Source organism: Phoenix dactylifera, chromosome 16 (genome assembly GCF_051530095.1).
Source record: "Phoenix dactylifera cultivar Ajwa chromosome 16, Ajwa_hap1_PhDact_Kaust_v1.1, whole genome shotgun sequence".
NCBI classification, from domain to species: domain Eukaryota; kingdom Viridiplantae; phylum Streptophyta; class Magnoliopsida; order Arecales; family Arecaceae; genus Phoenix; species Phoenix dactylifera.
The window spans coordinates 11,845,652-11,989,830 of NC_143205.1; the positions used below are offsets into that span (position 1 = coordinate 11,845,652).

Genomic DNA, 144,179 nt, shown 5'->3' on the forward strand with positions numbered 1-144,179 from the left:
TCATAGCTCTCTCATGTTCTTATTTTAAATCACAGGATATCCATTACCTTCAGAAAAATGGATGAAAACAAGCGGCCAGTTGGTTTCAAGCCTGAACCAGATCTGCAAAGCATCCAGCCACTTCCATATGATTCTGAGGCAAAGAAATTACCTCATCAGGACTGGAACAAACAACCTGCAGTAGAGAGTAAAAGCTTTAAGAAAGGGAAGAAACCCAAAGGAAGGTCAGCTGGGATAAAGCCTGAACAACATTTGTATGAGAGCCAGTCTCATCCTTATGATGCTAGCACGTCGACAAAGAGATCCGCATTCCGAGCTATGGACGATCAGCGTGCAATGGCTAGTAACGCGTCTGAGAGAGGAAGAAACTTTGTTGGGAGGTCAACTGAATCAAAGCCAGAACCAGATTTGCAAGACATCCAATTACATCAAGATGATGCTGATGATCTCACAAAAAGGTCAGTGCAACGAGGTCGGCATGAGGAAGAGCATGATAACCTGGAGAGTAGCAAGGATTATGGTGGGAGGAGAGTGCGAATGGAGCAGAGGAGGATCATTATAAGCCGCAACATGGAAGGAGAAGAGGAAACACTACCCGTAGGTAGTCAGACTGCAGAGCCAACCCGTCTTTCCCGGGCTCATTTGCGATCCCTGAATAATGGACGAAGAAGGGTGAGGGTAAGCTTGTCTAATGATTAGTGGTGTCAAGTCACAAGAATTTTCCACATCAGATTTAGTTTAAATTGTGATGACTTGGGTTGTGGCATTTCGTTTGCGCATTGCTAAGGTTTGGCATTAGCTCATATGTTCGACATTAATATTCCCCATCATTGGTGTCATTTATGTTATGTCGAAATGTGTTATTTTATACATCAAAAAATTACTTTACTGCAAATTACTTCAGCTTTCTAGTTTGAACATGATAGAATTGACTGTTTTAATGTTCTGAGCAGTAAATAAAAAAAAAAGATTAAATGCATCCGGTGAAACTCACGATTATCCTTCTTCTTCCTTGAGAGCAGATTTGGGGTTGGGGAGAGTAGGCAGGAGCTGGATGGGAACAGCTTGTGTTGGGCAGTTTCTATGCTGAGCTACTTTCACTAACTAGCTCTGTACCTTTAAAAACTGTGAAAGAAAGTATCAGAGCCTTTGTCTGATCAGATTGCATAGAGAGGATTTAAATGGCCTCCTCGGTGGATTACATAGTGTACATTTCGCCTCTCTTTTCATCTTCCCTTTTTCTAACTCTTCATTAAGTGGTAGAATCTCTTTTGTGCATTTCTAAACGAAAAGTTCCAAGTTTGGTTGGTGCATAAGTTTTCCATATAATTGACAAGAAGCTTTTCTCTTGTTCGCTATGCCCATGCTTCTTCAACATTCTTTTATTGTTCTTTTCCTAAATCTCACATAATACTGCCCATCTGACGAGTAATGCCATATTATTTTGCATACCTCAAACGGGGAGTTTCTTTGAATGACAAAGGGATCAACCGGTTGTCCCGAACTAAAAGTTTCATCTTGAAGCCGGTTTGTTTAACATGGAGATGGGCTTAACCTCTTTATGGTGTTTCATCCATCCATTCTTGTCCTGTTAGATCATCTACCATCCATTCAGGCATCCCAGTAATTTAACGTTTGGGGCTAATCATTTACTTGATAATTGTTTGAACAGAGAAGCCCATATTGTAGGTACATGGTAAACTAATAATGCTTAGATTGTGATGGTTGGTTAAAAAGGGCTACCAAGGCTAACAGAAAATTGCCAGGCTGATCCATACAAATAATCAGAAAGGAGCCATCTTTTGTCTAAAATTTTTGGTTCTACAATGAAGCAAATTTATTGATTTATTTATTTTTATCTCAAACCATGACTTGTTTTCTTTAAATAAATAAATAAATAATAAAAATAAAAAGAAGAAAAATAAGGATTTTTCTGCAAAACCCCTTCTTTTCTTTTACACTTCAACAAAGCAAGTTGGGCTCACGTTGTTGGTTATCTAAAAGAATAATAAAGAAGGAGAAACATGGCTTATACATAAGCTGTAAGTGTGATCCTCCCCCAACTCCTTGAGGAGTATATTTCAGGATTCTACATGAGCCATGAATTTATAGAAGAACTGTCGGTCCCAGCACAAGCGTAACGATAACGATGACGATTCCATTTTTTTAGTGCTTCAAGTGTTAGAGAACTAGGCAATTCACAATATCTAGTGGCATTAGAGTAGTCAATTTAAGCTTGAATTATGGAATTGACTAGGTTGGGTATGAATCTGAGAGGTAGAACTTTGCCGTTTATCATTCAAAGTGGATAAGTTACGGGTGTGCATGGAAAAGTGTCAGGACAGAGTAGTCATTCTGTCAAAGAGAGTGCACTGCAAATTAGAAGCATATTAGTTTGGGAAAGTAATACTTAAATGTTCTTCACACACCCATTCTCATGTGAAGGAGCCTGTGGGATTCTTATATTAAATCAAAATTTAATAATAATAATAATAAAAAAACACTCACTCATACCCAACCCAAGGGAGAGTGACTGATGGTGTCTTAAAACAGCACCACATAAATGGGCATGCTTGGGCAATACGTCTCTAGACCAAGACTGCTACTACTTGGAAAGGGTTTGGGCAGACCATCAGACGACTGACTCAACTGCAATAAGTCAGGACCCACGTATAAGACCAGAGATTGTGTGGTCCTTCCTAGTCCCACCCCCTACTATAACTACAGTAGCTTAAAGATCCCTACAGTTACATGAGATTACAAGCAATTCAACAGGTCCTCCCCCTTCACTATCAAACACTTTGAATCTCCTCCAGATGGAGCTCATATGTCCTTTCTTTTTGTGATCTAGGCATCATGCCCATCCCTTTTCCAAGAATTAATCAACTTTGTGCCTATGGGAAATGAGGGAAGCAACAAATTAAGGCTGCTTCTTTTCTACTGTCCCTTATTTGTGCAAGGAGGGGATGTGGGGTGAGTACTGCTTTAGAAGTGGAAGTGAAGGGGCGGTCAAAACTAGTATGTTGCTTTGACACTTCAGATAGACTGAGAGAGAGAGAGAGAGAGAGAGAGAGAGAGAAGGCGGCTGCTAACACAAGAGAGAGAGAGAGAGAGAGAGAGAGAGAGAGAGAGAGAGAGAGAGAGGGGGGGGGGGGGGGGGGGGGAGAGAGAGAGAGAGAAGGGTGGCTGCTAACACCAAGACGCATCTTTCATGATATCTTTGTGTAATCTTTTGGGATCTCCTGTGAGAACATCAGCAGTGGATGATTACCCCAAAGAAAAGGAGGCATTTTTGTACCCATCCCTACCCATCCCTAAGGGCTGCCCCCTAGGGGAGGCTCTCCTCTATATGAGGTATGAGTTGTAGGGTCCTACCTTGATAGAGCTACCGCGAGAGAGAGAGAGAGAGAGAGAGAGAGAGAGAGAGAGAGAGAGATGAGGGTATTGCGTTTGCATGATAGGGAAAGGAAAATCTCATGATGGTGGTGTCAATATCAGGGAAAATTTAACACAATCTGAAAAGTTGCACTTTGGGAGGCTCAGTAGTCAGTTCTGTACTGAAGCACGGATGACATGCATACAAACTATTATCTAAAGGAAAATGCTTCGAAAAACCCGGTGTAGCGCTCATTCCGGGTACTCTAATGGTATGTCAAACAGTACTCTTATCTCAAAGCGAATAAAAAAAAGAAGAAGAAGACATGCATACGAATTAAAAGGACAGGTTATGCAAACATTACATGCATAAGGAGAGATCAGAGTTTATTAGTGTTGTTAATGTTGTGGTATTCAATGCTCTGACACTCTGAGCATCCGTATGTGGCAGGGGCGTTTGAGTCAGAGTTGGCGGAAAAGGGGAATGAGATAGCCGCAGCAGCAGCAGCAGCAGGAGGAAGGAATTTGTGCTGGAAAATTGGGTGAAGGTGATCCTATACTTTCTTGACTATCTGTTCACGTCCTCTCAAAATTATTCATAGGAACATTAATCTTTTGAGTCATTCTCTTGGAACACTGCAAGAGAGAGAGAGAGAGAGAGAGAGAGAGAGAACCAGCCTGCTATCTAATTTTCTGTGCTTCAATTTTGTGGAAGGATATTTTCTCAAAAAAAATTCTGAAATTAAGGACCCTTTTTGTGCAAATGAACCTATTATTTTATGTTGAGAAAATTTTCATTTTTCTATGAAATATAATTATATCAGGATTGAGATAGGATGTTCAAGTATTGCAAATGAATAACGTCTAATTTTGGAGCATCCATCTTACAATGTCTCAAACTATACTCTCCATATATCACATGAAGAGGGGACCATCTTTCAGTGAATAGATTTGTTTTTTTTTCCTCCCCTCCATCTGCAACAGGAGTTTTTTAATCTTTTTAGAAAAAAACTCACTTTGCTTGTGCTTCAGTCATTATCGTGTTGCAGATTGTTTACTACTGTCAGAGGACTACTGGTTGATTAAATAGAGCCATTTCCTGCTAAATTTCATTTTAATTTAAACACAGGCCTAAATATAACCTATCCGAAGGAGTAAAAGATGGAGGTTTGTTGTTTTCCAAGATCACCAAACCCAACTCATGCAACTTGATCCTAAGATTCACCTGACTACTACATTCAGGTCCCTACAGAATGGGTCGAATCCGAATTGTAGAATTGAAACCAATTCATAGAGTTAAACGGTCATCGGGTGGGAAACGCAATCCAAATGATTCATACCTATGAAATTGGCTAAACATATTATTTCTATCATATATTTTCTTCTTCCCCTATTCTAAGGTACCAGAATATTTACTCCTCACATAGAAGTTGCGGCCAGTGAAGGTGCAAGAGATTAGCATACTACTCAAATTACATCTGGATTGAGATCACAATTTTATAAGAATTCGGCATTTAAGAGTAAGGCAGAATGATTAGCATATAAGAAGTTGTGGCCCCAAGCATGATTAATTGCACGAGACTTTGTTATAGGCGATCTTGCTGAAATTGTTTCAAAGATGTTATTTTCCCTTTATTAAAAAAAATAGAAATCAAATTGTTGGTATCAACACCAAGAAACTTATTATAGACACTCTTTAATACATGCTAATGGTGTGCATGCAGAAAAGGCTAATGAATGGTCCGAGATAGTTTGCATGAAATTCTTTTTTAATTCATGAATGGTGATTGGTGGCCCCCACTGAGAAAAAAAAAGATGATCAAAGACCTTGTACTCCTGACCACCGCTCCATTCCTCCAGCCATCCCCTCTCCATATATCATATGTTTTCCTAGCAAATCTTTCTAGACCCTCTAAATAGAATGCACTGCCAAACCGACCCATGCTTACCGAAAGGCAACCCTTGGCCATGGTCCTACAAAGCAGCAGTCACTGTAGCTATCATTACTCTCCGACAATAAAACCCCCCCAAAGGCTTACATTTACCATTGCACCACTTCTCAGCAAAATAAACTAACAAAAAGGTCCTCTCGAATCAACCTTGATAGTTTTTTTCCCCACTAAGGAGAGGTCTAGGAATTATTTTGGAGGGTGACTCGGCCACCGTCGTCCGGTGGATACAGAGGGGATTGGGGGGTGAGGGCACAGACCATTCCTTGATTCGCGATATTGTGATGATGTGTGAGGAGGGGGCCTTTCTGGCCAAGCATGTATTCAGGGAGGCCAATGGGGCAGCCGATTGGGTGGCTGCCCATGCGGCCCACCACTCGGGGTATGCCCTCTGGTCGGGGGAGGCGGAGCTGCCATTGGCATTCCGTGAGGTATTGTATTTTGATCTTATTGGGTGTATTCGTACCCGTACTGTATGAAGCACCCGTTTTCAAAAAAAGAAGAAGAAGAAGAAGAAGAAGAAGAAGAAGAAGAAAAAAGAAGAAGGGAGCGGCCTAGGACATGACTAAATGGGATGGAAGAGAGGAGTTTGATGGCTATTCTTGGAAGTGATTGGGGCCTTCTCTTGAACGCCTAGAGAGGCCTTTGGAACCTAGGGTTAGAAGCTCCACTCTACTAGGCCTAGAAAAAAGCTCATAGGGGTCAAGGGAGGGCGGGGAGACCCACATGAGTCATGCAGGGGTCAGCCGCGAGTGTTTTTAGGGCATAAAGAGAGATGCAGTGGGAAAGGGCAAAAATGATGAGGTTTTCATGAACAGGGGAGAGGCTCTCTTCCCTAACTCTTATCCACCATTCAATGCAAAGCACATCACCCTCAAACCCCGTGACTCCTCTTTCTAATCAAAGAAGAAATATAATTACAAGATTTTCTGTTGTTGTTGTTGTTGTTTTTTACTCCCCAGCATTTTGACATAATCGTATGATCACAAAAATAAGATCTTGTGGTTTTAGATCGTGCCACTAGCGTACTTAAATGAGGGATAGAGAATGAAAAGATACAAGCACGGTGGCACCGTATGCTAGTACTTCATTAGCAGCTTTCAGCACAAGATGTGGTTACAGTAATAACATGGCAATATTGTGGAGCCTATGATGAATCCAAGTAGTCTAAATATGCTTCCATAAATCCCTTGGAAAGCTGTTTGTTTCTAGCTTGGCTCTAATATCATATCAGGACTGCAGGAGTATTAATGGTGGCATCATATTGGTTCAAAAGTGAGCTATCTGCATGGCTGCAAGCTATACTTCAAAATATCAGATCTCTGTCCATATGTGCACTGGTTATTTAAGTATTATAAGCTAAATGCAACTTCGATCTTCTGGTTAGCATAGATATATATATTTTCTGGTTAGCATATAAATATCTTGATGTATATAATGTATAGGTCAATTCCTACTTTTCTTCCAATTTAAGATGTATTTATAACCAGTAAATGGAAGAGCAAGCAGAAAAAATCTATCAGCAAATGGCGAATACTGTGCATCCAATTTTTCTTCTATTGTTTTTCAGAAAAGGATATAGATGCATGCATTTTATTGGGAACATAGATAACCATTTTATACGAAAAGTAAATAACAAAATGAAGGTACACTGATGCCAGCGCTAGCTCTTAGTGTGGACTGGATTCGTTTTAATGGAGTTTAGTTGCACCATTAAGAAGTCCTTGCAACCTGATGATCATGGTCTATTATCATAAAAGGTCATCCATAAACCTCTCTTTTTCGATAGGTGAATCGAAAAATACCACAGAGTATCTTGTAAGAGGTAACCATCCATTTTTGATGCTTCGCTGATTAGGTGACCAACCTCACAAAAATTTCAGACAAGGATGTAAGTGGAAGTCTAACCAACATAGTACGTAAATTATCTGCTAGTTTATAGCCAAACGCATGCCTACATACCATGTCAAGAGCTAGAAAGCCCTGTTATGGTTAATGTGTTGTCTAATTAAATGCTATTTAATGTTTACCATAGTTACTTTTGCTAACTAGAGTCAAAGTATGAATAGAATGAGTGGAGAAGAAGTTGAAGAGACATGATATGCTGTAAAAAAAAAAGTAGAAACGGCTGAATAGTGGGTTGCCTCTCTTCCACTGTTTCCTCCTGTTTTGCTGAACATAATCCAGATTTGCAGCAACTTATTTTGTGAGTTTAATTCGGCATGCCTCTGTTGTTTTATAATTGCTGGTGTGTCCAACCAACAGATCTGGTATCAGAGCCAGGTTGAAAGAGGTGTTGAAGGCAGAAATTTGAAGAAGAAAAAGAAGATTTTGGAGGAGAAAAATGGCCAGCACAAGTTGCGTAAATTGGAGCAGTGTACAGGTTCCTATTTTCTCAGGTGAGAATTATGATTTCTGAAGTATAAAGATGAGAACCTTATTTGTCTCCATAAATTTGTGGGATATAGTAGAATCTGGTTATGAAATTTTAGAATCTTCTTCAACTCTAACCGAAGCCCAGCAAAAGGAGTTGAAAGAAAATAAGAGCAAAGATGCAGGAGCTCTTGGAATGATACAAAGGGGAGTTTCAGAAGCTATTTTTCCAAGAATCATGGGAGCAAAAACAGCAAAACAAGCATGGGAGACATTGCAAGAAGAGTTCCAAGGAGATAAAAAGGTGAGAGCCATCAAACTCCAATCTCTTAGAAGAGATTTTGAAAATATGAGAATGAAAGAAAATGAAAGTGTGAAAGATTACTCAACCAGATTTTTGGAGTTAGTAAACCAAATGAAAATTTATGGTGAAGAAATGTCTGATCGTAAACTTGTGGAAAAGATACTAATTAGTCTACCAGAAAAATTTGACCCCATGGTTGCTGTTATTGAAGAAACTAAAGACCTCTCTAAATTAAGTGTTCAAGAGCTGTTAGGCTCTTTAAAATCTCATGAGCAAAGGTTGGAATGGCACTCCGAGAAGTCAATAGAGAGTGCTTTCCAATCTAAGCTGAATGTTAGATCAAAATTTTTTGAAAAGAAATCAATGGCTTATTAATAAAATGGGGGAGACTCATTTAGAGGAGGTAGACAAGGAAGAGGAGGCAGAAATTTTAGAGGAAGAGGAAGAGGTAGAAATAATTTTGACAAAAGATTTGGTGGAGAAGGTTCTTCACAAAGATGCAATGTGTGCAACAAATTTGGCCATCTTGAGAAGAATTGCTGGTTTAAAGGGAAGCCTCAATGCTACAATTGCAAGAAGTTTGGTCATTTGCAAAAAGATTGTCGATTCAAGAATGAGCAGCAAGCAAACTTTACAGAAGAAAAGGAAGAAGGAAAGAGTGAAGAGAATTTATTCTATGCTTGCCAACATGTTTCTGAACAAAAGAATGATGTGTGGTTCCTTGACAGTGGGTGCAGCAATCATATGACACCAGAAAAACAATTTTTCTGGATATGGATGTTTCATTTAATTCTAAGGTGAAGATGGGAAATGGTTCAGTAGTAGAAGTGAAGGGAAAAGGCAGCATTGGTGTCCAAACAAAGAAGGGCAGAAAGATTATTCGTGATGTGTTATTTGTTCCGGAGTTAGACCAAAATCTGCTGAGTGTTGGACAGCTTTTGGAGCATGGTTATAGTCTTCATTTTGAAGGCAATGGTTGCAGAGTTTTTGACCAAGGAAGAAAAAAATCAGTTGTGGCTGATGTTAAAATGGGCCCTTACCGAAGTTTTCCACTCACTTTCAATTATGCTACAAGTGTTGCTTTGAAAGCTAATGTGCTTGATGAATCATGGTTGTGGCATAGAAGATTTGGTCACTTGAATTTTCAAAACCTCAACCTGTTGTACAAGAAAAATATGGTGCAAGGATTGCCTATGATTAAAGAGAAAAGTGAAGTTTGTGAAGGTTGTGCCATGGGGAAGCATCATCGCCAATCTTTTCCAAAAGGAGTGGCATGGAGAGCAAAAGAGGTGCTGGAACTTGTGCATACAGACGTGTGTGGGCCTATGCACACTCCTTCTCACTCTCAAAATAGGTATTTCATACTCTTCATTGATGATTATAGTCGTATGACTTGGGTTTATTTTATGAGAAAAAAATCTGAAGTGTTTGGCATCTTTAAGAAGTTTAAATGTCTTGTTGAGAAGCAAAGTGGCCGTCCTATAAAAATTCTGCGAAGTGACAGAGGAAAGGAGTATACTTCGAATGAATTTCAAAAATTCTGTGAAGATGAAGGGATGAAAAGACAGCTTACAGTTGGCTACACTCCGCAATAGAATGGGGTGTCCGAGAGGAAGAACCAAACTGTAATGAAAATGGCCAAGTCTATGATGCATGAAGCTGGTTTACCGAAGCATTTTTGGGCTGAAGCTGTGTATACAGCAGTTTATTTAATAAACAGGTGTCCTACAAAGGTAGTGTGGCATCAAACACCATTTGAAGCTTGGAGTGGTAGAAAACCATCAGTAAAGCACTTTAAAGTATTTGGTTGTTTCTGTTATGCTCAAATTCCAAAAGAGAAAAGATACAAGCTGGATGAAGCTAGTGAGAAATGCATCTTTGTTGGCTATAGCTCAATGTCAAAAGGCTATAAGTTGTACAGTTTGAAGACCAACAACATAATCATTAGTAGGGATGTAATATTTGATGAGAAAGCTAAATGGAATTGGGAGCAAGGCAAAGTTGAAGAGCAATTTGTTCCGGTGACTATTCCACAACAAAGTGTAGTTCAAGAAGATCAAAATAATGATGGAAGCTTTCAACCTTTAAGTTCATCTTCACCACCATCATCTCCAAGCACACAATTAGCCCCAAGCTCAAGTTCATCATCACCAAGCTCAACTCCGGTAAGATTGAGAAATTTGAGTGATGTGTATGCAAGATGCAATTTTTGTGTTGTGGAACCAGAAAATTTTGAAGAGGCAGTCAAAGAAGAAGCTTGGAAGAAAGCTATGGAAGAAGAAATTGAAGTGATTGAGAAAAACAATACATGGAAGCTTGTTGATCGCCCAGAAAACAAAGAAGTTATCGATGTGAAGTGGGTTTACAAGGTGAAATTCAATACAAATGGTTCTGTTTAGAAAAACAAAGCAAGACTGGTTGCAAAGGGCTATTCACAACAGCCCGGTATTGACTTCCAAGAAACATTTGCTCCGGTTGCCCGTCTTGACACCGTGAGAGTACTTATCTCTTTGGCAGCACAAAAGGGTTGGTTGTTGTACCAACTTGATGTGAAATCAGCATTTCTTAATGGGGAGTTGAAAGAAGAAATTTATGTTGAGCAACCTCAAGGATTTATCATTGAAGGCCAAGAAGAAAAAGTGTACAAGCTGAAGAAAGCACTCTATGGGCTGAAACAGGCACCTAGAGCATGGTACAGTGAAATTGACAGCTACTTCAATGAACAAGGCTTTGAGAAAAGCAAAAGTGAGCCTACTTTGTATGTCAAAAATCAAGGTACAACTGATATTCTTATTGTTGCTCTTTATGTTGATGATTTGGTGCTAACTGGAAGCAATGCAGAAATGATTGAAAAATTTAAGAAAGAAATAATGAGAAAGTATGAAATGAGTGATTTGGGATTGCTACATCATTTTTTGGGTATTGAAGTCTATCAAGATGAAAAAGGGGTATTCATTTCACAAAAGATGTATGTTGAAAAAATTCTGAAGAAGTTTAGAATGTTTGGTTGTAAACCAATAGCTACACCCCTTGTTGTCAATGAAAAACTGATGAAAGAAGATGGAAGGAAAAGGGTCGATGCAACTCTGTATAGAAGTCTTGTTGGAAACTTGCTTTATATTACAGCTACAAGGCCTGACATTATGTTTGCAGCAAGTATGCTTTCAAGATTCATGCATTCTCCAAGTGACATCCACTATGCAGCAGCAAAAAGAGTACTTAGATACATTCAAGGCACCATGAGATATGGAATTCAATATTCCCAAAGTTCTGAAGTGAAGTTGATTGGTTTTTGTGATAGTGATTGGGGAGGTTGTGTAGATGACATGAAGAGCACCTCCGGTTATGCATTTTCACTTGGATCAGGTGTGTTCTCTTGGTCCTCAAAGAAGCAACAATCAGTTGCTCAATCATCAGCAGAAGCTGAATATGTTTCAGCTGCACTCGCCACATCTCAAGCAATTTGGTTGAGAAGAATTTTAGAAGATATTGGTGAGAAGCAAGAGAAAGCAACTAAAATATTCTGTGACAACAAATCAGCCATAGCAATGGTAAAGAATCATGTCTTTCATAGCAGAATCAGGCATATTGCAACTAAGCATCATTTCATCAGAGATGCCATTGAAGAAGAAGAAGTGAAGCTGGAGTTTTGCAGGACAGAGGATCAAGTAGCAGATATTTTCACCAAAGCATTGCCAAAGGAGAAGTTCCATCAGTTGAGAGAAGCACTAGGAGTTCAAGACCAACACATTAAAGGGGAGAATGTTATGGTTAATGTGTTGTCTAATTAAATGCTATTTAATGTTTACCATAGTTACTTTTGCTAACTAGAGTCAAAGTATGAATAGAATGAGGGGAGAAGAAGTTGAAGAGACATGATATGCTGTAAAAAAAAAAGTAGAAATGGCTGAATAGTGGGTTGCCTCTCTTCTACTGTTTTCCCTTGTTTTGCTGAACATAATCCAGATTTACAGCAACTTATTTTGTGAGTTTAATTCTGCCTCTGTTGTTTTATAATTGATGGTGTGTCCAACCAACAAGCCCAAAGACCAAATGATACCTCTGAGTACTAGTGATTAGTCAATGAACCAATAATAATATAGATGTATTCACGAGAAGATTGTAATAACAGACACTACAGCTGATTAGCCACCTTTCTTTGTTCTCCTCCCACTCATTCATTCTAATATTATACACAATCCTCTCTCTCTCTCTCTGTGTGTGTGTGTGTGTGTGTGTGTGTGTGTGTGTTGCTTCCATCACTTGTAATCATTTTGTTTGCATGCCTTCACACCCAAGCAATTCCTTCTGGACCTAAGCTTTCTACTCCCTATTTTGTCCCCTTGCCTTTTTAAGCTCCCATCTGTCAACTTCAGTCCCTCTCTCAAAGATATGCATCTGATACTCTCAAATCTCCCAGCCACCCACCCTCCCTCCCTCCCCCTCTTCAAATACTTGCACCTCCTCCTGCCCCCCATCCTTCATTCCAACCCCTCGCTCCTCTCTCTCTCTCTGTCTCTCTCTCGTTGTTCTTAATTCTTGTGTCATGGAACACCACCAGTACCAACAACAGCAGCATGAGGAAAGCAATACAAGCAGTGTTGTTGGTGGTAGTGTTGGAGGGAGTAAGAGTAACTTCCTCTGCAGGCAGTCCAGCACAAGGTGGATCCCCACTGCTGATCAGATACGGATACTGAGGGACCTCTACTACAACATGGGGATCAGGTCCCCTACCGCCGAGCAGATCCAAAAGATCTCCGCGACGCTCCGCAAGTACGGCAAGATCGAAGGCAAGAATGTCTTCTACTGGTTCCAGAACCACAAGGCCCGGGAGAGGCAGAAGAAAAGGCTCACTGCGGACATTTCCAGTACCACCAGCACTCCCAGCAACAGCACCATAACCACCATGTCTCCTGGTGCGGTTAAACTATAAATTACTCATTCCTTTGAGATACATGTATGCATATATAGCAGAAAACTTAATTTCCTCGCTTCTCATTCTCTGACTTTCCTTTTCGTTTTGGCCTGTTGGGTGTTGGTGTTGTGGTGGTGCAGGTTTGCATGGTCCCTGTTCTTCTCCTGGGTTTTATGGTGTTGGGCAGATGGGAAGCAGTGGCTGTGGAGGCTCTGTGCTTATGGAAAGGAGCTTTAGAGTTAAGACATACTATCTTGTTCATCTTGTTTGTTTATCCTTATCAAGTAGTTGGAGGAGCTAGCATTGCACAAGCTAAAATGTCTCCTACTGACCATATCTAATAGAGCTTAATTTGTACACTTGGGTGAAACATTGATGGTGCATAAAAAGTTGAGCATGTGATGATAAAATCGTCGTTTTATACGAAGAGAAAACAACCCAACAGCTCCTGCGCTCTTTTTGTAGCAGGAATGTACTTTAGTGTTGAAACTCTCTCATGCATTCGTGCAAAAGAGTGAATCACATTAAAGGTGGGAAGCATGAACTCTAGCATGACAAAATTGTACCTCTTGGCTCTTTAGGCTCTCACAAGTCACATCAACATGCTTATTTATTTAAACCTATTAGATGGTTTCATGGTACGACATCCTTTCCTGTGGGAACAGGAGTGCTGCATGTCTGGAGGAGGAGGAGATGGGTCTGGGATGGAGAGCAGCATGGGATGGGTGGGATTAGAGAGCGCTGCGACGCCATGGATGTACCGCTACCCCTTGGAGCACGAAGCAGGAGCTCCGATGGCGACTCGAGAGATCGAAACCCTTCCACTCTTTCCCATCAAACAAGAAGAAGAACAAGAAGGAGAACAAGAGGAGAAAAAAGGGGAATTCATCACTCACTGTCATCTGAACAGCTGCGACAACACCACCACCACCAGCAGCAGCAATAACCACAACGATGGCGGCAACCAATGCCTTCCTGCCTTCTACTGGGGCGGCGGTCAGGCGCAGGACCAACACCACCTCTACAACCACCACCACCTAAACGACGGCAGCGGCGGCGCTGCCGCCCACCAGGCGGCCTCCTTGGATCTCACCCTCAACTCCTACTACTATGCTCCCCCGGGATCCACGTGATCTCATGCATGCCACATGGCATCTCCTGGGGAAGTCTTTCTCGGTCTCTTCTGCGAAGAAGGCAGCTTTCCACTTCTACTTCTACTTCAACTTCTCATCCTAGTGTAGTACTTTTCTGTACCGGACTTCCGTCACTTTGGTTATTCTTCTCTTCCGTGCCTGTGTGTAAATATTTAAGCAGATGCAGCGAAAACAGTTCTCCTCGGTTGAATCCACCGTACCTGCATGCCTTGAGATTGTTGAAGATTCCCTGCTACCTCTATCACAGTACAGTGGTACGTGAGCCTCGATCTCTCTCTCTCACCTCAGGGTTGAAAACCTTTACCGGACTCAGCCCGTTCTTGGACCCAGCACAGGTTAATTGGGTTGAGGCAGGACATTCTAACCTACCACGAGGTACTAACTAGAGGCTCAATGTGTGTGGCTAGGGTCATGGATGGCATGACACATTTTTGATACATCTTAATGGGTGTGGTTGGAAAAAAAACAATTGTTTAGCTAGAAATTTAGGAGGCAAATGGCAATGGCCAATGATCGACAAATAGAGCGAAATCCAATGGCTTGCCGATGAATCATGTCGTCCGGGAGCCACTAGATTCCACTCAAGGCACCGATAAAGTTAATCCATCAATTGCAAGCAAGTTTATAAAGATGCATGGTATCCTTGATCTCTTTAACAAGTTCGAAACAATTGTATGCTTTGACCGAATAGTGTCGGCAAGGGTAGAATGATGAATGATCTTTTTGTGGGTACCTGGCCATTGGATCCTTTTAAATGGGCCCAGCCCGTTCAGATACTCATAAGCTTGGATTTGATTTCTTTTGTTGGTTCTATGGGTGGATGGATGGATGGATAAAATGGAGGGAGGGAGAGAGAGCATTTACATATAATTAAGACCAAATTAAGTTGCATAGATGTCTAGAGCAACAACAAATTCAGGAGGAATGTAAAGGGAAAATTAAAACCACTGGTGTGGGAATTTCGATTTGAGAAACTTCCAATAAAGTGCCATTTTGGATCTAGGAGCTAGAAAAGCCAAGAAAGATTAAGTGATGAGTAAAGATAAATTTGTCCAGTCCCACAGACAATTATTTTTGGCGAATCAAATCCCTATCCATAGATTATTTGAGGAGATAGAATTGCGAGAAACTTGAGTCATGCAAGTGGCTATTGTGGTAGGTGCAGGGTTATGGGTAAGTTTGTGGTGTCCATGCCTAAAGATCTTAGAACCAAGTTTGAGGTCCATAAAGAAACATATAGGCTCCAAAAATAGCATCCTTCAGATGGCTCACTGTTAAAAGAAGTGCAAACAAGGCAGGCTCTAATGCAATAAGGTGACCAAAAACTAAGTAGGGGTGAAAAAGAATAGGAAAGGAACATCAAAGATACAACAATGATATATGCATTGAGTTGGAGGTCTGTAAATACAATTGCAGTTGCATCCTGGGTGACATCCAACCATAGAGTTGAGGTGTCTTACTAATCTCCAAACATTAGAAATTACCAGAAATAGTTCGCAGTTACATCCAAGTGGCCAGAGCAATCAAGGTGGGCAAACAGATCACCGATGTTGCGGTTAGCTAAAATTGATGCCCATAATGGCTGATAACTCGACCGACAGATGTTAATTTGTTTGGCGTGACAATTTCTTAAACTTCTTGCTTCCATATTAGAGGGTTCATTCAAGAAGAAACTAACAAGCAAAAAGCTCGATAGAGAATCTTGAAGTCGAACATCAAAAAAGAAACTTGGAAGTCATTTTGCCATCTTAGCGGCGTCAATTTCCCAGATAAACTCTTTATTATCATCAAGGAGACAATATGTAACATCACATAGCAACATACAAGGGAAAATTACATGTCAGAGTTTACCAAAAGATACATTTCAAAATTAAAAACAATTAGGATCTATAACTTCATTATAAACAACAACATGCTACAAATTGTACATGGAAGGAAAACAGAGGAATTATGATTATCACCTTTATTATGTGCCTTCTACATGGAATCCTGCATGACCACTAGCTTCTATAATTATTTTATTACCAACAGGAAAATTTAGGCCTCAAATTAACATCATATGTTTTTTTTTCTTTTGGTACAACAGCGGCTCACACCCTACGGGTGTGGATGCGGCTAACAAAATCAGAAAATAACAAAGCAGATAAAGAACCCGACACTATGTCACGCTTCCTCCAAACGAAGCCTTCAGAATGGTAAACTGCATAGAAGGCAACGCAATTGACTGCACCATTTACTTCCTTGTAGACGTGTGTGGCCTGATGGGCGCCACATTCCTACAGTAGTCCGTCAATGTCGAGGAGCACCGGCCTACCTTCGCCTGCATGACCCCAACCCCAGATCCAGTCGATCACCATTGTCGAGTCGCCTTCGAAGATGAGCCGGTCTGCACCCAATATCCATATGGAAACTTCTATGCCATGCGGGAGTATGACTGCTAGCTTCTTTGCATAAATGAGGTTGGACCATATGGAAAAACCTACATTATCGCCAAGGCAATGAAGGAAAACATTAGCAGAGGCATCCAAAATATGGAAACCAGAATTTTTTTTTTTCTCTCAACAAATTTATCTCCATCTCCTTAGAGCAGAGCTAGAAACTCTGCGAACTGTTAATCCATATATCAAAGGCATTTGCATCAATCAGCTTCAATATGAATGAGATTAACTCCTACGATCAACTTCAACCAATGATACATTAATTGCTATGTCTCAAAGTGCAAAGTAAAAAATAGTGTTAAAAGAAGATCTGGCTTGTATGTCATCAATAAGAAAGACTTATCAAGAATCAACTTTCCTACTCAGCAAGCAATCGATTGGCCACAAACAAAACACTGTTATATTACTTGTACCATACATAAGATGAGAGGCAGAATATATATTGTTATACTGATGGAAGGGATATGCTACCATCCAGCAAAATTTCATTTAAATCAGCAAACAAACTGTGTAATTGGTATTGCCTTAATGCAAAGGCAACTGACATAATCGGGCTGAATCATAGATTGCAAGCAGACCAAAAACGTGAAAAGCCATGGGAGGCCACTTATGGTGCAAGTCATTCGTCTACACTATATTTTTCTACTTACTAGATAATTTAATTTGGCCACTGCTAATAAATTATGACCATATGGAAATTCTCTCTCTTGCACTCTTTTACGTATATGCTTATCTCTTTCTCCTTTATTTCTGAATGTCATGATGAAGTATGTGATACATCATTATTGACATGGTAAATTACTCCACGATTTATTAATCAAGTTGCTTAGACCTAATTTGCCTGGAGCCACCGAACACTATCACCCAACCAACCGTCTCCTTTCCTTATTATTTTAACTTGAATAGAAATTAATCTTGCTTTTAATGTCTTTAAATAGGTTTAATAGGTTCGCTTAGTGAATTTAAAAATCTAAGATGGGAAAGGTAAGTAATTCTAACATTCCTTATTAGTTTTCAAATTTTCACTTATTTTCTAGTATTATGAAAATATGAAAGTACAAAAATAATATTAAATGTTAATGAAATCATTTTTAAAAAAAATTAAGGATTAAGCATATGATATTATAAAACTCATGATTTATTGTGAAATAATAGTTTCATGAGTATTTTATCGTTAATCATTATTTATAAACTATGAACTCCATATTTATTAAATTTATATTTTGTTATGAAAAGAATAATTTCCTGATTATTGTACTGTTAAAGGTTTAATTATGGATTACAAACTCTTTATAGTATTTTAGCAATTTATTCATGTATGATTTAAGACATTATGATTTAAAAAAATATGATTTAATAAAATTTACTTTAAGAAATGACTATGGGCTCTCAGATAGCTATGTACGACCCTCGCCAGCGGATTATAGTAGCTTGGCTTACAGTCCTCGCCAGCAGGTTATAGCAGCATGGCATATGGCCTTCGCCAACGGGTTATAGCAGTTTGAAGTTTGGCTGTCGTCAGTAGATTACAGTAGCTTGGCATACGACCCTCACCAGCAGTTTATAATAGCTTGCCATACGGCCCTGCCAACGGATTATAGTAGTTGGCATGATGATGATTCCGACCCTGTCATGGGTATATTTTCTATTATTTAGTTTGAGAGAATTATTATAAATTATGATATGACAAAATTACAAATGATTTATGACTTTGTAAAATTGGCACGATTTATGATTTTGTATGCACTAAGAACTATATTTATATAATTTGCATGATATATGCATATGTGCATGATTGATTTATGATTATACTGTTATTATGAAATATTCTTTTTTTATGGTAGCTATCTTCTCTAAATGATTTATTGATGCATGTAAAATACTTATGCTTGATCCAGTAAGGTAGTGAAAGGTTTACTTACCGAGCTGTGTCGCTTATATAACTCTATTTTTTTTAGATGAATAGGATCGATAGGAATGAAGGATGGTGCAGGCTTGGAGTTCGCGCTAGCAAGCTTAGTAATTTTATAGAAGAATTCTAGTCTTTTAATTAACTTTGAATTTGTAGTTAATGATTTTTTAAATATTAAAGATTATGGGTTTGGTATTTATATCTGGATTTAGATGATTTGAACTGGTATTGGTTTTCTTTAATGTATGATAAAATTAGACTTTCAATTATTATATTTTATTTATGATGGATTTGAAAATCTAAATGTAATATTGGCTCCGTGTTACTATGGGCTATACCTCTCGGTAGATATGCTCCGGATCTGGGATGTGACACATGTATCATTTACTTGTATTATGTAAAAAAACTTATTTTTAACTAGCTCAACTACTCGTAAAGCAATATTAAGAAACATTAAATTTCAATCATGTTCGAGCCAAATCTATTTTTGGCCCAAACGGGTAATTCGGGCTGGCACAATCATGTTTGAGCCAAGCTCGGGTCAGGCTTCGGCTTGGATTATCCAAAATTTTGGACCTAAGCCCAGCCTCCAAAAAAAAATTCAGGTTGGGTTAGGGGAGGGGTATGGCCTGGCCTAGCCCGGTCCACTTCCAGAACCATTGGTACTTTCCTTTTAAACCAACTATAACACGTCTTCAAAGCAAAGTCAGATTCCAACCTCGGACACATCCTCTTCTCATTGATCTGTGGAATCGGCCCGCTGTGAGCCAACATTGGAACCAGGTCTTTTGAGTCTCCTACTCCTCTTGCTCTTAGCCCAGTACTGGAGGTCGAGTGGAACTGGTTTTCCGGAAGCAAGAAAGACTCCTTTTGTTTAGTGCTCAAAGGCAAGTCAATAAATCGATGGCATATTTTAATTGGTTGAATCTTTTAGCGAGCTGTAGCCAGTTTAGAGGCATATTATTATGGATATGAGCAAGATCACTATTTCTATATTCTCTTCTCTTTTTGGAGAAAGAAGAGAAGATTACTTCTTGTCCAGGTATAGACATGATTCAAACCTAGGTTACCAGTATCTTACCACACCTCACAAAATATTTTACAAATCGAACTAGTTGGCACCGACTATTTCTCTACTCTTTTGTCACGAAACATATATTCCAAAACCGGTGGTATACCATATTCTACAACTTCCATGTGGTTTAACCAGGCAATGAGCTACGTGTAAAACCTTGTCCACTAGGCAATAGCCAATCTCTAGTTTCTAGATTAACCTAGATTGCTATTATTGACTCTGATCATAAAGACGGACGGCTATCAAACAAGATTGGCACTAGGCCATACAAAACATACTCTGCATGGGTTACAGTCCATCCTGTTTGATAGCCATCCATCTCGACGTGATGGCTATCCAAGATTGTATCGCTGTTTGTGCTGCAAATAGCGCACCGGATAGGATCCTCCTTGCAAATGCCGAGACAATGCGTTTCAAAGGCTGGGCCCTTTGATCATCGATTAAAGAAGGTACCTGCTCCTTCCCAACAAAAAGAACACGGCAAAGCAAATTCTCCCTCACGGGAACAATTGAACAAAGACATTCCTTCTTCTTTTCAATTTCCATTTCTTTCCGGTTGATTCCCAAACAGCCAAAAGTATAAAACTAGTAGAAGTCGCCACTATTTAATCCACCAATGGGAGTTTAATAAACATATCTAAAGTTCTCGTTACATAGGATAAATTCTGAATCAGGCCATTAGGTGAAACGTCTCCCTCTCTCGGATATGTCTTCCTGGGATCACTCCAATCAAGACTGTTTACCCAACTGAAATCTTCTCCAACTACCAGTGAAGTAGACGCGAAGAAACGAAGCAGTATCATATTACTATACCTTTGAACAAATCAAACTCCCTTCTCCCCTTCCTTCCATGTCGCCAACCACCTGACCTCTCAACCTGAAGTCGTCAATACAAAATAAAACCACCCCCCCCTCCCACTGCCTTCCACCACCTTAACACCTCTCTCTCTCTCTCTCTCTCTCTCTCTCTCTCTCATGTGTTAGTGTTAGTTGTCGGAGGGGAAGAACAGAGCATGGAGAGAGAAGAAGGTGGAGTTGTGGCGACGAGAGCCGAGATCGACACGAGAGCACCATTCCGGACGGTGAAGGAAGCCGTCATGCTCTTCGGCGAGAGGGTGTTGGCAAGAGAAGTCTACGCCCACAAGCTTAATGAGGTAGCCTCTTTCCATCTCTCTGTTTTGCTTAGAAAAAATAAAAGCAAGCAAATCTGTCTGCTGTGGAGATAACGTATAGAGGTAAGCTGTGATTAGAAGAATTCATTCAACTGCCAAGTGCCAAAGCTTTTTGGGGTGAATAACCATGGCAGGAAAATCGTAGGATAGTGATCATCCTATAGAGAGCCTTTGTTGAAGTCTAGTGTTAAACCTATTGGTCAGCCACACAAAAAGTCCACCAAGTTTACTTCAAAGGTAAGTTGCTTCAAGCGTGCACTTTGGTGCATGGACAAGATAAATGGTGATGCAGCTAAGCAATATGTTACAAAAGGTTGATTCCCAATTATTGGCTGTCTATTAGCATATTATGATGCAATAACATGAAAAGAGCACAATTAGTGATAGCTTTTGCATGGATTACCTAAATGAGCCTGGTAATTAATTTAAAATCAATCCATTATTGTCAACTTGAAGGGTGGCAAGTTGACAATGCTTCAAAGGTCCACCATGTGATCATCAATTTTTTTGTTTTATGTAAATGATATGACACATGATTAAGTGGATGGTTCTGATCCAACGCATGCAACTCGCATGGAATTTTGATTGAACATAAAGGTTGTGAACTTGAATTGTGATTCAGTTAGATTACATCACTATTGTTTATTTTCCAAAGGAAGAGAGATCTTTTATTACAAAAATAAATAGATAGAGCAAGGAAGATAAGTTTGTTAACAAGTCTAGAACAGAGGGCAAAATCTTGAAGAGAGAAAGAAGGCCAGATTGGAATCAAGGAGACAGAACTGCGGTAATGCCAATCGATGAAACCTCTTTCACCATCTAAGAGTAATCCACTAGTTGTTCCTCAAAAGAAAAAGGAGTAATATAAGATAAATAAATAAATAAATAGTAAGAAAAAAAGCAGTTCCTTAGTCAGGTGATGATGAAACAAGTAATATAAATTGGTTCACTATTTTGTTTAAAAATGTAAACCAAAAGCACGAGGCAATGAAGATATATATCGTGTTAACCCTATATGATTGTTTAGTTATCTTGAGTTATGCTTCATGAAAGCTTACCAAGTTCTGCAGCACTTAATCATAATTTTTTGGTTAATAGATGAGATTTGCTGTGAGCACGAATGAACATGACCTCTCACAGATTGGGTCCATGAAGGCGGAGCTAGAAGTAACAAGGCAAAGCCTTGCGAAGGCACGTGAAGAAAGCTTAGAAATGGCAAACTGCCTCAGATCTCTCAAGGCAGAGCTTGAGAAGACAAAGAATGAGCTCAAACAATTGAAAGCAAGTGAATCGGAGAAACGAGTTGTAGAATTGGAGATTGAAGACCTCAAGTTTGTAGAGAATGCAGCCAAAATTCAGGTTGAGAAACCAGTGATAGAAGAGGGAATGGAGTTGCAAAAGAAGAGGAGTGTTAAGTTCGCCGATCCGCCAACCTTGGCTCGAGTCCTAAATGAAAAGGTATTGGAAAGACAATTTTCTGTGGACAGCGCAGTGGAACCGATGAAGAAAAAGAAGAAGAAGACATTCATTCCTTTGATAGGGGTGATTTTCTCCAAGAAGAGAGGTTATCAAGAAGGTGCATCACCTAAAGCTCATAGATCATAATAGTTGTACAAGGGATTTCAAGCTCCATGCTAGTGTTCAAACAATCAAGGCATTTGTTTGGTTTGTTCCTTTCAATATTGTTGTCATATTTGGCTGCCTTATAAAGTGATCAGAGGTGGCACTGCTATTAATCAGTGACTTTAGTATCATCATGTCATACATAAAGAAGATCCTAATTTTTCTTTCCATTGATCATGAGAAGTAGTCACAAGTGCTCTGGCAACAAAAAAAGAAAAAGGTTTCAAAAAAAAAAAAAAGCTTCAGACAAACAACATTAAGCTGCAAAGATTCTTCTAATGCAGAGTTAATATTTTACCAAAACGTCTGCAACCCAACCACATCATGTATTTAAACCAAATGCACTCAAGCACGCAAGTTATTTCAATCTCGGATGTAATGCAAAGCCTTCGATAATTATAATGATACTAAACAAAATCTTCAATATTCTGACCATTCAATCTTGTCTCCTGGCATGACTTGTTAAAGAACTCGATGCAATCTGAGATGGCTTCGTTGTAATGTGAATCAAGGGGATGATGATATGAACTGCATGATATTTTCGGGACGTCGGGAGGTTCATCAACCTTTGGGTGGGGAATTGATGGCCTTCCAGAGCGAAGAGAGAAGAAGCATGTCACAATCTTCCGCAAGCGGCTGAAGAGCCCATTTGGCCACATGCTGAACTTGGGTGCAACCATAGATCTCGCAATCTCGCCTTCCTTGCTTACTTGAATCACAAAGCTATCTACTTGCAACTTATGCATTGACTCAACAATGATCTAGTAGATAGACACTGGTAAGGGACAGTGGAAGAGATGCCCAGGGCTATATACTCAGTGGCAGGATGCAGAAGAAAATGGATTCTTTAAGCTCTTCACTTCAAAGGAACAATAAGAAATATGACCCATCTGCCCAAATCATTGAAGGTTGCTGTCCGAGTCATTCAAAGTGTCTAGTTTACTAGATGCCTTTTTTGCTGAACTAGGTGGTTCTTGTCCCCACACTGCCATTGCTCCCATATAAATCCATCAAAGTGTCTTCAGCCAATGATAATTAGACATGTGTAGCAACATCATGTAAAATAAAGTGCATGGTAGGAATCTCTCTCTCTTTTGGTCAAGGAGGTCCTAGCTTTTTTGAATAACTAATGTGAAAAATGAATGATTTGGTCCTAGGTTTGGGCAAAAGCCTAACCAGTGAAAAGGCTTTTCTGCTGGCTAGGGGAGAAGTGCCTGACATTTAGATAAGCATCTCGGTGCTCATGATGAGGGAAGGGAACACCCTTAAAGGCCGGGACTAAGCTTGTCAGTTCTTAAACTAATTATACTTACACTGAAGAATGAGTATCATAATTTTCGAAGGGAAGGGAAGAGCACACTTTCCATTGTTTTATCACTTATGGAGTGCAGAAGCAGCAATTTAATTCGCAGGAGATAGTAGCAGGATGACTGTAGTTGAAGCAAAATGAGATGATGCAGTTGTTGTCATGTGGCCTATTGGCTGTCCATATGTGCTCATGTGGTAAGCCCACTCATGCTTTCCTCAGGCTCTCATGCTACCATTAAACAGCTTTCCTCGCATCACACAAAGAGTGGGTTGCTAGCACCAGGCTCAACAGCTCAACCATTGCAGGTTTTCCTAAAAGTTAGATAATTTGAGGAAGTTATTATGCAGGAGATGATGCAGTTAACATTCATCATCAACATGCCTTACCTATCAAATTGCCATGGTTTCATAAATCTTATTCAGTTTGCGCTCCTAACGACGATTTAAATAAATTTATACAGACTCTGCTCGCGTCTTTAAAATTAAAGAGAATTTTTGACCGTTTATACAATCCAGATAGTCCATTTTGTAATGCAAACACAAACAAAGTAAATATTTGCATAGTTGATGTCACTTTTTCTTTTCTTTCCCTTTTCTAATTATATCCCTAGGATTGCATTGGTATGTCTAAATGTTGTAAATTGATTGTTTAAAGTTAGAAAGATGGAAATATCTTTTTTCTCTCTTTTTTTTTTTTTTGCGCATGCATATGCCGGTAAGTTCTACCATAGCCAACTATTAGTATCCATTTACATCCACTTGAATGACCTTTTCTCATAATAAGAATGCAAATAATCCTGTTTCAGTCTGAGCAGGTATGGAATTAGCTTATAATTGTGCGCGTGCGCGTGCGCGTGCGTGTGCGTGCGCGTGCGCGTGTGATCAGGTACAAAATTAGCTTGTAATTGTATGTATAGATCGATGGATGGATGCATGAATGCATGCATGTATACTTGTTGATATACATGTGTGGGTGTTTATATAACCCACTAGGAATTCAAATTTGCCGGGGCTTGGTGCTTCGGCGTATACATGATGATAATGAAAGCACTTATTGGACACAAATTCCTTAATTCCAGAAGGGATCAACCGAGTTCATGCTATATTGCAGATGTACGGTGCTTCATGAAGATTCTAAACGTTAGGAGTTGAGTTCAGAACAAGTGCTAGGGCATCTCAAAGGAAACCAATCCCATTACTAATCAAGTTCCAAACGGTAGCCAATAAACGTCAGATGTTACATGAATTGATGATTTTTTTGTTATAATGTATTGACAACTTTGATGTATCTAGCACGTACGTGCGATGATCTATACTTAGATCTTTGGTATAAAATCAAGAAAAATCAAAGCAAGCGAATGTTGGGTATCCTCACCAAAGTTTGCCTGGATGGAAAATTAATTGGCTTTTGGTGACCATTATTAATAAAAGTAACACTAAAAAATCTTGAATTATTCTCAACTTTATCTTGCGCCAGATAATGAGTTAAATTATTCCAACTTACTCAAGAAATTTCTACTTTTTGTAAATATTTCAACAAGCAATTTTCAATACATAATTGATGTTGGTATGATTCCATCAATTTTTATTATTTTCGTATTTTGTTCTAATTTTCTAATTTTAGATCATCCACACTTTTGGTGAAAAATTTCTTCCATTTTTTTGGCTCCTAAATTTTTCACCTCCTACTGAATTATATCCGAGCATCAAACAAGTGACTATAGATAAGTTTCTAAATAATATACTATACCATTATAATGAACCACACCAAAATCATTATTAATTATTATATAATCATTATTTACTTCAAAAAGTTGAACTTCAAATATTTATTGTTAAAACAATCATTATTAATAGAGTAAATTACGAAACCCCTCTCGAGGTTTACATTTATTACACTTACACCCAATAGTTTGTAAAAAACTTACACTTATACATAGTTAAATTAACGGTATTAATGAGACTATTTACCTCATGTGAAAAATCGAAATTGCCCTTTGACGGAGAGGAGGATGCATGTTGTCTTTTGTTCTTGGATGGTTGTTATGTCACTTAAGGAGGAGGCAAACTCTATTTGTTGCTTGAGTCAATGGAGAAGAGTATAGTGAATAAAGAAGCAGATATATAAGTTAAAATGGTGATTTGTGAAGGGGTGAAATAGAGATACAAGTTTATAACAGGAGTAGAGAATAAAAAGAGAGGGGACCCAATATTATAGCAATCTTTCCTTAAAAATAAAGTAGTTTTCTAAAAGAGTAAAAATAATGTTTAGTGTACCCTAATGTGTACCCCGGTTACATTTGTCATGAATTGCTAAGGGTAAAATAGGTATTAAAATCCTTTTTAAATAGCTTAGCCACCACGTGTGGGGCACCAAAACCTAGTTTGTGCTCCTCCCAGGTATGTACTCAAGTATATCTACCAGTACTCTTCTTAAAAGAGTAGTTACCTCTATACTTACTATATATGCCCTATAATAGTTAGAAGTGTAATTCAGGTTGGCCTTGACCTAAACTTGCTTGCCTAACCTGCTCATTGGATGGCATTAGATTAAGGTTTTACAAACTTAATTTATACTTGGGCTCAAAATTCCCAACACAACCTTAAATAGAGTTGGGTTAGGGTTAACCTTCAACCCAATCTGAACTTGATCTTAACCCAACTAGAAACTGATATGATTTAACCTAACCCAACCTGATGTATAAATAATTGTGTTTCATATAGGTTATTTATATATGTATATAATTGTATCTTTAATCTTATTAAATTATGTATAAGGGTATCATTGAAATTTATGAATGATCGAGGTCTCAATTTAATAAATATTAATCCAACAAAAACTTCCTAAGCTTTTTTCCTATCTTAAAGTTTCTATTTAACCTAATTTAATTCAACTAATATAGAACAACCCAAGTCAACCTAGCTAACCCAACCCTACTTAGCTAACTGACCTAATCTGAGTTTAATTTATAATGGGTTAGTTTAGGTTGGTTAAGAGAATCTTAACTCAAGATCGAATTGGGTTGTATTAGGGTTGAGGGACTTAGAGGTTGGATTGAGTTAGGTCTTGCCCTCAACTGGCTAGAGTTGTATCCCTAATAACAACTATTATAATGTTTTTGGCACCCCCTTCATCTTGCATGTTATTTATAACTTTAGGATTTTGCTATGGTCTCCTCAAATTCCATACCTCATTTTCTTGGTTAATATAGACCATCTATTTCTCCTAGGCAATAGAGAAGACTACAATGACGCCAACACGTGGTGGATCGGAAGCGGCCACTAGGTGGGCCCAACGCCATTCCATTAAGCTTGCATATCAAAAGCTCCCCACATTGGCCATATTCTAATCGAGAGACCTAGGGCTCGTTTGGTTCACGGGAAGTATTTTCCCTCCTAGGAATATGATTCCTGGGAATCAGATTCCTAGGAAGAGGATACCTAGGAAAGTACTTTTGGCATGTTTGGTTAACCATGGGAAAGTGACAAATTTCCAAAGTGCTTATGTTTGGTTAACCATCCATTTTCCTAGGAAAGTTATGTATAATTTCTATTATGCCCTTAATAAAAATTAGGTCTTTAATGCCTCTTTAATGCTTCTTTAATGCTGAAGGGTCTTTTTGGGAAAAAATAAAAAAGAAGTGATTCCCACCTCATGGGAAAGTAACTTTCCCATGTTTCTCATGGGAAAGACTTTCCCATGAAATGTGGGAATCATATTCCCATGGGAATACAACTTTCCCATCTCTCTCCTTTGAAAACTCCAACCAAACAAGAGGCATTTCATTACTTTCCCGTTGACCACACTTTCCCCCCTCCTTTTCCTGCGAACCAAACGAGCCCCTAGTGATCATCAAAATCCCACCGAAATGACAGGCAGGACGTCATCCGAGTGTGAAGATTCATGGCCGATGTCCAAGCCGTACTCAAGCCAGTCACTTTGGGTCGACCCACATGCCCCAATTCTTTGGTGGTAAGTAGGCTCCTCCACCGAACATATACAAAGGGGGTGGGGGGGCGGGCCAGCATAGGAGGTAAGCAAGAAAAATGCCCTTACAGACTAAAAGACTGCCTCCTTTCGTTTTCTGATTACTATACCAACTTAGGCATCGGATGGTTTCCACCGGATACGTTCTGGCTAGAGGATTTCTTTGCTCTATGATGTTTCAGGTCGAAATACTACTATCTGACGAGGATCTCGGCTGTAGCGACTGAGCGTCGCTCATCTTCTTCAATTCCAGCTAAAGCAATCGACCACCAAGCTCTCTAGTGTCGTCATGCTTCTCGCCGCAGTGCCTAGGGCCAGTCAGGTCTCACCGGCAACAGATTAGTCCACATAAATCTAGGCAATGACTATTGTGATCCAACACATGCAGTAGCCAGCCGCTCTCCGGTACCTACAATGGCAAGAGGCCTACAAGCAGGATCACCGGAAGGAACTGGAATGCTCGAGTCGATGCTCTCCACCTCGGAGTGGGGGGCAAGTGCCTCTCAACTAGCCTTCCTATCGTTACAGCTCTGGCAAGGCTCCACGCAGCCTCTACAACCAACCACAGAGTCATGTGCTCGAGGACCCATCTCGATCCACTGGCTCTTCCTCTTGGGAGGAGTCAGCCTCTAGCCATTGCTCCTCTCACCGACCGATAGGGCTTCAAGAAGAGAGGCCAACCTCGACCGTAAGCTCGAGGGTATGTGCCAGCGCCTCGAAGACCTGCAGCAGCATCAGACTAATCAAGACTATAAGATGTGTAGTTCACCACTGAACCCCATCCTCGATGAAGATAATGGTAGATTAAATAGTGGTGATTTCTACTAGTTTTATACTTTAGGCTGTTTGGGAATCAACCAGAAAGACAGTGAAATTGAAAAGAAAAAGGATTCTCTTTGTTCCCGTGAGGCAGTATTTGCTTTGCCGTGTTCTTTTTGTTGGGAAGGAGCAGGTAGGTACCTTCTTTAATCGATAATCAAAGGGCCCACCCTGTGAAACAATTTCCCCTGGCATTGACTAGGCATTTGCAAGGAGGATACCATCCTTAGCTATTCGCAGCACAAACAGCGGTACAATTTTGGATAGCCATCACGTCATCCGATCATGAAAATGGACGGTAATAAATCAGGATGTACTATAATCCATGCAAAGCATGTTTTGTAGGGCACAATGCCAATCTTGTTTGATGGCCGTCCATCTTTATAATCGGAGTCAACAATAGCAATCCAAATTAATCTAGAAACTAGCTTAACCACATGGAAGTTGTAGTATACAGTATACTAGTTTTAAAATATATGTATTGTGACAAAAGAGTATAGAAAAAGCCGGTGTCAACTAGTTCAATTTGTAAAATATTTTGCGAGATGTGGTGGAATATTGTTAACCTAGGTTTGAGTTCTGTTTATACCTGGATGAGGAGTAATCTCCTCTCCTTTCTCCAAAAAAAATGGAAAGAATATAGAAATAGTGATCATGCTCGTATCCATACCACAACGAAAGTAAATCTCTTCAGCATGCAAGCTTTCATCTCCATGTATTTGTCCCACCGTGACTACTCTCTGTGTTGTGATTTAGTTCTTCATTCTGAGTGAGAGAAAAGGAGAGGTACATCTTCCAAAATTGAAAATTCACGGGAAATCAAGCCACCTCAGATGTGCATCTCATTTCACACAGAAGTGTATGAGATACTTGTATACATAGCTAGCATATGCCAGGATTCTATTCGTAGGTTAAATTATATATGTTTACACCTTATTCTGACACTTGAGGATCATTGTACATATGGCAATTCTAGAACAAAACTCAGAGAGAAATGTTAAGGGAGAGCTTGAGTCAAGAACTTTAGTCAGAAAACAAAAAATCCCAAAAATTCAGCCTAACTAACAGCTTAAGAAATGGTCTGGACATGGCATTTAACTATAAAAATATTTTTGATTTATTTATTTGATGAATAAGAACTTACATGAATCCCTGGAAGTTTCTTGTTCTTCACCTTCTGAAATATGCTTTGTTCCTGGTAAAAGTTCGCTCTTCGAATTCCAGATAGGAGTAAATTGTACACTAGCAAGTAGCTTAGAATAAAAATTGGCCTGCATTTAGTATTATAGGTATTGGATGTATAAAAACTATATGGTAACTAAAAGATAAGCCTGTAATTCAGTGCCTTGTAGAAGGCTGGAAGAGGAGAAATTATATCCTATACGGGGTGCACCATGTGGCTGTGCATACCCCAAATCATAACCACTCGTTCCTATAGCGATACATCAAGATGAGCGCTTGATGAATGGGGTCCACAAGAACGGGCAGCTGAGACTGGTGGCATGCATGTGGTGCACGCCGTTAAGATATAGTTTCTTATAGAAGAGAAAGTTGAAAAGACCGTAAGGAAAATAGAGATTAGTATCGTAAACTTACACTAAAAGCATTGACAAAATGTATTTCATCTAATTTGAAAAACCATATCTATGTGAAACTATGGAGTCTGATATTATAAATATAAGAAACCAATTGAACACCTGGATGCCCCTCAAACTGCAAATTGAATGTACCCTAAAACCACTTGCTCTCCTCCTCTGTGGTTGCTATGCCCTGGTTAGACCTAATTGTAGGGTTTCAGCTATCCGAGAAGTCTGAATTTGAGGGTCAATAAATATCCACTCCACTCTAGTTTGGGATGCCACCGGCTTAGAGGACGGGCGAAGAAAAATTACATGGGCAGGCTTCCTATTTTACTATATTTTTTTTAGTGCTCATCTCAAAAAAAAAAAACAAAAATCAGGGACTCTTTTTACTACTGGAGTCAGCAATCCCGTGATTAAAAAAAAGCTCAAAGAAAGAAAACAAAATCATCTTTCTTCTTTATCAAACCGCTCCATCCATCCTCTTCCTCATCAAGCCATCTCTCCTATCCGTGTTGTCTTTCCTTTTCTTTCCGAGTCTCTTTCTCCTCCAAATCCCTCTTTCTTTTTCAGAATCTTTGTACCTAAAAGTTTATGGAATCTAAGTAATGTCATGGATATAATTCTTATATTAAACAAAGCTAGAAAACTGCACACCATGTACTGGTACTGATGAATACTATATTCTAGAAACTATGTATCGATTTGATTAAAGAAGTGTATTGATTTGCTAGATGTCTAATTTGCTTGGTATGTATCATATGATCATATAATATATAATAGTAAAGATAATTAATAATATTAAATTATTCTTAGCGGTGATCAAATATAATGACTCTTGTCTTGATTTTCTTTTTAGTTTTGTGATTTCCTGGTTTATATTTGTTAGCTCTCTTTTCCAATTTCTCCTTTTATACCAGATAGTGATTCCTTTCCCTCCTACCTCCCTTCTGTTCACCTCAGCAGCAGGCCATCTCCCTTTTGTTTTTGCTCTATCTCAACCATTCATAAATCAAACTAGCATACACATCAATCCAACCACAATGTATCATCCATCTTTTTTTGGAAAACATAAGATGTAATGTCCGGGCCCACAACCTACTAGGCCCAATAAGAAATGGGCCCAGTTAAGGGTTTGGGCCCAAATTTCACTGTGGGCAGTATTATTTTAATGATTATTATAATGGTACGAAAAAAAAATGAAGGGATAAGACCGACAGGGAAGGGTTACCTCACCCCCTGCTGGCAGCCGATGCCGGCGCGCCGGAGACGGGGGGGCGGCGGCCAGTCCCGGAGTATGGAGGAAAGGAGAGGATGGGACCTCTCAGAGGGGGGTTTCATCCTCTAAACAATTATTTAAGCCTCTGCCGGCAACCCCAAGTCACAGACTCCCTAGACTTTGAACGAGAGAGAGAGCCGAAGCCCTGGAGCCTAAGGCCAAGGAGCCCTGAGGCTCTGGGAAAGGAAGGACTACTAGGGAGGAAGCACTGCCGACTACAACCGGCCAAGGTAAGGAGTTTTTTTTTTAGGTTAGGGTTTAACAGAAGTAAGGAAACCCCTCTGTGGGGTGCTCTTCCCCTCTGTGTCAACAGTGAAATAGAGGGGAGGAGGCCGGCACAGGAGAGGGAGAGAAAAAAAAAAAAACCCACAAGCCCGGGTCGGGTCGGACTCACAGGCCGCGACCATCCGGACCGAACCCAACCGGGCTCGGCCTGTTGACGAACCGGACACCGCGGCCTCGGCCGCGGGTACCTTGGGGTTCGGGGGGCAACCCGGGCCGCCAGATCTGGCCGGGACGACAACAGAGGCGGCCACAGGGCCGCCAGCCCCGGCCGGACCACCACCTCTTCTCCGGCAAGGGGTGGTGGTGCCGGAAGGAAGAACCAAGGAAAAAAAAAAAGAGAGAGAGAGAGAGGGAGGAAAAATTAGAATGAGCTCACCGGACCGAAGAAGCTTCATTCTTGGACCCCGGCCTTACCTCACCGTGGTCGGAGCAGGGGGAGATCTCCCAGAGGAGATCCAGCCGCGACCCAACTTCCCGGCACTCCTCTTCTCCGGCATCGCTTCGGAGAAGAGGAAGGGGGGGCCGGCCTTTCTTCCGCCGGTGCTCCGGGGGGAAGCTCCGCCTCGGTCGGTGGATCGGAGGGGAGCCTCGTCTCCCCGGTCGCCTGCGAGAGAAGAAAGGGAGGAGACGGAGGGTTCGGTGGGGACGAAAGGCCGAAAGGGCTAGGGCTTTCGGTCGAAAACGAGGAGAAAGAGAGAAAAGGAGAGGAAAAGAGTGGAAGAGAGAAAAGAAGAGGGAGTGACCGAGAGAGAGAGGAGGCCGTAGATCCGGCCGGAGGAGAAGAAGGGGAGCCGGAGGGCCGGCAGGAGGCATGGGTTCGGTGGAGACGAAGGAGAAAAGAGAGGAGAGAGAGGAGAGCGGGAGATGAAGAGGCGGAAGCCTCTGGAAGGGGGGAGAAAAACCCTGATAACGGGTTCGCGGGTCGGATCCGAATCCGAACCCGCAACCCGTTAAGCCCAAAGAGCAAAAAAAGAAAAAGAAAAAGAAAAAGAAAAAGAAAAAGAAAAAGGGAAAGGGTTTAGCCAAATTTGACTAAACCCGAGCCCAATCAAATTGGGCTAAGTCTGGACAAGCCAGACTATAAATTTAACCAAAATTAAGCCCAAATGGAATGAGGCCCAAACCCAATTCGGCTGGAATTGGTCCTAACAGACCAAACTAATGGAAATCGGCCCAATTAAAGCCCAATTCAAGCCAATGTAATTAATTTGGGGGCCAAATTGATCCCGGATTGACCCTGACTCAGGCCCAAACGGGTCACAGTGACCCTAAACCCGAAATTAAACCCAATTAAGCTGGGAATTAAGCTTAGTGGCCAATCGGAAGGCCAATTAAGACTTATGAGCCCAGCCAAGACCCCAAATACAGAGGAATTAGGCTTGGGCTAAATTTCAGGTAGAAAAGGAAATAACATATTGTTATTATGACATGATTGTAGGTGACTTAGGACTCGTCACCAGGACGCAGGAGACCTAGGAGAAAGGCAAATTACTGTAAGTAACTTGTTTTAATCTTGTTGTGAATCATGTATGTAAGTAGCCTGTCCTAATCTTTTATGGATCATACATGAAATTTAACATGTTATGCATGTACTGTAGGCTAAGAACGATACGTGTATCTGACATGCTCTAGTTACACAAGATATGATGATATATGCTTTATATTCCGTTATGCCTACAAAATACTGGGATTACATTACATGCTAAGATATGAGTTATGAAATATGAACATGAGTGATACATGTCAGTCACATAATTCATAGTTGTGCACATATTATGTTTTCATAGCTCTTGTGATACATGCAAAATGAATTGAATTCCATATTATGATTTTTATTAGCATGAGTGTAAAGAATGATAATGATTTGCTCTAGCTGCATATTGCTTGTAAGAGGGTACCTAAGAACTCCTAATGCTACGGGCCAAATGCAACTGAGCCGGCCTTGCCAGTGGCCGATAATGACTGAGCCAGCCCCGCCAGTGGCCGACTAATAACTGAGCAGGCCCCGCCAGTGACCAATAATGAATTCGCCGTAGCATCTATGAGGTACTACCTATACGAAGCATTATTTAAGAACTCTTAAGAGCTACTGTGTCACGCCCCGGATCCGGCTCCGTGACACGGCCGTGCTATTGCCGACTACTGCCCACAATAGCACGCAGCCTCGTACATGGTCAACAGGTAGTCAAAAGCCGTGTAACTTGTATATATCAAAAGAAGGTATTACAACCCACTGGTTCATATAAAGTATAGAGCTTCTACATAGTTTATATACACAAAAGTTTATTTATATCATCCCCAAAAATAAAGAAGCCCTGTTGCAAAAGAAAAATGCTTCTGGCAGCTGTCACTGGTGGTGATCTAAAAAAAAACGTAAATGAACAGGCATGAGCTACACGGCTCAGTAAGTAATCCTGCATAATCTTGTCGAATCAACTAAAAATGCTAACCATGCTTATCAGAGTTTGAGAAGCTGACATGTATGCTACTAAATCAATCGTCATAATAAAATATCCATGCTGAGTAAATAAAACAGTATCCTACAATGTCAAGAAATCATGTAATATGCACATGTAGGAAAAATCGTGCCACCGGCATGCCGTGGTCATGCTCTCAAATGCTACTGCGAAGTCATTCTTGGCCACTGGCGGGACCGGCTCAGTTATTAGGCGGCCACTGGCGGGGCTGGCTCAGTCATTCTCGGCCACTGGCAAGGCCGGCTCAGTTACATTGGGTCAGTAGCTCTTAAGAGTTCTTAAATAATGCTTCGTATAGGTAGTACCTCATAGATGCTACGGCGAATTCATTATTGGTCACTGGCGGGGCCTGCTCAGTTATTAGTCGGCCACTGGCGGGGCTGGCTCAGTCATTATCGGCCACTGGCAAGGCCGGCTCAGTTGCATTCGGCCCGTAGCATTAGGAGTTCTTAGGTACCCTCTTACAAGCAATATGCAGCTAGAGCAAATAATTATCATTCTTTACACTCATGCTAATAAAAATCATAATATGGAATTCAATTTATTTTGCATGTATCACAAGAGCTATGAAAACATAATATGTGCACAACTATGAATTATGTGACTGACATGTATCACTCATGTTCATATTTCATAACTCATATCTTAGCATGTAATGTAATCCCAGTATTTTGTAGGCATAACGGAATATAAAGCATATATCATCATATCTTGTGTAACTAGAGCATGTCAGATACACGTATCGTTCTTAGCCTACAGTACATGCATAACATGTTAAATTTCATGTATGATCCATAAAAGATTAGGACAGGCTACTTACATACATGATTCACAACAAGATTAAAACAAGTTACTTACAGTAATTTGCCTTTCTCCTAGGTCTCCTGCGTCCTGGTGACGAGTCCTAAGTCACCTACAATCATGTCATAATAACAATATGTTATTTCCTTTTCTACCTGAAATTTAGCCCAAGCCTAATTCCTCTGTATTTGGGGTCTTGGCTGGGCTCATAAGTCTTAATTGGCCTTCCGATTGGCCACTAAGCTTAATTCCCAGCTTAATTGGGTTTAATTTCGGGTTTAGGGTCACTGTGACCCGTTTGGGCCTGAGTCAGGGTCAATCCGGGATCAATTTGGCCCCCAAATTAATTACATTGTCTTGAATTGGGCTTTAATTGGGCCGATTTCCATTAGTTTGGTCTGTTAGGACCAATTCCAGCCGAATTGGGTTTGGGCCTCATTCCATTTGGGCTTAATTTTGGTTAAATTTATAGTCTGGCTTGTCCAGACTTAGCCCAATTTGATTGGGCTCGGGTTTAGTCAAATTTGGCTAAACCCTTTCCCTTTTTCTTTTTCTTTTTCTTTTTTTTTTCTCTCTTTGGGCTTAACGGGTTGCGGGTTCGGATTCGGATCCGACCCACGAACCCGTTATCAGGGTTTTTCTCCCCCCTTCCAGAGGCTTCCGCCTCTTCATCTCCCGCTCTCCTCTCTCTCCTCTCTTTTCTCCTTCGTCTCCACCGAACCCATGCCTCCGGCCGGCCCTCCGGCTCCCCTTCTTCTCCTCCGGCCTGATCTACGGCCTCCTCTCTCTCTCGGTCACTCCCTCTTCTTTTCTCTCTTCCACTCTTTTCCTCTCCTTTTCTCTCTTTCTCCTCGTTTCCGACCGAAAGCCCTAGCCCTTTCGGCCTTTCGTCCCCACCGAACCCTCCGTCTCCTCCCTTTCTTCTCTCGCAGGCGACCGGGGAGACGAGGCTCCCCTCCGATCCACCGACCGAGGCGGAGCTTCCCCCCGGAGCACCGGCGGAAGAAAGGCCGGCCCCCCTTCCTCTTCTCCGAAGCGATGCCGGAGAAGAGGAGTGCCGGGAAGTTGGGTCGCGGCTGGATCTCCTCCGGGAGATCTCCCCCTGCTCCGACCACGGTGAGGTAAGGCCGGGGTCCAAGAATGAAGCTTCTTCGGTCCGGTGAGTTCATTCTAATTTTTCCTCCCTCTCTCTCTCTCTCTCTTTTTTTTTTCCTTGGTTCTTCCTTCCGGCACCACCACCCCTTGCCGGAGAAGAGGTGGTGGTCCGGCCGGGGCTGGCGGCCCTGTGGCCGCCTCTGTTGTCGTCCCGGCCAGATCTGGCGGCTCGGGTTGCCCCCCGAACCCCAAGGTACCCGCGGCCGAGGCCGCGGTGTCCGGTTCGTCAACAGGCCGAGCCCGGTTGGGTTCGGTCCGGATGGTCGCGGCCTGTGAGTCCGACCCGACCCGGGCTTGTGGGTTTTTTTTTTTCTCCCTCTCCTGTGCCGGCCTCCTCCCCTCTATTTCACTGTTGACACAGAGGGGAAGAGCACCCCACAGAGGGGTTTCCTTACTTCTGTTAAACCCTAACCTAAAAAAAAAACTCCTTACCTTGGCCGGTTGTAGTCGGCAGTGCTTCCTCCCTAGTAGTCCTTCCTTTCCCAGAGCTTCAGGGCTCCTTGGCCTTAGGCTCCAGGGCTTCGGCTCTCTCCCTCGTTCAAAGTTTAGGGAGTCTGTGACTTGGGGTTGCCGGCAGAGGCTTAAATAATTGTTTAGAGGATGAAACCCCCCTCTGAGAGGTCCCATCCTCTCCTTTCCTCCATACTCCGGGACTGGCCGCCGCCCCCTGTCTCCGGCGCGCCGTCATCGGCTGCCAGCAGGGGGTGAGGTAACCCTTCCCTGTCGGTCTTATCCCTTCATTTTTTTTTTGCGTATCATTATAATAATCATTAAAATAATACTGCCCACAGTGAAATTTGGGCCCAAACCCTTAACTGGGCCCATTTCTTATTGGGCCTAGTAGGTTGTGGGCCCGGACATTACATACTGACCTAATGTAACTGAGCCGGCCTTGCCAGTGGCCGAGAATGACTGAGCCAGCCCCGCCAGTGGCCGCCTAATAACTGAGCCGGTCCCGCCAGTGGCCAAGAATGACTTCGCAGTAGCATTTGAGAGCATGACCACGGCATGCCGGTGGCACGATTTTTCCTACATGTGCATATTACATGATTTCTTGACATTGTAGGATACTGTTTTATTTACTCAGCATGGATATTTTATTATGACGATTGATTTAGTAGCATACATGTCAGCTTCTCAAACTCTGATAAGCATGGTTAGCATTTTTAGTTGATTCGACAAGATTATGCAGGATTACTTACTGAGCCGTGTAGCTCATGCCTGTTCATTTACGTTTTTTTTTAGATCACCACCAGTGACAGCTGCCAGAAGCATTTTTCTTTTGCAACAGGGCTTCTTTATTTTTGGGGATGATATAAATAAACTTTTGTGTATATAAACTATGTAGAAGCTCTGTACTTTATATGAACCAGTGGGTTGTAATACCTTCTTTTGATATATACAAGTTACACTGCTTTTGACTACCTGTTGACCATGTACGAGGCTGCGTGCTATTGTGGGCAGTAGTCGGCAATAGCACGGCCGTGTCACGGAGCCGGATCCGGGGCGTGACATTTCGTGGTATCAGAGCTTTAGGACTAACAAGAACATAACAATAAAATTTGGGGTTAACGGGTAGTTAAGGGTGTTGAGACTTATTAGGGTATATTGACCTTACTTTGAATTTTGGTGGCAGTAAACACTATAAGATATGGAGGATGATAGGAGGCCACCGTCCCCAGATCCTAGCTACCGCTCCGAGTCCCCGGATACACCACGCTCTGGGGCAGGTAGCACGGATCTAGCTGGAGTGTACTAGTTGATAGCGCAGCTCCTCCAGCAGCAGCAGCAGATACAGCTAGCTACCCTACAACCAACCAGCTCTTATTATGAGAGGTTCCGACGACTGAACCCACCAGTATTTGATGGCGGACCGGACTCGATAGTGGCCGAGACATGGATTCGGGATATGGAGAAGATGTTCCAAGCACTCCAGTTCTCCGAAGAAACGAAGGTCCGATTAGCCATCCCCCAGCTGAAGGGGAGCGCCGAGTTTTGGTGGACGACCATGGAGCCCGCATACCCCGCCAGCAGGATTACTTGGAGGGACTTCACGAGGCTGTTCTATGCAGAGTATTTCCCGGACTCGGTGAACCAGATAAAACAAGATGAATTTTTGACACTGACGCAGTCCGAGCATATGTCTGTCCTGCAATATGCCAGCAAATTCAACGAACTGGGCCGGTTCTGCCCCCAGTTCATGGAAAATGAAAGGAGTAAGGCAAGCCGGTTTGAGCGGGGGCTGAGGTACAGGATCAGATCTCGGATATCTTCTCACCTATTCACCTGCTACAGAGACGTGCTGGACCGGGCCTTGAAGGTTGAGGCCGACTTGATGAGGCCTGACTTAGAAAGAAGTGATCTGACGAAGGCCAGGTCAGCAGGAGGACAGAGCAGTAGGCCCAAGGGCATCAAGGGGTCTATGATTAAGAAGAGGCAGAACCGAGGTTGCCCTAGCTGCGGCAAGCATCACAGTGGGCCCTGTCTGAAGAAAATTGGGGCCTGTTTTACATGCGGGCAGCTCGGACATATGGCACGTGACTGCCCAAAGAGGGCACCCAGACCTCCTGCAACCGAGGGCCAGAAGCCAAGGAACACCCCCCGAGTATTCGCACGCACAGGTCAACTCAAGGATGAAGTGGAAAAAGGGTTACGACCCGAGCTCCAGATTCACTCAGATGGTACCCTGAGGTTCGGTCATCGATTGTATGTCCCAGCTGATGTGGAATTAAAGAAAGAAATTCTAGGAGAAGCCCACCAATCCCGTTTCTCCGTTCACCCCGGCAGTACCAAAATGTACAGGGACCTCCGAGAGCATTACTGGTGGAAGGGTATGAAAAGAGAAATAGCTGAGTATGTTGCCCGATGCATGACCTGTCAGCTGATAAAAGCAGAACACCAGAGGCCGGCAGGGTTACTAGAGCCATTGGAGATTCCAGAATGGAAATGGGAGCATATCACTATGGACTTTGTTGCAGGGCTTCCAAGAACAGTAAAAAGGAATGACGCAGTGTGGGTGATTGTCGACCGCCTCACAAAGTCAGCTCACTTCCTACCCTTTAGGGTTGGAACCTCATTGGACAGGCTGGCCCAAGTGTACATTAATGAAATTGTGCGCCTACATGGAGTGCCAGTGAGCATCGTCTCTGATCGCAACCCCCGATTTGTATCCAGATTCTGGGGAAGCTTTCAGAAGGCCATGGGTACCGAATTGAGGCTCAGTACCGCATACCACCCCCAGACCGACGGTCAGTCAGAGCGAACAATACAGACCCTGGAAGACATATTAAGAGCTTGTACCATGGACCTAGGTGGAGGCTGGGATGACCACATACCTCTGGTAGAGTTTGCCTACAATAACAGTTACCATTCCAGCATCCAAATGGCACCATATGAAGCTCTATATGGAAGGAAATGCCGATCTCCTCTGCATTGGGATGAGGTCGGAGAGCGAAAACTACTCGGTCCTGAATTGGTCCAGAGTGCTAGAGATAAGGTACTGCTAATAACGCGGAGACTACAAGCCGCTCAGGACAGACAGAAACGATGGGCTGACGAAGACAGGAGAGAATTGGAATTTTTGGAGGGGAACTTTGTCTTCCTAAAAATTTCTCCGTCAAGGGGTGTTACCCGATTTGGGCGGCACGGTAAACTGAGTCCCCGCTACATCGGCCCATTCGAGGTTCTCGCTAAAGTGGGCAAGGTCGCCTACAAGCTGGCCCTACCTCCAGAGTTATCAGGAGTACACGACGTCTTTCACGTCTCCCTCCTACGCAGGTACATCCCAGATCCCAGCCATGTATTACAGTATGAACCCTTGCAGATAAATGAAGACCTGACCTATGAGGAAGCTCCTCTGCGCATCATCGATAAGAAGGAGCAAATTCTTCGGAGGCGTACCATCCCTTATGTCAAAGTTCAGTGGGCCAACCACACTGAACGGGAAGCCACCTGGGAACTTGAAGAGGAGATGCGCCAAAGTTACCCCCAGCTCTTCGAAGATAGAGGTATGTATAATTTCGCGGACGAAATTTATTTTAAGGGGGGTAGGATGTAATGTCCGGGCCCACAACCTACTAGGCCCAATAAGAAATGGGCCCAGTTAAGGGTTTGGGCCCAAATTTCACTGTGGGCAGTATTATTTTAATGATTATTATAATGGTACGAAAAAAAAATGAAGGGATAAGACCGACAGGGAAGGGTTACCTCACCCCTTGCTGGCAGCCGATGCCGGCGCGCCGGAGACAGGGGGGCGGCGGCCAGTCCCGGAGTATGGAGGAAAGGAGAGGATGGGACCTCTCAGAGGGGGGTTTCATTCTCTAAACAATTATTTAAGCCTCTGCCGGCAACCCCAAGTCACAGACTCCCTAAACTTTGAACGAGAGAGAGAGCCGAAGCCCTGGAGCCTAAGGCCAAGGAGCCCTGAAGCTCTGGGAAAGGAAGGACTACTAGGGAGGAAGCACTGCCGACTACAACCGGCCAAGGTAAGGAGTTTTTTTTTAGGTTAGGGTTTAACAGAAGTAAGGAAACCCCTCTGTGGGGTGCTCTTCCCCTCTGTGTCAATAGTGAAATAGAGGGGAGGAGGCCGGCACAGGAGAGGGAGAAAAAAAAAAAAAAAACCCACAAGCCCGGGTCGGGTCGGACTCACAGGCCGCGACCATCCGGACCGAACCCAACCGGGCTCGGCCTGTTGACGAACCGGACACCGCGGCCTCGGCCGCGGGTACCTTGGGGTTCGGGGGGCAACCCGGGCCGCCAGATCTGGCCGGGACGACAACAGAGGCGGCCACAGGGCCGCCAGCCCCGGCCGGACCACCACCTCTTCTCCGGCAAGGGGTGGTGGTGCCGGAAGGAAGAACCAAGGAAAAAAAAAAAGAGAGAGAGAGAGGGAGGAAAAATTAGAATGAACTCACCGGACCGAAGAAGCTTCATTCTTGGACCCCGGCCTTACCTCACCGTGGTCGGAGCAGGGGGAGATCTCCCGGAGGAGATCCAGCCGCGACCCAACTTCCCGGCACTCCTCTTCTCCGGCATCGCTTCGGAGAAGAGGAAGGGGGGGCCGGCCTTTCTTCCGCCGGTGCTCCGGGGGGAAGCTCCGCCTCGGTCGGTGGATCGGAGGGGAGCCTCGTCTCCCCGGTCGCCTGCGAGAGAAGAAAGGGAGGAGACGGAGGGTTCGGTGGGGACGAAAGGCCGAAAGGGCTAGGGCTTTCGGTCGGAAACGAGGAGAAAGAGAGAAAAGGAAAGGAAAAGAGTGGAAGAGAGAAAAGAAGAGGGAGTGACCGAGAGAGGGAGGAGGCCGTAGATCCGGCCGGAGGAGAAGAAGGGGAGCCGGAGGGCCGGCCGGAGGCATGGGTTCGGTGGAGACGAAGGAGAAAAGAGAGGAGAGCGGGAGATGAAGAGGCGGAAGCCTCTGGAAGGGGGGAGAAAAACCCTGATAACGGGTTCGCAGGTCGGATCCGAATCCGAACCCGCAACCCGTTAATTCCAAAGAGGAAAAAAAAAAGAAAAAGAAAAAGAAAAAGAAAAAGAAAAAGGGAAAGGGTTTAGCCAAATTTGACTAAACCCGAGCCCAATCAAATTGGGCTAAGTCTGGACAAGCCAGACTATAAATTTAACCAAAATTAAGCCCAAATGGAATGAGGCCCAAACCCAATTCGGCTGGAATTAGTCCTAACAGACCAAACTAATGGAAATCGGCCCAATTAAAGCCCAATTCAAGCCAATGTAATTAATTTGGGGGCCAAATTGATCCCGGATTGACCCTGACTCAGGCCAGTGACCCTAAACCCGAAATTAAACCCAATTAAGCTGGGAATTAAGCTTAGTGGCCAATCGGAAGGCCAATTAAGACTTATGAGCCCAGCCAAGACCCCAAATACAGAGGAATTAGGCTTGGGCTAAATTTCAGGTAGAAAAGGAAATAACATATTGTTATTATGACATGATTGTAGGTGACTTAGGACTCGTCACCAGGACGCAGGAGACCTAGGAGAAAGGCAAATTACTGTAAGTAACTTGTTTTAATCTTGTTGTGAATCATGTATGTAAGTAGCCTGTCCTAATCTTTTATGGATCATACATGAAATTTAACATGTTATGCATGTACTGTAGGCTAAGAACGATACGTGTATTTGACATGCTCTAGTTACACAAGATATGATGATATATGCTTTATATTCCGTTATGCCTACAAAATACTGGGATTACATTACATGCTAAGATATGAGTTATGAAATATGAACATGAGTGATACATGTCAGTCACATAATTCACAGTTGTGCACATATTATGTTTTCATAGCTCTTGTGATACATGCAAAATGAATTGAATTCCATATTATAATTTTTATTAGCATGAGTGTAAAGAATGATAATGATTTGCTCTAGCTGCATATTGCTTGTAAGAGGGTACCTAAGAACTCCTAATGCTACGGGCCGAATGCAACTGAGCCGGCCTTGCCAGTGGCCGATAATGACTGAGCCAGCCCCGCCAGTGGCCGACTAATAACTGAGCAGGCCCCGCCAGTGACCAATAATGAATTCGCCGTAGCATCTATGAGGTACTACCTATACAAAGCATTATTTAAGAACTCTTAAGAGCTACTGACCCAATGTAACTGAGCCGGCCTTGCCAGTGGCCGAGAATGACTGAGCCAGCCCCGCCAGTGGCCGCCTAATAACTGAGCCGGTCCCGCCAGTGGCCAAGAATGACTTCGCAGTAGCATTTGAGAGCATGACCACGGCATGCCGGTGGCACGATTTTTCCTACATGTGCATATTACATGATTTCTTGACATTGTAGGATACTGTTTTATTTACTCAGCATGGATATTTTATTATGACGATTGATTTAGTAGCATACATGTCAGCTTCTCAAACTCTGATAAGCATGGTTAGCATTTTTAGTTGATTCGACAAGATTATGCAGGATTACTTACTGAGCCGTGTAGCTCATGCCTGTTCATTTACGTTTTTTTTTAGATCACCACCAGTGACAGCTGCCAGAAGCATTTTTCTTTTGCAACAGGGCTTCTTTATTTTTGGGGATGATATAAATAAACTTTTGTGTATATAAACTATGTAGAAGCTCTGTACTTTATATGAACCAGTGGGTTGTAATACCTTCTTTTGATATATACAAGTTACACTGCTTTTGACTACCTGTTGACCATGTACGAGGCTGCGTGCTATTGTGGGCAGTAGTCGGCAATAGCACGGCCGTGTCACGGAGCCGGATCCAGGGCGTGACATAAGACTTATATTTCCTCTTCGAGGAAATGCCTAACAAATTTTATTTGTTATTACTAGCTTTTATTTATACAAAATTTAAGATTTTATTGGTCCATAACCAATGCAGCTGTGGAGCCTGCCTTTGTGTCTAGATTCAGCAATAATTTCCTATGTCATCTTATAGGATTAATTAATCTTGATTCATTTCTCTATCCTATCCTTTAACAGTACTTCTCCATCAGAAGTGGTGTGTTTAAAATTTGGCTTAATAGTTTATTTATTTTTTTTCTATTTTATCTTCTCTTTATGTTCAATGCTAGCTCTTTTTTTCATAATAACTCCACGATTTTTTTTTTTAATTTTCCCTTTTAGAACTCATTTAGTTCATGAAAGGAGAAGGAAAATAATATGATCAATAAAAAAATAGAGAAATACTTTATATTTGATTGAAGTTTTTAAAAAGAAGAGATAGAGAAGTAGTTTTTCCAAGAAAATAAGATTTCTATATTTTATGGAAAAGAAAAATTTACGTAGAATATGGAAAAGTGACTTTCTCAGTTTAAAAGCATCCTTAAGCTTTTAGATAGAATAAGATAGTTTTTTTTTTTCTTATGGGCATAACAAGTATTTTATATAACTCTTCCAAAAAATAGATATTTAACTAGTATAAGCCACTGAAATATACTATTTTTTTATGATCAACTAAATATATAAAAATTATTTTATTAAGTATCATTTATTTAGACATCAATTTTGTAGAAACAGATATTTTAATGTTTTTTTTTTCACGAACCAAAAATAGTTTTTTTATTAAACACCAATTCCACTCATTTTTTCATACGATAAGCTTCTGTGCAAAAGTTTTGATTTAACTACTATTTTATAATGATTGGCAGCTGATAAAAACACCACCTAATTCGTTATCTGCGTCCAGCTTTGCTGATAAATACACCTGCCATCCATCTGAACTTTTCATCCCCACTTCCCTTTAAAAAAAGTACAAAAAAAAAAATCACCGCCAAAAATAGGGAAGCTACCGGCAAGACTGATAGAGGACAGGCTCATCTCTCTCTTGAAGTCATGTAAGAATCTCCAATGGATCCACCAAATCCAGGCCCAGATCATCGCCAACGGTCTCCATCACGACCCATTCCTCGCCCCCACGGTCGTCTCCTCCTCCTTCCAAGTGGGAAATCCGGAGCTCGCCCGCCGATGGTTCGACCGAGTTCTCCTCCCCAACACCGTTCTTTGGAACCTCATGCTCAAAGGCTACACCGAGGCCGGGCTCCACGAGCAAACGCTCCATCTGTTCAGCCTCATGAACCGGAGCGGCGCGCGGCCGAGTCGCTACACCTTGCCTCTCGTCATCAAGTCCTGCGCCGGCATCCCCTCCCTGACGGTGGGCGAGCAGGTGCACTGCGTTGCAATCAAAACCGGGTTTGAGACCAATGCGTTCGTTGGCCCGGCATTGATCGATATGTACTCGGATCGGGGTGTGGTCGGGGCTGCCCACAGGGTGTTCTCCCAAATGCCTGTGAAAAATGTGGTTGCTTGGACTGCTGTCGTCGCTGCGTTTCTCTCGGCAGGGGATGTGAAGTCGGCAAGAGAGCTCTTTGATCAGGCGGTTGAGCGTGATGTCATCCTATGGAACACCATGGTCTGTGGGTACACCAGGCATGGAGACATGGCTGCGGCGCAGGAACTCTTTGTGAGAATGCCGGACAAGGACATCATATGTTGGAACACCATCTTGCTTGGTTATGCGAATGGTGGAGATCTTGAGGCTTGCGAGCGGTTGTTCGAGGAGATGCCGGAAAGAAATGTGTTCTCTTGGAATGCACTGATTGGAGGGTTTGCTCGTCATGGCCGGTACTACGAGGTCTTGGATGCCTTAACTCGGATGCTGGGATTGTCTGATGTCAAGCCAAATGATGCAACTCTTGTGATGGTATTGTCTGCCTGCTCGAGGCTAGGGGCTCTCAACTGGGGAAGATGGATTCATGTCTACGCCGAAGGCAATGGATTCAAAGGAAATGTATATGTTGGAAATGGACTTATTGACATGTATGCAAAATGTGGCTGCATAGAGGATGCAGTCTCTGTGTTTGATGGCATGGAAACAAGGGATCTCATCACTTGGAATTCGATGATTGGAGGGCTCGCGATGCATGGACATAGCATGGAGGCATTGGAGCTTTTCGATCGGATGAAGGACACGGGAGAAAAACCCGATGGTATCACACTTGTTGGAGTGCTATCTGCTTGCGTGCACATGGGTCTGGTTAAAGAGGGGTTCATGTACTTCAGATCGATGACAAAGGACTGTGCAATTGTTCCTTGGTTAGAGCATTATGGATGTATGGTAGACCTCCTTGGCCGAGCTGGCTTGCTTGATGAGGCATTGAATTTTGTAAGGAAGATGCCAATTGAACCTGATTGTGTAATATGGAGTGCTTTGCTTGGAGCATGTCAGGTTCACAGAAATGTTGGATTGGCTGAGCTTACCATGAATCAGCTTGTAAGGCTTGTGCCAGAGGATGCAGCTAATTATGTGGTGCTCTCTAACATTTATGGAGCTAATCGGAGAAGGGAAGATTTTGCTAAACTGAAGTTGATGATGAAAGAAAGGACTATGGGGAAGTTTCCCGGCTGTAGCTTGATTGAAGTTGACTCTGAGGTGGTTGAGTTCTTTTCATCAGATACAAGGCATTCGCAAACTAGGAAGATATATGGGGTATTGGAGGGATTAACAAAGCTGTCAAAGTCATCAGGGAATGAGACCGAGCTTGATGACCTATGTTAAGTAAATGCCTGGACGAGTCATCAAGCTTGAGGACAATAATTCAGGTAATGCAATCTGATTCTATTTCCCTCTATATTAAAATAATTCACATAGTTGACTGATTTTATATGCCTGTCATAAGCTGCTTGATTATAATCCTTGGTAGAATTTCATGTGAAATTGCATTAGTCAGAGAATCATTCACTAGAATGATTAAAGAAAGTGTGTACTTCTAGATCTAGTATGTTTTCATAAGACAGAGCAGTACGTATATAATTGAAGGAGATAACTTTTGGTTTTTCCCCCTCTCAAAGGACCTCTCAAACGCTGAGGCAGCATTAACTTCTTATGAAATGGTGATCTGAGATTGCTATGCTGTAGCTTGATTGAAATAAATTATAAGATGGTTGAGTTCTTTCATCTGATATGAAAGAAGTAAGGGATGATAAGTTCTTTTAGAATAATTTTCACTTAATTTTTCACATGACAAAGCAATCCTTCACCACAGCTTTCTTACAAGAATCTTGCCTCATCTACTATTCCATAAAGAAGCTCAACTAATAGGTACACCACCTCATCTCCTCCATTGCATGTGTCCAAGTTTGTCTATGAATACACTTAACATCCATCTGAACTCATCATTTCTCATCTTTTTTTTTTTTTTTAAGAAAAGACTATATAGGTTGTGGGCTGCACAATAATGGTAGCCCTCCTCAAACCCCGAACTTTGGTTAAGACAAATTTTTATCACACCTGCAGCGATGCAAATGCTAATGGTTACAAACCAAGAACATCTCTTGTAGCAATGCCTTGGTAATCTCTTTACAGGCAAGGGTAACTATCCCAAACTACTACCTGTACTTCCATGTTGAGAAGCCTGGCTGAAGTCTAGGATGGACATTGGCCCTGGAAGAGGTTATTTGGTCCATGCTTGGATCTCTTGCCACACATCAAGGCAACATCTTCAAATTCAAATTCTGCATCCTTCATTCTTGCAAGAGAGATCCAGTCATCACCGATCTCACGACGGAGGCGGTGCCTTAAAATCGAAGCTTCTGTCTGCTTGGGCCATTGACCAGCCTACTTCCTTCTCATCTTTTGACCTCATTGTAGGTAGCCTTGACAGAAGCCCCAGAACCTCAAACTCCTCACACCAGGCCTGGGCTACACTCGTGGTCTATTGGAGGATGACACTCCTACAGTGTCTCAGTTGGGTGAGGGAGAAGAGAGGAGCAGGTTTTCAGTAAGACTTCTAGACAGATGATTGTCCACAATTCACATATAGTTTCTGACTGCCTTTGATCTCATTAGTTTGTTGTGAACAAGTCATAACCCTCTTGAAGGACTAAGGAAAATATTCTTAAGTGGTTGGCAGGAACATGATAATCAGCATGCACCTACTCTAGATTTGTGGTGACAAGGCATTGGCTTGTTGCATATTGCTATCAACATTCTACAACTCTAAAATCACACCATGCTCAGTCTGCAGCTGCGGTTGCCAGGCCACAGGCAACAAAAGACCACTATGTGCAGGTTGTGTATTTTTTCGAGTGCTACGTCATTCTTTAATTATGGATCTCATTATGGTTGTTGCAATCAATCAATCTAATCATGGGAGGCAAAGAGTGAAGAACTTGTTAGAATCATGCTATCCCTTGAGCATGGAACGTTGTTCTTCAGAAAACATTGCAAACTAGCTCGTTCATGCTAAGGTGCATGGTTGCGCATCTTTAGAGATCATTCTACTAACTTTGGCTCCAGTTAGTTGATAATTTCTTACTCTAAACTCTGGTGCAGAAACAGTGAGATGAAGTGATTGCCAGGAGATGACCCGAGCCGTTTTAACTTGGTCGGCTGCACTGACCACTCGTGGCCAGTCCGAGTTCATTGGCATGTGAAATCTAATCATAGAGATCACTAGAAAGTAGAAGTAATAGTGTCAAATGACCGCTTTGCTTACAATTTTTCTGACTGGAACTATGTGATTCAGCGCCTACCTTTGGTCAGCGTACTCTTACAACAGCTTCAACTCCAACAGACTGTCTACTGCAGGAAACGTGGGTACTCTTTTTACATTTCTCTCGTTCATTCTTTGCAACTAGCTATGTGGGAGGAAAATTTAAGACTACATGGAAATTTCTGATCATGCTGGTGCCTCACTCTCAGAAAGAGCAAGATCTTTAATTCTAAAAATGTGCTTATGTTTAATTCCTTGAAGGACCAAGATCATGTGACCACTTTGTAATTGTTTAGTCTTTATCTCTTTTGTTTTCATCAGAAAATTGGTTGTCTTCTCTGCAAATTTAAAGAGAGTAGAAAAGATATATAAATAAATACATCACCAACAAATTGAACTCTGCTCAATGTTAGTTCCCAACGTGAAATACTCTTTAACAGTCACAAAATACTTGGGCATTTTGGATTCTTCAATTTGTTGTGCAGTCGCAGCAAATTCTTCTAGGTCTGTACATTTGTTCTATAATTTTGTGATCCTGGCTTTACTGTTCTCTTGCATTTTGCTTCTGATTCTAGCAATTAATGTCACATGACACTGCCATTCTGTAGCAAAAGCTGAGTTATAGCCCAGTAGTTGCACCCCGCATTTGGAGAACTTTCTGTATTCCGACCTACAGAGATGCTTGCCTGAGTTTGTGGTTAGATATTGCCATTTCTATCAAGCACAGTGCTCCTAAGGCTTCAACCTTCGTAACTGTGCTACATCATAGATGAGAAAGCTATTTGATTATAATCATTAAGTTTCTACCTTCAAGGGTAAGAAAAATGATTTGCTACCAAAAAAGAAAAAGAAACTAACATGAGCTTAAACAATGCAGATGAGACAGCCAACTTTTGGGGTATAAAGTACTACAACAAAGAGCTTCTGCAGACAGGAACCAGGCTGAGTCATGACGGAGATGGTTCTGCGCAAGGATCCTGAATCATTCACATTGAGGAACGGCTGCGCCTTCCCCTTGAAAAGTCTATTTTAATGGAGAAATCTGTGAAATGCCTATGCCAGATGACTTCCCAGCGCCACCAAACACTGGTTCCAGTCCCTCAAATGCTTGCTGTCTTCTCTTAAGTGTATTCTCCATGATTATTCTCTTCCATTAGAAATTCTAAATCTTGCTTTGTAATCAATAAAAGAAATGCATTACTGGATGTCTAAGACACTGCTAATCTACACTAAAAAAATTATTTTACATGCATGCTTGCAATGATGTCTTATCTATGTACCTTTGATTCATTTGTCATATAGCTTAGCATGGTGATGCTAACACGTCTTCTTCTTATTTCTGGGAAACATGTAATAAAATTTTTTCCACGCAGGCATCTTTTTGAGTTTTCAGTGAATTGAGTGGTGATAAAACACATGTATAAATTAGCTTCAAATCATAGTATCTTTCATTCTTGATGCCTAGAGATGGAAAAATAAAAAAAAAAGGTCATGCTGACCATCAATTGCCAAACAATTCTGCCACCCGAGGCAGTAAGATTAGCCTTAATTTTTTTTAGAGCTGAAATAGGCTGAAGCCCAAATTCATTAAGTATAGACTTAATATTTTGGAATACTAGATTTTGGATTACAAAATAAGCAGCATTGGTTTGAAACTCAGGTCTAAAGTTATGGGAAAACCATTGGCAATCCCTCTCTTTAACATTCCATTTGATGTCCGGATGCCTATTGAAGTGACCTAATTTGATGCAGTATATGTAATTAAGCACTACTAGCTAATAAATTTTCTGATTTTTTTTCTTTTGAGGCACCAATAGTTATACATGTGCATCCATATCTACAGGCACGTGAAAAATGTATATATAGAAAAAAATGTTAATCAACAAAATGAATTGGTTTTAAAGGCTGAGATTTGGAAAGAGATGAGATCATGAAATTATGTTAATCAAAGAACTCATCGGCAAGGTTTTGGTTTCTTATATATACAAAAAGAGATGTTAGGAAGATAAGGGCATTAGTTTTCCTAAAATATCCGTATCTTTAATCATTACAAAATAAAATTCTCTATGCTAACTAATTAGTTTCCAACTAGAGATATAATTTCATAGACCTAAAATCCCATTTCACTCATTTAATACAGTACGTGTATATAGTATGTACCCAAAATCCTAGGTCTTAATGCAGAGTATTGAGCAGTCACAAGAGGACCATATGGTTGCAATTAACATTCCCATTGTTTGACAAAAGATGTTGGTTAAGTTGGCTTGGGTAAACAACCATCAACAAAAACCAGCTTGTTCTTTCCATCAAGAGCAACAGTTTCCAAGTACTTCAGTTGTCCCTCATCAAAAGTTTGTGAATCTGGCTATGCAATTGGAGATAAATAGAACTTGAAATCCAAAGTGGCACTCTCCGTGCGGGCGTATGTTTATTCATATTCATATATCGATTATTCGTCAGAAAGATCTTGAATACTTATATAGGGCTAAAGAACCCAACAATACTTGCAGCCACAACATCTCACCGGAGTAATTGGTTATGAAGAAAGCAACCTATTCCGCAGCACTATTCACCTCGTGGTAAACATGGCTCACCTTGGATATCAATGTTTTCATTGTGCAAGTGGCCTACATTCTTTAATATATATCTTGATGTTCAACGTATTCAGGTTTCTAATTTTATCAATACTAATAGATCCAGGCATGGAGTTATTGGTCAGTACAAGAATAACGATGGACAACCGCTGCTACAGGATATACATAGACTATCGAGAGGATGTGGCTCATTTCGGGCTGCTCATATCTATTAGAAGATAGATAGGGTTATTGATTCGGTTCACCTTTTTACCTGCATAATATTCGGGAGAAATCTTTTGGAAGAATTACTAGTTTGTTTCTTTTTCTCTTTGTCGACTTTGTTTTTTCTAACTTTATTTGCCGTGCTCGAGCAAGATCAGTGTGAGTCATCGTTGTACCCAAAAAAAAAAGAAAGAAAAAAAAAAAGGGCATCCAGTTGTTGGTGAGGATTCACAGTTTTGTGATGTTACCCGAACTCAGCCAGAGGATTAAGAGCATATGACAGTGGGGTTGTCCATGGGCTCCACAACGTGAAGGAAGATCCTTTCCAACTGCCGTGGAGCTACTTCTACGCTGATCTCCGTTCCTGGTATCACTATTTAAATTTAAATTCTCCAAGGAACTGAGGGAACTAACCTAAGGAGATCTTCTCCCTCTTCTTATGGATTGCTTGTTTTTTTGGTTACACCCACCCTCGGGTGTTCTCAAAGTCTAACTTTGATGATGTTGCTGGAAATTGGACCCGGGGGCGACCGTCGGCTGAGGGGGGAGGAGCTCCGCTGCTGGAACGGTGGGTGGCGGTACATCGGCTGGTGGTGTCCTCCGAAGGACCTGCAAGAAGCCGGTGGCCGGGCTTTCCGGCGCCGGCCCTCCGATGCTTAAGTCAGAGGGGGCCAATATGAGAGTGGAGATAGCAATCAGAAGTCAGGGTTCTTTTTTTTTTCTTTTTTTCTTCCCTCAGGTGGAGGGATTCCCCTTTTATAGAGGGAATGGAGTTACCTGCGATGTGACAGGGCAGATTGTCCTCTTTGTGATAATTGAACGCGATCACGTTCATTAATGGCGTCATGGGGGATGAGACCGGATCAGACCGGAATCAGCGAATTGTCGTGGTTGATCGGACCTGGGGGAGTGGTTCAACCGCCCGCTGTAGAGGGCCTGGGGTCCGTAGATAACAAGTGCATTAATTGTTGAGTGAGCCGGTGATCAGGGAAGGCCATACGCTTTGATGGTCGAGTGATCCGGAGATCATCTTGAGCCGTGTTCATTAATGGTTGAGTGCACTGGAGGCCTGCAGAGGCCACGCGCATTAATGGCTTGATGACGGTAGCGCAAAGTACGGTGGCGTTGGATATCTAGGGTCAGGTTCTCTCAAGGAACAGGCCGGGGTCAAATATTTGGACAAGACATTTTGGGGCTCGGCACCGAGCCGAGCCGGTTGCCCAGTTGGGCGCCTTCAACTCGAGCGTCGCGAGGTTGGTGCGGGTCGGCGCTCCCTGGTCGGGCGCGTTCTGGTCGGCGCTCCCTGGTCGGGCGCCTTCTGGTCGGCGCTTCCTGGTCGGGCGACTTGGGTTTTCCCCCAACAGATGGCTCTGTAGCATCCGATTCAGCAGCAGTTGGGTATATTATTCGGGACTATCAAAAGGCTTTATTGCAGGCTGAGGTTTTCCAATTTCAAGCTTTGAGGGAGATTCTCAAAAGGTGATCTCGTGAAATTACAGGGGAAGATCAACACAAGTTCGGCTCAAACCACTATCTTAAGGATATTATGAAGATTCTCAAGCAGGGCGTTCAAAGCAATCCACATCTTCAGAGAAGACAATCAGGTAGCCATGCATAAAGATGTGTGCTGGAAGCAGGGAGATATTATACTATCTAAACTTAATGGGTTGGTAATGGCAGATGCTTATGGGTCTGGTTTTGTAAGAGTTTTAAGTCTGAGTGTTCTCCCTTTCCATGTACCAAAAAAAAAAAAAAACACTCCGAAGACAGATAGCATGACTCATGGGTCATAAGATTATAACATACAAGTTCTCATGTCAACAAAGATAGTAAGTTAACTAGTGATTTATGGAATATACATGAATTGAAACACAACAATGGCTTAATTTTGTGGGATTTGTCTATTTGACTTGGCTGCTACTCTAATAATTTCTACACATCCTCCTAAATTAGACCCCATGGCACATTTTGACTAGCTGTTTTAAAATTTTATTTTCTTAATTGTTATTCATTTCTGAAATTATATTGGAATATATATATATATATATATATATATATATATATATATATATATATATATATATATATATATATATATATATATATATATATATATATATATATATATATATATATATATATATATATATATATATATATATATATATATATATATATATATATATATATATTGGGAGGTGAAATACATAATTTTACAAGAGGGAAAACTAGTATATCACAAGCAAATCATACTTCTCCAAGGAACAAAATAGTTTCTTTCTCAAAATGAAAAGGTAATGAATTTTTTATTTTATGGCCTAATAGTTTGTCATTTCTACAATTTTTGTTTTCCTGATCAGGAAATATGACATTTTCTGATAAGTATTTCAGTAGTTAGTCTATCAGCATTTTCTTTTCTTTGATCAATAGGCATTACATCTCTCCCTATTCTTTTGATCCTAAAATATCAGCAAATATATGTAGTTCTCACTTATTTAGTAGCCCACTAAATGAGAGGATAAACAAGAATGAAACAGATTGATTGCATAGGAAATGTGACATCGCATTTTTCACCAGCATGATATCAAGTCTATTTATATATGCTGCATCACAAGATATAAACAGGTCAGAGAACATTTCCCTTTCATTTATGATCTTCAGAAAATTATAGATGCCATGTGGTGAACGAGATCATGGAATAATCATATGCATAAAACTGCATGGAAATAGCTTTCTTAAATGAAGCAAGCCTCTTCCTTCACACTTTTTTTTATAAAAAAAATGTAGTTGAAAGAATCTCTCCATCTCTGTTCATGTTAAGCATCATTTTTAAAAGGCAAGAGATTGCACAGCATTCCCAGCAGCTCATATGTCTACAGAGAGGCAAACAAAGTAACCCTCTTCTTGTTTTGGATGTGTTTATACTAGAAGTGTATGATCTATCGGTCCTATTAAAAAAAAAAAACATCTGTAAAGTTTTTTTCATATTAGGCACTCGAATTTGCTAATGAATAGACGAAAACCTCCAAGTTCCCAAATGCATTGCAGGCAATTTAGAGTAACCTTGGGTTAAACATGTGATAAAATTAATCACCAAAGCTAAATCAAAAATAAAAATACAAAGGAGATGGAAGCAATAAATAGGAAGAATATACATGAATAGGAAGAATACACATTCAAAATTTTCTGGATATATTACATAAAAATGTTTTTATAAAAAAAATCAAAGTGTACTAAATATAAAGATGGTTTAATAAGACATTAGATCTAGAAACAATTTAGTTGTGGCACGAGCAAATTTTTCAAAACCAGTATGATATGGAAATGCATGTCTAATGCTTCAATTCTAGCAATGCTCTCAGTGTTTGATATGGTATTTGCCCAACCAATTGATGCAGCATGGTCCATTCGCAGTCAGAATTGGTTCCAATAAAGTAATCTCGTGAGTCTATGCCTTCCCCAAATATATTTTTCTGAGAAAACGCCAACTCTAAAGTATATTAATATTTATATTTCATTTTTGTTCCTTGTATTTTTCTTTCAAAAATAAAAGCGGTAGGAAGAGAAGCTAAACATTTGTCCTACAGAGACATATCTCAAAAAGGCAGCCTTTCTATTTCATATGGCCGGTTACAACCAGAAATGATCTTAAGACACAAAACAGCATACCTAAGCCCAAAAAAAATATTAAAAAATATGAAGAAAAGAAATATACAAGGGGTAAGGCAAGCAAATGTGTGCTATGAATTCTAAAGACCAATTTGCATTGGAATATATAATCACATTACATTTGTGGTAAGAAGTGGATGCAACCTTCTCCCCACGGCATCAGAATGTACAATAAGCAGGATGGGAGAGCAACTACATCTGATCAGGTATTGGTGGCTCCCAGGAATCTTTTTTCTGAAGCACTCTTCAGGTGTAACAGGTCTCACAAACTGCACGCTTGCAATTCACAAAAAAAAAAATGATGATCACGTAAACCTATGACAAGAAATGTGAGCAGGGGAAGGTAATGGAGGTTCAACATATGCAACAAAACTGTTCTAAGATCAGAACTCCAGCATAGCATCTCCCTGCCTCTCTCACTCCCTCCTCTTCAATGGCCTTACTATCTACAGTCTCTGATGACATCGAATGCCAGATGGACTGGGAACATTGCATGAGCCCATGCTTGCAGTTCTTAAAAGCTTGCGGAATTCAGACAAGCTTATCCTCCCATCCTTATCAATGTCAGCCTCCTCCAACAGTGGCTCGATAGAGCCCTTTAGCCCTGCGTGCTGCACCAAAAACAAACCTCCATAAGAACTAGTTTCTAGTCTTAACTATCTTCGTAGTCAAGATGAAAACTTACTCATAGATACAAAAGAGATCCACACATACCTTGGACCAAGGTACACCATCTCGGTACCGGATCTCGTACTGTGCCACACTAGCACAATGTCAGTACGGTATGGTACGAAATTTTATTGGCGTACCAAGTATTAGTACGCCATCCATACCGAGTACCGGTGCCGAACCGGTATGGTATGGTATGCCCCGTACCGTCCGATTCGGGCCGGTACGGCGTACCTTGCCCTGGGCAATTCTCTTGTGTTTAGAAATCTTGTATCCGCATGCATCATGAAGTGTGTTCAATTATTTGGTTGCACTCGTAACACTTCCAAGGAATCACTCTACAGATGCACACAAGCATGCACACACATACACACAAAGGAGATGACTTTAATATTTCCAGAGGATAACTAAATTGATCATGTCCTGCAACAATGGTGGAATATTCAGAGAGATAATCAGGACCTCCCCCCACCCACCCTCTCCTCCCCCGACTTTTTGTGGAGAGAAGATAATCTGGACCATTTGCAGATTCTAAATATCTTAAAGCACATAATAATAATGAAGTGGTTTTAAAAGTGCAGGGCCATAGATCAAGATAAATCTTTTGTGATGCTACTAAAAAACCATTCGTTTAGGGGATCACTCAACAAAATAGCATCAAGTCCTTAATACATTTAAAAGTTTGTTTAGATGCATTTTATGTATTAGAAATCATGATAAAAGATCTGACTTATTGCTTCAGATGTCCCACGATGTATATTTACAGCAGGACAACCAATTTGGTTATGCCCTAAAACATTAGAGCCATAAAACATTGTGCAAGAGAACTATATCAAGTCAAGATATAGGCAATTTACCATTCTAAGTTCCTCAGGTGTGATATATCCATCTCTATCCACATCAAATTTCTCAAAAGCAGCTTGACAGCGTTTACGCCATTTTTCACAGTCATGCTCCTCCATCTGATGCACATGCAAAGTTGCTGCCACAAATTCAGGGAAATCGACCAGCCCATCCGTGTTGCTGTCGATCTGTTTTGAAAGAATGAAAACTTTAGCTCCATTTAGAAATCACCAAAGCCAAGCATGTATAAAACGAACAGATCCATTTTAAAACTGGATAGTCAATACCAATTAAGAATGCACATCAAACTAACATTGTTTCCCTGTTTTGAGACATACAGCGGTAATAGGCTACCGCCTGAGATTGGACCCAGGACCTCTCCTCAAGAGGAGAGGGTGCCAACCAGCTCAACCAAGTCCTGTTGGCATATATCAGAAGAACTAAGAATAATAGAACATGCTTGAATAGGATATTACAGAAGAAATGCAAATAGCAATTATCTATGGTGATGCATCAACTCGAATTCAGTAGCGTCAAAGAGTTTGCAAATCTTGAGGATTTTGATTAAAAAGCTTTTTTGAGCAAAAGGTGGTTATTTTCCACCACCTGGGGTTGAACCTCTCCTATGGAGAGTTGGGTGCCAGCTAGCTGATATAACAGTTGCTGCCATCATGGTTAAAAAAGTTATAATATTTTTTCGGCATGAAGGAGATAATATGCTGCCTCACCGCATGTTGCATACATCTAACCCTCCACAGACCCAGTAGCAAAAAGAGCCTCAACCGCTAGGCTGCCCATAAAGGAGACAATATACTGTAGCAAACAGTCAATAGAGGGCTGCATCTTTTTATTCTTGTGCAATTAAGGAAGGTAAAGGTCTTAATAAAAAGCCAAGTAAGAATTTTGGTTTAACTCCACTAATACCATTGTAGACACCTTGTTAATGAGCATAATTGTTACAATTTTCCAAACAGGTAAAAGGTTTACACAGACTGCTTAGTAATTCATTATTATTGCTTCTTAACATAAACTTTAATTATTTATTTAACACTTTGTGTTGGTGATGTACAAATTAAACTTTGCGCAAGTATACAAACAAATAGGATATCACACCAACTACCCTCATTACTGTCGAAAAATTTGTTTATCAAGAGCAACTTGGATGAGATTTTTTAACTCTACTTTACATGGTCGGCGGAACTGTCTTGAACCCCCTAGTTCAGAGCGTACCAAGCCGCACCAACAGTGGACTGGGATAGTTCCGGGAACCAAAATGAGAAACTGGCGACGGAGGAAAAGAAGGAGAAGAAAAAGAGAAAAAGAGAGAGAGAGAGAGAACAAGGGAGGGAGGGAGGGAGGGAGGGAGAGGAAGGAAGAAAAAGGGAGGTGGAGGCTGGCTGGGGGAGGTGGAGGGGATCCAAAAAAAATTAAGAGAAGTCGGCAAGCAATTTACCGACTTAACTTAAAAATCTCGAAATTAAAAAGGAACCCCCTCCGAGACCCTATTTCAAACGAAATAGGAGAACCGGATGTTGAGCCCCTCCTCCGCGCGGATCGCCGCCGTCCTCTCTCCCCCTTCTCTCTCTCTCTTTTCCTCTCTCCCGTTCTCCCTCCCCCCCCCCCTCTACTATGTCGGTACGGGCCCGGCATGGAACAACATAGGGGCATACCGACCCGTACCGCTAGGCAAACAGTCTAAGCTTCGATTCCAGCAAATCAATCCTTGCTAGTTTAGGTAAGAGATCTTTTAGCACAAACCCTTTATTTAATCTCTTTGGGATAACTTTTAGTATAACCCTGTAAGGACTAGAGGTAGCACATTTCAAATATTCAAAGTGAAGACAAGTAAGCATATTGCACCATTATGCATGAAAGCACCCATTTTTAGTATCATGGAAAGAATGTTGTCCTCAGAAATAACCATCACTAAATATTACTAACACAGTATGCAGGTATCAATGTGTTTTTCATCAATCAGAGCATGTCAATAGATTTAGAGCTACAATACTCTGGCAGTTGCATGACATAAAGCAAAATATTCGTGTTGTAATTATCAAATACCCCAATATTGAATGTACAAAAAAATGGTCACTTACAGCTTCAAGAATCTCCAGAACAGGTGGTTCTTTTAATCTCCAAGGAAGATCTTTTGCAAGAGCCTGTACAGTTTTCAACATAAGTAGGCAATGAGATGGACAATAATATAGTCTGCAATAATAACCTTGTGAACTGTACTAAATGATCAATCATGTTCGTACATACATGGTTAAATAATAGCTCCTCATCTACATAAAAAAAAGGGGGTCACCAACCCTTTACCAAGTTGGTAAAGGGGCAGCATGTTAACTTACTGGAACTACATCTCTCCATAAAAATTATTGGAACTACATCAAAGGATGACGAGATAAAAGGAGATAAGAGATGTCAATGCTCCTCAGCCTAGTATGATCTACGTATTGAACAAAACTTTTCCTCATGCTTTCCAAACCTCTCTGCGGAGAGCATGTGCCATATCATTCCACCTCTAGAGCCTTCCCAGCTGTCGCCTGACCTTATTGCTTCAAATTGACTAGTAGCAAGTTAATTATTATATAGAACATCACCAGAAGACGTGCAATCTCTCAATCCACGTCCACAACTCTATGAAGCAAGTTGCAGCTTGTACAAACATCAAATGTTGACATCTAAAACATCTTGAAGTTTATGAGGTGAAGCCACGTTCCTCATTTACATGGGTACTCTAACCAGCAAGGTCAGAAAATGACCTAACAAAATGTTAGCCAAGACTCTTCAGAGTCAATTACTTTCAGTAGAGATAATAGAAGATCACCATTTACCATGAAGAGAGCACTCAAGAGACTAAACTACTTTGAGATCCATGTCACTTAGGTTTTAGCAGAAAGTTGTTATTTAATCCCCCACTGCCCTTATATCAGGATATGAATCATACTAACAGCTCAAAAAAGTCCCAAGCAAATCCAGCTGAAAATTTTTCGAAACCTAAGATTAGCATTTTTGGTGCATAAACCTACCATTAACTTTATCGGCAACCCTCATCCAAACCCACTCTCAAACTCTTCAATACTGATAATGACATCTCTGCAAAGCACTAAAATATCGAAAGACCTACAATGAAAGCACCAATATAGAATCTTTCATTAAAATCAAATGTCTAGAAATCCTTGATCTCCATAACAACTTAATATACATTTGTTCAAATTCTCAACCCTCATAGTTTCTAGTTGAAAGTGAAAGCCAACATTTTCTGTCAGAACCATCAATGCTGTCATCTATGCAGGTTGGAAGTTCTAGCTCATCCACAACTAGGTTGCTTAAAGTATTTGATAATTCTACTATATCTTTTCCTCAGAAAGGAATGCCCAAAATCATCATTAACCATAGAATGTTTGAAAATGATATTTCTAGAATGGGTCATATAGCTTTAGTAAATCCTTTCCAATGTAATATACTCAGGCATATTATTAATATCATATTCCCATAAATATCTTAGTTTCAGGATAGTGAACTGATGAATATTTGTCCAGTGCAAGTATGATGGAGCTATATGGTATTCTGCTCCACAACCTGTTGAGATGCTGATTGTCTTGATTTGGTCATTAACTACATAAAGAGTTACAGCTTGGTTGTTGAAAGTGACCTAAGAAAGCCCCTTCTTATGCTGATGTGGAGCAGAGAAGAAAACCACTGGAATTTTGTGTCTACAATACAAAATTTATAATCATGAGACTATTCCAGTAACCATGAGCAATTTTAATCCTACTGAGACTAAAAGTTGTTAATAATAATGGATAATAGTAAGTGGCATAGTCTTAATGTAATTGATTCAACCATTCATGTAAGATGATCAATGGCAGAGATAGGGTGGGCGAGGGGGATATTGCCCTTCCCCCTGAAATTTCAGTTTTCATGAGCAATAATAATGGATAAATAGTAAGTGACCTAGTATTAAGGTAATTGATTCAACCATTCATGTAAGATGATCAATGGCGGAGATAGGGAGGATGAGGGGGGCAATTGCCTTTCCCCCTGAAATTTTAGTTTTCACGAGATTTGCTTTAGAACTGTTATATTTTGCCCCTTCATGTCTCTTCAAATTTTGAAAAAGCTGGGCACTAACAAATCAGAATCCATATTAGCTTGCCTTGCTCGTAGCAAAGATCTCTTATTCTAGATGTTCTATTTCCATATGTGGATGTGGTTAACTTTTATTGAACCGTAAATCTCTTTCAATCAATCAATATCATCCATATTCATATATATACACAGCTTGGATTTATTATAACAATGCCTTTTTTCTTCTAAACAACAAATCCACCCATGATCCACCCACTAGAGTTTCAATCTTCCAACACCAAGCATCCCACCTTCCCACGTACTTTTCAAACCGGTTTAACCCACTTTGAATTCAGTGCTAAATAGAAAACCAAAAGAAGAAAAATATGAGGAATTTCTAAGAGGAGGTTTTTCATTGAAGAAGGAAATAAGGAGGAACATAAATGATTTTCCTTGCAACCCATGTATGTATATTCCTCCAATTTATTTATTGTCTACTTGTTTGTCCCTTTTTCGCAATTTTGTGTGAGAGAAGATAAGAAACTAACCCTTTTCTAAACTTCATAAAAGATGTTTAACAACTGAAGAACAAAAAAATTCAAATTTTATAGTAGGTCAATAGAGATGTCGGTAGACCTACGAAAATTCTCCTCTAACAATTATCATGTCCAACCATAAGATGAAGTATCTATATCTCACAACTTATTCATGTGTTTCTTTATGTTTCTAGCATGCCTTTGCTACATCCAAGTTTTACTCTTATAAACTTTCCTTCTTCAATTGCCTTCATGATTAAAAATTCATTGTGAAAGGTTGAGAAGGTGCACAAGTCTGAAGCTCATCAAGGCTGTGATTAGCCATTTCTTGTCCGATTTATTATTTATGTATATTACATGCTAAAATGTTTAAAAGGAAAAAAATATTGTTGATTTGATTTTATTATTCCCTCCCCCCGCCCCACCCACCCCCCCACAATAAAATCCTAGCTCCACCACTGAAAATGATTTATTATCATATTTCGAATGTCAAGAAAGATTAGGAATATGAAGAGTACTATTTCAAAGTTATATTAACAAAATAAGATCTAGCTTTCCTCTGTATTTTGACAAGTTTAACTTCTGAAGTAGATCAGCAAAAGCTTGAGATCTATGCTACATATGCCAATAATACTCTGTCACTACAAATATACCAGTAAATCAATATAGTAAGCATGATAATTTAATTTAATTTCCACATCTGGTGAATTGGCAAATGCAAGGTTGTCAAAACTGGTGCTTAGGTGCCTAGAGATACCAAACTGCCTAGGCAACTACTGTTTAGCCATAGAATCCCCCCCCTCCTTCTTTTATAACATTGTGTTATATTCTTTTTATTAGTTTCTGTTGTTCGTGACTCAAGAAAGCTATACATAAGGGTGTCATGGTGCCTCAAGGAAGCTATACATAAGGGTGTCATGGTGCCGAGCTTCATCAAGCCTGGTTTGAAATTAATTTCGAGCTTGAATTCTAAGATCAAGCTTGACCTGTTTATAACTTTTTCCAGCTCACTTCGAATATTGGATCAAGCCAAAGATGAGCCTAATTGATTAGCCGATAATCCAAAATTGAATAAAATCAATTAGAGCTTGGTTCAAGCCTAAATTAGCATTTAATTGATTCAAAGAACAAAAATTCACAAATTAAAATCTTAATCTAATAATCAATTATAATATATAACATATATATACAGAGAGGTCAACTAGGACTCGTTCCACCGAATTTCAAGTTGGATCCAATTTGGTGAAATCAAAAGATAGGAATCCAATATTGATGATCCTAATTATTTTGATCTACTATCTCTAAACTACTTACAAAGCAAAAATCATGTGACTTACAGATATCTAGCCTATGCATCAAGTCGTCCGAAATGAATTGTTTAAATAATATAATACAATGCTTGCTTTGACCACTTGATGTATAGGCTAGGGTTTGCTTTATCGCATGATTTTTTGTATATAAATGATTTAGAGGTAAAAGATCATATTCAATAGGATTGGACTTGGAATCTAATCAACTGGGTCCTATCCCACCTCTCACTGTCTCTCTCTCTATATATATATACACACACATACACACATATATATAAGAATGGACTATGCTCCGAGAGGGGAGGATATCTACTCCTCTTGAGAGGGGAGGATATCTACTCCTCTCATGTCCACAATCAATAATCAGGCATTCAAATCGAAGATCCACACTATTGATCATGATCTGTACTACTAAAAATGCCTTGAAAATCATGTATTTTGGTGGTCTCTAACTTGTGCATCAAGTATACCAAAAGAATGGACAATTTTCATTGGGCTAGGGTGATAAAATATTTAAATTAAAAATTCACCTAATTGATCATGATCTACACATGTTCTAACATAATAGATTGCAAATCAATAGATTTTAATGCTTAGATTATAGCAGAGTATGGAGTCTCATCAATTTTAACAATCCATCTTTGTATCTAACTAATGCAGATGTCAGAGAGTACCAAAGCACATGACTTTTGGATGTTAAACATTATAGATCATGATCAACAGTGTGGTTCTTCAATTTGGATGCCTAATTATTGATTTTGGACCTCGAAAGAGCATATATTCTCTCCTCTCAAAAGGAGCAACGTGCATCTCATATTATATATATATATATAAAGAGAGAGAGAGAGAGAGAGAGAGAGAGGCCAGAATGCTCTTGAGAGCATTTCCAAATGCTTCACTGATAGAAATTCAGGAAGGACCTCCCAAAATAAAATCAGCAGGGCCATGATCTAAGATTATAAAATAGTTAGACACTAAAAATCATTTTTAGATCTCTCTTGCCTATGCATCTAGCTAGTAAAAAAATGAACAGTAGCAATATAGCTAATGAGCAAAAACATAATATACACTATTTAATGTGCAATTCCAAACAGATGATCTTGATCTAAATATTTTAAAATAAAACATGATATCATACCGTTGAAATTGTCAATTTTGTTTTCCTTGAGTGCATAAGACCTAAAAAATTTTATATATCACAGAACATGATTGATGATGCTGATTTTATTTTGAGAGGCCCTAAATTGATTTCCATTTGTAAGCATTTGGAGCCAAATGCTCTCAAAATTCAAAAGAATTCCAGCCTCTCTCTCTCTCTCTCTCTCTATATATATATATATATATATATATGTATGTATGTATGTATGTATGTGTATATATATATATATATATATATATATATATATGTATGTATGTATGTATGTATGTATGTTTATTAAGTCTGATCAAGTTGGTCAATTTTTAACTCAGTTCAAGCCTATGTTTTTGGTTTACGCCTGGTTCATCTAGCTTCAAACATAGCTTGATTCGAGTTTTGTTTTTTTCAAGCTGAACTTGAGCCAAGCATAAGTTGTTCAATTCGTTCGACTAGCCTAGCTATATAGAAATGAAAATGGCAAATGTTATTACTTTCTTAAACAAGAAACCCTATTACACCACCCATCCATCTCTCTTTGACATAACCCAAGAGCAAAGGGCTGCTCTCTACCCCACCAAATACCACCCTCCTATCCAGCAACCTTTTGGCCTCCAACAGCCCTCCAATATCCCTCCGACCGCTAGAAGCCTTCCAACAGTCTACTGGCTACCTTTTAACCACCCAAAGATGAATTTTGCCCTTTATCTTTAAATGAGCCTTCTTTTTCCCCTTTTCCTAATACTTCTTACTTTCTCTTCTTTTCTTTCTTTATTTCTTCTCCTATAGTCTTTTTCTTCCTCTTCTCCTACCCCTTTCTTCTCCTTTTCATATTATTTCCCTTGTTTTCATCTTTTTTTTCATTTTTATCTGTTTTTACCCTTTTTTCGTGTATTTCTTCCATTTTTTCTCTAATTTTCATCTTCTATCCCTTGTTTTTACTTTGTTTTTGTTTCCACCTTTATTTTTTCTCTCATTTTCCCTATTGCATTTTATTTTCTATTTTTATTTTGTTTATCACTTGATTCCTGCATCTTGTTTTGTAGTACATAAATTATTGCAAAGTTTTTTGTTAAATACTTAAATACAAAGCATTTATTAGCTATTTCTTATTAGTTGTGTTGTGTGAAGACCTTTATGTTTTTTTTTATTTCTTTTTCAAATGTGGACTGCCTCAACCACTAGCACTCTACCTAATCACCTAAAGTGGTGCCTATGCGATGGGGGCCATACCAAGGTCTATTTTTCCAACCGTATTGTACCGTACCAATAAGCTATCAATATGGTATCGAGGTTTAGTTCGATATATGAGCCAATGTAGTCTGTACAGGTCCGAACCAAGCGGAACCATCCTATGCTGCTCGAAATCATCTGAAATCAGATGTGTATCGTACTAACCTATATAACCCAGTTTCAAATGGTAACCTTATAAAAAGTGAGAAATGGGAGTTGAAAGTAGTCTCAGTATGGGGTGTGTATTGTACCATTCTGAACCCGTAATGTACCAGCATGATACCTGGCACCAAGATTGCACGCCTTAACTGTACCATCTAAGATCTGCTTAAAGATTTGGGAGATAACAACATATATAGCTGGCCATTTCATAATAGTATCCTAGACAAATAAGATATTTCTTTATTTGTCTTCTCCATACATTTAAAATTCTTTTTCATGTCTAGGTAACCTTTGGAGGGTTGTTCCCTTGTTGTATAAGGTTGAATTATGAGGAACACGATACGCGTCTTTCCTCACCAACTAGCCTTGTAGGTTTCATTACAGGTTAATCCCTTCACTTTTGCCTTGACCAACATTTCAGCACCAACCCTAGAGGGTTGACATTGGATTGATAAACGATTGCAAAATCTACTCAATCCTTCCATGGAGCCTTCTCAATTTATAGTTGCATTCTATAATTGATGATGTTTTAGAAGCATCAACAACTATTTATGCTCCATCCTTGATGACGCCTTTTCATCTTAGAGTTTCTTCATATTGATGGAAAAAGGCTTAGATCGTGATGATCAAGGGTTTAAACATCGATACCAAGTGCTATATAGTTTTGTTGCAAAACAATACAACACCAAGATGATCAGGATGGGCTGAGACACACAATATCAACAAGAAGCATGCAATTTATACGATCAGTATGCGCTGCTGATACACTGTTGCTGACCATTTCGAGAGAACTGGTATCCCACATCCATACTGGTACTATTTTTCTATCACATATTACTCGTGGTACCATACCAAATCCTGCAATATTTCAATTCTTGGTGGTGGTGGTGGGGGCGTGATGATGATGATGATGATGACGATGATTATTTTAGAAGCATCAACAACTATTAAAGAGATGTAGACCGCTAGGATATAGAATTACAATGACTAACTGAGAATGCAAAGGCATGCAAAATGTTAAGGTGTTTGTGTTCTTCATCTGTCATGCCAGCAAAAGAACTAGAAGTTTTCTAAGGCCAAAATTACAGAACCTGCATTTTAAAGGCGATTATAATGCCTCTACTTTGTGGCCTTTATATGACAACATTGTCATCTTCATTCAGAAATAACAATTTAAAAGTTAAAAGATTGTTTCCAAGAAACTCCTCTTGTACGATTTGCAAATGGAAATTTGAACTAAATGGACTTCCAAAGTGTCCTCATTCATTTAAAAGAAAGATGTACCAAGTTGAATTTTCATTTGCCTTAAGGTTCCAGGGCCCAGGTTATAAAGTACAGGATGTATGCTTCTCCAAGAAACATCGCTATGGCTTGGTCATTGGCCAGCTCTTCCTCTCTGATTTGTTGCTTAGGGATCAAGCTATCAACTTATATAACAACTTGTGATCTTCATTCAGAAATAACTTATATAACAACATTGTGATCTTCATTCAGAAATAACAATTTAAAAAGTTAAAAGATCATCTCCAAGAAGCTCCTTTTGTCCAATTTGTAAATGAAAATTTGAACTAAATGGACTTTCAAAGTGTCCTCATTCATTTAAAGGAAAGATGTAACAAGTTCAATTTTCATTTGCTTTAAGGTTCCAGGGCCCAAGTTGTATAATACAGGAGGTATGCTTCTCCAAGAAACATCACTATGGCTTGGTCATTGGCCAGCTCTCCCTCTATCTGATTTGTGGCTTAGGGATCAATTTATTAACTATAAAATAGTCAGTGAGTATCTTTGCCAATCAAAGACCGCCGAACCGGTACTGCGACCCATACTGGTCGGCGGCCGGTATGGTTTGGTATCGGTTCGGTATCGAACCGGAACCGGTACACGTAGGGTGTGTCGGTTCCGTATCGGCACGCCCAATTTATTTTTTTAACTTTTCAAGAATATTTAATTGGTAATTATTCTTTTTAAAATTTTTCAATGATTTTAAATCTAATTTGATTTTTTTGGGTGTTTTCTTGATATTTTTTGATTTTTTTGATGTTTTTATGATCCTGGTTTAACTTAAATGATTCATTTTAATATTTTAAAATAATACCACAGTCAACCCGGTTCGAAATTGGGTTGACTAGGTGCAAACCGGCCGGTTCGCATTGAGTCGGCATTGAACCGGCCAGTTCCGGCCGGTCCAATAGAGATTTCGGCCGGTAGAGGCCGGAATCGAATTGAAATACAGAACCAACCCAGTTTCGCACCTGGTCAGCTAGGTACTGTCTGAACCAGACAATTCGGCCCAGTTCGGCAGACCTTGTTGCTGGTTAATGCTAATAAATGAACACCAAATAGATGGCAACACAAAACAGAAAAAGCAAATGTCTTGAAGAATTACTTAAAATAGTGTTTCACAAAACACAGAGTTAAGAAATGACATTGTCTTCTAACACTATATGTTCAATGCGAATATGTAATATATTTTTGCAATACATCATTACCTAGAGCTAAGAAGCCAAGAAGCCAGCAAGAAAGCAAAATGTTTGGAAATTGATAACCTTTAAAGCATATCATGACTAAGCAGAGAGGTAGAAAGAAACAAGTATATGGCAGATAAATGACGATTCAAACACCCATAAACAGCCAAGTCCATAAAGACCAGAGTCCATAAGATCAATGATAAAAAAAATAGAGCATATGATGAATATATTGACATACTTGTCTCATTTCTTCAAGACTAATGGAACCACTTTTGTCAACATCAATTGCATCAAATTGGTCCTTAAGACCAGCCAACTCCTCCTCATTGAGCGTACTTGCCAGTGCCTGCAGAACAAAATCATTTATCATTAGAGTCTAAAAGAAGCTTTCAGAAAACAACTGATGATACAATTTTCCACGTGTATTTGTTTACCCTAAGTGCAAACTGCTTGAAACGGCTGTACTTCACAAATTGGCGCATGTTGGACAGTACAGATATATCTAATGGGATCTCTGATGCGTCTCCCCCTTCTCTCACCCATGGGTGTGCTGAAAATATAAAGATCCACCAGGAGAAAATTAAGACCTCCCTCACGAGCTGAATGAACCTAATAAATATTTGACAACTAGATGCTCAAAATGATAGAATCAAAAATCATCATGCTTAGCTATAAAAAAGAAATTCTGCTAATGAATTAGCATCAGAGACAGTAAGACCAATCTCAGAAGGTAAATTCATTTCTTTTTCAGTTCAATAAACCATGGAAAATATCTAGTATTCAATTGTTAGCCGGAAGAAATAAAAAGACTCGCAACATACACAAAGCTTGAGCAGCAGTCAGTCTCGCACGAGGATCTTTCACTAATAACTTTTTAACAAAATCTTTTGCGCTGTTGCTTATGCTTGGCCATGGCTTTCGACGAAAATCAGGCTTGTTCCTTAGGACCTGCAAACCAGCACCATATTATAAGGATGACTGCAGTTCCTGCACTAGCAATGGAACATCTAAAGAACATATATTTTTGCATCTATTAATAGCGAACCCTTCTGCAACATTAAAGCATTGACCAAATTGTTCTGACAGCATATATTAACTATCAGAGCTTCCTCATCTAAAAAAAATAGAGACCACAAACTGAACCTCACTAAAAAAAAAAAAAAAAATCAAAGAGTAACGGTTCAGTTAGTATCTTTTCTATTTTCTTTGCTTCTACTAAACATTCCAAACCTGCATGAAGATATGTATGCATCCACAATTGTGAAACAATAAGAGTTCTCTTTAGAAAAGATGAAATACGCGAGGAATGCTTGTCCCATTGTAACATCCACGGGCCTAAGGTTTCAAACTTCTGATTTGCTTTTTTTCTCTTGCTTACATTGAGAATGCTTTAGTTATAACTCAGAAGAGGTGAACACCTCATAATAGCTTTTTCTCTTTTTTTAATTAACAAGATCATGGTTTCAAATTTCTAATGATTCTTCAACAAAAGCATCGCTGCTTGTTCTTTATTGTCCGTGTTTTTGAGATTCTCGGGAAATTATGATGAAATATGCATTTTCTCCACTCGGAAGTATTTCCATTGTCAATACTGTCATTTCTTTTCACAAGTAACTCACAAAAAGCATAATAACTTTGTAGAAATGTGTGCTAAATTTCTTATGGTAAGAATGGAGCAAACTCTGCACTACTAGTGGCAGATTTTAAATGTTAAGGTCAAGCAGTAAAAGTCAGGATCTAGTACTTTATAAAGCAATAACCTAAACAGAAATATCAACCTTATTAGAAACTGATGCCATCCAAACAGGATGGGTACCAGAAAGTTGGCCCATAGCAGATGGCCAGCAACATGAATGGCATGCCTGAGGGCAGAGGCTAGATCTAATCAATGATAAGATATGACCATACTAGTCCATTTCTAAATTCATAATCCTTTGGTTAAGCACTAGTGCTCTGTACTCAGGTTCATGACGGCAGTCTCATCCTTAAGACAAAGCATGCGAGAGAAACGTAATATGGCAATTACTATTCCTCTAGACTTAAGCAGTAGCATAGATATTCTATACCGGACAAAGCACTCATCTCGAGCAAGCAGCAGGGCCAATCACAAATATTCCAAACAACAATCATAAGAATTGGGAGAATATGAGTAGTAGTTGTGATCATCTAATGAAATAGACTGCAAAATTACCTCCTTAAAAATTCCATCCTCAGTTCTATCCCAAAAGGGACGTCTTCCACAAAGCAAAATGTAGGTTATCACCCCTATGCTCCATACATCTGACTCAGGCCCAGACTTGCGTTTTAATACTTCTGGAGCAACATAATAGGCACTGCCAACAATGTCATGGAATTTCCTCCCTGCAAATGGCCATGTTTAAGCAATCATTCCTATACAACAATCTATCAAATATAAACATTGCAATTTGCAGTAAATATGAATGAATTTTATAACAAGTACAGGAATCTACGAAGTTCAGAAAAGGCTTTCAAACAAACCAGGCTTTATAAAATCAGAAAGGCCAAAATCTGTTGCCTTAAGAGGTGAGTCCTCTTTAGCTGATTTGAAAAGAAAGTTCTGCGCAAGGAAATGGTATGGTATCATAAAACTAACAATCACTAGGTTTTTGAGATAGAGTTTCACAAGACTATTTAGGTGCTTGACTTGTACCTCAGGCTTCATATCTCGATGTACTAAACCATGCAAATGACACTCAGCTGCAACTTTGAGCATCTGCCGTACAACTACTGCAGCATCTTTCTCAGTATAACGACTATCCTTCCTAGATAGAGAAGATCAACCAAGAATCAGCTCACTATCTTCTAAACTAATTAGAGGAGAATATTTAATGTTGAATAATTCAAACATAAAGTGAAAAATAATAAAACTTCGAAGAGCAAAAGGATAATAATAAAAAAATAAATTAAAATTAAACCCAGGGATACAAATTGAAGCTGGCAAAACATAACTTTTAAGAGTATAAGAGCTGCATGGCATAATTTTTCTTTGTTATATCAGATGATAAAAAGGAAATCATAAAGGACATGAACAATAGGATAAATAAATAAACTTACTTGCCCAATATCCGATCCAGTAGTTCACCACCCTCACATAACCTAATCAAGAAAAGAAAAAAGAAACATTACATCCCAAAGAAGCTTGATCATAGAAAAGATTAAGCAGAACAGAATGCTGATGTGACCTCTGTGTGACTAAGTCCAGCACTTCTTAGATTTTCATTTTCCAAAGAAAGTACAAATACAATTCTCTGAACTAGTGTTTTTCCAAATAGAATTTTTACAGGGAAACCATTTTCATGAAAGTGTATATATTTAGATCAAATTCAACACCAAGGTATGATATGTTTTGTGGAAAAATGAGAAAACAGAAGATCATGCATCATCAATCCATATTTCTGTTTTATGCTCCAAAGAAAAGGGGTATCAATTTTTCCATCAAATGGGCTTTTTGCTAGTGGAAGCTAGTTTTAGAGCTAATCTTCATATCACTGTATGGTGAATGAGATTGGATTTTTATAATTCATCAATTATCAAGGAAACAAGTATGTCAAGCCTACTTCATTTCAAAAAGATAAATGATATAGAAACTACTAACTGGTCCATCAATAAAATCTTATATAATAATCATGGGGCAAGAAAGCATGTTGACACGGTTAATTATTAAGCCAAAGTGGCACCATAAACTGAATAATGCATGTCATGTCCCGTGTATACTATATCTTTTAGCACAAAAATATATTAAGTCACTAATCATTCTTGGAAGGCTCAATATGACAGGTAAAACCATGTTAATAAAAAAAAAGAATGAATTAGAAAAGAAACAGATTAAATAAGCAGGAACAGAATATAAAAGAGTGTTGCATAAATATGACATTTTATAAAAAAAAAAAACAAGGAAAAACTTACTCCATAACTATATACACATAAGATTCATCTTCAAATGCATTATGGAAGCGGACAACATTCTCGTGGCCTTTCAGGGCTTGCAGTATCTTTACTTCCCTCTTCACATCCTCCACAGCAATAGGAAGAATCATCTGCCACAGTATTATAACCTTGTATAGACTAATGACACATATTTGAAGAGCAAATGAGAATCAAAAATTAAAAGAAAAATGTTCAGACAGCTTACACATTTATTCATCCGTTCTGACTTTTACAATAGTGATCAGCTTAACTATTCAGTTCACAAACTCAATGTTATATACATGAGCATTTCAAATCCAGCTGAACTTCTTCATCCTTTCCTTTTTTTCAAAAAACATTCTACTGTATCCAGCCTTTGGAACAAGAAAGGAAGGCAGATGTTCCTAGTTCCCATTAATTTCCAGTTTCCAGAGATTTTTCAAACTCTCTTGACAAAATTTTACATCAATGTTCACAATACAGGATTGTTTACTATAATAATAATTACGTCCCATCCTTCAAATGTATATCATCGTTAGTTCTGATTGTATACATTCATATAGCTTCATTATGTCAATGAAAAGGCTTCCATTATGAAGATTTGCCAAAAAAAATAGTCCTGCTTACCAAATGCTTGTTGCACTGAATCGTATTTCATATCTGCTGATCCCTCCCATATATTAATTGTGATGCCTTTAAAGGATCTGCTATTACAGTTTTTAATATCCATAAAACTGTAGCAGCATTTTACAACCATATTCCCATTTTATTCTTTGTCTTCTTCTGTTGTCCTGAAGAAGCATTTCTTCTGCCACATTTTCCATTAAGGTTTAGTCCACATGACTCCCAATTTTTTAAGTTTCATTCTCTTAATTCTTCCTGCTCATTGTATTGGTAAGTATCCGCATTGTTCTTGCAATGTTTTAATCCTAAATTAGTGGAAGATCGCCCACCTCTAGCTGATATCATTCGCCCAACTAGTGTGTGAAGACAAGTCAAATAACTAAAACTTCAGTTACAACATCCTATTCATTCCATGTAGTTTTCTCCTGGAGGTTAGGAGATTATAGTATGTGTCATCAAGGTCATAGTCATCAATATTAAGGTTCCAATTTTGCATTTTCTTAAGCAACAGATGCATTTTGGTCAGATTTCCATTTGTGATGTTTGCTAGAAAGACTTCAGTCAGGCAAACAATTAAATTGTTGTTGCACATGCTTCACCAAGTAAGGTTGTCAATTCTGTTCACCTAATGCTGAATCCAGAAAAAGGTGATGCTGTAACAACTTTATGAACCTCCCTCTAAAACCAAGGCCAACCCTCAACGAAATGTATTTACAACTGCTGGTGACTAGGTATAAACTTTAGGTTGATCCCTCCAGCTCCTTGAGCTTGCACTTCCTCAGCTTTGTTATAAACAAAGAGAATTTTCCTCCATAATCCATAACTAGCATGTGGAAAGCATTAATCAAGATGGCATTTCTAATGCCGGTAGGCCACCTCTAGTTTCGGAAAACGAAAAGAAATAATAATTACAAGAAATCACAGTTGCTGACTGATGTTCTTAACATCAACAACCCCTCCCCGCTTCCATTCATCATCCAAAACCAGGAGATGGAGCACTGGACTCTTGCCTATAGGGTGGACAAGCTAACACAGCATTTGCTGATCAACATAGCACAAATAAAACCCACTGTAAAGTCCTGCTTCATGATCTTTTAGCAAAAGTAAGACTGAGTTTTCTACATGACATGTTCTAAAGCTCTGAGCCTTCAACAATCATCGCAACTTCTAAAGCTTATGTTCATTTTTTCAGGTAAAGTTCTAGATTCAATGGTTCGTCCTACGAAATTTTTACAGGGATGAGGATAACTTTAGATCCATAGAGTTTTTTGATGTTTTAAAAAGCTCCAGTCGAATACGGACCTGCCTACATGTTTCCTGAACCAAACTTTGACTGTAATATTGCAGCGAAAGAGAATGGAAGGATTTGTAGAGGCTAAAACTTTCACATAAACTACCATTCTAGGATATGTTACAAAGTGCGAATTCAGAGTGGACCAATGTAGAGGCTCAAAGTTGTGGTAATAATCTCAGTGAATACATTATAAGCTTATAAAGATGCAATTTTAGTATTTTACCATCCATGTGAAATGACAGAGGATCGATTATTATGAAAGATAATGGAAAAGTTTAACAAATATATTAATTTCACTCTCTTTTTTTCACATAAGGATTAAGCTTCACCCTTCGAGTAGCCAACCCCACAGTCTTTCAATTTCAGAGAGACAAGTTCTCCTATGAGAAATTAGGAAAACAATTGAGCTCACAATCACCTATATTATTAATTGTATTGATTCTTTTCATCCAATATTAATTAAGGCATGTAATAATGATAAAAATTGTATCCATTAACTCCTTAATTGACCTACGCTTTGAAGAATCCTTTTATCCTAGGAAATCAAGATGACAAAATGACGGGACAAACATGAATTGGATAACATTTATTGAAATATGGCAAGGATAGGTCCAGATAAGGTTGATAAGAACAGTCTAAGTTGGAGAAGAAAAAAAAAGGAATTAGGACAAGCTTAGAAGGAACCAATTGCAATCGCAATTTTCAAATCTGAGACCTAGCAGAGTCCATATTCATTCCAAACTATCTCCCCTCCCATCCAAACCAAACAAGCTTCCAATACCCATAGACAAAGTAGCAATTATATCAAAGTTTAAAATTTGTCTGGGAATCAGAACACGTGGATTCTAATCCGACATCCACATGCAGATTCTAGGAAACAAAAAAAGCTATAAATTTCGCCAACCTAACCCGAAAGGATCCAAAAAAATAAAAAAGGTTGAATCTTTTCATAAAAGAAAAGGCAATCCATGCCAAAAGAGCTACCTTATTCTTGTCGATCCTCTTGACCGCTACCCGGTCCCCATTGGCCTTGTCGGTGGCGATAAAGGTGTATCCGAATTGTCCATGGCCGAGGAGCTTCCCGATGGAATACCGGCTGTCGAAGTGCTTGGCGTAGCCAAAGTCGGTCCTTTTCCCATACGGCACGGAGCCGCTCGGCCGTCGCCGATGTCTATCTCTCTGCTGCCGTGGATGCTGCGACGAGTTCCTTTGCGCCTCCCGCGGCTTCTGCTGCGGTCCGCTGCACGGCGGGGTCTGCGACGAGTTCCTTTGCGCCTCCCGCGGCTTCTGCTGCGGTCCGCTGCACGGCGGGGTCTGCGCCGCCGCTGGGTCCCGGTGCCCGGCGCTGCCGCTGGAGGAGCCACCTACCTTGATAGCGCTGGAAAGGCAAGAGCCCATTCTCTTCTTCTCTGGCGACCTCTTAAGTTTGAGGAGATAATAAGCATCAATACATGAAATGGGTGATGATGATGATGATGATATTATAATGTTAGAGGAGGTGGGTGGGGAAGCGCTTAAGAGCAATCAATAGCTACAGAGATGGGCAGAGAGAGAGAGGGGGGGGGCGCGCAGAGAAGGGGGAAGGAAGGGTTGAGGAAGATGGGGGGGAAGAAAGGAAATGGTCAAAGGAGACTTTCCTTCAAGAAAGGAGAGAGAAGGGTGGTGGTTTGAAGGTAAAACAACCCCCTCCCCTGCTCTAATAAAATTGTTTATTAGATGAGATGGATAAAATGAAATGGCAAAAAATAAACAAATAAAAAAATCTATTGGGAGAGAAAGAGAAAGAGGAAAGGAAAGAGAAGGAGATTAATGTTGCTGTTTGCTATTGCTGCCTTGGGGTTTCCTAGATCATGCTTGTTAAAGTTAGTTGAATTTTTTTTTCCTCTCTATTTCTTTTTTTATATATTTTATATTTTGTTTCAGATGTGAGAATACCCTTTCAATGTGAACTATAGAAGAATATTATTTTTAAGTCGTCAAAAGCTAGAAATTGGTTGAATGGTGCTTGAGGCCCTGACGCCTATCCGGTCTTATGTATTGCATCAAATCCTTATGATAAATAGATGAATGATCTAAGATGGTATTATTTTTCTTAATAATATAACATTGATAAATAGTTCGATTCCTCGACTAAAGTAAGATGTTATTAACTCTCATAATAGAAATGAAATTAGTGACTTTTTTTAGTGGTCTCGTCCCTCCTACTGTACGGTGTAATCTTAAATATTTGAATAAAAATATCTCATTTTATTCTATTAATTTTTGTTCCTTTTCTCATCAACATAAATAAATAAATAAGAAACTCTATAAGGAGGGATTGTAAAATATTACGAAGAACTCTAGAATGTATATCATGTTTTATTCTATTCTCAAGGGCTAACTAATATACAAATGTATAAAATTCTCTTTGTACACAATAAAATTTTACTATGATGTTATCAAGAGTTAAAATGTGAGTAACCAATAACATAGCAAATCTTAGGATATAATGTCGTACACACATAGAAAAGATCAATCTTAATACCTTACTAATATAATCCAATATAATTGATACAAAGACCAATACTTAGAATCCTTAGTTTATATTATCTAACCTATTCTCTCTAGTTGAATATTAGATACTAACAATCTTCTTATTCTCTCTCTCTCTCTCTCTCTCTCTCTCTCTCTCTCTCTCTCTCTCTCTCTCTCGATATATATATATATATATATATATATATATATATATATATATATATATATATATATATATATATATATATATATATATATATATATATATATATATATATTGACTAGAAAATGAAGCCAATGGGTGGAAAAACACTGAAAAGGGAGGTAAGTTAACTAGAGGTGATTGGGTCTTGATGTTATTATCTTTTATGGGGATAATAATGGCTATTTTGGCTATAAGCATTTGAAGCATTTGATAGATTTTGTTTGGTATAGATTATTTATGACTATGTCTAATTTTATTTGAATATTTAAGAGTGGTTTTTACAAGGGAGGGTCCAATGTCTCCATATTGAGAGCGTTGACCAAGTCACCATCGACCACATGTGCATAATAGTTTTTTTTGACTGTGAGTTGCTAAAGTGCGCAAAAAGATGACAAGTGGTATGGCACCGAGTGTGATACTACAAGTTGTTCAGATGGGACCAGATTTCCAATGGATGTCTCTCACTTCTTTCTTAAGAAGAGACAATCTTAGCAAAAAAAAAAAAAAAAAAAAAGCAAAAAGGAAGGGGAGAAAGAGTTGGATTTACCAAATAATGAAATTTTGGATGGCTCGGAAGCATGGTATACTTTACCAATCGGTACCGGTCGGTGCCGGATATACTGTACCGTACCGGTATGCCTCACATACTGCATACCGTACCGTACCGACACTTGGTATATCTATCTAATGCGACATCAGTACGAGATCCGGTACCGGTATGACGAACCTTGCTCGGAAATGAATAGTATTACCACCAAATCTAAAATTTAGCAAAGGATAAACCAAATATCCAACAGCCTTTGGCTCTCAATGTGGATTGATTGGGATGTTTTTGGAATACTAGATTTTTTCTAAATAAAGATTCTAATATTGCATTCGAATTTATTTTGGTTTACTCCCATTGACTTCAAAATTATCTAATTATTTATTATTTAGATTTAAATAATCAAGTGGAATACAAAGAGACAAAGTTGGATATACCTTAATCATCACATCCATCTTGCACGTAGGTAGAGGTTATGGAATTGAAACTTGATGATTTTTTTTTTTTTTTTTTTTTTGGGCGGGGGGGGGGGGGCGAGAATTGAGTCTTGATTACAATATTTATTATTTAATCTAGGGGTTGGCAATACAATAAATAGTATAGATAAGATGTAGTTCTAATTAATTCCTTGAATCCACGGAGTGAGCAAATGTATGAGGTGTTCACAAGAGAGAGAGAGAGTAGGATTTATCTTGAGTGTACATTGTGGCATTTGAGGAGTGCATGAGTTTGGTTGGGTATGAGCAAAGATTGAGAGTGGATAGGACAACTTGGGTGGAGCAGATTTTGATTTAACTTAAGATCTCAAGACCAAGTTTGACTATGAAATGTAAAATTGCTCTAGCCAAATCATAGATCTAGAAAACAAATTGTTTCTAGATAAACTTTACAAATCTTAAATAAATATTATGGTCTTAATTAAATATTTTTATAGCTAGTTAGGTAATTTTAAATATATGCCTTAATTATAATTGATCAATATGAAGGATGTCAACTGGATGAGTTTACAAAATATCATACCTTGATGTAATTAATATGAGATCCGTCTCGCCCTTAGTTTGACATTCAACTAAGGTTCCACTTGTCCTAATTCTCAAAGAATTGTGGAAGATCAAATTTGCAATTTCAGCAATAAATATATAGAATTCAATCAAAACCCATTGTGTGGATGTGTTGAGATCAGATCATATATCTAAATTCATTCTGAACACGTAATGAATCATCTGACATCCAAAAATAACTTAATCTATCTATATCCTGATTACTCTATACATATATAAAATACAACATGTAAACATAATTTAAGAAGAAATCTATTATTTTTCTTAAGCCTGACCTTGGCTTCTACTACAGCAAGCCTTCCTCCTCGAAAAAAGTAAGCATCAATCTTTGAAATACATATAGATTTTCTCATCGAAAAAAAAACTTTCAGTAATTTTGTATTGAACCAGAATGAAATATCAAGCTTTCGTACAGTTTTTCCTGCAACCAAACACACCCTAAACACGCATAATATCATACTCCAATATAGTTGACTACATACCTAATTCATAAAAGCATGATCCAGAATGAAACATCAAATCTTTGAAATACATATAGATTTTCTCATAGAAAGAAAAACTTTCAGCGATTTTGTTTTGAACCAGAATGAAACATCAAACTTTGGTGCAGTTTTTCTTGCAACCAAACGCACCCTAAACACGCATAATATCATATTCCAATATATTTGACTACATACCTGATTCATAAAAGCATGATCCAAGGGACAAGAATGAGAATAAATGGCAACATTTTCTCAATGTGCACCATGGCTGCAAAAGAAGGTATACTGTATTCATAAATACTCTCATCTTAATATAGGTGTGGACTCCATAGTTATTTTGCCCTCTTTTGTTGACTAGTTGCAAATTAAGCTTGCAGATGAAGACTAATTGCAGCCAAATTTGGGTTCCGGACGACAAGTTGCTTGACCAATATCCACGTCTCTCTCTATATTACTTAAGGTGACGAAAGATATCCGCCTAGCGTTTTGTTGAAGCACCATGCAGCTCCTGTGACTTTTGAAATAGTTGGCCTTCGAAGTGGACGTGAAGCTCGTTGGCGTGCTACTTGTACTAAGAATGACGACCGAGTCTTTGAGAAGAAAAAGGGGAGAGGTCGCTTTCTTCTGGCAGGTGCGTGAGGGTGTGAGAGAAGACCAAGACCTTGACCCAAACGTCTTTTACGGCTTTGGATTCTATTATTTTGACTCGACATCAGTTTGGTCTCCTTCATGGGACATAGGCTGTTTGGCCTCAATTAACAATTGCATAGTTGCTAAAAGCAATTTATTTTTCCAATTTCATCAGTTGTATCCGAACAGACATCTCGATCCCTGAGGAAGAGTTGAGGGTTGTCTGCGCCAGCCTTAGTCATGCTCGGTGTCTTTTGAGAGCCGATGTCACGTCATTTTGTTGGAATGTGATCTGGCTATAGTGGTTGACGGGATTTAAAGTCGAGCGAGGGAGATTCGTATCCACCCCTGGCTGCGGGACATATGGAACTTGGCAAGGGGATGCGTCTCCTTTGGGATGAGGCATGCCTACCGAGAGGCGACAACGGACTAAATGGCATTCTTTGTAGCTGATCGTTTTGGTGGTATTTTTTTTGACCTGTGAGGTGCAGCTACCTAAAATTTTCAGAACCTATTGTTTTCTGATATTCTTAGATGTATTCATACCAAAGTAACGTGGATCTTCCATTCTAGCAAAAAACAGGAAAAAAAAAGCAATTTAATTTTTTTCTTATCATTCATGTATTTAATTTGAGGTTCGTATCCACTCTCTACTGCGAGACATCTAGAACTTGACAAGGGAATGCGTCTCCTTTGGAAAGAGGCATGCCTATCGAGAGATGAACAGTGTAATGGATTGGAAGGCGCCCTTTGTGGCTGATCACTCCGGTGAAATTTTTTGGACCTATAAGATGCAGCTATTTAGAATTTTTCGGGCCTATTGTTTTCTAACTTTCTTGGATGCATTCATACTAAAGCATCATGAATCTTTCATTGCAGCCAAAAAAAAAAAGAAAAAGAGAAAAAAAGTAATTTATTTTTTTTCATATAATTCATGTATTTAATTTCTTTGAGCATTTTACTCTGGTTTCTATTAAATAGAAAGCAAGCTTGGTTACATATATGAAGGTCATGCTTGGACTAAATAGTACTCGCCCACACTGATGAACGCTGGATTGCACAAGTCTGCATCGAAGGTCAGATCAAAAGAGGAGGATAGGGGTGTTGGGTGAAATATTGTTCTTTGTCAAAGCACATGCATTTGTGACTAGAAATTTAGGGTGGCGGTTGGTGGGCAATCCATTCATCAACTTAGCTAATCAAACTTGTATAGTAATTGTGGTACCAAAGACTTGGACCCAATATAGCTCATAACTTATGAATCTTTTTTTATAAATAAATAAGTATATAAAAGTTAAAGCTTAATGATCCAATATGAATAAAAGAACGAACAACATCTACTGCATCCAAGCGGTACATGAAATTAGATATGCACCCTGGATTTTGCCTATATATGTTCAATTAAATTTTTAAGTGATATTAGTCTGAAGTGGAATATAAATTCAAAGTGAATGGATATTTAGGAGGCAAACAGCGCAGCAGACTAGATTACTTTCCAACCGATGTAGAAAAAAAAAAAAGAAAGAACGGGAACAGGGGGAGGGGGGCGGGCAGGGCTATTCTTGTGATTTAGTATGGGCAAATCAATGCATGACAAGGACGCAACTGTCCAGTTACAATCCTATTAGCAGTGATGTTCATTAAGAGGAAGCAACAATTGATGGAGATTAAGAGTCTTAATTCATCAATCAAGATTTTCTGAAATAAATTTGGTAAATATACTCTCTTTTATTGTTACATTTTTTATTTTATAAGTATTTGTTCCAGTAAATGCAGAGGGGTGGTTTATCAAAAGAAGATTGCATTCATGGGACTTGCAAACAGTCATTTGTGAAGATTAAATTTAGAAGCCCATGGTTAAGCAATCCTCTTAAGCTGATTCAAAGATATTAAACGGATGGTTAAGTTGAACTAAAGATATCAAACGGACAGTGAGGATTTTTATTTTTTTATGATAGATAACCCACTAACAAGCAGCTCAAGGAATTTCCATCGTAATCAAAAAGATTTATATCATAACTATCAACAAATATAAGCTTTTTCAAGATAAGTGCTAAATTATCAAACAAGTATGGCATACAACCACAAGATGGATTAGCACCCAAGTGATGCTATATCGGAAGCATGTTTTATCCAATGAAAGTTTTCTATACCAAGTCTTCCAATCCAGGAGAAAGAAGTTTCCTTAAACCCACTCGACTCGAATCTCTCAAAAAAAAACTAAAAGTAGAATTGCAAAAGTATGGCTTAAGTCCCTTTATAATCGAAGGACATAATCTCTATTTATAATGATGAGGTCTGCCCTTATATAATTTGAATTAGATTTCTCTTCCTAATCACAACAAGACGTTCTTTCCTAAAATAAATATCACTAGTAGAAATCTTCTTGAAAAAGCTAAAATTCTTGAGAAGGTAGATCTCGACTTATACATCAACTCTGTCTTATGTCGCTCTGCTTAATTCTTTTCGGATGGAGAGAGCTAAGCTCGACCAGAGCATTATTTAAAAATAAAATTTTCGATTTGAACAGCCCATTTCAAGCTCTAAACAATGGAATTTGAGCTCAATCGCTAGAGGTGCCGCCTCCTAAAAGGCACGGCATTGAAAAACTATCCGATTAAAAAAAAAAAATTATCTCAATCAGACGTCGTATGATCAAATTATGGCCTCCGAAAGTTTAGCTTATGACTCAGCTTCCCAATATGGGGGATCTTGCTTCTGGACCCTGTCCAACCCTACTCGTAGTGGACAAAGTGGTTCATATCGATATGAGGATCCTCCTATATCATCAGGTGGCACAAGAGAATTGACGAACCTCGCAAAAGTAGTTATCGAAGCCAATATTAGTAATCTTTGGGAAAATTTCTGCACTTAACATGCGCTCCAGAGCATTTACTTTAGCACCTACGTACGTAACTGCAATCAGGGATAAAAGATCATTTGCCTAGCTAGCAAGCCCTTTCACTGGCAAATTTCTCAGGCAAGCATGGCGTTTATAAGGGTTGTTCATTAGCTCAGTACTCTCTACTCTCCAGTAGTAAACCTATGTATAAATCACATAAAAGAAGGGGAAGAAGGGGAAGATCATAACACTCAATCAGAGGTCTAACATACGCTATAAAAAAGAGCCTTATTTCAGTGTATGTCCTCGGTCTAGCAACATCTTGGTTTGGATTTGATCAGGTTAAACTTCATGGGATTATGAAATGATCTGAATCCACAACAGGTCTAGCCTTTTACAACCAAAGCGTATTTATACAAGTCTAAGTTTGGACTAGAGAAAATCATAAGGGATGGGGTTTGGGTTGGAATTGCATCAGTACTGCAACTTGAGCTGGTTGGGTTGGTTGGAGACTTCACTTAAACCAAATACAGCCAATAAACTCAGATACAGGTCAGGTAAAAGGTCCAGCCATTAGATTTTGATCACAATTAGATTGTTTCAGTTTGAGAACCCTTCCACATAAGTATAATTATATGACAAACTCACTAGCTGACAAATCCTTGTTGCAAAACCACTTTTAACAACTAAGTAATCCATGTTGGTATGGAAAGCCAACTTGGGTACTGCAGCCATAGATGGTCAGAATCTTTGCTAGTCCTCTTTGTCTCCTAGCATTGCTCTTCCTGAAATCCTTCAAACCCAAAACCAACCTGAAGCTTTGCAGCAAAACCTGATCAAGTACACATTGACCTAACCCAAGTTAAGCTGAAGCTTTGCATCTCCGATTCCGATCTTTCCATTCAATTCCTTGAGGGTTGAGAGTAATGGGAGCTTATCACCTGTGTCCATGTGGCAAAATTATAGAATAGCTGAAAAGGACCAACCATATCTATTTCTAGCTTCAGCATTGTTCACATCTCAGCAAGAGCAATCATCATTATGGGTGTAGTTGGAAGGTCACTAACAATGAACATGAACCACACCTCTAACAATTCATGGGGTTGATGTACTCCTTTTTTTGTTGAAAAAAAATTAGCATGGCATGGTTTGTTGGTCTCAGTAGACAGCTGTGGAGAATAGCACAATTGACCCCTTCCTGGCTAAAGAAATCAAGTCATGTGTCTGCCTGTGAGCAACCTAGATTTATAACTACACCAAGCATGCCAATAAACAATTGATTCGCTTATTACTTGACCACAACTTTCCTAATAACACCAAAATATCAGCAAAAACAAACCAGATGAAGCCACGTAAGTCTTAATTTTCTCAATTGCAACTGTCAAGCAACTGCAGAGGGGCCTAAGGACAGTAGATCCGAGAAATCCATATGATGTTGCTGGAATTGTATACTTAGCACAGAAACCAAGACTCCATCCTGTCTATGCTCTTTTTTTCTATGATTTGATCATAGAATATTGAAGTAAAGGATCATTTAGGGAGAGAGAGATATCATTAATTAGTCCCAGTTTCTCGGGATAATGTACTTCTTGATTCAATGGACGCTGGCAGGATTGAAATGCAGGCTTTTCCTCCCTACTTTTCCATAGCTAGTGAAAGATGCAATTATTTTCTTAAGCAGACTTCTCCAAACCAAATGTCATAAATCACCATGGCCTCATCGAATCATTAATGCCATCCCATTGAATATTCTTACTCTGATCAAGACATTCACAATAGATTATAGTAGCTTAGAACTGACTGACAAGATCATGAATTAACAATGAATGCATCGATTGCCAAGCAGCTTCCTTTTCATCACATGTGACCAAGGTAGTAATAAACTGTTGAAGTTCCAATCTATTGTAGACATTGTCAATGTCCAGTGCGTACCTGAGCTGTCTTTGACTTCCACAGGAACTTTGAAAAATCTTTGTTCAGATGATAAATACTTGTCTGCACTGGTGCGCAGACGATCAGGTGCGGAATAAAGAGAGCCAGGTTGTAGATCGGTCGGCTAGATGGAAACCTTCAGTTTCTTATTCTTTTTCTTTCGTGAGATGGAATCATCATGACCGCCATCTGAGTTGCTACCAATACGCTTTCGTTTCTTGGCCTTCAACACGGTTTCTGACGTCATTTTCCTATTTTTCTTCACAGAACAAGTTGACGCTTTCTCAAGGGCGGCGGCCTTGTCTGGTGACTCAAGCTTCTTTTGTGGGCTCTTCTGAAGCTTCTCATAAACCATCTTGGCTGCTTCTGGTGGAAGCAGTCCCCACTCCATCATCCTGTGCACAAACAATCGTGCTCAGCAAAGTCATTTTTTTGCATTTTCAAGGAAAGATAACAGGAAAAAAGGGGAAGCTGAAGTAAACACTGACATCATGGGACATAAAAAACTATGCAGAGCTTGGAAGTTTGGTGTTTAAAGACATTATTAACATATTATTTTTTGCTAATATAAGCTGACTCAGTCCCCAAGATTACTGATTTCATAATTCATCACTATCGGACGAAAAAGGAGACTGTGTGAACTCTCATGACCTCTTATTGTTAGAGTAATGCAAAGGTTGTCCAAAATGTCACATTTTCTTCAAGGCACGCGTAACAGGAAGAACAGCAGTGGCAAATGCTAATACCACACAAACATGAAGACTGGGAGGCACATATATTGCACCTCAACTTGGTGACTTTTTTTAGATTTCCACAATGTAGTTCAGTGAGCCGTGAGGGAAGATAAATTGAAACAGTATATGAATAAGATTCCAAAATATGCCAGATTCTGGACACTTTCTTTGTTTACCTGAACATACTAAAAAAGTAAAATAAATACATTAGACATATACTCGGATGCACATATGTATTGATTTCCCAAGAGAGCTTTTATAGCCCAATACTTTGTAATAAAAACTATATATATTTAGATCTTGAATGAAACTTTCGAGGCTGGTTTTGCCATATCATCCCCTTATTTTGACATGGTTTAATTAAATCTTGTAGTTCTCCAAAGAGAGGTCAGAAAAGTAAGGTATTTTAAACCCCAACCACCTTTCAGTGAACTAAACAAATTTAGAATATTAAGACAATATTTTTCAGAATTCAGATTCAAGGATTCATGTCATAGAGGGTTGGCATGATCCAGATACAAGCCCCCTAGTAAAATGTTGATAGAATGCTATGAATAACCAACTTGGACAAAGTACAAGATGATATTTAAATATGATAGCAGGAAAAAAAAATTATGCAAACATAATGAAGGCTACAAAGCCTTCAGGACAAGGCTGTGATTTAGTAAGTTATTGGAGAAGCTGACTTTGGTGGAAACCAGTGCTCTTTGCTTTATGCATTAAAGTGCTCATGCTCCAAGAAAGTGGGATGTGCTGTACCAAGCAATGGCAAATGACCAAGTCAATGTCCTTCAATAAAAACTATGATGCAACAGAGCCATAACCAGATTACTTTCCCCAGTGGAGTTGCACATAGCAATGTGATTATTCTAATCAGCTTAATCCACAAGCTCATTTAGGTACAATAATTAATTCATTGCATAAGGTGTTGACTAAGGCCCTGACAGAAATTCAATTTACCTGAACTGATTATTATCAGACAACAATATGTATAATTTCTCTGAGAAGAAAATTTGAAGTTTTAAGAAAATTTAAAAATGTACAGCTTACACATAACTTCATATGCATCACTAGCCATCTAATAAAATTCATAATGATGATATAGATTATGCATATGTTTCCTATAGCAAACCTTTAGAACAATGTTCTTAATTTGTATAATAATTTTTTTGAGGAAAAAAAAAATAGTACAGTGATTTTCCTATAAAAGGCTTTTGCAGGAATATGAAGAGGCAGATATATCTCTTTATTTTCCAACTATCACTTAGGCATCCTGCGTGAATTTAATTCTCCTTCCCATAACTCGGCGTAATGGTTGAATTTTTCTCAGTGCTGAAGATATAATGCAAACATGCATATCTTCTGTATATCATCTCGTCATGTAAAGCAGACAAGAGAGACAACAATAGAATTATCTAGCTATCCTATTATTGTAAAGCACAAAAATAAATTTCCCTGGTGCAGGAAGATAATACCAAAAGTAATCCATTTAGATCAGCACAAGAAAGATGGTGTCAATTTGTATTGATTTGCAAAGTTAATTATACTATAAATATTCAAAAAGAAATTTAGACTGCTGATGCTTATTGCTGTTATTTGAATTCAAAAGAATTTCAGCGGTACCAAGACATTAGATAGCATCTCTCAGAGTCAGCAGCAAATATTGAATACAAGAGTTTAACTAAATTGCAGAAATTAAATTTATTCATTGTTGTTTGTAAATTTAGGGTAAGATTTTCCTGTAAAAGCAGAATAACAGAGTGATCACCTAAATGAACTTTTATCTTCCATTGGTAAGCTCATAACACTTAGCCTACTGATGTATTCTTATATATTTAGCATAATTAAAATCTCACACTTATTTTTATAAATTGTTTCCTTCTTTATTATGAACAACTCAATATAATGATGAATGTGGGCCATCATTTTCATTGTCATTAATGCCATTGAGAGTTCAGTCCAAGGTTCAGAAACTTGAATTTGGTTCTGGCTTCAGCTGAAGCTGATGACTTTCGGATCAGGCTGCAACATTCAGATCCAACAGTTTGTTAAACAAGGAAGACTTGCATATCTTATGAGAAAAGCAGAAAGATATAATTTACTTCATTAATCCAAAGTTGCAACTCTAAATCATAGCTACCAGTAACCAGTAAACATCTGTCTACTGACATTTCACCTGCCTATTAACTCTAACTTCGAAGATTATAGAACAATAGTACTGCAGGATCCTTATATATCTATAGTATTCTTGGAAGATTACACTAAAATAGTACTGTATGACAAATTCCGAGTCCAAACCACCTTGAGTAGAAAATTGTTCAAGATGGTGAGAGAGATACAAAATTCCGAGAACCACTATCCCATAACCTAGAACTATGATCAGCAAGAGCTTATTGAGGGTTAATCAGCTGCTTCATTGGCCTCTCTACATACATTACCTGTACATAAGAAAATTGTCTAAGAAGGTGGGACTCACGGGAGGATTGGGTCTTGCAGAGTAATCATCCAAGAAATAGTCTATCAACTAATCTGTTACAAGCTTGAAATGCCCTTCTATCCAAATAGAACAAGATCCATAGACCTCTTTAGCTGCCTTGATCCGTTCACACAGCGCTTGAGCTTCAGCACTAATCGCAGACAAGAATTAAAAAAAGAGAGAAGGAATCTCCTTTATTTGTCAAAAATTTAGCTTCAGAACTTTTGATGTTGGGAGGCACCCAATGAAAAAAGACTGAAGAAGAAGAACGAGGGCATGGGCAAGAATATCAGCGAAGTAGAACTCTGTAGTTAAGATAATTGCTGTTTGAACAACAACAGATGGTCTTTGATGCTCTTGTCTAAATAACAACTCAATCTATACTTTCAAAATTTGGTTCCGTATTGCAACAAATCAGTTTGATATGAATTGGTCAGGGCTTATATGCTGTCCCACAGACTGAAATGAATGGTACATATTACGTGCCTTTCGTATTCATGCCAATAAACTGCTTGCCTGGTATATATTATACATATAAAGCAGTATGGATAAGAACCTAGATCTTTGTTGTTTGATAATCTCAAAGTTCTTCTTAACTATCCCTAGCTCAAGCATAAGACCAAATGATTCCATCCCTATCGTGAAAAAAGAAGGGAAAATAAGCCTCCACTATCTGTCCAAAATTCCCTCTAAAGTTCCCATTAACTTCCACATTCTAGATAGAAAATGAAGGTGTATGCATACAATTACTAATACAAACCAACAAAACCAAAGATCCTACTTTCATCAACATTACAAGGACAAAATCCTGATTAGATTTATCATGCGCCTTCTCTTCATCTACTTTGAAACAAAACCTTGCACACAGTCGTTTCTTCTTGACCTGAAGATGAGTTCATGTGCTACTTATTTGTTTTTCATTAATAAACATTGCTTGACTAAAGTTAAGTAGCTCTGCCATCACCTTCTGCAACCTCGCTACAATAAGTTTTGTTAGGTTCTTATAATTTGACAAAATCTGATATCAAATTTCAACCGCTACTTTCCAATACAGTTCCAATTCCAGACAACCAGTCAAGGACCTCAAAAATTCAACATGAAACCCTCCACGGCTCAGCTTTATAACATGCAGATTGACTTTATACACATAATAGATTACAGCAAGGCCTACCGTACCAACCGGTACCACCCCATACAGACCATACCGTATCATACTAAGGTTCGGTTCAGTAATATAAGTCGAGCCTGTCCATAACTTCGTATCAATCTAAACCAAGCAAAACCATACCGTACATTCCGAAACCAACCTGTAACGCCCAGTTTCAGGTGGTACCATAGCTAGGAGTGAGAAAGTGTTGGAAGCCTGTCTCTATACGAGGTACGTACCATACCAAATCGACCATACCATACTGTACCGAATTGATAGCATACCGATATGATTCTTAGTAGCAATTTTACAAACCTTTGATTACCACTTCCTCCTATAAGTTTAAATTTTTATTTTTTCTATTTACATTTCCTTAACTATAATTCACCTTATGTGCATTGAAATCCTAAGGATTCCATGCTATTGGAATTCATTACCTCTGATTTTCCCTTTTATGTTCCAAAGGTAGCGTCTCTCCAAGGAAACTTCATAGCAACAAGCTTACAAATTTTTGCCTCCATTCCAAAAGCATCGGCCCTACACCTCTTTTATTATTGACCTGCTTCTTTGAGTTATGCAGTTTTCTAACATCTCAAGAAGCAACCATGACTTAGACAAAACAAATTCTCCTTGCTACTCTACTTGAGTTGCAACTGCTAGTCCTAGAGCCAAAATCTCACTCATCTCCTTTCTTATTTTTGGATTCTTTAGCCCTTGTGAGAACCTAGTCAACTTTCCCCCATTCGTCATCATTGGGTTAGATCATTATTACCTAAATCAACACTATCCAGTATATGTTTTGTGAGTTGTGGTTCACAAACAAAGTTAGTTGTAACCATTATTCAGTTTGTTAGCTATTTAATAACTGTTTTCTGGTTAGTTACTGACTTGGCACCTAAAGCTGTTGGGTAGTTGTTCTGTTATTTGCTTCAGAAAAGGGATGTGAGTTCTTGAGAGGTTTGGCTTTTGGTGCTAAGCCTAGAGAGAGTGAAATCTTGTATCGTGAGGCTATGAGGCTGTGAGAATAACTGTCTCCTTGAGGGTGTAATCTTGTTTTGAATAGTGATTGCTTAGTGGCTGAGTTCCGTGGATGTAGAGTTCTTTATGAACTTGAACCACGTAAAATTGTGTTCTTGCCTGGTTTGATAACTTGATTCTATTTCTGTTTTGTTCATTGAAATCTGTGTGTTTAGATCAGTCTATGATCTTGAAGGTTGATTCAGTTTGATCCCAACAAACTGGTATCAGAGCCTTGGTCATCGGGTCTCCAAGAATCAATCTGAGATGGCTTCAACGAAGTTTGATATAGAGAAGTTTACTGGCAAAAACGATTTTGGCTTGCGGAAGATGAAGATGGAAGCTGTTCTGGTTCAGCAGGGTCTTGATAAAGCTTTGATTCCAGAAGATCAACTTCCAGTGGATATGAGGGATTCAGACAAAGAAGAAATCTCAAGAAAGGCTCGAAGTGTAATTGTTTTTAGCGTTTCTGATCAGGTCCTTCGCAAGATCTCAAAGGAGAAAACTGTTGCTGCAGTCTGGAAGAAACTCGAGGAGTTGTACATGGCAAAAGCTTTGCCAAATCGTATCTATCTTAAGGAACAGTTTTTTGGATTCAAGATGGATGAATCCAAACCTGTTGAAGATAGTCTTGATGAGTTCAATAAACTGATATTGGATCTTGAAAATCTCGACGTCAAGATAGATGAAGAAGACAAGGCTGTGATTCTCCTGAATTCTCTGCCTAAAACATTCAAGAACTTTAAGGATACCTTAAAGTATGGCAGAGAAACAATCTCAGTTGACGATATTCAGAATGCTCTGAATTCAAAGCTACTCGACATCAAAAGTAGTGAAGAGACTCAAAGTTCTGGTGAAGGATTGACTGTTAGAGGAAGACCAACAAAGAAGGATGCTAACAACCACAGAAAGAAGTCACATTCAAGATCCAAGTCGACTGGAAAGAAAGATTATAGTAAGGTAAAATGCTACCACTGTAATAAGTTAGGACATATAAGAAGAATCTGTCCTGATAGACTTGATGGGAAGGATAGAGATAAGGAGCAGAACAAAGGAGATGCAGCTCTTGCTGATAATGGCTATGAAAGTTTTGAGGTATTAACTATCTCAGTGGACCAGAACTTGCAGGAGTGGGTTATGGATTCAGGTTGTAGCTACCACATGAGTCCAAGAAGGGAGTGGTTCAGTTTCTATCAAAAAGTTGATGGTGATAAGGTCTTCATGGGAGATAATACCCCATGTAAAGTAATTGGCATAGGAAGCATCACTATCAAATTGGTAGATGGAATGACCAGAACTCTTAAGGACGTTAGACATGTGACTGATCTTAAGAGAAATTTGATTTCTCTAGGAGCTCTTGATGAATCTGGTTATAGCTTCAAGGCAGAAAATGGACAATTGAAGGTGTCTCGAGGTGCTTTGGTGGTCATGAAAGGTACCAAAAGAAATGGCCTCTATATCCTTCTTGGTAGCACAATAGAGGCATCAGTGTGTACAGCAGCAAAGATTGATTCAAACAAGACTAGTCTTTGGCACAAAAGACTGGCTCATGTGAGTGATAAAGGGTTGCTGGAACTGCAGAAACAAGGTCTCTTGTGTGGTGACAGAGTGAGCAAGGTAGAGTTCTGTGAGCACTGTATTCTGGGAAAGCAGCATAGATTGTCATTCAAGGCAGCAGTACACAACACTAGAAAAATTCTGGAATATGTGCATACAGATCTCTGGGGACCAGCAAAGGTTCCATCTCATGGTGGCAGCAGGTACTTCCTTTCCTTAGTAGATGATTTCTCTCGAAAAGTTTGGATTTTTCTGTTGAAAACTAAGGATGAAGCTTTTGAGAAATTTAAACATTGGAAAGTCTTAGTTGAAAATCAAACTGAGAAGAAACTTAAGGTACTAAGAACAGATAATGGTCTTGAATTCTGTAATGAGATATTTGATGCTTATTGTAGTGATAATGGTAAATTGAGGCACAAGACTGTTAGAAAAACTCCTCAGCAAAATGGAATTGCTGAAAGGATGAATCGAACATTACTTGATAGAGTAAGATGCATGTTATATGGTTCTGGTTTGTCAAAATTTTTCTGGGGAGAAGCCATCATTACAGCTTGTTATTTGATTAATAGGTTGCCCTCGACTGCTATAGGTTTTAAAACACCTGAAGAATATTGGAATGGGAAACCAGCAGATTATAGAAATCTCAAAGTTTTTGGTTGTACAGCTTATGTACACCAAAGTGAAGGGAAGCTTGAGCCTAGATCTCTAAAGTGTGTGTTCTTAGAGTACCCAGAAGGTGTTAAAGGGTACAAATTATGGGTGAAAGATGCTCCTGGGGTTAAGATCATTATTAGTAGAGATGTAATCTTTAATGAAAATGAAATGCTTTGTTTGAGGATTAACAATGCAGGTAATGAGGTTGAAAGTACAGAGAGTATATCCTCTACAGACAAGGAGTATTTTGAGTTTGAGGTGGAGTTTCCATCCCAAATTGACTATGAGCACCAAGTATCCCAACCTGATGTTACTGAAGATCAACCGAATAACCAAGGAACCACAGAATCTAGTTCAACTGGAGCACAGGATCAGGTGGAGTCGAGAGTAGATGGATCAAGATCAGTCTTGAACTACCAATTATCCAGAGATAGAACTAAGAGGGCTATAAAACCACCTGTTAGATATGGTTTTGCAGATTTGATCTCTTATGCCCTTATGACTGCCTCAGAGATTGAAGAACAAGAGCCAACTTCTTACAAGGATGCTGTTAAAAGTAAAGAGTCCAAGAAATGGATTGTTGCTATGACTGAAGAGTTAGAATCCTTGAGTAAGAATCAGACATGGATTTTGGTTAAGAAACCAGAAAACCAAAGAATTGTGGGCTGTAAGTGGGTGTATAAGAAGAAGGAATGTGCAACAGCCACTGAGCCAATGAGATTTAAAGCCAGGCTTGTTGCCAAGGGCTATACACAAAAGAAAGGGGTTGACTATAATGAGATATTCTCTCCTGTAGTCAAGCATACCTCAATCAGAATTTTAATGGCTTTGGTTGCACAGTATGATTGGGAGCTGGAGCAGCTTGATGTCAAAACAGCTTTCTTACATGGAGATCTTGAAGAAAAGATATACATGTCACAGCCAGAAGGTTTCAAGGAACCAAGCAAAGAGGATTTGGTGTGCCTACTTAAAAAGTCCTTATATGGACTGAAGCAGTCCCCTAGACAATGGTATAAGAAATTTGATGGCTTTGTCATTAAGATTGGTTTCAAGAGATGCAGTTATGATGGGTGTTTCTATTTCAAAAAACTTGAAAGTGGCAACTTGATATGTTTACTAATCTATGTAGACGACATGTTGCTAGCTTGCAAAGAGAAACCTGAGATTCAAAAGCTAAAGGGTCTGCTGAGTTTAGAATTTGACATGAAGGACCTTGGGGCTGCAAGACGAATTTTAGGTATGGAGATCAAGAGAAAAAGAGATAAGGAGCTATTTTTGTCTCAAAAGAGTTATCTAGAGAAGGTTTTGAAACGGTTCTCTATGCAAGAGTCTAAACCTGTTGGTGTGCCCTTAGCAGGTCACTTTAGATTTTCTGTGACTCAATGTCCTAAAACTGATGAAGAGAAGGAACAAATGGTTAAAGTCCCCTATGCTAATGCTATTGGTTCAGTAATGTATGCTATGGTGTGCTCGAGACCTGACATTGCTTATTCTGTCAGTGTACTTAGCAGGTATATGGAAAATCCAGGTCATGAGCATTGGAGAGGGGTGAAATGGTTACTGAGATACCTTAAAGGTACGGTGAATGTGGGATTGAGGTTTGGTGGAGCTGATAGTCTGGAAGGTATTCTAGGGTACGTTGACTCAGATTATGCTGGGGATGTGGACAAGAGAAGATCTTCTACTGGATATATTTTTACCATATGTGGAGGACCTGTGAGCTGGAAATCACAGTTGCAATCTATTGTGGCTTTATCTACAACAGAAGCAGAATATATTGCTGCTACAGAAGCTGTGAAAGAAGTTTTATGGTTACAGGGTTTGGTTAAGGAACTTGGGGTGATAAGTTCTTCTGCAATACTATATACTGATAGTCAAAGTGCTCTTCAACTCTGCAAGAATCCAGTATATCATGAAAGAACCAAGCATGTAGATGTTAGACATCATTTCATCAGAGACACTGTGAGCAGTGGATTGATCAGTTTGAAAAAGGTGTCTACAGAGGATAATCCTGCAGATATGGCAACTAAGATTGTTTCGTTGGCCAAGTTTAAGCATTGCTTAGATCTGGTCCAGATTGAAGTTGGTTGATAAAGATGAATAAGGACATGGAAGCCACTACAGCAGAAAATCACTTGTTTGTAAACCAAGGTGGAGGTTTGTGAGTTGTGGTTCACAAACAGAGTTAGTTGTAACCATTATTCAGTTTGTTAGCTATTTAATAACTGTTTTCTAGTTAGTTACTGACTTGGCACCTAAAGCTGTTGGGTAGTTGTTCTGTTATTTGCTTCAGAAAAGGGATGTGAGTTCTTGAGAGGTTTGGCTTTTGGTGCTAAGCCTAGAGAGAGTGAAATCTTGTATCGTGAGGCTATGAGGCTGTAAGAATAACTGTCTCCTTGAGGGTGTAATCTTGTTTTGAATAGTGATTGCTTAGTGGCTGAGTTCTGTGGATGTAGAGTTCTTTATGAACTTGAACCACGTAAAATTGTGTTCTTGCCTGGTTTGATAACTTGATTCTATTTCTATTTTGTTCATTGAAGTCTGTGTGTTTAGATCAGTCTATGATCTTGAACGTTGATTCAGTTTGATCCCAACATGTTTCTTCCAAAAATTTACAATATTACCAAAGTATAAAGATGTTTCTAAATATCCTCCCTCATGCTACATAAATTAGCTTCCTCTTCTCCTTCTAAGAGCACACTTGTTTGGATTAAAAAAGAAAAAAAAACCCTCCTTTTGATTTAAAACAAGTTTGCTCTCCACTTGATTACTTTTCTCTCCTTCAAGATTCGGTCTCTTTCCCCGCTCTTTAAAACACCCAAGCAATGATTGAAGTATTGCTATGATACACAAACCAGTAAGTTAACGATACAATAAAGTTATGTATCAACACCGGTGCAACAAAAATGAGGTGATATACCATGTGTTGATATGGATCAATACCAAAGAAAATACCAATATTGATACCTTACTAGTATGTATTGGAACTAATACTTCAATCCTTGAATGTCCCATATGGAAGGTCTATTTTCCAAATACTCCCCGTACTAGAATTAATCTTCTTCCCATCAATATTGTGTCTAAAAGAAGGCCTTTAACAGAACATCTTAAGTTTGTCCCATTGAAGAGCACTAGATCCAAAATAGGATTTCAAAAGATTGTTCCCCTTGCATAAGTTTGAACTTCACCATCAGCAGTTCGTATCATCTCCATACAAGCTCTAGCAAACTCAGCAAAAACTACAACAGTCAGAAAAACTTGAGCACTTCTCCACTGCAACTAGCCATAAGAATCATCCACCCAAATCTGATTTTTCCACACAGACCTTGGCTGGACACTATGCAGATAGATGACCAAAAGGGACACAAAATGGACAACCTATAGATTTCTGCTCAAATTCCACTAGAATATCTCATAATTCCCGATAATCCAAAACAATGATAATAAATCCTTCAAGTTTTCCTCTGCATTAACTAAATCACATCCACAAACACTATGCTAAATCCAACATAAATCTCCTTGAAGCTTTGTTTGTCTATCTACAAAGGTCCCCCCAGCAGCAAATGAATACAAAAACCTGACTCATACCAGCAGCACCATCAAGAGATTCTTCTTCAGCTGTGCTCCTCTTCCCCTCTTCTAACGATTACTGCATAACCCTAAGAAATCCACAATCCCCCTTTCAGAACTCTCCTAATCTCCCTCTAAAATAAAATCGAGTAGATAAACCCAGTAGGCACTGAATGACTTCAACTTAACCCTCTAATCCCTAACTGCACACCAAATAGCTTAGAAGAAACTTATACATGGGTGTTACTCCAACCACATGCCCGCACGACCACAATACCCTTTCATTGACTTGCCGCCTAGCAATTAATCTTCGTTTGTCGCAACAACTCTATCTCAACTTCTCCCCTCAAGCAAGAAGAACGGGAGACACACCTCCTTCTCCACCTTTATTTTCATAAACAACCCAGCTTGTTTCGAAGAAGAAACAGAATTACCAAGGAGAGCTAGAGGGTCCCTGTTTAGAGGCTCCTTGGGTCAAACCTCAAATAACCATCCAACTCAAGACCTGTTCTCCTTCTGCCAAACCCCACTCCAAACTGCACCTCCAAACCTCACAAACGAGGAGGCCACAGCCACCTCCATCCCTCCTTGGGATACCAATTCTACAGCACTCAGAGCAGAAGCACAAATCACCTTCATGCCTTTGCCCTAGCTTGCTAGCAAAGGACAAGGAGCAATACGAGGAAGGAAGGGCCCTAGCAAACCCAATCTCCAACTTTATAGTAACTAAGATTTGTCGTATCAGTCGGTATCATGTTGTACCGAGCGTACATACCATACTAGTACCGAACCAGTATGCAGTCTCATACCATACCAACACTCGATATGCCTTACCGTCTTGTACCATACCGTATATTGATATTATAATAGAATGGTACCGGTACGGGTACGGGTACTGAGCCAGCAAACTTTCATAGTAACTATTCATAATTAGAACATTTAGTTACACTTCTTATAGTATACAACAAACAAAAAAATCCAGGTCATAAAAATGCGAAGAATGAAATGCAATGGTTGTGATTTTTTGAAAGCATAAACTTACATAAATATTGGTCATGATAATTCAGCTATTTCAACCACAAGCCTCATATCATTTGCCTCTCAAATTTCCAAAAACAAGCTCCTTTTTTGTAAATCATAACTAGAAAAGAAACAACTCAAATGATTGACAAATAGCTAGAATCACTAACCAACTTGCAGCCAGTTCGTTGTCGGGCAGCTGTCGGTACAGCATCTCGAAGAATATCCTCAATGGGTCTCTCTGCACATCAACAACAACAAAAAAAAAAAAGATGAAATCTCAAGTCAATTTCTTCCAAAAGTAAAAGGAGAAAATGAAGGCTAACTTCATCCGGTGTGTCATGCTTCTGTCCCGGCAAATCATAGACCTTCTTCTCCTTCTTATCCTTCTCTTTTTCACTATTTTTTATTTCCTTCACTTCTCCTTCCTCTGCTAGTGACCTCTCCGGTCCTTCTTTCTTCTGTCTCTTCTCCTTCCAATCCTGTGAAAAATTTGTTAACTCCCATCGCTAGAAGAGAGAGAGAGAGAGAGAGAGAGACTTGAAGAAACAAAAAAAAAAAAAAAAAAATTGGACTTTGTTCCAACCTTAGAGGCTTTGCTGGGGTTCTTCTTCGCCATGGATGGAGCGAGGGGGTGCTCGTCTTCGTCTTCCTCTTCCTCGTCGACGTCTTGCTAGGGTGGGTTCCGCCGTTTTTGAAGGCCCTGGGCCCCTGGCCTCTCCTCTTCCTTCTTGAAGGCCTACGGCGTCGGCATCTTTTCCTCCGTTGCAAGGCCAGGTGGCGGCCAGGTGTTAAAAGTAGCTGGGCCGACGTCCTTGGTCTGGTGGTCTTGCGGCCCGGCTGTAGTTGCTTCCAAGTTACATATTTGGCCCATGTCGATATGCTTTCCCACCATATTATTAAAAAAAAAAAAATTTACATAAATACCCTCCTAAATATTGAATTTTACATGAATATCTTTTTAAAATTAATATTTGTATGTATATTTTTTCGTAAAATACTTGTTTTGCTATTCTATCATTTTTTTTATTTTTATTTTTTTATGTATACCCACGCCATCTAATGCCGTTAAAAAATTAATGGTTTCAAATTAAAATGATCAAAATACTCTTAATGAATAGATGTGCAAAAAGAAACATTTATAAGACGATTGTGATGGAGGACAAAAAAGTAATTTCAAATTTTAATTTATTTTAATTAAAATAAATATGGGTTTTATTAACGGTGTTAGAAGAACCGTTATATTAGGGGCATTTGTGCAAAAATAATATTTTATGAGTGTACATAAATAAATATAAATTTGAAGAGGGTATTCACGCAAATTTGAATTTTGAGAAGCGTATTCATGCAAAAAACCATTAAAAAAAAGAAAAGAAAAAATCTATATTAAAAAGTTATTGTGATAACCAAGATGTATTGCATAAATATTTTACATATTTTTTTTTTTGAATACAAGAATTATTTTGTTTATTATCTTTGATATCATAGTCTAGCTTAGCATCACAATAGACATCATTATTGTGCTCCTCTTCACAATAATGAATAAATCAAGATGTTCTAAATCCATCTTATGCCGATGTAAGCTATGTGCCCTCAAATGAAAATGTAGTGATCTCTAATTTTTAATTTGGAACAAAAATAGTTGTTAGCTGGAGAAGGTGGGTTAAAAGAGGTTTTATTCTAACTCAAATGCAGCATAAACCAGAACTAGATGGAGCCAAAGGGCATATGTGATCTTAGGAAAAAAACACTATATGCCTATGCAATGCACTCAAAATTTGGAACAAAAGAAAAAGAAAAATGTTGGCAAACTTATTCAAGTTACATCTATGTGAGTGTGATCAACCTTGTCATTGGAGCATTTGTTGCAAGTGTTTAGTTTTTGGACATTAATTAGTTGATAAATCATGGGACATATATACTCTATGTATAATTGAAGACCATGGAGTCCATATGAAATACCGTTTTGATCAAAAAAAAAAAAAAGGACCATGGAGTCCATTACGCTTTCTCATTATATATGGTGCCATGCTAGACTATTGAAGCTTTTTGTGAGACTCCCAACTAACCCCTCCTGCCATCTCTCTGAAACTTTGTTCTTGAATTTTTTTTTTTTTTTAACTTGTTTAAGATTCTAGTATTTAATAAAACCGACAACCTTGGCTGTGCTTATTTGAAAAAAAATAAAAAGTGAAATTGAAATAGAAATATACATTAAAGTAGTTATCTCACAAGATATTATTGTTTATGCCTGGCTAAAATTTTTGAAATAACTAAATTGAGATTAATTTTGTTCATGAAAATAAACTAGCCTATATGGACAAATTGTGTTAGAACATGAAATAGTTTATGACAACTTTTGTTTAAGATAGATGTTTCATGCAAGTAGATTTGGCTAAAATTATTGTTCATTATTTATTTTTAAAAAGTTGTTGACCAATGTAAGATTTCTTCCAACACCCATGCTTGCTTTATTTCTAGCCCAAATACTCTCTTGGTGTTATACCATTTTGTGCACAACAATGAGAAAAACCACCACACATGAAATGAATATAAAAGATTAGCTAAAAATAGAAAAACATAAACATAGTGGGAGGAAGAGAAAAGACACAGTTCCAACAACCCGACTAGCCCAATCAATGCCAAGAGGCTCTAAACCTTACATAAAGTAGTTCAATCCAAATAACATTTGTTGAGCTAATCTCTAATCTTCAACATGCTAAGAAACAATAAATGGCTCCTCCTCATACAAATTCTTTGAATATCCCATAAATTTAAACTTAAATGATAGTCTTTTTATAGATCTTTGATTGCACCCATGGTTTTACCTTCTTTTCGATTCAGTTATACCTATTTGTCATTAGTAGGGCTAAAATTAAATCAAAAATGGATCAGATACTAGTATATCTATATCTGTTGCCCAAGATGACAACCCAAGAGGGGGGGTGAATTGAATTTTCTAAAAATTATATTCCCTAATTTTTACTTTGAATTGAATGCAGCGGGATGATAAGATGCTACTTACTTAAGTAAAGCAGTGGAAAATTAAGCTAGAGCAATTGTACTATAGCTTTAGGGTGCAATTGATCTAAAATTAATCTATAGTTGTATGATCAATTTTAATCTATGTGAATCGTAAGAATGGAGTGGAAGCTAAGCAAGTTCTAAACAATCACTTATAAATCAATAGGAAACAAAGCTAGTGATATTACACAATCAAGTATGAATGTAAAGCATGAAACACAAGAGATAAAGCATCACAAACACAAAGATATATAGTGGTTCGGTGCACCCCAGCACCTACATTCACTCCCCAAGACCTCTTGGAAATTTCACTATAATCCCTCAGATTACAGCCGATTGTTTTACAAGCTCACAACCTAACTTGTTGTTTTCACGAGATCACAACGAACTCGGTCGGTTTTCACAGGCTCACTGACTAGAACCAATCCGATTGTTTTCACGGGCTCACAATCCAACCTAGTTGGTTTCTCCCGGTTCACCAACCACAATCTTACACCGTTGGTTTTCCCTTTGGCTCACCAACAAACGTTAACCCCTTGATTTAATCCCTTGATTGAATCAAGTTACAAGATATTAGAACAAGAGTTTAAAACAAATCAAGGCTTCTTAAACAAGCAGATATAACAATGTAAACAAATAGAGTAAAGAGAAGCCCTCAAACAAGTTTTGTAGATGAGGGAACTCGGCTTCTTCTTTACTTGACCCTCTTCTGATTTCGCACAAGGTAGAGGATCACTGAGGCAGCACACAGTTAGAGATGAAGCTTTGGAATTCACTCGGATGCTCTTCTTTTCTCTTTTTTGCTTTGAATGACCCTTTTATGCTTTTGGGAGGTTTCTCTTGAAATCTCTTTGAAATCTCTTTCCTATGTGTTTTCTCCCACTTTCTTTACTTCTCCCATAACTCTCCCCTTGATTTTATAGCTTTGGATGTCGTGGGAACAAAGATCTAGCCGTTAGAGACAAAAATAGAGCCGTTGGAGTTGAGAAAAAACTAGCCGTTATGCCTCCCAGCGTGCTCGAGTCGACTCGGCTGAAGTAGGAGTCGACCGTGAATAAGAGTCTGCCGGCACTGTAGCTGGGAGTCGACTCGAGCACTGTAGCGCTGAAAATTAACTCTCTGTCTTTTTGTCTGTTCTCAGTCGGAGTCGACTCGCAGAGTCCCGGAGTCGACTCGAGCACTGTTCCTTGAAACTCCAGAGTGCCAGAGTCGACTCTGAACTTCCAGGAGTCGACTCGAGGATAGTTCTTTTGAGTTTTTCTTTAGAATTGTCCCTCCAACTTGAATCCTTTGAAATTGAACTTTGGGCCAATGAAGTGTAGCTTTCTTCCAATTTTTCTTGAGAGCTTTTGAGACCTTCTTGTATTTTTCCAACTTGCTATGTTCCTTGCAAAACAAATTATCTTTCTTCTTGCAACACAAACATTAGTAATTATACTTCAAGGTTTTGTGATCATCAAAATCAATCTTTGAGTCATCAATCTCCCCCTTTTTGATGATGACAAAACTTGGAGTATGTGCAATATAAAATATATTGTGTTCTAGAACTAATGCATAGCTAAGTTGCATGAAGTAGAAAACATATGTCACGCCCCGAACCCAGCACCCGGGTCCGGTACGCGACCGGCCGCATGAGCCCTAGAGCAGTGCCCTAAAGATCATGCAAGGCCTATGATTAACAAAAATTCCAATAAATCCACAATTAATCTAGTAATTCAAATAGAGCAGTCCAACATGTCCAAATAAACAAATTAGTTCAATTACAAGATCTTCAAATGTTCATCGACATCAAAGAAGGATAAACAAACTAACTAACTAATAACTCTGGTACTCGCACTCTGCGCCCATCCCATCCAAATCTATGCATCCTGCAACTCTGGTAAAGAAAAAGAAGAGGAGGAGGGTGAGCTTTACAGCCCAGTAAGAATTCCTACACATCCACACCAACACAATAATAATAAAAATCTGAAAACCACGACAAGTCGAAGCATATTTCATGAAGTCATAAACCGGCTATCAAAGCTCAAATAATCGATACAAGTATGTACATCAAACATCAATAAAAGTCCAGCCACACAAGAAATATATAGCATATGATAGCTCATAAACATGTGTTATAGTTTCAATGTCTTTTCTTCAACTTGATCCGGATTAATTATCTTTCCGACTTTGGGTCAAATCTTAGTCACATTTCTCAGCCTGTGGTGGGGCAACCAAATTATCACATTTTCAGCCTGTGGCAGGGCCTGCACATTATAGTTCCACATTTCTAGCCTGTGATGGGGCCTACCAAAGTATCACATTTTCAGCCTGTGGCGGGGCCTGTACATTATAGTTCCACATTTCTAGCCTGTGAGGGGGCCTACCAAGGTATCACATTTTCAGCCTGTGGCGGGGCCTGCACATTATAGTTCCACATTTCTAGCCTGTGAGGGGGCCTACCAGAGTATCACATTTTCAGCCTGTGGCGGGGCCTGCACATTATAGTTCCACATTTCTAGCCTGTGAGGGGGCCTACCAAAGTACCACATTTTTAGCCTGTGACGGGGCCTGCCATAATAACAAGATAAACCCAAAGTCCCTTTTCATACAATCCAGTTTACATCCACACATCAATTTCTTGTTATTTATTTCCGGCTTTAAACTAACCACGGTCACGTTTCCAGCCCGTGACGGGGCAACCAATATCACATGGTTAGTTTAGAGCACCACATCCATCAGTCCAATTATGTAGGTGTAGGTTATGCACATGCATGCATCCATCATGATACCAGCCACAAGCAAATACGATCATAATATCAACCACAAGCCAACACGATCAAAATATAATTTAATATAAAACTATTCTTGATTTGTTTGGATCATAGCATATCATACATATCTAAGTATAAAAATATTTTATCATGCAGGATTGGCGTACAAGGATCCTTACCGAAATTGTAGACTGACTCAAGCACAGATCCGAATCACAACCTACGCGCTGGGGTGCTGAGTCCCCTGATCAAACTCTCCTGGCACCACTGACTCTTCCCCTACAACATCAATTATAATTCACAAACTAAATTATTTAATATTTAAATATTCTGAACCATAATTCACATCTACTATGGGGTCCATCACCAGGTCCCCAAACATCTCAATCCCTCCAGATCTAGGGCAGTCGGGGTGGCCCGACTCCCACCTTGTACCATCGGCCTATGTCGTCGCCAGCCGTGGCCGCAGCCATGCCGGCGACTATGGCCGGTCCCGATGAAGAGACCAACAAAAAGGGATGATTCCTCTCTCTTCATGGTTGGGAATACATCTCCCTCCCTCAGATCCTTTTTGATCCAGGGGCAACAACCATAGTGGTTGTGCCCTCTCCTTCCCCAACCCGACAACACCACTGGCCGAACCATCGCCGGTCGCCACTATTGCAGTCGCCGGCGATGGTGGCCGGCCAAGGGAAAGAGAGAAGAAGAGATCTCCTCTTCTATCTCTTCTTCTTCTTCCTCCCAAGAACAAGCATGATTTTCCTCCCCCTCATCCAACATCAACAGATGGACTTCTTTCCTCCCTTCCCCCTCCCCCTTCATCCACGGAAGAACATGGTGGCTCGGCCTTCACCCGACGGCAGCCACCTCTCCATCGTCGCCGGCCGGCGGCCAACCGACGAGAGGAAGAGAGGAAGAAGGTGGAACCACGAGGAGAAGACCTCGGTTCACCACTTCCCATCCCCAACAAAGCCCAAGAAAATCCTCTCCGACCCTCACACAGAACCGACAAACCCCACCCGCCATGAATCCCGGCCAACCCCGGCGGCCGGCGGCGGCAAAATCCGAAAAGAAGAGGCCGAAACAGGGGCACCCTATTTCGGGCTCTTCTCCGACGACTCACCGGCCAAAAACTTCACCCACGCCGCCCCAAATCCAGGAAATAAAACACAAAGGAAGGAACCATGCTTACCTCGGTCCGGTGGGGGTGCTCCGGCGGCCTTTCCGGCGACGAAAATCGGAGAGGAAGCCTTGAGAAAACCCTCATATCCCAAGCTGTGGAGGGTCTTCACCGAAGGGAAGAGGAAGGCTCCCCCCTGCGGCCGGCCGGATCTCGGTCTCCTCCGGCGAGTCGCCTCCAACGACGACCGACCTCCCATCACGCCGCCGCCTCCCCCCCTTGCAACCCCTCTTCCACGATCGTGCCTAGGGCACGATCATAAAAGGGAGACGGGCCCGGTCTTTTCGGGCCGGCCCGTTAACCCTTCCCCCCCCCCCCCCCTTTTTTTTTTTTTTTTCGGGGTATTACATACTCTCCCCCTTAAAAAAAAATTTCGTCCTCGAAATTAACTTACTTGAAGCCTCAAACTTTTAAAAAAATATGCATCCATTATATCATCCCCGAGATCTCAAATAGTCTCCCTCTCGGAGTACCTACTCACAAGATTTTGACATACAAAAATCACAGCATCTCAAAACTTGATCCTTTTTATTTACCACACGTAGTAAGTTCTTTTGATCTCCTTCAAAAGATTTCCAAACTCCCAACCTTGGATTAAAATGCCATAATTATATCCCAAAGAAATTAATTTCTCTTGATTCTACACAGAGATCATAATTGGCTTGACAGAAATAGGAGATATCTTTAATATCAAATGCTCTTAATATTCTATAATCATTTTTCTTTTCTTAACTTTGCCTGTGATTAAGTGATCAACCTTTATCCTAGGAAAACCGCAAACCTGTTCAAATAGGTATATTAACAATGTCAGAGCTAGGAGTCGAAGAACTATTTTAAATCATTCCAGGCCCAAGCTTAATCACAGAGCTATCAATCCGTTAATGCTAAATTTGAGATGCCCCAAAATTCTTCTTAGAATTATCAAAAAAAATAGGAGAGCCCATAGCTACTTCCAGTAGGCAAAGAATCAACGACATTCCCCTCTACTAGAAAACTAACTCAAGTCTTCTATAATAATACCTTTCAGATCAAATATTAATGTCTTAACCAGTTTCAAAATAACTCAAACCACCACACTTCCGCTGCGCACTCTGATTTAATCCATTAAATACTCTAAAGCCTCTAAATAATTTATGACCGAAATATCGCTTTGCATTAGGAGTAAGAAAAATCCAAATTTTAGAACTTTAATTGAGCAGAACCTCCAGATCTCTCTATCCTCAATTTATGTAGAGTATACTAACCATTACTAACACTCAAGCCATTAATCAAGTTTAAGGTCACGACATGATCTTCACAACCGTTTTAGAATTCAAAATATCTAGGTTTAATTTAAAATAAGTTAACCTTGGATTTCCTCAGCAATTCGATTAGACAATCTACGTTGATCTTCTTTCCAAAAAGATTTACTTCAAATTCAATGGGTTAGAAGTCATTGAGCCAATACACTATGATTAGAAATTAACTCTATCGATCTCCAGATCTTTCTTCACCAAGATTCTTAACATCCATCAAAAATGCTATATATGATAATTTATGTAAGCATCTCATGACCGAAGTCTCTACTCAATATGACATTTATTAGTGGCTTCATCAACAATGACAAAAGATCCTGCTCAAATCTTAAACCTAGGCTTGAGTTTTAAATTTAACACATCAAATAGTCTTCTACAATTATAAGTAAAATCCAGTAGCCCAATCCAAATAGGAGAATTCAAATAATTAGAATTCCCCCGTCAATATGCATACTCTATGGCCTCAAAATAATCAAATACATTAATAGGAAATAGACCTATTTGCAATAGCCAACATGCCAATACCAGATATAATCCACATACATATTCAACTTCGAAGAACATTCCTTTCAATATTATGAAATCTTCTTAGCTCACTCCAATACTATGGAAGATCTACGTACAAACCCTACTCTAATAATTAGCAGCAAAACCAAAAGTACGATCACATCAAAACCCATATCAAGTTTGAACTTTCAGGTCATTTAAATAATATCCGAATATGGTATAACTGATATGCCATTGTGGACCTTCCTACACTTATCTTAGGTCAAACCTCTCTTATCATGATCAAAGATAATTTATACTTTCCTTCCACACTCATCGAAAACCAAAACCCGATGCATATATTTTATCACAATGTCCAGTGATCTTACACCTTAAGCACTGAATTTAATTGTCATGTTCCAAGTGATCATAACCTTACGCTATAATATATTTCAGTCACAGTCCCTAGTGATCTTAAACATATGCTCAGATTCCAATTTATCACTATCCCCAATGATCTTAAACCTTAAACTCTAATGCCACTAAGGCCACAATCCCTAGTGGTCTTAAACCTTAAATTACATTATCATTCCTGTTACAATCTCAGGTCATTATAAACTAAGGCTCTAATAGTTTTTCGATCATAATTCCCCACTCACACTCACCTGAACCTAAACCCTAGGATACCTTAACCTTAAGCTCTGATACCACTCTGTCACGCCCCGAACCCAGCACCCGGGTCCGGTACGCGACCGGCCGCATGAGCCCTAGAGCAGTGCCCTAAAGATCATGCAAGGCCTATGATTAACAAAAATTCCAATAAATCCACAATTAATCTAGTAATTCAAATAGAGCAGTCCAACATGTCCAAATAAACAAATTAGTTCAATTACAAGATCTTCAAATGTTCATCGACATCAAAGAAGGATAAACAAACTAACTAACTAATAACTCTGGTACTCGCACTCTGCGCCCATCCCATCCAAATCTGTGCATCCTGCAACTCTGGTAAAGAAAAAGAAGAGGAGGAGGGTGAGCTTTACAGCCCACTAAGAATCCCTACACATCCACACCAACACAATAATAATAAAAATCTGAAAACCACGACAAGTCGAAGCATATTTCATGAAGTCATAAACCGGCTATCAAAGCTCAAATAATCGATACAAGTATGTACATCAAACATCAATAAAAGTCCAGCCACACAAGAAATATATAGCATATGATAGCTCATAAACATGTGTTATAGTTTCAATGTCTTTTCTTCAACTTGATCCGGATTAATTATCTTTCCGACTTTGGGTCAAATCTTAGTCACATTTCTCAGCCTGTGGTGGGGCAACCAAATTATCACATTTTCAGCCTGTGGCAGGGCCTGCACATTATAGTTCCACATTTCTAGCCTGTGATGGGGCCTACCAAAGTATCACATTTTCAGCCTGTGGCGGGGCCTGCACATTATAGTTCCACATTTCTAGCCTGTGAGGGGGCCTACCAAGGTATCACATTTTCAGCCTGTGGCGGGGCCTGCACATTATAGTTCCACATTTCTAGCCTGTGAGGGGGCCTACCAGAGTATCACATTTTCAGCCTGTGGCGGGGCCTGCACATTATAGTTCCACATTTCTAGCCTGTAAGGGGGCCTACCAAAGTACCACATTTTTAGCCTGTGACGGGGCCTGCCATAATAACAAGATAAACCCAAAGTCCCTTTTCATACAATCCAGTTTACATCCATACATCAATTCCTTGTTATTTATTTCCGGCTTTAAACTAACCACGGTCACGTTTCCAGCCCGTGACGGGGCAACCAATATCACATGGTTAGTTTAGAGCACCACATCCATCAGTCCAATTATGTAGGTGTAGGTTATGCACATGCATGCATCCATCATGATACCAGCCACAAGCAAATACGATCATAATATCAACCACAAGCCAACACGATCAAAATATAATTTAATATAAAACTATTCTTGATTTGTTTGGATCATAGCATATCATACATATCTAAGTATAAAAATATTTTATCATGCAGGATTGGCGTACAAGGATCCTTACCGAAATTGTAGACTGACTCAAGCACAGATCCGAATCACAACCTACGCGCTGGGGTGCTGAGTCCCCTGATCAAACTCTCCTGGCACCGCTGACTCTTCCCCTACAACATCAATTATAATTCACAAACTAAATTATTTAATATTTAAATATTCTGAACCATAATTCACATCTACTATGGGGTCCATCACCAGGTCCCCAAACATCTCAATCCCTCCAGATCTAGGGCAGTCGGGGTGGCCCGACTCCCACCTTGTACCATCGGCCTATGTCGTCGCCAGCCGTGGCCGCAGCCATGCCGGCGACTATGGCCGGTCCCGATGAAGAGACCAACAAAAAGGGATGATTCCTCTCTCTTCATGGTTGGGAATACATCTCCCTCCCTCAGATCCTTTTTGATCCAGGGGCAACAACCATAGTGGCTGTGCCCTCTCCTTCCCCAACCCGACAACACCACTGGCCGAACCATCGCCGGTCGCCACTATTGTAGTCGCCGGCGATGGTGGCCGGCCAAGGGAAAGAGAGAAGAAGAGATCTCCTCTTCTATCTCTTCTTCTTCTTCCTCCCAAGAACAAGCATGATTTTCCTCCCCCTCATCCAACATCAACAGATGGACTTCTTTCCTCCCTTCCCCCTCCCCCTTCATCCACGGAAGAACATGGTGGCTCGGCCTTCACCCGACGGCAGCCACCTCTCCATCGTCGCCGGCCGGCGGCCAACCGACGAGAGGAAGAGAGGAAGAAGGTGGAACCACGAGGAGAAGACCTCGGTTCACCACTTCCCATCCCCAACAAAGCCCAAGAAAATCCTCTCCGACCCTCACACAGAACCGACAAACCCCACCCGCCATGAATCCCGGCCAACCCCGGCGGCCGGCGGCGGCAAAATCCGAAAAGAAGAGGCCAAAACAGGGGCACCCTGTTTTGGGCTCTTCTCCGACGACTCACCGGCCAAAAACTTCACCCACGCCGCCCCAAATCCAGGAAATAAAACACAAAGGAAGGAACCATGCTTACCTCGGTCCGGTGGGGGTGCTCCGGCGGCCTTTCCGGCGACGAAAATCGGAGAGGAAGCCTTGAGAAAACCCTCATATCCCAAGCTGTGGAGGGTCTTCACCGAAGGGAAGAGGAAGGCTCCCCCCTGCGGCCGGCCGGATCTCGGTCTCCTCCGGCGAGTCGCCTCCAACGACGACCGACCTCCCATCACGCCGCCGCCTCCCCCCCTTGCAACCCCTCTTCCACGATCGTGCCTAGGGCACGATCATAAAAGGGAGACGGGCCCGGTCTTTTCGGGCCGGCCCGTTAACCCTTCCCCCCCCCCCCCCCCCTTTTTTTTTTTTTTTCGGGGTATTACAACATATATCTTTAAAATATACTTCATGATAATGCTTTAGATTTAATCAACTTAACATAATCAACACATAAAGCATTATGAGCATATACTCAGATATTTCTCCCCCTTTTTGATAACATCAAAAAGGTTGCAAGATAATGAAACATTAAGCACAAAGATAATGATATCCAAATATTTCTTTTCCTTATTGTACTCTGATTTTCAGTTAATTCATGTCAAATTATTGTAAGAGTATGAATCATATAACTCAAGTCAATAATGTCAGAATATGACTAATTAGTATAGATCAAAGCCAATTAAGATGATTTCAGAGCAAATTATAATGAGAGCACATCGAATGTGATTCCAAAGATAGTTTTCAAATCAAGTGTAGGTGGAATCTTTTTCAATTAATTCAAGGAGTATTAAGAATGATATTCAAAGAAAGCACGAATGAAAATCTAATTTGTTTGAAAGATCTTTAATAACAAGTATGAAAAGCTTGTTCATTTAAGATCTTTTGCCCAATATATTAAGTGTTTAGCAACATAAGAGCAATTTAATTAATTTTCAGAGTATAAGATCAAAACAAAAATAAAAAAACAACAAAAAAAAATATAACATCATGTTGGATCATTGATAAGAGCACAAAAGTGCGACCTATATATCTCTAAAATTAGTGTTATTGCTAACCGATAATAATAAAATCACTAAATTAATATTATATTTGGGTTTGACACCGATTATCATAAATTAGAGATAAAATGCACATTGAGTACAAATTTGACTTCAGAAAGATCCCTTCCCAAATTCGACCCGGTTGAAGATCGAGTCGGGTCTGAATCGAGTCGGGTCTGAGTCGGGTTCGGGTCTGAGTCGGGTTCGAGTCCGAATCGGGTCCAATTTCTTTGTGCTTTTGGGAAAGAATTTTGGGCAAATCTAATTTGACCATATCATAACTATGAGGTGCTGGGTGACCCATGACTTGAAAGACTTGCAATTGACCTCCAGTCAGAACAGATGACCCGTGACGAATTAAGTCCGTCCGTCTACAAGCCAAAATTCATATCACACTATTTTTTTATCTATATGACTAATTGGATGGAACTTGGTGTCTCGCAGCTCCCCTCTCACGAGGGCAAAGAAAGTCCCAGACCTTCTTCCAAAATCCAATTCCATTGCAGAAACTAGCACATGACCAATATTCAGTCAAGCGAGATCCAGCGCCCGGATCCACGCTCCTCCCGGCTTCTTCCGCTCGACCCAACGCGATCACAGCTCCATCCCAGCGTCTCTTCCGCGTCTCCTTCCTTACGCGATCAGAACCCCAGCATCTCACTGCATCCAAGCCTCCAAATTAGCCCCCAATTGCAGCCATTTCCTTCTGTCCGCACGTCAACCTCCCGGAATCCCAGCGGCCAGCTCCATTGATCCGGCCATCTGCAATCAACCCGGCGCCCCAGCAATCACGTGTCCCCCTTCCGGATTCGAGAGTCCCCAGCAGCAATACCGATCCAAAGATCCCGCGATGCAGCCCCTCCTCCGCGATCTGCCCTCCAGCATCATGCCAAAGATCCCGCGTCCACCTCTTTCACCGTTTCAAAAATCATCTAGCGCGGCATCCTCCTCCCTGCGATCCCGCACACGAGCATGCGTACCCCCCCTCTCCACGCAATCGGGGGGGTGGGCGACCTATTTAAGGGAGGCAAGGCCATCGGCTGTAGGGGGGGATGGACGCCCACAAAAAAAAAAAACAGAGCACACTCTGTTTTGAAGAAGAGAAGAATAAAAAAATTAGGGGGAGAGAAGAAAGAGGAGTTGTTTTGTTTTGTTTTTCTTTCTTTGTTTTTATGTCTTATTTTGTTGAAGGGAGGAAGCATTAAGTTCCAATTCTCATTTTATTTTTGTAATTATCCTTTTATGCAATCCATTATTGTCATTTTCTTTCATGCAATCCCTGTTCTAGATTCGAGTTAATTTCTATTTTCTTTTTATGAAATCTTTTAATTTTTCTTTTTATGCAATACATTAAATCTTCCTTTATGCAATTTGTGTTCACTTCAAGCTTCTTGTTTTCATCCATTTTAATTTATGCCAAAGCTTTTCTTTTTCATTAAATATATAAATGCTTTTCGAATTTAACTAAGTGTCTTTCCGTTAATTTCAAGCAGAAAAGAAATTCTCTAATAGATTAGAGAATCATATCATCATCCCCGACATAATGTTTTTCTTCCATCATTCAAAAGTCGATTTCGAATTGAAGTGAATGTTCTAATTTTTATGCAACTCCAATTGCCCCCCTGTGGATCGACCTCTTACGACCGCTATTCTTCGAGTAGAAAAGGTAAGAGTAGAATTTAAATTAAACTTTGTTCATCGGTTCTAACAACGATCTGTTTAGCATATTTTTAGTTAGACAGGAATCAGACGAACAAAATTTTGGCGCCGTTGCCGGGGAGGCAAATCGAGAAGCAAGAACGATCACGAAGATCAAATCGGATTTTAGATGCCCGGAGTGAACGCACTCCGGTAGTAAGTTTTTACTTTTATTTTTATTATTTTTCCTTATTTTGATAATTTCTAGTTAATAATTTCGTAGTTATTAAATTCTGAAATTTGAAATTTGAAATTCAAAAAAAAAAGATAATTAAAAAATTGAAATTTTTTTCAAAATTCAAAAATTCAAAAATTTAAATTCAAAATTTGAATTCTGAAATTCGAAATTTGAAATTTAAATTTTTTAAAAAAAAAAGCTAAAAAAAAATTAAAAATTTTTTTTTAAAAAAAAATATTTTTGCTAGTAATTGATAAGGTGCAATACCCCGAGGTTATCATACCTCTATTGGGACTCCTCACGGAGTAATCTCCAGAGCTTATTCAACGGGCATTCGGAGATTGACTGACGCATAAGGATTGTGTTTAGTTTACATTCAAGTTATTTTTATATAAATTTTTTTTAAAAAAAAATTAATTAAAATAAAAAAATAAAAAATAGTAAAAAAATGCTTGCTCATTTAATCAGTACAACCTAATGACATTGCATAAACTTTAAAAAATTATTGATTATTTGCTGCATTTAGTATTAAGCATTTGCATAAAATAATTTAAGGGCAAAACCCATTAAAAAGATAAGGTCGGGAAGTCATTACCTGTCCTTAGCCCAAAAATCACCACCTTGCATACATATCCTAAGCCAAATTAAATTAAAATCAATTAGACGTTGGCCTTAGGGTTTTTGAGCTCAATTAGGCTCTTGGAAAGAAGCGGCTGAAAGCCACTCCAGTGAGGATTTAGTAATTGGTGATGTCTAGGAAAGTTTTACAACAGTGAGAACTGTTACGGGTATTGTGGTATCGGTGTATCCCTTCTGGCACCACCACACACCCCGGGACTTTCCTGGTCACTGGTTACTGGATCGCTTAACTGGTAAGCTCAAGCTTAATCTGAAAGGGAGATTAGGAGCTGTCTGATCTAGAGAGAATTTCAGGAACTTTTTTAACCTGATAAGTCTCTGTGCAACTAGATTTAAGAAGCTACTAAACCTCACTTAGCTCTAAGACTAATAGAGTCAAATTGTTGTGTGGTGTTGATTGTGCTCATCTTGGTCTAGCCCTTCTTCTTATCTTTTAGGATTTCGTTTAAGAAATTGAGTCTAATTAAGTTATGGAAAATGTATGCATGGTAGAAGGTCATTAAGGGATAAGTTAACCCCATTTGATCCTGAGATTGACAGAACTTTTCATCATAACCTGCGAACTGTAAACCAACCGTCGATCTCTACAATGGGTGAACATATTAGAACCCTGAATGAATTATTCGCTCCTGCATCCGCTAGTCCCCCTACTTGCATAGTATTACCAATTAATAATGCAGCCCAATTCGAGATTCGGGCTGCAACAATAAATATGTTACCCAAGTTTCATGGGTTTGAGAGTGAACAACCCTACATTCATCTAAACAAATTTTTGACAATTTGTCAAACGTTTAGAAATCAAAACTTAGATGAAGAGGGTATTAAATTAAGATTGTTTTCCATGACTTTAGAGGATCGTGCCGCTGCATGGCTGTATTCCCTTGCTTCAAATTCCATCACATCATGGGAACAACTATCTAGGAAGTTCATGGCTAAGTTCTATCCCATGGTAAAAACTGAAAAAATTAAGGATGCCATCAGAACTTTTAGAGAAAAATCTGAGGAGGAATTTTCCCAACTTTGAGAAAGATTCCATGATCTTTTGGTCAAGTGCCCGCACCATGGGCTTGACAAGGCTAATCTAGTACATTTCTTTTATAAAGGACTACCTCCGGCACATAGAAACATGATCGAGTCCATGCACAAAGGTAGGTTCATGAACCAAACCCCTAGATCAAGCCTATGAATTCCTTGTTGACTTAGCCGAGAACACCCAAAATTGGAGTAGCTATGGTGAGGAAGTAAATAGAGATGAGTTCGGGTCTAGAAAACCAGATAATTATGAAATGAAAGCAGACCCAGAACTCAAAAATGTCATGTCCAATCTGGTGACTGGAATGAACAACTTAAGCAAAAAGTTTGATGCTTTCACTGTTTCCACTAGCTCAAGTTCATATAAAGAGTTAAATCCCATCATGAAAGTGGATCACGAGTCACATAGTTTATGTATCTTGTGTAACAGTTCTGAGCATCTAGTGGAGTGTTGTCCTAGTTTACCCAACATAAAGGCCGAGCAAGCAAATGCTCTAAATTCGTATAGTGCCTTCAAGAAGCCCACTCCCAATTCGTTCAGCCTAGTTTACCACCCTGATAATAGGTTCCACCCAAATTTCTCATATAAGCAGAACGAACCTATTCAGCATCAAGGTGGTCCACCAGGTTTTCAAAACAACTTTTTCAGGATAGGGCCACCACAAATGAACCAATCTTTGGTTCCATCTGTACCTCCTTATAATGCCCCTATCCTACAGCAACCTTCACAATTAGAAACCATGATGGCTAATATGATGAAACAACAACAAGATTTTATCAAGCAACAACAACAGACCAATACAGCCCAAGCCCAGACTAATCAATTCCATGCGCAAGCAATTGCAAAACTTGAGGTTAGTCTAAGCCAAATAGCAAACTCTCTAGGGGATAGAAAGAAATGTGAACTACCTAGTCAACCAGTGCCTAACCCTAGTAGACAACAAACTCAAGATCAAAGAGGTCAGTATCAAATCAATGGAAATCCGACCTATGAAGTCCAGGCAATTACCACTTTAAGGTCTGGCAAGCAAGTGGACAATAAAGTCCAACTTCCTGAACATGAAAAAGAAAATAAAAATGAATCCGATAACAACCCAATTCAGAAGAGAGGTCAAGAACAGGATAAATCAGACAAAAAGGAAGAACCCATAGAAACATACAAACCTAAGGTTCCTTTTCCCAGTAGACTTCAGAACTCCAAAAAACAATCTAACTTTGATGAAATCATGGAAGTCTTTAAAACTGTTCGGATAAATATACCTTTTCTCGATGCCATAAGACAAATTTCCTCCTATACAAAATTCTTGAAAGACCTCACCACGATCAAAAGAAAAACCAGCATTCCTAGGCAAGCTGTTATGGCTGCACAAGCCTCATCTCTCATTCAACAACAGATTGCCCCGAAATTCAAAGATCCTGGTTGCCCCACCATTGAAATAAAAATAGGAGAGACGATCATCCAGAGAGCCCTATTAGATTTAGGAGCCAGTGTGAATCTACTTTCCTACTATGTGTACCAAAAGTCAGGTTTGGGAGAATTAAAGCCTACAAATATTACCCTTTCCTTAGCAGATAGGACAGTGAAGTACCCCAAGGGGATTGTAGAGGATGTAATAGTGAAAGTAGATGAGTTTTTACTATCCTGTGGACTTCGTTATCCTTGAGACTGAACCTGCAATACATCCAGACAGTCACACACCTATAATTTTAGGTAGACCTTTCTTAGCCACAGCAAATGCTGTGATCAACTGTCGAAATGGGATGCTGAAGTTATCTTTTGGCAACATGAAAGTCGAGCTTAATGTCTTCAACATAAGTAAACAACCACCAGACGACAAAGAAATCAATGAAGTTGACATGATTGAAAGTCTGGTTCAGGAGACTTTCTTACAAACTTATATTAAGGACCCTTTAGAAGCTTACCTTACCCATTCCGAGGAAGGGGTCAAACATGCGCCCCTTAGTTCTGTTCCTCTTATGAGCATAGATCGTCATCAGCCGACTGTTCTTCATCGGACTCTTCCGAAACCATTCTTAGATAATGGTTGAAAAAAAAAGAGGATTTACATTTTGTCCGGCTGAAGACATAAAACTTAGCGCTCTTGGGAGGCAACCCAGCATGTAAATATTATTAAAAAAAATTATATAAAAAAATAAATAAATAAATAAATAAAAATTTATTAACATGCAGGTTTGGGGGTTTTTGGCCCTAATTGTCACTTTACCCATCCATATCAGGTAACTTCTCCTCTGTCCTATTACTGCTTTAAATTTTCTTTAACATTGAGGACAATGTTAGATTTAGGTATGGGGGTGAGAATATTTTTGATTTTTTATGCAAAAATAAAATAAAATAAAATTAAAATTAAAATTAAAATTAAAAAAAAATAAAAAAAGGGAGTTCAAATTTTTAACTCAAACTCTAATCTTTTTGGCTGTACAAACTAGGAATTGCTTTGACAATAGCTTTGAGTTAAGGAATATGATAGCAGTTCTAGCTTGAGTTTTCATCCCACCTATCTTCTGCTAACATGATACAAGATGATTTAGCACCTACACGTAAACATATGAATAGTGGGGTATGTATACTTGCAACTAATATGAATACTTTTAATCTTCAGGATAATTTAAAGTTATATGTGTGATGAACACCAAAAAAAAAAAAAAGAGAGAAAATAAAATAAAATAATGAGTTTATTTTAAGTCTTCTCACTGAGTAACCGGGCCTCTTGCCTGGCAAGCAGCGAGTGTTCGCGTAAAAAGGTGAGGATGGCTGAGATTAAACTCTGAGTGACTAATTTGGCCTTGGAGCCTAGTTGACTTGAGTTATTAAGCCTGTTAGGGTGTCTTTACACCTAGTGCCCTGAGCCATCTGGATCGGGAGTCATTGGCCTAACACTCGCTACATGGGTTAGCTAGAAAGCTTAAGAAGGCTAGATATTGCACAAGTCATTCTTTTTAGCATTCAAAAAAAATAATAATAATAAAATAAATAAATAAATAAATATGGGGTGTTCATTACCATTTAACTCTAGAAAGTCTTGAAAATTAGAATGATCATGTTGGAAGTAAGTGAAAGCCACTCATTTATATGATACTATCTTACACCTCACTACATTTTTGACTTGTTAGCAGATAGATGGGGAGTAATGGAACTTGAGTTAGAGTCTGCTTAAATATGATAGCAATAAGTCTTTATTGTCCTTGCAATTCTAAGTTCATACAGTAATACTTGTTCAAATTTTGAGTTAAAAATTGAAAATTCCTGACTGATGAAGTTTGTGGGTAACTTCACTGTAAACCCTCACGAGACAACACTCGTCCACTAGGGTAACCTAGGGGTTTAAAGGCTTGTTGCACGTGCTAAGTGCAATCGTGACTCCCTACGAAAATGGGTACATATATTAGTTTGTGTATTTAGCTTCAATTTATATATAAAAAAAAAGAAGAAGGAAAAAGTCATAAGTTAGACTACATCTTTTTGTGCCCTCATTTTATCGTTTGCTTGTTAATTGCTAGAGACTAGCAATAAGCTAGTTGGGGGGTGTGATAAGAGCACAAAAGTGCGACCTATATATCACTAAAATTAGTGTTATTGCTAACCGATAATAATAAAATCACTAAATTAATATTATATTTGGGTTTGACACCGATTATCATAAATTAGAGATAAAATGCACATTGAGTACAAATTTGACTTCAGAAGGATCCCTTCCCAAATCCGACCCGGTTGAAGATCGAGTCGGGTCTGAATCGAGTCGGGTCTGAGTCGGGTTCGGGTCTGAGTCGGGTTCGGGTCCGAATCGGGTCCAATTTCTTTGTGCTTTTGGGAAAGAATTTTGGGCAAATCTAATTTGACCATATCATAATTATAAGGTGCTGGGTGACCCATGACTTGAAAGACTTGCAATTGACCTCCAATCAGAACAGATGACCCGTGACGAATTAAGTCCGTCCGTCTACAAGCCAAAATTCATATCACACTATTTTTTTATCTATATGACTAATTGGATGGAACTTGGTGTCTCGCAGCTCCCCTCTCACGAGGGCAAAGAAAGTCCCAGACCTTCTTCCAAAATCCAATTCCATTGCAGAAACTGGCACACGACCAATATTCAGTCAAGCGAGATCCAGCGCCCGGATCCACGCTCCTCCCGGCTTCTTCCGCTCGACCCAACGCGATCACAGCTCCATCCCAGCGTCTCTTCCGCGTCTCCTTCCTTACGCGATCAGAACCCCAGCATCTCACTGCATCCAAGCCTCCAAATTAGCCCCCAATTGTAGCCATTTCCTTCTGTCCGCACGTCAACCTCCCAGAATCCCAGCGGCCAGCTCCATTGATCCGGCCATCTGCAATCAACCCGGCGCCCCAGCAATCACGCGTCCCCCTTCCGGATTCGAGAGTCCCCAGCAGCAATACCGATCCAAAGATCCCACGATGCAGCCCCTCCTCCGCGATCTGCCCTCCAGCATCATGCCAAAGATCCCGCGTCCACCTCTTTCACCGTTTCAAAAATCATCTAGCGCGGCATCCTCCTCCCTGCGATCCCGCACACGAGCATGCGTACCCCCCCTCTCCACGCAATCAGGGGGGTGGGCGACCTATTTAAGGGAGGCAAGGCCATCGGCTGTAGGGGGAATGGACGCCCAGAAAAAAAAAAATAGAGCACACTCTGTTTTGAAGAAGAGAAGAATAAAAAAATTAGGGGGAGAGAAGAAAGAGGAGTTGTTTTGTTTTGTTTTTCTTTCTTTGTTTTTATGTCTTATTTTGTTGAAGGGAGGAAGCATTAAGTTCCAATTCTCATTTTATTTTTGTAATTATCCTTTTATGCAATCCATTATTGTCATTTTCTTTCATGCAATCCCTGTTCTAGATTCGAGTTAATTTCTATTTTCTTTTTATGAAATCTTTTAATTTTTCTTTTTATGCAATACATTAAATCTTCCTTTATGCAATTTGTGTTCACTTCAAGCTTCTTGTTTTCATCCATTTTAATTTATGCCAAAGCTTTTCTTTTTCATTAAATATATAAATGCTTTTCGAATTTAACTAAGTGTCTTTCCGTTAATTTCAAGCAGAAAAGAAATTCTCTAATAGATTAGAGAATCATATCATCATCCCCGACATAATGTTTTTCTTCCATCATTCAAAAGTCGATTTCGAATTGAAGTGAATGTTCTAATTTTTATGCAACTCCAATTGCCTCCCTGTGGATCGACCTCTTACGACCGCTATTCTTCGAGTAGGAAAGGTAAGAGTAGAATTTAAATAAACTTTGTTCATCGGTTCTAACAACGATCTGTTTAGCATATTTTTAGTTAGACAGGAATCAGACGATCATTAATTCTTAATGGCTTCAAAGTTCTTGTATGATAATAAAAACATTCGGGCACAAATACCAAAACATGAATTCATGCACTTTATGATATATCTTAGAGCATACATAAAATTCAAAGCTTTGAAAGTTCTTTTAGAGCTCTTTTAAAGACTTTCTTTTATTCTTTTAAAAAGAAGCACATTTTGATACATATAAAAATGAATTGGCACAAAATTGAAGTTCTAAAGAGCAAGCCAATAACAACTCATTAGTAAATTCCAAAATAGATTTTCTAATAAAGACGGATGGAATTCGTATTCAAATATTTTCAAGTGCATTTTAAAATCTATAGATTTATCATATGTAGCAGCTACTTTTAAATTTGTGTTCACAAGAGATACTCAAGAAAATTTAACACATTATTCTCCCCCTTTTTCATTAAACTAGAGACTCTTAAGATCAACTGTTTGAATTGCAATTTGGTTCATGATTGATGCATAAAATATATTAACCAAATAGTAAGCCTCAAGGTGTATTACAGAGATTTTCATATTTAAATTTTAGATATTTATATAATGGAGAGTATTAGGAGCACTTCTCATTTAGTATTCTTTCTCTCTTCTTTAGTTATGGATTTATGCGATTAAGTTCTATATGATCTCTTCTCCTGAAACAATCTTTATAGAACTCAACTCAAGGCAAGCAATGGCAACACAAAGAGGTTCATCAAAATCAATCCATAAAACATTCAAGGAATGCATTAAGTGAAAGTAACTTTTGAATAAGATACATAATGCATTTAGATTAAATATCTAAAGCTCTCCCTCAAAAAATGCATTCTTCTTTAATTATTCTTTTTTTTGTTGAATTTCAGATTTTGATGATAAGCGTGAATAAAACTGAAATTTAATGATATCAAGAATGTAGTGTGATATCTAGAATTATTCAAAATTTGTAGCAATCACTCTTTTTAATCTTTCAAGAACAAGTTATGCTTCCTCTTAATCTTTGAGAAAATGTTCTGAAATATTAATAAAAAATAATTCATTTGAAGCTCAATTTCTTTCAAAAGCAATTACATTTTCTTTCTTTTAAGAGTCATTTGAGTGAGCTGAAATGTTTTTAGCTTTAAGATCATTCACTCTTTTAAAAATAGCTTTTTCTTTTAGTGATGGAAGCAACAATCATGCAGAAAGGGATATAGAAGATCATTCAAGTGAATGTTTATAGAATTTAATTTCTTACTCATAGATTCACATCAATGTATACATGAAATACAATGAATTTTTTTAATATCAAAATAAAGTCATATATTTAGAAACATTTGTTCGCAATCAAGATCATTAAAAAATACATCATTTAAACCAATTTTAATACACTTTAAAGATAAGAAATGATATGTTTCAGATGCGTATCGGAGCAATCAACCAAGGCATCAAAATTAATTATGTTTTTCTTAAGTTAATATTTTTATTTAGGAATCATATTAAGTTATTCTCCTGAATGATGCGATCATTGAAGCATATAACTAAGGTTACAAAGATGTAACGATATAAGCATTTTTAAATTAAGTTTAAGCTTTTATACAAAATCGAATTTTGAACTTCATAAAGATTTTCAGGAGGCTTTCAAAATTATAATTTGAGATATGTATCTTCCACATTGTAGCTCATCTTAAATCATTATGATTGAAAACACATATTTCAAACATATTAGAGCATATTCAGAATATTTATATTTAATATTGAGTTTTGGTACGAATTAGAAGATTAAGTACCAAAGTTAGGCAAGTTGAAAGATAAAACAAAATCAATTCATTTTGTCTAAATAGAGATATCCTTCTCTTCTCCTTTTTACAAATTTATTCAACTTTCAGATTTCAAAGATGATTGTGAGCGACAAATCTGAAATTTCTTTTCAATAATATCAAAAAAAATTTATGTAGTATTTCAAACATTCAATCAAATTATCCAAGCATGGAGCATTACAAAATATTGAGAACCCATAATTCAAAACATCATGCCACATGCAAAATATATTATGTATTAAGTCATGCATTAAAATATTAAGAACAAGCATATCAAAGATCAAAATTAATTCTTTTCAAATAAACTTCTCCTATTTAAATATAATCTTGCACTGATTTCATCCTTAAGGTGTGTTTCCAAGTGATTAAAACTTGACTTGATTCTTCTTATATACTTTCATTTACTTTGTCATTCATTTCTTCTCTTTTTTTTTGAATTTCTTTCCTTAACCGATTAACGAATATTTTGATTTTATTTTTCATTTTTATTTTCTTATGCTCTATACTCTATTTGCTCCCTATCCGGTGGAGTTGGAAGGGGCACGAGGTACTACCACTAGCCTCCCTCTTATGCCATCCCTAATATACCCTACACCGAATAGTTGGATCAAATAGTACCGGGTACTACCACTAGCCTCTCCATTGGCACCATCCCTATGATGAGCAATATAGAAAGGTTAAAATGTTCACTTCAAACTCCTCCTGTTTAAGTGTAATTAATTACGGATTTTATCCCTTCCAAAAGAATGCTCACACAAGTCTCACAAATGTGCCGAATATATTATGTTTGTTTTGCTTTTTCTTAAGATTGGAGTATTTGCCTTTACTTAGATTTTACTTCTCTTGAATAATGTTCATTTTCTTTTCTTTATCTCTCTCTTTTTGTTATTCTCAAGTAATTTACATGAAAGAACAGAATAAAAAAAAATAATCTTATGTACCGTATAAATGTATATCATGCAAACAATATTTTCATTATGCTCAAGGATTCATAGCTTTTCACAAGTTATTTTAAATCAAAATTTTAAGCATAAACTTGTGTATTTCATGGTTATGACATAGGCAAAGATATATTTTAGTTTGGGCAAACCATGAAACAATTTTTAAAAGCATAAGTCAATCAATACATATATAGACATGATATCAAGAAATTAATAATTAAAGACTTTAATCATGCCATAATAAGATTTAAGTTATTGATTTTGCTCAGCTAATTTATGAGAGAGGTATCTAAAACTACCGATTCATTCTGCATTCTTCAAGTTAAATACCTACTAGATTTCTTATGTGTAAACTTTTGGCTGAAGAAAGTCCCCTTTCTTGTTTGCATGTGAATGTTTATTGTATCTTATGTGGAGGTGTCCTTCAAGTTGAAATTTCTCATTTTCTTGCTTAAGGATCGTGCATTATTGACAAAATCTTTTTCTTTCTTGAAGGAAAGTCATTAGTTTCTTCAAGATACAAAACATTCATACAACATATTTTTTAACTAGATGACTCAACATAAGATATGACAATAATTGAATGTTGAGTCACTTTACTCAAGAGATTGCCTAAATATAAGCAAGCACATGTCACTTGAACTAGAGAGATGGTTTCATTAACCAAGATGGTTCAAGGACAAGCATGTGAGGCAATAGAAAAATTCATCAAGGTCAAATCAATTTCTTATTTTCAAAATCAATTTAGCTTAGATTCTATTTACTTAAGATAATTATCAATAAGACATGCTAGCTAAGTTTTAATCAAATTATCTTAAACAGTTGTTTCTATCAAAATTCAGATTATGATTCATTTGTTATCAATAAAATATGATTCATTAGAGTTAGATTGAAGTCTTGCACAAGGGCACATAATGAGCATACAATCTGGTCTACTAGCTGTATGATAAAATAATTATTCTATCATGCTTCAATACAGCTTTAAAACAATAGATCTACCTTGCTCATCCTTTTCAAAATCTACATGATGGGGTCATAGACATACCTTCTTCATGCCAATCTTCTATAGGAGTTTTCTTGTGGACTAACTTTAGTCAATGAAGTTCCCCTTTCTTGTTTGTCTTAATTTAGAGTTCGAGAGAAAATGTTAATTCATTCATCATACATATTTCAAACTCACATTGTATGAGCTTAGTAAAATCTTCATATAAATCTTCATTAGTAAAACCAAAAACGATGTCATCAATGTATACTTTGAGCAAATAAGATATCACAAATTATTCTTTTTGATGCATAGATTTATCACTATAACTTTCTATCAAAAAAGTTACTCAAGCTTTTATATCATGCTTTTGGTGCTTGTTCCAAATCATATATTGTTTTATCATATTTGTAATGAGTGTTTTCAAATAAGGTGGTTATTTTACATAGATCTCCTTTTTTAATGAAATAACTACATAGGAGTGCATTCTACACATTCATTTGACAGAATATAAAACTCATAAAGCAAGCAAATGATAATGGTGATCTTTACTTTTAATCATGTAAGAATTTTATCAAGATCTATTTCATCTTTTTTTGATTGAATCTTTTAGTAGTCACCAATTTTTCTTCATTAAGTGCATTTCTGAAAAACTCAATTTGGTTCTAATTATTAACAAGTTTTCAGATTTCATCGGCAAGATTTCAAATTCTATCTCTTTAAAAAAAATGATTTAGTTTAACTCGACCAATTATAATCTTGTTCATTCTTAAGGTGTTTTAGTTTCAGATTGTTATATGTAAGCAAAAAGATTAATTATATACATATCAAATAATCTGATTTTAGTGTCTTGATAAAAGATCATTAGTCTCATAAAGAATAAAATGAATTGATATTTCTATAACTAGAATCTTTTCATTGAATATTCTATATGCATTGCTTGATGAATGATATCCAAGGATAGAAATATCTTTATCAGATTTGGCATTATTTTCATCAGAACATATCAAGTAAACATGTATGACTGAAAAATATGAAAGATATGCAATAATTCATTTTCTATTTTTCAGAAGATCAAAAGGAGTTTTCATCAAAAATAGATCTAATAGAAACCATATGTATGACAAGCAGTGATGATAGCTTTTAACAAAAATCATTTAAGTAGATGACTATCATACACCATTGTCTTTTTCATTTCTTCAAGAATTCTATTAACCCTATTTTACTTATGGCGTCCTTGGTGCTGAAATAATTGTATTCAATATTATTTTTTGTATAAACCTTATCAGGATTTTGGTTTTCAACATTGTGCCATGATACTCTTTATCTTCACAGTTTGGAAACCTTTTTCATTTGAAACACTTTTACAAGATTTAGCAAATACAGAAAATACTTCAATTTTATTTGCCAAGAACAATCCAATGTAAGCTTTTGAAAAACTTAGTGATGGAAACAATATCTTTAGATTTAGAAATTGATTCTTGTTTGTTTTCTTAGTTAACATGCATAGCAAACTTTGACCTTTCAGAAGATAATCTAAGTAAGTCAATGACAAGGTCTTTTGAGGTTAAGTACATTAGTTGATTTTATATGCCAAAAGTGGTTTCTTTACTCTTGGTATTCATAATGCATAAAAATATACCAAGTACACATTCTTATGCCTAAGATCAATAAAAGATAATGCCATGGATAAAAACTCTCAATCAAGCATATAGAGGACTCAAAAAGATATTTTAAGAAAATTGATTAATCATTAACAAAGTATCGATCAATAAGTAAAGTATAACATAGAAAGATGGAGGAATTTGAATTTATTTCTTCTATTTTAATTGCTTTTCTTGATTATATTTTAAGTTCCATTCTTTAACGTGTGTCTAGAATACCCATTTGTATGAAAGTTCTATTTGTTCCATGGGTATCTTGGCACACCTATATCTACATCCTCATATTTTCATTTTGGGTACCCAAGCTTGCTTGGATCCTTGAGAGTTAAGACATATGGTTCTTTTTGGAACCCAAATCTGTTTAATAGTAATAACTTTACCATTTGATTTAATTGTACTAGAACTATAGGTAAAGTTGTTATGCCCATTCTTTTGATATTTGAAATACGTTATCCTTTTTGATGATTTGCTTGACGAGTTTATAACCTTTTTTTTTAGGGATTCATTGCTAAGCGAAGGAGTCAAGCCAAATTTTGATTTATCAAAAACAGCATATTGGCTTTCAAACATCATTTTTAATTTTTCTGAACTTACAGTAAATTTGTTAATAAAAGATTTTAATTGGTTAATTTCTTCACTTAAGTTTTGATTTTCTTTAATTAAATTCTGATTTTTCTGAATCAATTGTTCTGAATTTAACCTTAAGCTTTCATTTTCAGAATTTAGTTTGTCTTGTATTTCAGCAATAGAATTTCTTTCTTTTGAAATTTTCAGATTTAATTTCTTAAGATTTTTATTCTTCATAGCTAATTTTCTACATTCACCATACAAATCATGAAAAGCATTTAATAATTCATCGTAAGAGAATTCTTCTTGAAAGTCATTTGATGTAAAAGTAGATTCAGATTTTACCTTATCTTCTTGTGCCATAAAGCACAAGTTAGTTACCTCTTGCAGTTCTTTGGAGCTAATATCATCATTGTTGCTCCTAACTTTTATTTTCTTGCTTGACTCTTCCTTGGTCAAGGCTTTCTTGCTTTTTATCCCTTTCTTCCTTTCTTCTTGCTTCCTCTTCTTCTTTGTCTTTAGGAAGCTTTTGAATCTTTCGGTGTTTGGGAATGGATCCTTGTTTTCATCACCGAATTCTTTATTTGTTGTTCTTTCTTTCTCGAGTCGACTCGGGTTTACTTGGAGTCGACTCGACTGACTTGAGAGGCGACTCGAGATCTTCGGAAGACGTCTCCTTCTCGGAGGCCTAAAAAACGATTCTCTGTCTTTTGAACTGATCTGCCTCGGAGTCGACTCGGGATTTGTTGGAGTCGACTCGGCTAACTTGGGGGTCGACTTTGAAATACTTGGAGTCGACTCGTTCACAGGGTCTCCAAAACTGAGTCTCTGCCTTTCAGACTGTTTTTCTCTAGGAGTCGACTCGGACAAACTGGGAGTCGACTCGGCTGATGTGGGAGATTCTGCAGTCTCACTGTTGTATGTAATTGAAGCACATGTGAGCTAATCTGAGATTTATCATAAATATTTTTTAAAGTATCCCAGATTTTTTTAGCAGAAAAGCATGCAGAAATCTTATTAAATATAGTTTCATGGATAGCACAATATAGTATGTTCATAGCATTAGCATTCAATTGTGCTAAGTCTTTTTCATTAACAGTTTGAGAGAGTGTGTGAAGGTCATTTATTATGATATTTCATAAATCATAGTTTTGTGATTGAATAAAAATGTGCATGCGTGCTTTCCAATATGTGTAGTTTATGCCATTAAATAGTGGAGGTCTATCAATTAATTGTCCCTCTTCTAGAAAACTATCTATTTGAGTTGTCATGATCTTTGGCTCTTGATCGTGAGATCAACAATTAACTTTAGAGCACCTGCTCTGATACCACTTGTTGCCCAAGATGACAACCCAAAAGGAGGGATAAATTGGGTTTTCTAAAAATTATGTTCCCTAATTTTTACTTTGAATTGAATGCAGCGGGATGATAAGATGCTACTTACTTAAGCTCTAGGCAATTACAAGTAAAGCAGTAGAAAATTAAGCTAGAGCAATTGTACTATGGCTTTAGGGTGCAATTGATCTAAAATTAATCTATAGTTGTATGATCAATTTTAATCTATGTGAATGGTAAGAATGGAGTGGAAGCTAAGCAAGTTCTAAACAATCACTTATAAATCAATAGAAAACAAAGCTAGTGATATTACAAAATCAAGTATGAATGTAAGGCATGAAATACAAGAGATAAAGCATCACAAACACAAAGATGTATAGTGGTTCGGTGCACCCCAGCACCTACTCCACTCCCTAAGACCTCTTGGAAATTTTACTATAATCCCTCAGATTACAGCCGGTTGTTTTACAAGCTCACAACCTAACTTGTTGTTTTTACGAGATCACAACGAACTCGGTCGGTTTTCACAGGCTCACCGACTAGAACCAATCCGATTGTTTTCACGGGCTCACAATCCAACCTAGTTGGTTTCCCCCGGTTCACCAACCACAACCTTACACCGTTGGTTTTCCCTTTGGCTCACCAACAAACGTTAACCCCTTGATTTAATCCCTTGATTGAATCAAGTTACAAGATATTAGAACAAGAGTTTAAAACAAATCAAGGCTTCTTAAACAAGCAGATATAACAATGTAAACAAATAGAGTAAAGAGAAGCCCTCAAACAAGTTTTGTAGATGAGGGAACTCGGCTTCTTCTTTACTTGACCCTCTTCTGATTTCGCACGAGGTAGAGGATCACTGAGGCAGCACACAGTTAGAGATGAAACTTTGGGATTCACTCGGATGCTCTTCTTTTCTCTTTTTTGCTTTGAATGGCCCTTTTGTGCTTTTGGGAGGTTTCTCTTGAAATCTCTTCCCTATGTGTTTTCTTCCACTTCCTTTACTTCTCCCATGGCTCTCCCCTTGATTTTATAGCTTTGGATGTCGTGGGAACAAAGATCTAGCCGTTATAGACAAAAATAGAGCCATTGAAGTTGAGAAAAAACTAGCAGTTATGCCTTCCAGCGTGCTCGAGTCGACTCGGCTGAAGTAGGAGTCGACTCGTGAATAAGAGTCTGCCGGCATTGTAGCTGGGAGTCGACTCGAGCACTGTAGCGCTGAAAATCAACTCTCTGTCTTTTTGTCTGTTCTCAGTCGGAGTCGACTCGCAGAGTTCCAGAGTCGACTCGAGCACTGTTCCTTGAAACTCCAGAGTGCCAAAGTCGACTCTGAACTTTCAGGAGTCGACTCGAGGACAGTTCTTTTGAGGTTTTCTTTAGAATTGTCCCTCCAACTTGAATCCTTTGAACTTGAACTTTGGGCCAATGAAGTGTAGCTTTCTTCCAACTTTTTTTGAGAGCTTTTGAGACCTTCTTGTATTTTTCCAACTTGTTATGTTCCTTGCAAAACAAATTATCTTTCTTCTTGCAACACAAACATTAGTAATTATACTTCAAGGTTTTGTGATCATCAAAATCAATCTTTAAATCAATCTTTGGGTCATCAATATCCGTATTTGTTTTGCTTGAGGAATGCAGATACATATATGGATATTAGTTGAATGCAAAAATTTATACTCATATTTATTTTAAACGGATATGGATATAAATCGGATACTGAAAATATAGTTATAAATATGGATATAAGTCAGATAATTAAATTTTATGACCATAAAATCAAAAAAATTACTAAGTAAAAGATAAATCGAGTTAATAGCATGTTAATATGATTATTTATTTTTCTTAAAAGTTCATAAGTGCTATAAAAAATTAAATATGATGATAAATAGAATCGAATATTCGGATATAAATTGAATAGTTATCTACCCATATTCATATCCATTTTTCTTTAACGGATATGGATACTAATATGGATATCAACCAGATGCTTAAATTTTTGTCTATATCTAAATAAATTTGGATAAGAAAATATATTTGAACAAATATTACCCGATCTCTTTTCACCACTAACCATTAAAAATATGTCCAACTACATCAAAAAAAATAAGTTCAACAAATACAATTATCATAAAGAAGAATCGAAGGGAGGAAAAAAGCCGTCACTCTTGCCTCTAGGGTTTGTCCATTTAGTCATTTGTCTATCTATAGCCAATGGATAGTCTAGATTGAATAGGATACAGGGCTAAGATTTATACAAAATATAAAGAGTACTAAGAGACATCATATATGTTTAGTTCTGAATTCGGTATCGATTTCAGATTCAATTTTGGATCGGATTTGGGTCGAAAAATCTATTAAAATCGAAACTAAAATTGAAATTGAATAGTTTTTTATTTTTAAAACATCACCAAAACCATCCCTATTTAATTTCAGTCAAAACCATTCTTCAGTTCAGGGACTAGTAAAATATTTGGATATCTGTCCTCGTTGACATCGCCACACATGCTGGCGGTATTGGTAGTTTTGAATTTCATGGTGAAAAGAGGAGAATTGAGAAGAACATAGAAAAAAAAAGTCTTTCTATAGTTGCAGCACATGACAACTAATGATGTATATTTCACCTCTTTCTTCATATTATATCATCATTTTTTTCTCACTTCGAGTGATAGATTGAGAGTCTTCTTGATCGAGATGTAACAAAGAACCGTACGGCATAAATCTTGACTCAGGTAGAGAAGAGTGAAGGTATAGAGCAGGATAAACTTGGCTCAGAATTTTCGGTGCATGGTTTGTGTTGCGGGGTTTCGCCCCGGCAACAACCCCCACCGCCTGGACAGAGAAAGCAACTGCGTCCCTCCCGAGGTATTTTCCACTCTGGAGGGTTCGTGGATCGTAGCCTGCGGGGGTCCGCGTAGGTACTGTCCCTTTTTTGACAGGAGCTACCAGCTCCCCCCTCACGGTTTTGTCCCAAAAGACGTCTCGAAAGGAAAGGTTTTGGCCTCCTCATTATAAGGCACAGACCTTTCTGCTATCCGGCGATGTGGGACTAAATTCGAGAACCCATCCCACAACACAGCCCCCCCAACGGGAAGGTCTGTGCGCGGGCGGGGCCCTCCTTCTAGCGCCATCTATTACGGGGTTTCGCCCCGGTAACAGCCCCCACCGTCTGGACAGAGAAAGCGACTGCGTCCCTCCCGATTGTCCGCTCGGGGAGGTTCGTGAATCGTAGCCTGCAGGGGTCCGCGTAGGTACTGCCCCTTTTTTGAAAGGAGCCACCAGCCCCCCCTCATAGTTTTGCCCCAAAAGGCGCCTCGAGAGAAAAGGTTTTGGCCTTCCACAGACCTTTCCGCTATCCAGCGATGTGAGACTAAATTCGAGAACCCATCCCACAACAGTTTGTATTGCAGAATGTTGTACATAGTCATTACAAAAAAAAATTGGAAAGTTATCCACAAAAAAAAAAAAAAGCTTCATGCACCATACATGTATGGGTGTTGCTATTGATGGATGTCCATTTGATCAGTACATTTCATCACCCCCTCATCGACTCATCGTGCTAAAACAAAAGTAAAAATTGGCGCCGTGAGAACCAATAACTGATTGCCAAGTAGGACGAGAGAACGGAGAGGTGACGGGTCGGGGATCCCGGATCCCCAGCGCTCTCCACAAGTTAACGGCCAGCCTCCTGCGCTGGATCTTAATGTGGTTTTCAACGGCTATAGATGCTCCGCGATCAGCCACCTCCATCGCTGATCCTGATTCCCGTGGCAGCGGTTTCCTCGCTATTTTAATAATTCGTTCGTACTTTCCGCTTATCCATAGCGAGCGAAAGCGGCAATGCATGCCTCTGCTTCCATAGGCTAATCCTTCTTCTCCCATGCGCAACTCTGAGACCTTCGCCCGCGAATCCATCGACGCCCATGGCCTCTCTGTCTCTCCCTTGGAGGCCTCTATCCCAAGCGGTAGCCATCCCTAAGAGCTCCTATCGGATCAGAACGCGAAGCTTTCCGCTTCGCTCTTCTCGTCTGGTTTCTACTCCAAGATCTCCCAGAGAACTCTTCTTCTTGAACTTTGTAAGAAAGGTTGGTCTTCTCTTGCCCTCTGTTTGCTTCCATTTTGGTGTTATGTTTTCAGTTTGGGGGATTTTGTGAGAAATTTTGGATTATCTGGAAACTAATTTTATCTCGTAGTTAATTATTGTAAAATTCCGATACCCAGAAGCAAAGCTCTGAGCTTGCTGAAGACAAACGCTCTGAAATGGTGTTTATCTCAAAAAAATCACGGATCAACAGCATCAGAATCGCATCTTACTTACGCGACCCCATTTTTTCCTCAAAAAGCTTGCTTTTGTAGCATCGCAGGAATTAGCTCTTCAAAAAGAAAGGAAAAAACTTATTGAGTCGTGTCTCAATTAGTTCGTTTCTTTTTAAATGAGTGGGATTTGTTGATAATTGAAGTATTCATCTTTCAAAACTTCTTGATTTCTTAGCAGGTTTTATGTTTTTTTTTTGGGGGGGGGGGGGGGGGTCTCTGTGGAACATTCCTTACTGTTAATTTTGCACAGAGGAGGCTGCCATTGCTAGGAAGCAGGGTACCGAATTTGGAGGAAAAATCAGTTCTTGGTCTGGAGGTCATCCAGGTATGCACGTTTACATGCTTGTGGGTAAAGCTATAAAATGAAACTTCATTGTTTAATTGGGGTCACAAAGGCAACTAAAGATGCATGAAACTTTGGAATCATGATGAGGTTAAATGTGCGAGATTGCGTTTGGTCATGAGGGCGTCAACTTGAAAGGATAGGTTGTCTCTGCGGCATGCCTTGTTGTGGAGGCTCATCACACTTTTCTGTTAGTTGTTTCATCTCGAATTTGAATGTGCCAGTTATTTGTCCTTTGGGTGATTTGGAGAAGATTAGTTTGGTAGCATAGCAATAACTAAAGGTTGGAGTATGTTGGATCTGGTTTTGAAAGTTTCAATGATGATTATGGTTTGTACTCAGGTAGTCAGGTATAGTCAGACCAAAACCCGTCAAATTACATAAGCAATTTGATAGGTCTTTCTATCTTATCATTCTTTTGATTTGGCCATCTCTTTGGAAATATTTCACAACAGAAACTCAAGTGTCATTCTAATCTGTTGACAATTGGCATGCATTTGAGGTTAATATTCTTTCTTTTCTTGTCTTTTTATGTTTTCTTTTTGCTGCGGAGGAAGGCAGATGTTGGATGGGGAAGCAGAAACGAGGAGCTTAATCTCAAAGAGCCAAGAAAGTATGTCTGGCTTCCACATCACAGGATTACATATCACCCCTTTCTGTCCTTTTTTCAAAAAAATATGATACATTGTTAGGTTATAAAGAATAAAACACCGTTTTGATTTCAACACTTTTGGGGATCTTGATTTTTTTTTCCTCTCCTAATAATGAGTGGCAAAGCCAATATGTTGAAAAAATAACCAAGGGCTATTTCTAAGAAAAGAGTAGAAATTTGTAAGATGAAAACGTTTACACTTTGATTCTGAATTTCAGGTTTATATCTAAATTTTTTACAAATTTTAGTGCATAAAATTATCCGCAGGATTAAATCGATGTTTGATAAAATTATCTGGTATTTCTCATAACACTTTTGAAGTCACTGAGCTGAAATCGATCTAAGAATTTAAAGACCAAGAGAGAGAAATGGAGAATAATAGAAGGAAAAAAATCTCAATTGATAGCCCATAATAACGTCAAATTAAAGAAACCTAAACTTATCTTGAACCATTGATTTATCTAGACTAATCCTAACCCTTAAGTTAAACTTATGATTTAAAAGAATAATAATAATAAAAATATGCTCCAATTCCATCATGGCAGTTTAAAACCATGATAACTTGCCATAATAAGGTCAATTAACCCTTTATACATCTAGTATATCAAAAGGATGCATCTAAGGGTGGAGGCTGACATGCAACTTTCTCATAATTGAACTTTTAGATGGCTGTTTCGAAGCTTTTCACTTTTTAATCATGTACGGCTTGATCTATAGTTTAATGAAAATTAATCAAGGGGACCCATCAGATCTCAGTTGATAGGAGAGTGGTAAACTATGCATAATCATGAAAAGGTTGCTGATTGCTATGGTTGTATTTCTAGACCTTCCTCCTTAGATAAATGATGGCTGGATCGTGCGATACATTTTCATTTTTTGTACTTTTAAGTAGTTCAATTTTTAAGTTTGGGGCATAGGATGAATTGTCAACTAGAAGATCATCAACCACAAGGCTCTTGACTGGTAGTCCTTCTATCACAGGAATTCATGCTGTAGGTCTTCAAATTTTGAATCATCACTAGATTGGTTTGCAATCTTTGTGTTCATAAGCTGAAAAAACTTTGATATGTATTGAAAATCCATCCATCTACTTTGTTGAAGCCATTTTCCATGCACTTGAAAGTCTTGTCATGCTGTTAACACCTGATTTTATGATCAGTTTTCCATCAAATGTTGATGAGATTGTTGAACTCGGGATTTTGACTAGGATCGTGCCTCTCTGATACTAATTGTGTGGTATCAATTTGGAAAATGTATCCATAAGAAGGTTAGGATCTGAAGTTTATGTCAGGACTGAAATAAATCAATCATCATTGGAGGAAGAAGGGAAAAGGTGAAGAAAGAAAATAATGACAAAAACTAAATAAATTTTCCTCAACTTGGAGAATTTTCTTTGCATTTTGAAAGGCCATGATAACTTAAATCCTAAGAAAATTTGGATAATTCTGAGTCATTACTTTGCCTAGACTAATCCAAAATCTTAAAGGACACTTAAGAACAAATAAATAAATAACATTTACACCCCTGATCCCATTATAGCACATCTGGGCTAGGATAATTTGTCCAAAATGGTCACATTACTCAGATCTCAAGTTTTGGCCTTTGAAAGCTATGGCTGTTATTAAATTTGAACAAGAAGTATTCACGTTTTAAACCCAAGACTCATCTAACTATAGACTATGTCACTATGAAAAGTATAGGAAGTAGTTTGCAACTTAAATCTATTTTCCTACTGTTGTGGATACTATATCCTTTGATGAAAGCAAGGTTCGCCTATTGAAGGTGCTTATCTTTTTGGTAACATCAACCATGTTCATTAAGCACTCCATCCATGCCTGCTTACCATGCCTTATGAAAACCCTGCTTTAAACCTTCCATTCTTTACAACTTCTCTTGCTTTTGTGTGTCACACTCTTCTTTATTTCTTCTATAAAATCTGAAAAATCTTGATGGTATCCACTTCTTGTTGCAGGGGTTTTCAAGTTCGTACGGTTTAATAAGGATATGAAAACTGATAAACATGTATTCTGGTTGTGCACGCTTTCATGTGGAATAACATCATGGTTGAGTTTTGCTCAAGTCGTGCAATCAAGTGAGGGAGCAAGAATAAACATAGTTTATGAGATCGGGGAGCTCTTTGAGTTGGGAATACAGCTGTTTTATTTGCTCATATTATTGGGTCTGCTAGGAGTTGGGACCTTTTTTGTCATTCGTCAAGTTCTTGTTCGTCGAGAGCTTGACCTTTCTGCTAAAGAATTGCAGGTAAACAACTGGCTATTTCTTTTGCTTTCTTTCTGGAATATGTTACAGTTACACAGAATGCACACTAGTGGTATATATAGAATGTTACAAAAGGGGGAAGAAAAGAAGAACATTTTATTGCAGATTTAAGTACAGCAGCAAATTGCATTGTAAATTCCACCAAAAAATCATTAACAAATTGTTAATATTTTTCTTCTTTGTTTCTTTCTTTATTGAAAATTAGTTATTTGGTTTTAATTCTTTTCTGTGTGGAGATTTTTTTAGTTAGTTGTAAAGGAAAGCATGGTTTGGTTATTGGTCATTAGGAGAAACATTTCAGAGGTTTTGAAGTTACATCTGGGAGAGAAAGACAGGAAAACTTTCTAATTCATTGGATCATATCTTATTAGTTATTAACCATCATGAGTTGTTACATGAATGATGTGTACTACAAAGTACCGAACAAGGTTCATAAAGTTTTGCTGTTCCGGGACACTTAAACAATCCAAGTATTCTCCTGTGTTTCTTTTTGTGCTTAAATTTTTATCTTCTTGACAATATACTGAAGTTTATGCCTCCTACTATTAGGCAAAGGAAAGTAGCAAAGCTTTCTGAACAAAATTTTCTAAATAACCTGAGTGTCTACATCGTACAAAAAGGAAAAGGAAAGAATGTCTGCAGTATTTTGGCTTAAAAGAACTGTTTCTGGGTCAATTAACCTTTTCGGGCTTATTTTTAGGTTGCCAAACTCTGTTGTAAGTTGCTTGTAATTACTTCTTTTTCTAATGGACTTCACATTTTCGTCAAATCCATTTTTTGAATTTCAATATTGTCCTTGTTCTTCTTTGCTGAATAAAATGCTTGATATAAAAGCATCATGTCATTCCCCTTGTCTCTAAACCAAGAATTATCTGTCTCCTTCTCTGTCCTGCTTCCTGCATCCCCTCTTTTTTCTCTGCCCCATATCTTGCTCTCCTCCCTTTTTCTGAACAAAATTTTCTAAATAACCTGAGTGTCTACATCGTACAAAAAGGAAAAGGAAAGAACGTCTGCAGTATTTTGGCTTAAAAGAACTGTTTCTGGGTCAATTAACCTTTTCAGGCTTATTTTTAGGTTGCCAAACTCTGTTGTAAGTTGCTTCTAATTACTTCTTTTTCTAATGGACTTCACATTTTTGTCAAATCCATTTTTTGAATTTCAATATTGTCCCTGCTCTTCTTTGCTGAATAAAATGCTTGATATAAAAGCATCATGTCATTCCCCTTGTCTCTAAACCAAGAATTATCTGTCTCCTTCTCTGTCCTGCTTCCTGCATCCCCTCTCCTTTCTCTGCCCCATATCTTGCTCTCCTCCCTCTTTCCTTACCATATTTTCTCTGCATCTCCCCACTGGTCCCCCCCTCCCTCCATCTCTCTCTCTCTCTCTCTTCCCCATGAGATCCTTGATCTGCATAACTTTGCTCTCTGTGTCTTACAAGCCTCCATCCATTGCTGCCCATGCATCCTTATAAGCTGTATTAATGACATAAGTGATGTGAATCAAGGTTTTACATCTTGGTACTGGGTATCACACGACATCTTACCTGTACAATACTGCACAGTACAGTACAACACCATGCTAACACATGGTAAAGGTGCTAAGTTGGCATAGCACCCATACCATGAATAGTACAACATCTTATCGATACCCTGTACCATATGAGTTTCCTACTAGTATGGTACGATATGATGCACCTGGTACAGACCGGTATGGTGTTCAGTATGTAAAACCTTGATGTAAATAGCTTGCAATATAATTTATTCTTCTTAATATTGCTTCCTTATAACTCTAAATATGCCTAGAGCCTTCGATGAAAGTCAACCTTATCAATCATAGACCCTAGGTTCTTAGCTAATTATATATGAAGTTCATTATTTCAATCATGTGAGGAACATGGTGTCGTATACAGTTACTTATAATTTACACAAAATCAATATCATATATGCATCATTTTCATAGCTATATCTAGCTTGTGATTGCATATACATAGCTTATAGTTATAGTTCATTGTTTGCATTGGAATTCCAAATATATTATAGTCTTCAAGAAAATAAATGACTATTATCAGCTGTGGAACATAACTATGCATGCATGCATATGTACACACACGCATGCATCCATACATAATGCAGGACTAAGGGAGAGAGACAAAGAAGAGTTTGGGAGTGGGGAGAGGTTCTGAGATTGTGTGCGCTATGGGTTCTGAAAAGAGAAGTAAGGATCTAGGTACCATTTTATACATATACATCATACAGGACTAAGGGAGAGAGGCAAAGAAGAATCAGGGAGTGGGGGGAGGTTCTGAGGTTGTGTGTGGTATGCATTCTGAAAAGAAAAATAAGGATCTAGGTGCCATTTTTTGGCAGGGAGGATGCAGCCAACGCGGCATGGTGTCAAGCACTCTATTCAAGGAAGAAGGGGTATCTTAACAGTCACCACTAGAAACAAAAGAATGGTTTAGATTCTAGACCTCGAAGGAATATATTGGGATCAACTTATAAGTTGTGACACAAATATATTATGTTTAGTGAACCTGAGATGAAAATAACTTTAAACTGGGACTTATACATGATTTGTAAGATCATTGGATTAAAACATAGTTCTAGAGACCTCTAGGTAATCTTCCTACCCTATGGAAATGAAAAATATGTATCTTTGATGAAGTCACGATCTTGTTGTTCTTTCCAACATATAGTGTAACATTCTGCATTTGCAAATATTGTCTTGTCTTAATTAAATATAACTAATAATTTTGAATGCTGATTCTTTTGTATTGCCCAATTTTGTTCTTCAGGAGCAAGTTCGAAGTGGTGATGCAACTGCAACTGAGTATTTTGAGCTTGGTGCAGTTATGCTCAGAAGAAAATTCTACCCAGCAGCTGCCAAATATTTGCAGCAAGCAATTGAGAAATGGGACAGAGATGATCAGGATCTTGCACAGGTTAGTTGTACTCTTCTTGCCAACAAGTTGTGATTATCCATTTCCTTTTAAATTTGGAGATAAGGAGGTGCCTCATATCATCAATAGTTTACTAGAGAAATTATGCATGCATGTTATTTTGTTCTTCTAACATTATACTTCTGTGGTTTTTTTCACATAAATTTCTAAATTAAAATGCTGATCAACAATAAGTCGCTTATAATCATGTCACACTGATGCAGCCTTGCATAAAATTGGGCTGCAGGAATTATTTTAATTGCAGAAATAATTTTCAGTTCTGATTTGACTTTATTTTTCTTCTTGAAGTTAGCAACTAATTTGGATGTTGACAAGTGGAGAAAAGAGTGCAAGAGAGAGAAATATAGAGATCAGAGACACCAGAAGATAGAACTGCTTGCTCATTCGAGAGGAAAAAATAAATCTACTCAATGTTCATTACCAAAACTTAATTTACACCATCCCCTCAATTCCTTCTATACCTAAATAAGGCTCCTTAATTGAATAGGACACCCCTAGACTTCCCAAAAGTAAAAGAATTCACTTCTCTCTGAATCGCCAAATAGAAATCCATCAAAATCCATCAGGAAAACAATCATAATGACCTACTAACCCATCCTAGACCAAAAAAAAGACTCATGGATACCAATTCTCCTAGAAATAGGATGCAAAAATCCACTTTAAAAAAAGCCCCGCAATAAGTAAAAAGTCAGAAGAAGATAGAGAATATTTCATCTCCCCAGAAGAGATTTACATATAAAACTCCTAAGACTCGATAAAACAGCAAATTGAATAAACAAAAAAATAATAATTTAAACTTAATTAAACCTAAACAATAACAAATGTTTCTACTGCATGGATCTTATTCATGAGATTTTCTGGATGATGTGTATGTACAGAATTCATTACATTTTCTGGATAATGTGGACATACATAATCCATAATTTGATGATGAATTCTTGGAATTGCTTTTCTTGAGGTCAATCATTAGATGGTCGCTATTGTGCACCTTGACCAATAGTCTCATGTAGGGGCAAGAAACAAGCATGCTGTTTGCAGGTTGGCTTGTGAATGGTTTCAAATCCCGGTGTGAAAATCTAATTTCTGGTGGAACTCTAGTATTTTGAGTTAGCCTCTTTAACTTGGTTTGATGATTGCCTCTTGAGCCTTGATTAACTTCAATAACAGTCCTCTCCATGAAGTCATCCATCTTTTCCTGTAGCCAATCAAACTTAGATTCATGATCTTGTAAATTTTTCTTGAGTCCCTTACAGTGTTCCAATATTGTTTAAGATAAATTTCAACTTCTCCATAGCATAAAGCTGGGACAACCTAGCTTTGGTACCAAATTTAATGCAGTCTTGTGCAAAACGCAAATTAATTTAACTTGCATAATTGTTTTCAAATCTGATATTTTACTATTTTGGAACAGAAAAATCAGTGAAAAGTGAGTAATTTGAGGGGTGAAAGATGGAGAAAAGAGAGTGCTAGATATAAAAGAGAGAAGATTGAAAAACCACAGTGTGCAACAGAGAAAAACTTGACTAAATATTCATTAGCAAAACTGATTCTACAACATCACCTCTCATCCTTTATGATTAAGTTAGACTCCTTAATTGACTAGGATACCTCTAAACTTCTCCATAAAAAACAAGGGGGAAAAAAGACGACCTTAAAATAACAAAATTCTTATGTTTATGAAAAAGCTAAGTGTTTTAAAGAAATTTGGCCACCTAACTAGGAGGATCAAGCACCCAACCGCCCTGCTTGGACCTAGGCAGCTCATTCCTCATGCATACAAGTGAGGTGGGGGCTTTGGGTGTTCCAGGTCCAGAACACAACCCACTAAATTATAACTTTGGACTATTCCACTGATTGTCATTTGCACTAACTCTAAACGGCAACCACCAATCTATTGAGCACTGCATTCCCCTTCTTTTATCCCTTCTCCTTTCTCCCAATCTCTTTTTGTTTTTGGGTGCTGCCTTGCTGGTGATGGCAGGGCTCCCACCTGCAGCGCTGGTGTTTACTGTTGGTGGAGTTGCCACCGCTGGTGCCAGCAGACAGCAGCTACTGTTACTGTTGAGCAGGTGCAAGGCCTATGGCTTCTGCTGGTGCTGCTGCTGGTGCCTGTTACTGTTGTCCTGAGGGCAAGGAGCCCTTTGGCCGCTCATCTTGTGCCTCCAGTCTTTTAAAGCAATGATGAAAGCCAATATAGAAATCCATCAAAAGTAGGGTAAAGCCTTGCCTTCCCAACCTGGACTTTAAAAACTAAAAAGGACTTGTAGTCACCAATGCTACTCATAATAGGACTCAAAACCCACTGCAAAAGTAACATCCCAAAAGGTTTAAGTATATATATCCTGAATAAGACAGCAAATGAACTAAAAAAAAAAAGTGGCCCAATGCACGAGGCTCTAACATTACCCCTTCCTTTGTTTCTATGTTTCGAACCCATGGCGCTAAGTCACAATAGAGCAAACTTACCATTGCGCCAAGGCTCACCTCAAGACAGCAAATTAATTAAAATTAAAATTAAATATTGAAATATATTAGCTAAACATAATTAAAACCAAAACCATATATGATATATATATATATATATATAGCAGGTTACAAACTGATGAACCAAAACTCGATTTAATGGGTGAGAGAAAAATCCGTAAGTTTGATATCTAGTGGGGAACATATTTATTGTTCTTAGAGCAGATTGATGCCCAGTCGAAATGGATAATTATTTTTTTTTGCAGGTCTTTTCTTGTCAGTAATTGCATGTTTCACATGGAGCATTGTTCTTTGGGACATGCTTGGTGGTATAAAAGCATTTCTTTGATCCTTTTTTCATTCATTTGTTCACTTTCTTGCTTTCCATTCTTTTAATTGCTTTTACAAATGTAGCTTCTTTCAATAAAACAATTGTGCCGCAACATATAGTCCTTCAATACCACTACAACTTTGCATGCTTCTCTCTGTATGATATCTTTCATTGCATGGGTATACATATACATCTGCGTAGTTTGACATCCTTGGCCAGTTAGTGTTTAACTAGTCACTTGTCTGTACATTTTTCATATAATGGTTTTCCCTTCCCCTAAAAGCAGCATAAATGTAACTAGTCGCACTCATTTTCCCTAAGGTTTGTGCATGCACATACGCACTCATGAATTTTTTTTTTTTTTGGTACTATGATTTTCCCTCCATACATGTCTGAACATTGTTTCTATAATGATTTCCCCTTCCCCTAAAATGCTTGTGTCTTTATATTTTTTGTAGGGGTTTTTTAATACATACCCCTGCAAATACACCCTACATATTTCAGTATAATGATTGTTCCTTTTCCTAAAATGCTAGATTTAATGCAATTTAGCATAAACATCACTAGTTTTATTCATTTTTACTTAGCCTTGTGTTCAATATTATAGTTTTCTGTTTCTCCTTGGGTGGATTAGTCTGTTCCTTTCCATAAAAAAGGTTCTACTTTACATATCGTTTGGTACAAATCAATCAGGATGTATTTTCTTCAACTGCAATTTGCCTTTTTAATCTCTCCACCTGCAGTTCTAGCCATTTTAGATGAACTTATCCCTCAAGACTTGACCAGGTATATAATGCTCTTGGAGTTAGCTATGTCCGAGAAAACAAACTTGACAAGGGAATTGCACAATTTGAGAAAGCAGTGAAGCTTCAGCCAGGCTATGTGACTGCTTGGAATAACTTGGGTGATGCATATGAGAAGAAAAAAGACTTAAGATCTGCTTTAAAAGCATTCGAGGAGGTGCTTCTTTTTGATCCAAATAATAAGATAGCGCGGCCACGGCGAGATGCTTTGAGAGATCGTGTCAAATTGTACAAAGGAGTCCCTCTTAAATCAGAGGACCGCTGAGTCTTTTTGCATCCGACGTAGCCTCGGCCAAATTTTAGCATCATTTCCTTATGGAGGTTGGAAGGAATGATTTGGAAAAGCTGGCAGTGATGCAGGATTCAGCTCCTTGGTAGGATTCAGTGGTGAAAATGGGTTGAGAAAGCCTTGTATTTGAATCAGACTTTTGTATGTGGTTAGGTAGTTTGATTTTTGGCTCATAGTCTATGCCTCATGACTTTCATCCCTCAAACTGTTAGATCTTTTCAAGCCTAGAGAAATCTAGGAAAATGTTTTGTTGTTGAGTAAATATATCTGTTGAAATAATCAATCAACTACTTGAGTGATTCTTTAGGTTTTCAATGGATGCCCCTCATCTGAAATTAATTTTGGCTAGAAACTTTTGTGAGGAGGGTCAAATATCGGGATTGGTTGCATGACATTTTCAGTTTTTCCCCTTAAAAAAAAAGGCATTTATCAAAGTTTGATAGTGTAGATTCAATCATAAGCTGAATCCATGTGGACTTGACAAGGCTTGCTAGCTACCTCAAGGGATGCCATGCTCATGTGGATTAATTACCAAATAGTTGTAATGGATGGATTCATAGCAGTAAATCATTGACCATAGCTGACGAATTCGGCTACCAAGTACATGTATAATATGGAGATCAAGGGGTCTCTTTCCTTGTAAGTACTTGTAAAGAGTCTTGATAATATATTGATGGCCCTACAATGAACATCCATTAAAATAGTGAAATTGTCATGGTACATTGTAATTTTGAATGGGTCATATGGGTAGGATCCTAGCTGGAATATATGCCAACTATCTCCACAATTTGAAATCCTTGATCGGTGTAATCTGAACCGAGTAGGGCTAGAAATGGGCTTGGGCTGAGTCGAAGCCCATTGGGTCGGGCTTGGGGCTAGGTCTGAAAAAGTTCAAATAGGGTTTGAGTTTAAATATAGAGCCTATTTATTTCTTAGGCCAGGCTCAAGCATGTCACTAGCCCGGTCTGGGCCCGACCCGAGCCCAAGTCTAAACAAGGCCAAAACAAAGTCCAAATTTAGGTCTGAATCAATTTATTTTTATATGTTATTATTTAGAAAGAATAATAAGGAAGGACCAATTAAAATGAGTTTAGCTAAAAATAATGTATCATGTATCATTTTGTATTATAGGAGAGAGCCTAATTTTTAACCGGGTTATTTTCTTGTGAAGGAATATTATGAGATATTAAACTTCAATCGAGTCCGGACCAGACCTATTTTTGGCCTAAATGGGTAATTCGAGCTGATCTAATCGGGTTGGGCTCGGGCCTGGATCTAAAAAATTTTGGGCCTAAGCCGCCTAGAAGCCCAAAAAAAAAATATTAGGGCGGGTTCGGGTAAGTGTATAGCCTGGCTCGGCCTGGCCTACTTCCAACTTTAGCTCTGAGAGAAAGGAGGAATTTTTTGGATCTCTTTAACTTGAAGCTCTTGAATAAAATAATAAATAATAAGAATTTTAAAAATAGAATTCCAAACTTTTACTTTCTTAAGCTTTTTATGATATGACAAATTATGGTACATATCATGGGTGGAAGGTAGCGTCTACATTCTTGGCTTTCATTTCCTTTGTTGGACTTTAGTGAGCAGAAACTTGAATCTATGCTCTCCGATTTTATTCTTGTTGTCGTTCTCCAAAACAATGGCATATGTCCCCTATTTGTACTGTGAGATCCTTCTTATTTAAGCTGAATTCTTCTTCTAGCTAAAAGATAGAAAGTGTAAGTTCTTCATCATTCCATAGAGGTCCACTCTTTTTATTTAAATTAAATTTCTGTTTTAGTGAAAATTGATGGAATTTCTCCTTTTTTATATATAAACTAGTAAAGTTTAGTCTAAAGTGAGTTAGATGTCTTTTTCTAATTGAAAGAGAATGCAAACTATCAAAAGTAATAAAATATTTTAAAAATTCTCATTTCTAGATTATATTCAAGTCTTGGATACAGTGGATCTCACTTATATTCAAGTCCCAAACTTATTTTAGATGGATCTCCATTAGAATTTTTCTATTTAGAAAATTTAACTCCTGCTAAATTAAAACTGAAGTTAGGGAATGACTACTTCCCCTTCCTATGAGTGAGCTGCTTAGTTTTTTAATTTGAATTCATTTTTTGTTGTGATGTATCTACCTCTTTCAATATTAAAAAAATAAATTTTTCATCATCTCCAAATGGTAAAGAAAGCTTTACTATAAGAGTTGTCAGTGCTTGGGTCGAAGGTATTGCTAGCGAAAATACAAGCTTGTTGAATTGAGTGGTCTCCTCTAACTTTGTGGAGCATCCCTTCACATCATCGCCCATCAAGATCCTTTTTTCCTTCAATAAACTTCAAGCATCGATCATGATTCTCTCAACTACTTGTATTGTTCGTAAGTCTCGACTATAAAATAAGGTCCCTGCAAATTAGAGGACATAACTCTAGTACCAATTTAATCTGATCGAGGAGAAAAAATGAATTTCTTTGGCCTGCTCAAATCATTAATCGAAAAGAGATGCATTTTTAAAGACTAATTATCATTATATATTGCAATAAACATAACCTGAATTTGTTTGCTAGAATTTTATTATTTTTATGTTATAGTTATAAATTTCTAATATATAAATGTAAAGACCTAAGGCTCCCAAGTACTCCAATCTATAATAAAAAACTACAGTTCTCTGTTCTCTTTCCCATATGTGCCCTCGTCCACCATCCATTGTAAAATGAAAAATCTTTATTTCTTTTCAGTTAGAATTTTTGTAAATTCAAAACTCTTAATTAAAATTAACACTTTGTAATTAAAGAGATTAATGGATATGTCATATTATATACATATAACATTATAAATAGAAAATATTCTTTCATTTTACATTTAAGAAAAAGCATCATATTGGTCCCCATGCAGGTGTTGGACTAGTGTCTATAATGTAATGGAGGTATTCTGAAGCTATTATCAAAAATCACAGATCTAAAAGACAATGCTACATCTATTCACAACTTATGCTGTACCTTTGTACGATCCAACGGCTGTTGATTTACCGTTGTCAATTGATCTGATATTAAGTAAATGGTTGCCAAGTGAAGCAAAAACTAGAAATATTTTGGCAGCCCAAAAATTTCAAACACAATTGAAATCCTTTCACATGCTTGCATGGTGATATTAGAGTCAGCTAAATATCAGCATATAGAGAATAAAGGTCTGAGTAGAACATTTTTTTTTTTTTGAGAGAGAGAGAGAGAGAGAGAGAGAAAGAAACCAGGGAGGATGGTGACACATAATCTTCACCTTTTCATAAATAGATGAATTGGTGAAATGTTCAGCAAAATCTAGAGCAGAAAAGAAGGGGAGGGGGAGAGCAAAGGAAAGAAGAAGAAAAGAGAAAGGAAGAGAAGAGAAGGCAAAGTAGACAATAGTCCATGGCCCACTAGCCTAAACCAACCCACCAACCCAGTACTCAGCCATACTAGCCCAGAGTGAAACTCCAAATGAACACAAACTAGGAGTGGCAGTTTTCCAACCAGCTTGAAACCATCCAAAATAGTTGGATTTGGGTGGATACTTTTTGTAATTGGATAGGTATTGAATAGCTAATATCAATTCAATTATAACTAGATTGGTAATGCGTTTGGCCCTTTGCCCCAATTGGTCACTATGGGTTGAATGAATTGACTTTTAAAAAATTCATTCCCAAGCCTTTATGGTTGTTGCAATTGTGCAATGGACCATTGCCTAGTGAAGAATTAGTTCAAAAGACTAGAAAGGCACCATAATTAATGGTTAAGAAAACAGATAATATTGAAAAGAAAAGTGGAGAGAATAGTATATTTAAGATTTATCAAGAAAATTTTCTTCCTACTTTCTCTAATTATTTGGTTGCCAACATGAATTCTTTGCCCTTTGCTACATTTTATTTTTAACTAAATTATATATTCGGCAAACAAAAAGCTAAGTAGTTTGATGAATAAGTATGGTTTTATGTTAAAAAGAAGATATATTATAACTTTATACTTAACGGCCTACTTATAAATGAGTTGAGAATGAGTTAGAAATTCTCCGAGACAACCTATTTACATCGTATCTTAACTCGTGGTGGCATTTGACGTGCAAATTCAACCATATGGCTAGACCAAGATAAGCTTCGAGCCAAACACCCTATATTAGTGATAAATCAAAGGTCGAAGTATTAGTACCATCTAGAAAAACTGACCGAGTAAGTTTGAAGATGGCTGAGCACAAGATTCATCATTCCATGGCCTGCTTTAGGAGCGTGTTGACTAGAGCAAGTTTAAATATTAAACGCAAGTTGAATGAAGACCAACTATGGCATACTTAAGGTTGTTTGGGTATAATAATTAGGAGAACTCCATCGGTCTCATAAAGGGTGTGGGAAATATGGGAGGACACTAGAGATAAGTGGTTATTGTACTATTTACCATGGCTATGTATAAATAATATGATGTACTCCGAAAAAAAAAAACTCTTGTGCCAATCAACAACTCATTGTTATCTTTATCTTTACCTTAAATTTGCATTTATTTTTAATTCTTATGCTTTAGTTATCCAATTACTTTCTAGTTTATTCATAGCTATAATATAAAATCATAGCCCAGCTACATCCTATCGCCTCCTTTTTCGAGGAGGCAGTATCATGGTAGCTAAATCCCTTGAAGGTCAAGACGCCAAAATCCATGCTACTGACCCTTCATCCTATCGTCTTTCTGGCTATCGATATGCATGGCATGCCCATGCAAACAAACCTGTCAGGGGACGCTCATGCCATCCATATCCATCCAGCGGAGAATCTTCAAGCCAGCATAACCTGCACTCTGATTTAACCCGAAACCAGCCCTACTGTGACGACTCAATCCCATCTATACAATCTCTACCAGGAAAATTCTATCCTTTTTTTTTGGGTACGCAACTTGCATGTGTTGGTATAGCATCACTTCCATTTTAAAATCATGTTTTGCAGATTTTTATTTCTGATCAAAAGAACTTTTTGTAGCTTTTTCAAATAAAAAAACTGAAAAACAAAATGATCCCAGATCAAAGATAATATACGTTGATCTCAGTCATGGACACGAGTAAAGCCCATGAAGTTCAGCTCACTTATCAATGAAAACTTCCCTCACCAGATGCCTCATTTCCTTGGACTGCTTCAAAATTTGTTCAAGAGCATTCGCTGCACAGTGATACTTTGGCCTTGGGCAGTATGCCCAGTTCATGAGATAGATGCATGAGAGAGAGTGTGTGTGAGAGAGAGAGAAAGAGAGAGAAGGAAGGGGAGGGCAAAAGGTTAATGCAGTCAGCAAAAGGGCAGGAAGATTGCTGCCCAATATACCAACAAGACTGCAAAGTGCCTTCCTTGAACACAACATCTCTTCTAAGGTGGGTCGCCCCTATTATGTCATGCCTATCTCATCCCCTTCTGATTACCCCCACCCCACCACCTTTTCTTCCAAGCAGAGCTGCAGTTGTGCTTTTGTTTCTTGCACCCCCAGCGAATCCACATACATATCTTTTACTGTCATTGGAGAGAGGGAGAGAGAGAGGGAGAGAAGAAGAAAAAAAAAAAAAAGGGACATACATGTCTTGTACTTGTCCCTTTTTGAACACCTACAACTCTTTGTATGGACAATTGGTGGGTCCAAAACTTTGAAGACTATTAGGCTGCCATTAGAGTACCCCAAGCTTTCCATCCCCCATTAATCAAGGGCTGGCTGG

General features: G+C 38.7%; 7 protein-coding genes and 1 long non-coding RNA gene across 18 annotated transcripts in view; 6 read left to right on the forward strand and 2 right to left on the reverse strand.

Annotated features, from left to right (window-relative positions):
- Positions 1 to 895, forward strand: part of LOC103707364 (RNA demethylase ALKBH9B-like) — an 18,666-nt gene extending 17,771 nt beyond the window's left edge. Inside the window, exon 6 of the mRNA XM_008791818.6 lies at positions 36 to 895. Within this exon, the coding sequence (XP_008790040.3) occupies positions 36 to 699 (664 nt within the window). The 3' untranslated portion in view covers positions 700 to 895. The remainder of the gene's footprint in view (positions 1 to 35) is intronic.
- Positions 896 to 12,469: 11,574 nt separating this feature from the next.
- Positions 12,470 to 13,773, forward strand: LOC103721730 (protein WUSCHEL-like). Its single transcript, XM_039115234.3, has 2 exons — positions 12,470 to 12,917; positions 13,057 to 13,773. The coding sequence occupies exons 1-2, from the start codon at positions 12,548 to 12,550 to the stop codon at positions 13,215 to 13,217; spliced, it is 531 nt and encodes a 176-aa protein (XP_038971162.1). The 5' UTR covers positions 12,470 to 12,547; the 3' UTR covers positions 13,218 to 13,773.
- A 6,558-nt stretch (positions 13,774 to 20,331) lies between these two features.
- LOC103721725 (WEB family protein At1g75720) lies at positions 20,332 to 22,406 on the forward strand. The gene is made up of 2 exons (XM_008812037.5): positions 20,332 to 20,649; positions 21,766 to 22,406. Exons 1-2 carry the CDS (start codon positions 20,509 to 20,511, stop codon positions 22,270 to 22,272), a joined length of 648 nt encoding a protein of 215 aa, XP_008810259.1. The 5' UTR covers positions 20,332 to 20,508; the 3' UTR covers positions 22,273 to 22,406.
- Positions 22,407 to 42,332: 19,926 nt separating this feature from the next.
- Positions 42,333 to 43,141, forward strand: LOC120104168 (uncharacterized). The gene is made up of 2 exons (XR_005506630.3): positions 42,333 to 42,541; positions 42,963 to 43,141. It is a non-coding gene; the product is annotated as an uncharacterized LOC120104168 (long non-coding RNA).
- A 981-nt stretch (positions 43,142 to 44,122) lies between these two features.
- LOC103696864 (Tetratricopeptide repeat (TPR)-like superfamily protein) lies at positions 44,123 to 49,196 on the forward strand. 8 transcript variants are annotated; one of them, XR_015974018.2, is made up of 4 exons: positions 44,123 to 46,058; positions 47,369 to 47,526; positions 47,791 to 48,050; positions 48,828 to 49,196. XR_015974018.2 is itself a non-coding variant. In XM_017840535.5 (2 exons), the coding sequence occupies exon 1, from the start codon at positions 44,470 to 44,472 to the stop codon at positions 46,012 to 46,014; it is 1,545 nt and encodes a 514-aa protein (XP_017696024.1). In that variant the 5' UTR covers positions 44,123 to 44,469; the 3' UTR covers positions 46,015 to 46,058; positions 48,828 to 49,196. The 8 variants fall into 8 exon arrangements, 2 of the variants coding, with proteins under 2 accessions (XP_017696024.1, XP_088568679.1); XR_003383394.4 differs by having other exon boundaries at positions 44,333 to 46,058; positions 46,822 to 47,705; XR_005506633.3 differs by having other exon boundaries at positions 44,333 to 46,058; positions 46,822 to 47,526.
- Positions 49,197 to 54,344: 5,148 nt separating this feature from the next.
- On the reverse strand, positions 54,345 to 74,390 carry LOC103696863 (calcium-dependent protein kinase 18-like). Its single transcript, XM_008778585.6, has 12 exons — positions 73,677 to 74,390; positions 70,775 to 70,905; positions 69,923 to 69,964; positions 69,519 to 69,630; positions 69,347 to 69,425; positions 69,039 to 69,208; positions 67,669 to 67,795; positions 67,282 to 67,397; positions 67,086 to 67,193; positions 58,026 to 58,088; positions 55,944 to 56,117; positions 54,345 to 55,028 (listed from the first exon to the last, which is right to left on the reverse strand). The coding sequence occupies exons 1-12, from the start codon at positions 74,088 to 74,090 to the stop codon at positions 54,864 to 54,866; spliced, it is 1,701 nt and encodes a 566-aa protein (XP_008776807.3). The 5' UTR covers positions 74,091 to 74,390; the 3' UTR covers positions 54,345 to 54,863.
- A 7,133-nt stretch (positions 74,391 to 81,523) lies between these two features.
- LOC103696862 (uncharacterized) lies at positions 81,524 to 95,834 on the reverse strand. The gene is made up of 4 exons (XM_008778584.6): positions 95,664 to 95,834; positions 95,404 to 95,559; positions 95,248 to 95,318; positions 81,524 to 83,297 (listed from the first exon to the last, which is right to left on the reverse strand). The coding sequence occupies exons 1-4, from the start codon at positions 95,694 to 95,696 to the stop codon at positions 83,027 to 83,029; spliced, it is 531 nt and encodes a 176-aa protein (XP_008776806.1). The 5' UTR covers positions 95,697 to 95,834; the 3' UTR covers positions 81,524 to 83,026.
- A 31,966-nt stretch (positions 95,835 to 127,800) lies between these two features.
- LOC103708213 (Tetratricopeptide repeat (TPR)-like superfamily protein) lies at positions 127,801 to 138,793 on the forward strand. 4 transcript variants are annotated; one of them, XM_039114773.3, is made up of 6 exons: positions 127,801 to 128,126; positions 128,609 to 128,683; positions 129,259 to 129,314; positions 131,326 to 131,615; positions 134,428 to 134,574; positions 138,173 to 138,793. In XM_039114773.3, the coding sequence occupies exons 3-6, from the start codon at positions 129,263 to 129,265 to the stop codon at positions 138,452 to 138,454; spliced, it is 771 nt and encodes a 256-aa protein (XP_038970701.1). In that variant the 5' UTR covers positions 127,801 to 128,126; positions 128,609 to 128,683; positions 129,259 to 129,262; the 3' UTR covers positions 138,455 to 138,793. The 4 variants fall into 4 exon arrangements, with proteins under 4 accessions (XP_038970701.1, XP_088568586.2, XP_038970699.1 ...); XM_088712460.2 differs by lacking the exon at positions 138,173 to 138,793 and adding an exon at positions 134,881 to 136,063 and having other exon boundaries at positions 127,832 to 128,126; positions 129,263 to 129,314; XM_039114771.3 differs by having other exon boundaries at positions 127,836 to 128,126; positions 129,263 to 129,314.
- Positions 138,794 to 144,179: the final 5,386 nt, after the last annotated feature.

What these genes read in the sequence shown, in the direction of transcription:
- LOC103721730 (XM_039115234.3), top strand. Translation starts at nt 12,548, where the DNA reads ATGGAACACCACCAGTACCAACAACAGCAGCATGAGGAAAGCAATACA. An exon ending in CATAACCACCATGTCTCCTG is followed by an intron (nt 12,918 to 13,056) that starts GTGCGGTTAAAC and finishes GTGGTGGTGCAG; the next exon opens with GTTTGCATGGTCCCTGTTCT.
- LOC103721725 (XM_008812037.5), top strand. Translation starts at nt 20,509, where the DNA reads ATGGAGAGAGAAGAAGGTGGAGTTGTGGCGACGAGAGCCGAGATCGAC. An exon ending in ACGCCCACAAGCTTAATGAG is followed by an intron (nt 20,650 to 21,765) that starts GTAGCCTCTTTC and finishes TTTGGTTAATAG; the next exon opens with ATGAGATTTGCTGTGAGCAC.
- LOC103696864 (XM_017840535.5), top strand. Translation starts at nt 44,470, where the DNA reads ATGCTCAAAGGCTACACCGAGGCCGGGCTCCACGAGCAAACGCTCCAT.
- LOC103696863 (XM_008778585.6), bottom strand. Translation starts at nt 74,090, where the DNA reads ATGGGCTCTTGCCTTTCCAGCGCTATCAAGGTAGGTGGCTCCTCCAGC. An exon ending in AGGATGGAATTTTTAAGGAG is followed by an intron (nt 67,796 to 69,038) that starts GTAATTTTGCAG and finishes GCTGGTTTGCAG; the next exon opens with GTCCTAAGGAACAAGCCTGA. An exon ending in GACTGCTGCTCAAGCTTTGT is followed by an intron (nt 67,398 to 67,668) that starts GTATGTTGCGAG and finishes TTATATTTTCAG; the next exon opens with CACACCCATGGGTGAGAGAA.
- LOC103696862 (XM_008778584.6), bottom strand. Translation starts at nt 95,696, where the DNA reads ATGGCGAAGAAGAACCCCAGCAAAGCCTCTAAG. An exon ending in AGCATGACACACCGGATGAA is followed by an intron (nt 95,319 to 95,403) that starts GTTAGCCTTCAT and finishes GTTGATGTGCAG; the next exon opens with AGAGACCCATTGAGGATATT. An exon ending in AACGAACTGGCTGCAAGTTG is followed by an intron (nt 83,298 to 95,247) that starts GTTAGTGATTCT and finishes GTTTGTGCACAG; the next exon opens with GATGATGGAGTGGGGACTGC.
- LOC103708213 (XM_039114771.3), top strand. Translation starts at nt 127,965, where the DNA reads ATGGCCTCTCTGTCTCTCCCTTGGAGGCCTCTATCCCAAGCGGTAGCC. An exon ending in TTGGTCTGGAGGTCATCCAG is followed by an intron (nt 128,684 to 129,262) that starts GTATGCACGTTT and finishes GGAGGAAGGCAG; the next exon opens with ATGTTGGATGGGGAAGCAGA. An exon ending in TTTCTGCTAAAGAATTGCAG is followed by an intron (nt 131,616 to 134,427) that starts GTAAACAACTGG and finishes TTTGTTCTTCAG; the next exon opens with GAGCAAGTTCGAAGTGGTGA.